Consider the following 101417-nt stretch of genomic DNA (forward strand, 5'->3'; position numbering starts at 1 on the left):
AGAGATGAAGGTGTGCCCCATGAAAACAGCACCACGGCTCACAATGAGACATAACCAGATATAATAATAACAAACATGTACAGTATAAATTCACAAATCAGCGTTTCGCTCCACGAGTACACTTGAATCAGAAACAATCATCAATAAGGTACAATTCAGCACGTATATGAAATACCAATAACATGAATAAAACAAAAATAAATCGGTGTCAATAACAAACAGTAATAACTGCATGAAAAATCCAATGTCAATAACAAACAATAATGTAAGGAATAAAAAAAATCAACAATTCAATACATTGAACATTGGTCTCCTCGTCATCATACATCATCGTACAACTCTGATAACATTAATTGAATTAAGATTAAAGTTCTCCCATTAATGACGAAGCGTTTACTGTAAGCCTCTGCTCCTGCTCTTCCTCACCTGATCTACTCAGAACCTGTCCGGTCTTTATTACATATCCTGGCGTGGAGATGTAGCAGGTGTTGATTATCATTTGAGTTTTTGTTCTAATTCACTCAAAATCCTTATGTTTTCTGTTGGTAATTAATATATATGTGAGAAAAGAAAATAAAAAAAATTATTTTATTTCTTTATGAGTTCTGTGCGCGCTTCAAAAATCATGTTTTTTCATTGTGCATTCCAATGAATCTCAATCAAACTGCAGCTGGGTTATTTTTACTAAAGAAAATACAGCTAACACAATAAAACCATGATAACATCATAAAAAAAACATGATTTTTGAAAATGAAAAAAAAACAAAAAACAAAGTTATCTGTTTTTGCAAATGAACTCTTCATATTTTCTAATCATATGATGTAATCAACAATTAAAATATAATATATTTACAGGAAATTCAAACCTGTACTCTACATACAATTATGCATATTGCCGTTATTGTATAAGAGAACAAAATGTTTTCATTAAATTGGAATTCTGACAAAAAAAAGGCTGAAATTATGACATAAAAATTCATGAGTATGACATCAAAGTAGAAATCATGAGGTAACAACTCATAATTATGAGATTAAAGTCGTTTATTTAATGAAATTATGACATGGAATGTTGAAATTTTGACAAAAAGTTTATGAATTATGAAATAAAATGTCAGAAGATAAAGTCAAAATTATGAAAAGTCGTAATTATGACATACAATTATGGCTTTTATGTCATAACGACTTTGTAATGTCATAATTTAGCCTTTTTTGACAATTTCAAGAACTTATCTTAATCTTATATATTTAAATATTTTATGTCATAATTATGATTTACTATTTTTCTGATGTGGTGTAAATGTGCAGATCTGCTTTGCATCAAACTCCTGGGGCCTCATTTATGAAGTGATTTGATGTTAGAGTGTGCGTACGCTTAAATCCACGCCAGCGCTCATGTTTATGAAGAAGTTGTTAGAAAATGTAAGCTGTTCTTGCAGCTCGCTGTTCTACATTATGATGATATTTTATATGTTAATGGCATTAATTAGAGTCGTTTACAAGCAGAGAGCTGAAACCATTCAGTTGCGTGCAAGATCATTTGCGATTCATAGATTTTTTTTTTTTTTTTTAAACAGTCTGTTTACTGAGATGTAACAAAATATAACAATGTAGTACAACAATATTGTAGTTACATCTGTTCATATGAAAAAAAAAAAAAAGTACAGGTTATTTTAAATAGTCACAGGTTATTCCAGACAGTAATACAATAGGAAGGAGAAGTTGAAAACACAAAACATGCTCAGAAGGCATACACCAAATCAATATTCAACAATGGTTTATTTACATAAATCTATGAAAAGGGAAGGGGGGGGGGGGGGGGGGGGTGTCAAATGTCACGTTATCTGGTGTTCTCCGGTCTCATTCAGTACATTACCAAAATCTGAATTTGATATAAAAAGATATGAAGGGTTTCCAAATGTTCTCAAAAGTAGTAAATGTACCTTTTAATATATACGTTATCTTTTCCATTGCTAAAAGTAGCCTTAATACATTTACAGAAAACCTCTCTAAACCCAAATCTTTTAAAGGACCTCAAATAGATACGGCCACTCCACCCTGTCGAAAGCCTGAGCTTCCCGAGCTTGTCAATGATTCGCTCAGCAGTCCGGACTACCCTCCGTAGTCTTCTGAGGTCAGATTTGGTAGCTGAGCTGAACCAGACAGTTATTGAAGTGCAGAGGATGGATTCAATGATGGCAGAGTAGAACTGTTTCAGTAAGTCCTGTGGCAGGTTGAACTTCCTCAGCTGGTGAAGAAAGTACAACCTCTGCTGGGCCTTCCTGACAATGGAGTCAATGTGAATATCCCACTTCAGGTCCTGAGATGGTGGTGCCCAGGAATCTGAATGACTCCACTGCAGTCACAGTGCTGTTCATGATGGTGAGTGGGGGGAGAGCAGGGGGGTTTCTCCTGAAGTCCACAATCATCTCCACAGTTTTGAGCGTGTTGAGCTCCAGGTTGTTGAGACTGCACCAGACAGCCAGCTCCTTAACCTCCTGTCTGTAAGCAGACTCGTCACCGTCCTGGATGAGGCCGATCAGTGTGGTGTCGTCTTCAAACTTCAGGAGCTTGACAGAGGGGTCTTTAGATGTGCAGTCGTTGGTGTAGAGGGAGAAGAGCAGTGGGGAGAGAACGCAGCCCTGAGGAGCTCCAGTGCTGATGGTTCGAGTGCTGGATGTGAATTTACCAAGCTTTACTAACTGCTGTCTGTCTGTCAGGAAGCTGTTGATCCACTGGCAGACGGAGGTGAGGACGGAGAGCGGAGTTACTTTATTTTGAAGGGTTTCCGTGATGATGGTGTTAAAAGCGGAGCTGAAGTCCACAAACAGGATCCTCACATAAGTCCCTGGTCTGTCCAGATGCTGCAGGATGAAGTGCAGTCCCATGTTGACTGCATCATCCACAGACCTGTTTGCTCTGTAGGCAAACTGCAGGGGGTCCAGTAAGGGTCCAGTGATGTCCTTCAGATGAGCCAGAACCAGTCTTTCAAATAATTTCATGGCTACAGACGTTAGGGCCACAGGTCTGTAGTCATTAAGTCCAGTAATGTTGTGTTTCTTTGGGACGGGGATGATGGTGGAGCGTTTGAAGCATGAGGGGACTTCACACAGCTCCAGTGATCTGTTGAAGATCTGTGTGAAGATGGGGGCCAGCTGATCAGCACAGGAGAGAGGGGTTGCTGGAGTGAATGTTTGTGTGGAGAGGTGTTCAGGGTGTGGGGTGAGTTTTCAAACCTGCAATAAAACTCGTTCAAATCGTCTGCTAGTTGTTCAAAGTGGTGTCTTGCAACTGGTGATATCTTTCATTCCTTTCCACACTGAAGCCGGATCACTGGAAGAGAATTTGTTCCTGAGCTTGTCAGAATAATTCCTCTTTGCCACTCTGATCTCCTTTTCCAGTGTGTATTTGGCCTGTTTGTACAAGACTTTATCCCCCTTTCTGTGAGCATCTTCTTTGGCCTGACGGAGCTGTCTGAGTTTGGCAGTGAACCATGGTTTGTCGTTGTTGTAGATTAGATGAGTCCTGTTAGGAATGCACATATCCTCACAGAAACTGATATAAGATGTTACAGTCTCTGTGAGCTCGTCCAGATCGGTGGCAGCGGCTTCAAAAACAGACCAATCAGTGAGAGAGAAACAGGCTTGTAGATCCCGCTCTGTTTCGTTAGTCCATCTTTTAACAGATCTTAATACAGGTTTTGCAGATTTAAGTTTCTGCCTGTAGGATGGAATAAGATGAACCAAACAGTGATCAGAGAGTCCTAAAGCTGCTCGTGGAACCGAGTGATATGCGTCCTTTATGGCTGTGTAACAGTGATCCAGTTTATTACTGTCTCTGGTGGGGCATGTAACATGCTGTCTGTATTTTGTCAGTTCACGGGAGAGATTTGCTTTATTAAAGTCCCCGAGAATGATTAAAACAGAGTCCGGGTGTTGTTGCTCACTCTCTGTGATCAGATCAGTGAGTTTCTGTAAAGCTGTGCTCACGTGCGCTTGCGGTGGAATGTAGACACTCACGAGAATGAACGAGCAGAACTCCCGCGGCGAATAGAACGGCTTGCAGGAGCGTTTGACCAGAGCTACGGCTCCGCCAACTACAATGTCCAGCAAAACATCAGAAAAATCAATCCGGTAGAAGATTGTGTGGTGTGTCTGCCGAATGTTCAGCTGGTCATTCCTGGTAAAACTGATCGTGTTTGAAAAACAAAAACAGTACAAACACTGGAGAGCAACGCACAGTAGGTGCCATCAGCGGCGCCGTCTCTATGAATGGGTGCTGAGTTCTTCTTATCGTTGGTGTTTGAGAACGGATTTATTCTCACATGTTCTTCATACAGAATATCATTATTTTGTAGCAGACATTTTTGCTTGTTTTCTAAAAAAAAAAAAAAAAAAATTTAAAGCAAGACTTAATAGCTTAACTAATTTTACTTGTCCAGTAAATGCATCTTGATTCAAGAATGTTTAGATATTTATACTAGAAAACCAGACAAAATACTAAATAAAAAAAATAAATTGCAGCGCAAGTAAATTCTTTTGTAGGCCTAAACTATTTTTGTACTATTTTACTGAAGCTTTTTTCTTTTTCACAAGGTGATATATAAACAATATATGTTAATTTGTAATAAAGTTAGTCTCGCACAGCCACAGAAACTATTTTATATTCGCTTTGAAAAATAAAACCAGAAAATAGTGACTCGCACATTGAAACTAATTAGGTTTACACAGTTAAGAGGGGCATAGCAACGGCTTTGTTTAGGGTTCGGGTTTGTTTAAGAGAACTTATGGATGAAATGTAACTAATTGTAACAGTAATGACGGAGAGAGAGATGAAAGCGGCTCAGGAGGCCGGGCGTACTATTATGTGAGAGGGGGAACTGCGTCACGCTGCTGGCAGGACACCAGATTTCTCAGGTATGCTAGGACTATCTTAGCCCGACCTTGAATCAGATCATCATTTTTTCTGAGCTCAAATAAAATGATAATAAATAATAACAATAATGTCACTAACAGTAAACCCACGGTGTCCCTGCCGCTGGAAAACATGCAGCGCTCCCCCCGCTCCCGGCTCAGGTGGTGCCGTCGGGTCTGGAGCAGGAAGTGGGAAGCGGAAGACTGCGGCCAGGAACGACTCTTCTCTTCATAACTATTCATATATTCTCTATTAGCGTTATTCACTGAAAGAACACGTGCGTTAAGGAGAGCATCGAAGTACACCGTAAGTGTAAAGGCGTGATTTAACACGTTTTAACGGGCGGTTCAGAGGCGAGAACTCACGAAGAAGACGAGTCCTTATTTCTCATCAAAACGCATTTATTCCGCTTTATTTCTGCTCGTTTGTTTACATTAGTGTCAGATTTAACCGGTCTGTTCAAAACACTTCATCTTGTTCGTCGGCGTGTACACACACACACACACAAGGAGAAACACACACACACACTCTCACACACACACACAGGAAGAAACACACACTCTCACACACACATACAGGGAGAAACAAACACACACACACACACACATACAGGAACACACACATACACACTCTCACACACATACAGGGAGAAACACACGTACAGGAACACACACACACACACACACGTTCATTCACATATTGCATTAATTAACAGTAATTGAGTAGTAAAGATATTTGATGATTAATGTTAACTAGGTCCCACCGATGTGTTTGTTTGGTGTCCTACATGGGCGTCTTCCAGAGCGAGTTCACTATAGAACTGACACTAGATAGTGATTGAGTGACTCTGGGACGACATGGCAGCAAACTAACAGAGATGTGTGTCTGAGATGATGTAACGAGTGTTGTGTGTCTGAGATGATGTAACGAGTGTTGTGTTGTCAGATGTGGAAGGCAGCTGCAGGTCAGTCCGTCTCTGTGTCAGTGGAGGATGATGGAGGAGATGATTGGGAAACTGACCCGGACTTTGAGGTTACAAACACTCTCTTATCTTCTGTGCATCACTTCTCAAGCTCATTCATGCATTAACAGTTTTATCACTGGATGTAGATGAAAATGCATGCAGTGAAACATTATTATTAATTAATATATATATATATATATATATATATATATATTTTTTTTTTTTAAGATGCAAACTGTTAACTAATCACAGTCTATTCAATTTAGTGTGTCTAGTGAATATTTGCACCTACCTCTTTATGCAAATTCATGCATATTTCAACATTTGTGTTTTCTTATCCTCGTTCCTGTGGTTTTTTCCACCAAATGCCAGAATGATGTATCAGAGAAGGAGCAGCGCTGGGGTGCCAAGACCGTGGCCGGCTCTGGCCATCAGGAACACATCAAGTTAGTCCGCTTCCATCTTATCAACTATTTAAAGAAGAAAAAACCTTTATAAACAATATGTCTTCTTATCAATTTAGCACATGCTTGCAGGCTAAAATATACATTTATTTCAAATAAGCAAAGAAAAAGAAAATATTATTTTGAATAAATGCTGTTTTTTTTGTTTTTTTTAAACATTTTATCCAAAGAATCCTGAAAAAAGTATCTCTGGTTCCAAAAATAAATACAGTGGGTACGGAAAGTATTCAGACCCCCTTAAATTTTTCACTCTGTTATATTGCAGCCATTTGCTAAAATCATTTAAGTTCTTTTTTTTCCTCATTAATAATAATAATATTATTTAATAATATATAATATTTATTTAATAATAAACACACAGCACCTCATATTGACAGAAAAACACAGAATGTTGACATTTTTGCAGATTTATTAAAAAAGAAAAACTGAAATATCACATGGTCCTAAGTATTCAGACCCTGTGCTCAGTATTTAGTAGAAGCACCCTTTTGATCTAATACAGCCATGAGTCTTTTTGGGAAAGATGCATCAAGTTTTTCACACCTGGATTTGGGGATCCTCTGCCATTCCTCCTTGCAGATCCTCTCCAGTTCTGTCAGGTTGGATGGTAAACGTTGGTGGACAGCCATTTTTAGGTCTTTCCAGAGATGCTCAATTGGGTTTAAGTCAGGGCTCTGGCTGGGCCGTTCAAGAACAGTCACAGAGTTGTTGTGAAGCCACTCCTTCGTTATTTTAGCTGTGTGCTTAGGGTCATTGTCTTGTTGGAAGGTAAACCTTCGGCCCAGTCTGAGGTCCTGAGCACTCTGGAGAAGGTTTTCGTCCAGGATATCCCTGTACTTGGCCGCATTCATCTTTCCCTCGATTGCAACCAGTCGTCCTGTCCCTGCAGCTGAAAAACACCCCCACAGCATGATGCTGCCACCACCATGCTTCACTGTTGGGACTGTATTGGACAGGTGATGAGCAGTGCCTGGTTTTCTCCACACATACCGCTTAGAATTAAGGCCAAAAAGTTCTATCTTGGTCTCATCAAACCAGAGAATCTTATTTCTCACCATCTTGTGGTCCTTCAGGTGTTTTTTTGTGTCTTGCGCTGAGAAGAGGCTTCTGTCGGGCCACTCTGCCATAAAGCCCCGACTGGTGGAGGGCTGCAGTGATGGTTGACTTTCTACAACTTTCTCCCATCTCCCGACTGCATCTCTGGAGCTCAGCCACAGTGATCTTTGGGTTCTTCTTTACCTCTCTCACCAAGGCTCTTCTCCCCCGATAGCTCAGTTTGGGCAGTTTTCAGCTCTAGGAAGGGTTCTGGTCGTCCCAAACGTCATCCATTTAAGGATTATGGAGGCCACTGTGCTCTTAGGAACCTTAAGTGCAGCAGAAATGTTTTTGTAACCTTGGCCAGATCTGTGCCTTGCCACAATTCTGTCTCTGAGCTCTTCAGGCAGTTCCTTTGACCTCATGATTCTCATTTGCTCTGACATGCCCTGTGAGCTGTAAGGTCTTATATAGACAGGTGTGTGGCTTTCCTAATCAAGTCCAGTCAGTATAATCAAACACAGCTGGACTCAAATGAAGGTGTAGAACCATCTCAAGGATGATCAGAAGAAATGGACAGCACCTGAGTTAAATATATGAGTGTCACAGCAAAGGATCTGAATACTTATGACCATGTGATATTTCAGTTTTTCTTTTTTAATAAATCTCCAAAAATGTCAACAATTCTGTGTTTTTCTGTCAATATGGGGTGCTGTGTGTACATTAACGAGGAAAAAAATGAACTTAATTGATTTTAGCAAATGGCTGCAATATAACAAAGAGTGAAAAATTGAAGGGAGTCTGAATACTTTCCGTACCCACTGTATACATATATATATAAGCAGCACAACTGTTTCCAACAATAAAACGGCTTAGAATGATTTCTGAAGAATCGTGTGTCACTGAAGACTTGATGAATTATATTTTTAAAGTACATTAAAAAAGCTATTTTAAATCAAACATGTTTCACAATATTAGTTTTTTTCTGTATTTTTAATCAAATAAATGCAGTCTTGATGATCGTACAGATCCAAAACTTTTGAATGGCAGCGTGTATATAAAATACTTCTGAAAGTTAAGGGACTAATAAAATAATATAGGAGTTTAATCATTTAATTGATATTAGACCAGTGACTGGTTGCATAAACTGCCTAGACTAGTCTTACAAGGTTTTTTTCTTTAGAACTGGTCACTATTCATTTTTTCAGTCAGTTACATAAAAAGTAGATTGGTGTAATCTGAATTGAAAAATAAGATTTATAGTCCCGGTTTCATAGAGAGGCCTAAGCCAGGATTAGGCCAAAGTTCAATAAGGACATTAAAGTCATTTTTATAAACATGCCTTCGAAAAAAAACATTACTGGTGTTCATCATAAGACAAAACAAAGGCTCTGACATGTTTTAAGATCAGTCAGTGCAAGTTTATTCAGTTGAAACAGCTCAGATTTACATTTTAGTCTAGGACTAGGCTTAAGCCTTGTCTGTGAAACCGGAGACTAGCTCTTAAAACAGCGTCTTAGAATAGAGGCTAGGTTTATATAACTGGCCCCAGCTTTCTTCATGAACATGGTAATGATGGTTTACCGAATCTAATTTCCTCCGTGTGTTTCTCAGTATTCATAAGCTGCGTGAGAGGGTGTCGTCTGAACACAGTGATCTGAAGCAGAAGGAGCTGGAGCACATGCCCCAAGCGTCTCACGGTTATGGAGGAAAGTTTGGATTGCAGCAGGATCGCATGGATAAGGCAAGAGGCTTCGCTCTTATGATTCACTTCTCTGAAGCCGTCGCTCACTTTTACAGTGACGTGTTTGTTCAAAGTGCCTGCTTTACCATCTGCTGGGAGATGTACATTTCTTTCTTTTTTTCCCAGATACTCCCTGAGTTTCTGACAGGTTATGTTATGTGCTAAATATTCATATTCATATCTGTTTTAGTTTCTGTCTGCTGGTGATGTTAAAAATCCTGGTACATCGCTGCCAAGTCTGTACCAAAATGATTGGAAAGTTATTAGTAAATTTCTTCTGTCCGGTAGACGTCGTGGTGCTAATGAAGCCCATCAGTGTTCATGTCAAAGCATTATCAGACTGAAATGTGGTGAAAATCAGCCAAAGTTTAAAGAAGTTGTGCAAAACTGTTAATGAAACATTTGACTATCTGTTGATTGACTTGAGATCATTTAAAACACTTGGTTCAGTTCACCCAGAATGAGAAAAGAGTTCAGGAAAATAAAGAACCATGTTTCTAAAAGCTTTTAACTTTGCCAAATTTGAGCAATTCGTTGCATAAAAGATTAGCAACAAGATTTCTTCAAAAACAATTCTTACCCCATGCGTTAAATTAAAGTTGGCTGATCCATTTTCTTTAGAGGCCTCTATACTATTAGAGATTATGATTAAACCACAATATATGTGTCCCTGCAGCACAAAAGCAGTCATGAGTAACACAGGTATATCTGTAGCAATAGACAACAATACACTGTATGGATCAAAATTATACATTTCTCTTTTATGACAAAAATCATTAGGATATTAAGATCATGTTCCATGAAGATATTTAGTGAATTTCCTACCGTAAATATATCAAAACTTCATTTTTGATTAGTAATATGCATTGCTAAGAACTTCATTTGAACAACTTTAAAGGAGATTTTCTCAATATTTAGATTTTTTTGCACCCTCAGATTCCAGATTTTCAGATAGTTGCATCTCAGCCAAATATTGTCCTATCATAACAAACCATACATCAATGGAGAGATTATTTATTCAGCTTTGTATAGATGATATATAGATCTCAGTTTTGAAAAATGAACTCCTATTATTGTGACGCTTATGGTTGTGTGGTCCATGGTCACATATATCAATTAGATCTTCGATAGATTTGTATTTTTTTTTTGCATGAAAATCCATAGATGTATATGATGTAGATATTACAGTGGAGACCACATCTTTCATTTTATGAATTTATTAATCCGAATTGAAGTGTTTTATTTGCAGTCTGCCGTGGGACACGAGTATCAGAGCAGGCTGTCCAAACATTGCTCCCAGACGGACACCTCCAAGGGCTTCGGAGGTAAATTCGGCGTGGAAGCTGACCGTGTTGACCAGGTAAGTCTTCAGATCTTCAGTGGACGGTTGAGTGTTTCTGTGGTCATGTTCACATGATGTGGTGTTTTCCTGCAGTCTGCCATGGGCTTTGAGTATGCCGGAAAAACTGAAAAACACGCCTCGCAGAAAGGTGCCTCTCTCTTTCTGTGTTTAAGAGTCACTAAGATTCCAGTGTTCATTGTGTGATGCGGTAAGAGGTGTTGTTTCAGACTACGCCACCGGGTTCGGGGGCCGCTACGGCGTGCAGGCGGATCGCGTGGACCGGAGTGCTGTTGGCTTTGATTATCAGGGGAAAACGGAGAAGCACGAGTCACAGAAAGGTGCGTTCCTGCTTCCCTGGCCTCACAGACATCTCTGGGCATTAGGGGTGTGCAATATTGAAAAAAAAAACCGCAATATTTTTGGGGATTTTTTTCGATAACGATATTTTGCCGAGTGTGTTATTGTGCTGATATCTGACCACCGTAGACAGCTGCAGTTTTAGATATTCTTCATATTCTGTGTGGTCAGTTCACATCAGTGAACAGAAATTAATCTCTTCATATAAATTTAAATTGATTTTTACCTTTAATACCTTGTTACATTTAATCAGTCAATTAGAATAAGACATTTAGGCTGTTACCAAACAAATGAAATCAGTCTCAACAAAATGAATCAAGTTGCATCTGAAGTGGCATTTATGATATTTTAAACAAAAACATTAAAAACTGATATTTGAAAGTATTTTATAAATGAAAAGATACTTTAAATGTGAAATTAAAACCGCCAGAAGGTGGCAGTGAGTCATTGTGACTGAACCGAATCATTTAAAGGGTTGATTCATTCAGGAAGGAAGCAGCAGCGTCATGTTGCTCAGAGACCTGAAACAGTGCTGTGGCTGTGTTTGGCAAAATAGAGCAAAAACAGGCAATATGGTGTCGGAAACATAAGTCTCTTCATATTAACTTGTTTATTGAACTTGTATAATATCAATATCACATTTGTAATCAGGCTTTATGGTCCAGGGTCACATATGTAGTATATATAATAGTATATAGTAAGTAATTGTTATATTGGATATTAGTGGTGATAGAAGCACATTTTTTACATTTGAGCCCCAGCTCCTGAGAAAGTCTCTGCACATGCCTGTAGAGATTGGATTGATTTTAATAACTTTTAATGCACTTCAAATATGCAGCAAGCACTAGGAAAATACAAGTATCGGATCAGGACTCGGAATCGGCAGACACTATATTCCAGGGGTCACCAACCTTTTTGTGAGTGAGGTAGGGCTGCACGATTAATCGGAAAAATATCACGATCTCGATTCCTACATAAATGCGATCTCATTTCTAAATGATGGCGATTCACTTCCGTGTATTTCCCTGCATTCAGATCATGCTGCATTCACGCGTTATTGGTCACATTACTGTTTTCTCACAAGCATTTTCAATTTTTTTATCAATCCAGAAAAATATTTCCAGAAATTTATAAAAATAGGCTATCACAATTTTTTTCCATGTCATACAATATTAATCATGATATTAATTTACCATTAATGGGGAAGGAAATGCTTTCCAGGTTTGTTAGACCTTGACAATGAAGGTAAACATCACTTTGTTCACAATTAAATTCCACAGAGGACCTACTTTTTAATTTAGGGCCCCAGTAAATACATTTCATTTTTCCCTAAATGATGTGTTTTCCTTTTGATGCGGGCACCACGTTGGTGACCCCTGCTCTATTTAGTGACTCGAATCAGGACATTAAACCTTTCAACCTCTTAAATCTGCAGATTACGCCAAAGGCTTTGGTGGCAAGTTTGGAGTGGAGACGGATAAAGTGGACAAGAGCGCTGTGGGCTTCGAGTACCAGGGCAAGACTGAGAAACACGAGTCTCAGAAAGGTTTGTCTCACACATCATTTCATGCCTCACTGTTTGACTTCAGTTTAACAGATAATGCTACATATCATTCTAATAATCATTCTCTTCATGGATGTCAGATTGTTTTGTTTTCGAGTCATAGTTACTGTCACAGTCAGACGGTGACTCTGTCCTGTGGTTTTTCTGGTTTGTGTAAGACTATGTCAAGGGCTTCGGAGGGAAGTTTGGCGTTCAGACGGACCGTCAGGATAAGTCTGCGGTGGGATGGGACCATCAGGAGAAGCTGCAGCTGCACGAGTCACAGAAAGGTAAGAGACACCACACTCTAAGGCTTGTATTCATACCTTAATTATGTCTAATGATATGAACTAGACATAAGCATCTGTAGGACTTTCGCTTGCAGCTATATTTATAATAATAATTTCCACTTTGGGCAGTGAATTTGCTCCCAAACAAAGTCTGACTGAAAGCTATTTTTTTAAGATGTCAACTTCAAATTTGGAACACGACTTGTTCAGATTTCCGAGTTTGTTTTTCTTGCAGTATTACAGTAAAACATGTTTTGAAAAATAAATATTTCACAACTTTAAAAAAAAAAAAAAATTCAGTGTCATTAAACTTTTTTTCACTTCATCAATAATCTGCCAAGAGTGTTTGGATTTGGAGATATATATACAAATAATATTTTGACCGCTATGTGAACAACATCACCAGAGGGTTAATTTAATGTTTTGACAATATCGATATTATAGGGAATAGACTTCTTGTACAAAAATAATGTAGTTTGTGAATTTCTTGTGAATTTTTCATGCATCGATGCAATGTATTCTGGTTAAACCCTCTAAACCCCTTGAAGTTATGCCTCCTAAACTCTGAATCAAATTCATGTCTACAGTAACAAAATACTATAAGGCTGCTCCACAACCTTGTTCAGATCAAGTACAACATGATATTTACTACTGTATTTCTTTGAAAAATACCAGGCCTGCCAACCTGTACACATTTTGCATAGTAGGGATGCATTTAGACCTCAAAGCGTGCTTGTATGACTCTAGCGTAAATGAGAAACGGCAGCATCTAGCCTGGAGAAAGTCACAAGAAGAAGTGTTCAGTCAATCACAGCGCTGTGCTTATTCCCCTGAATATCACGCAGGATGATTGACACATGCATAAAGTCTGTGAGGAGTCAAAGAAAATGAGATGACATCCATTCCTTTTGAGCTGTTGACTTAACAAAAAAAAGCCAAACAAATCAAGTGCAGCTGTGTTTTTTCACACATGACCACAGTGAAACGCTCCTCCTGTAGCCAGAATATTCCTTTCTCAGCTTCCTCTTCCTCTCAGCCATTTCCTTCAGAGACTTCTTCAGCATTGTTATTCCCATGAATCCTCTCCACAGGCCATGCGTTTGAACTCCTTCCTCTCTTCTCCCATGGGATAGTTAGCTCATTCTGAGGACTTTCAAAACTGCTTTTCACCTTAACACTGTGTTTGGCCTTTAAGCGTTTGTGCCGATGTCAGATGGCCGAGGTCGACTGCTGTAGCCCAATAACTGAATCAGTGCTCTTCCTCTGAGGAGCAGCGTGGCGTTTGTTCACTGTGAAATTAACATATGTGACCCTGGACCACAACATTGAGATGTCTACATCATCTGAAGCTGAATAAATAATCTTTCCATTGATGTATGGTTTGTTATGATAGGACAATATTTGTCTGAGATACAACTATTTGAAAATCTGGAATCTGAGGGAGCAAAAAAATCTAAATATTGAGAAAATCTCCTTTAAAGTTGTTCAAATGAAGTTCTTAGCAATGCATATTACTAATCAAAAATGAAGTTTTGATATATTTACGGTAGGAAATTTACAAAATATCTTCATGGAACATAATCTTTACTTAATATCCTAATGAAGAGAAATGAATAATTTTGACCCAAACAATGTATTGTTGGCTATTGCTACAAGCGACTTGAGGCTGTGTGCTCCAGGGTCACGTATGCCATTCTGACTGGAGCGATTCACAGAAGTACCCTCACTGCTCAGGTTCAGCTTTGTTGTTAATTCATTACAATCTTAAATCAATAAGTTTTTCTGTGCAAGCTCAAAAGAGGGATGATGACAGACTGTTCATGATGTTCCAAACCTGAGTGCATGTTAAGGGAATATTTCCCCCAGAAGTGATCATTCAGTCATTATTTTCTCACATTCATCTCATTCAAACCTGTATGACTGACTTCTGTGGAACACAAAAGATATTTTGAAGGATTTTGGTAATTAAATAGTTTTGACTTGCATTGTTTAGACCCCATAAAAACAAAACAAAACACACACTTCTCAAAATGTGTCTGTTCCACACGAAATATTCCTTTAACATGCACCCGACATGCATATGCAAGAAATCCTAATTTTAACAGTTCATTTTCCTCCGTTATTCTAGATTATGCCAAAGGATTTGGAGGGAAGTATGGTGTGCAGAAAGACCGAATGGACAAGGTACATTGATCAAATCATTACAATTAACACACAGATGATCAGAGCTGGGTCGATTACTTACAAACTGTAATCCGTTGCGGATTCAAAATTCATGACAGAAATTGTAGTCAGTAACGTAATCATTACATGTTTTAGGCAATATAATCAGACTACGTTTAGATTACTTATGACCTAAATGGTAAATTAAAACACAACCATAACCAACATCAAAGAGCCATGAACATGCAAATGTCATACTTTATTATTAAAATATGTATTTTAAAATCTCAGGGGCACTTCAGATAAAAATATAGGTGAAAGAGGATCAGATTTTTTTGTGTGTGTGTGCATTTAATGCAAGTTCTTCCAAAGCAATAAATGAGTGAAGATTGAAATCAAAATTAATGTTCATCAGTAGTTGATGCGATGTTGAAACACTTTTCTTTTGTAAATCCAGTGGCCTCCTGAGTAACTGGACAACTTTCTGTGTATAAAAGCAGTAGGCTATTTAAGAAAGGAACATTTAAAAGATTGAAAAGAGGAATTAGGCAGAATAAATGACTGCTATTGTGTAAATAATATGTAATCATGTAATCCATAAAGTAACTGCAGTCTGATTGCGAGTATATTAAAATGTAATGTCATCTAATTACAGCTACGTAATGTTTGTAATCTGTGTATGTAATCCAGATTAGATGTGATCAGCTGCTACCCAGCTCTGCAGACGAGACATTCCTGTTCATATTCTAATGTTTTATATGCAATCAGAAGAATGTGTGTTCACTCTCTGATTGAGAGTGACAGGAGTGTGATCCCTGCTCTTGTCTTCAGAGCGCCGGCACGTTTGAGGAGGTGGAGAAGCCGAGCGCGGCGTATCAGAAGACCCGTCCTGTGGAAGCAGGTCAGGATAAACGCTCACGCTATAATAAATCAGTCACGGTTTGTAGAGGTCTGGAATGAAGACGTGCTGTGCTGTGTTTAGCTGGCAGCGGCGCTGGAAGTATTAAGGCTCGCTTTGAGAACATTGCGAAGCAGAAGGAGGAGGAGGACCGGAAGAGAGCAGAAGAGGAGCGCACTAGACGACAGGCCAAGGAGAAGCAGGAGCAGGAGGAGGCGCGCAGGAAGCAGCAGGTGTGTTTCTGTCCTGCTCCTCCGTCAGCACATGTCTGTCTGTTTAATAAGAAACAATATCATATTACGAGTGTGGGTATCGTTTGAATTTGATCAATTCTGATTCTTCTTATCGATTCCCAGTTTCGATTTCAATGTGGTTAAAAAAATGATAGTCAAACATATTTATTGTCTATTTTTGCAAAACATTGAATTGCTGCTGAATACCATGAACAAAGTCTGCCGGCTGCATACAAACTGGACTCGATGAAGAGCTGTTTGTGTGCAGAATAGAGCCGCACCATTCTGGATAAATTGAGACTTTTTAAAAAAAATGTATGTAGGTTGTAGTTCTCTCACAAAGAAAAACTAAATTAGACAATTAAACAAAATCTCATGGAAATTATGAATAGAATGATTCATCCAGAAGTGAAACAAGTAAATACTGAGTGAATCTCTTGAATGATTCAAAGACAAATACATCTTTAACAGCCTCTTTTTGCTCCTAAAAATAAAAGATGCGCACACAGGAATTGATAGGTGCAATTAAAATGTTAATTTCACAACAAGTATCTGATTCCTGATCTTAAGTAATATCCAACCCTAAACACTACTCTGATATTAGATGAATTTGGCCTGAAATAAATCACATCTGTTTTCTGAAGTCTGTCCCACTCCACCCAAATAAAGAGAAGAAGGTGTGCCTGAAACGCTCCTGTGTGCCATTAACATCTTCAATTTGAGTGTGACCGTAAACATGATTTCAATACTCTAGTAATTTGTTGTTTGTTGTATTCATTATTTGTCACAATTGTACCTGCATCATCCTTTATTTTTTATTTTTAATATCTAGTCTAGTTTTAAATGAATCACAGACGGTTGTCATTCACTGTATTGCGTCAACAGACAGATATATTGCATTAATAGACGTAGTGTTTTAAAATGTATTTTTATGAGTATTTTCTGTGGATGTAGTGATGAGACTGGACTAGTGTTTAATGCAGAGCAGTCCAGAATAAACCTCTCAGAAGCGCTGCACTGGTTTGAGAAGCTTGTATTAATTCCCGGCTCTTCCCGACCGTTGATTTAACCATCTGCTCTTCTAATCTAGTAGAAGTAGTTTCTTTGGAGTTCAAATTTTACAAAGCGATTCAGCAATTCATCTTAAATGAATTTGTTTTGTGTGTGTTGATGATGATTAACAATAGATGAGCTTTCTCGATTGCTTTGATGATCATTATCATCCCTACTCCACTTCCTGACTTGTTTCATACGGTGCTCAAAAGTCTAATCAAGCCTTTTTTATTTGCTTTTTAAAATGGTTTTTAATAGGGTTTTTTACTTTTTTTTATTAATAGTATTAGTTTATTTATGTGTGTGTATACGTGCTGTCAAATAATTAATTGCATCCAAAATAAGCTTTTATTTACATGTGTACTGTGTATATTTATGTATATATAAATACACGCACATAGTGTATATTTTTTATTTATTATAAATATATTTAATATATAAATACAAATGTTCTTATATACATGCATGGGTGTGTATTTATATATACATAATAAATATACACAGTTGATGTTTATTTATTCCAAGTACTGATTTAATTTTATGGTTTTAGTTGATGATAATTGTCTGCTAGTCACGTACGCACACAATTTGTAAAGGCCATGAAATTAAATGTTATGAAATGGTAGCATCTGGCGTCTTGTAAAGTGATTATTAATACATTTTGAACACCCCCGCACTAATGCTTTTAACAAACGTGAGCTTGTCGTGATGTATTACGACCCCACGCGAGGTGTCCGCGGTGCATGAATGGCTCCGAATGTGTGAGTGAACACCAGCACGAGCAGAATAATGTGTTTGAGCGGAGACTGCTGTGAGATCATCGTGATGATGATGATGATGGTGATGATGGTCTGTGTGGTGTTGGTCAGGTGGAGCCTGTCACCGAGGCGGTGGAGAACGGTGCAAACGTGTACGAGGTGGAGCCGGTCTCAGCAGAACCCACATATGAAGAACCGGTCCAGGAAGACCTGTACCAGAACCCTGAGCCGGACGAGCAGTACCAGACCTCAGGTGCGCTTCCTGACACATTACCTTAAATTAACAATCTAAATAATGAGCATGTTCAATACACAAATTGTTGCCTTTTGTAGCAGTAATAATTCCAAACCGTTATTTCTTGAGTTAATTATTGATCTACTGGCAGGTGTGTTCTCACAGAGCTTCGCTGATGTGTGTGTTTCAGGAGCTCAGTCGTATGAGTTTGGAGAGGATCTTGGTGTGACTGCCGTGGCTCTGTACGACTATCAGGCTGGTGAGTGAACCATCAGAGGAGTTTGACTTTACAAACTCTGGCTTAGAAGATCATAGGATTGCACTTAAACATTCAGTGTTTACGCCGTGTGTGACTCCTAAAATAGATCTTTCCTGATATACCAAAATAATAATAATACTTTAAAGGAAAACGTCAAGTAAATCGGTACAGACCATTTAGATTGTATTTACATCTATCTCTGAATCTGCTTTAAAAAAAAAGTTTGATTTGCTGTAAGAAGTGTTATTGTTTTTATTATTGAAGCTTGAAGTGTTTGCCAAGGGATACAAACACAAAAAGGTAATCGTGACTTTTTCTCTCACAATTCTGACTACTTTTCTTGCTGTTCTGAGAGAAAGAGTCGTGATTACCAGATCTACAGTCAAAGCAAACATTATTCAGACACCAGATATAATTTTGGATATTGTTTTTAACGAGCGGGTGCAGGACACTAGAGTTCATTTATATAAGTGAGGATAGCAAAATAAAGTGAACTGAGACATATTCTACCCAAAAATATTTCATACAGTGGACAACCAGACACTTTGAGCTGATCATGTTTTGCTGAAGTGTTTTTCTTTAATTGTTAATGTGATCTTTTTACACACAGTCTGAACTAAATGAAGCACTGCTTGGTGATTGGTTGAGCTAAACTAGTTTTATCTAATTGTGTTCTTAAATTTAACATCTGACAGCTATTCAGCCCAATTCATTACAAACCTTTCTATCAAAGTTATCTGACATGATCAAGATCAGTTTGTTCTGACGCAGTTTAGCTCTGAGCTCTTCTCATATTTAATCACCATTTTCTAAACTATAGCAATAAACCGTGATATAATGGAGAAATGTTGAAGGTGTCTGAATGATGTTTGGCTTGACTGTACTCACAGAATTGCAAGATAAAAAGTCAAAATTATGAATGTTAAATTTTTTACTCTGGCGTAAACAAAAAAGTCAGAATTGTGAAGTTTATAACTTGTGCAAACTAAAAAAGATACCAATTTTTTTAAAAAAGATACAAACTAAAAAAAAAAGTCAATTGTGATAAAGTAATTTAATTAGAATTGTTTTATTATTCCGTGGCTGAATAAGCTTCTATAGTGTACTCTATTAAAAAATAAAGAAATACACTTTTTTTTTTTTTTTTTTAGTATGTAAAACAATAATACTGTATTGTATGGATGCCGTTTCCGCCACTGAATAAAAAATAAGACAATTGAGAGAATATTTCACAATTCTGAGAAGAATTGCTAGATATAAACTCAGTTGCAAGAAAAAGTCAGAATTGCGAGATTAAAACCCCCCTCAAAAATGACTTTTTATTTTTTATTCAGTGGCAGAAACGGGCTTCCATAGTATTGCTCTTTCACATGTAGTTTTGTTTCATTGCATCAAACATGTTTCCTACAAGAAGCGAGTCATATAACGTGCCTCTGTTTCTCACCAGCGGGTGAAGATGAGATCTCCTTCGATCCGGACGACATTATAACCAACATCGAGATGATCGACGAGGGCTGGTGGAGGGGCGTGTGTCGGGGCTCGTACGGACTCTTCCCAGCCAATTACGTAGAAGTTCGACAATAGACTCTTTCCACAGCGGACGTCATGCTTCCAGTCATTATCAGCCCTGCTTTCTCTTCTTTCGCTCCCTCAGCTCAACTCTCATTCCCGTTTCACGTCAGTAGGTGCGTGCGCTTTACTGGATCCAACTGCCATTAGAGATTTCATCACACTTCTGAGAGAGTTTATTCACTCACACACACACATATATACATCAGTGTGTGAAATAAGAGACCAAAGATCTGAGATCTTCTGGCATGTTTTAGAGGAATAATGTCATTTGTCGTGCACTCGAGCGGCTTTGACTCTGAAATGAACTAAAAGTGTGAAGTTTGAATAGAGAGCAACTGAGTTGATTAGTTTGAAAATATGAATGATCTTAATCAATGAAGGCCAAAATATAATGTAATACACCACTGCTAGAATTCTGCATCACGTCTGTGTACAAGATGAGCAGACATTCCATCGCAGTGTTTAAAACCATTTATAAAATCTCTTTGGTATTTGAAGGGTTGTGTATTAACATCTGATTTTAATGTCGTATGTGTCGTGAACTGTATGTCTGTCTGATTTGCATCGTCTCTTGTGCTTCTGTCGATTCTGTCGAGTTCTAGAAAGGCTCTGGATGTGCTGACAGATTGATGTCAATCTTTCTGTGAGTGCATGCCATTTCTGTTTGTGATGCTGAATTATATCGAGTCATATCTGTGTTAAATGACAATCCACACAGGTGCAGTGGAGTTAATGCTGTTTAATGGCTTAGCAGCAGCTAATTACATATTCTGTGTTCTGCAATTTTAGTTAAGTAACTTTTTCGAACAAATTATCTGTTCTCATCTATACTGGCTCTCTTTACAAGGAGATTTTATAAGAAATATCATTTAAGAATAAAAAAATTAAACTAGAATTGTTAGTGTTTTTCACAGTCCGTTATGCAGCCATATGTCAGCTGTATTTCTCTTGTAGTAGTTTTCATTGAGTGCATGTTTGTAAGACGCATGGACGCACAGGAACAGAGCTCAACTCCAGCAATATTTATTTTTCAGATTTGTTTGCCATACAAGGTGTAACTCAAACTCGCAAACCCTACTGTTTTCTTGGTCATTGTAACGAGTTACTAGTTCCATTTTAGAAGAACTTACAACAACATTAACAATGTGAACAAGTCTTTAAGCAAAGTAAAGCAAAATAGGTTGAAATCAGGAAAACATCATAGCTAAACAATAAGGGATTGACAATTCTATAGATAAACCAGCAGTGTGTTTTATCAGGTGAACACTGTGCTTGTTTAATGATGGGGTGCAATATCTAAATATATAGAGGATGTATTATCCGTCGTATAAATATATTGCTTTTTTGCATTTGCTATATTAACACACATACCCATCTTATTCAAACATTTCTCTTTTTTGGCAAACCACACTTAAGTGGGAGCAATACCATTAAAACTGCATTTAGAAAAGGCAATGTAATATAAATCGAAAATACTCTCTTATTCTATTGTATGCTATCCAAAGATCTATTTAGTAAAATATCTATTTTCACAGTAGCAGCAGTATATTGGCAAACCATTGTTCAGGAAAGGCTTGCGATTTTGAATTTCTGGCCCGCATTTTAAAAATATTGTTCTCTATACAGTCGTACTCGGTCACCACTCAGAATCTCAGCAGCAGGGAATGGCAACTATATAACATCTCGTTTCAGAGACATTACCACCATCAGTACTGTACTGAGTGGCACATACAAAACTCACAAGTAATCATTTACTCTACAGTGTATGTTGGCTAAGAAACATGGTTCCAAGTTTTATCATAACAAAAACTGATTAATACAGCCTCTGATTACTGCCCAACAAAGAAAGAAAACCCACTTGACTCTGGGAATCTCTCCAAAACTGCAACTCACATTAATTAGGATGAATTTCCATTTCATTCCAAGCTATTCTTTTAAATGTGTTATTTATCTTATTGTGAGCTATTATTCATTTATGCATACATTTCATTTTTCAAAATAGTTTTGACCTTGTCATTTTTTTTTTTCAAAATGTCACAACTGGATCTTCAGCTGAAATATCAGACCTCAATCATTCAATCCGTTTGAAATCCACCGCTTTCCTATAGTCCTCAGCAACCTCATATTAAGATCCACCTTCATACAATCAATATCACAATCCACAACCGAGTCACAATATAAAAAAAGCTCTGTCGCTACCTTAATGTGAAGCTTTTATAAGCTGATAAGCACAATAATTACACCTGATTTATGAGCTACGCCATAAGCTCTCATTAAGAACGTTCTTCCATGTTTTTTAATTATCTATATCTTGGCATATCTGCTGCAAGAACACAAAAATATCCTTTTTGAATAGGGGAATGTTAGGGAAAGCCTGTGTATTTCTCCCACAGGATCAGACAACATGGAAGACAAAGCTGTAGGTGACCCCGTCCTCATTCAATCTCATGGAAATGAAGAAGCATCAAGAATAAAGAGTGGCTTCACTTGAGCCACCATCCCTTGCACTTATCTGGAATGTGTGGATGTACCCAACATATATTAAGGATGTGAATACATGTTCTGTCAAAGCCTGAGTGAATTTAATGTTTTCAGCTAACCTCATTTTATAAAGACCAAACAACAGTGCTTTTCTGGGCATCTGTGTTCTCTGCCACATACAGAACGCTTACAGAAAACATCTGAAATGAAATTCTCCCAGAAATAGCTGTATCAAAGGTAAAATAAAAAAGGACCTCCAAGCTCTGCTGGTTAGTTGTCCACGTGAGACAAACTCCTGACATTGAAACAAAGCTTTTGATGGCAAGAACAAGTCCTCTTAGAAGTGTTCCTGAGTGCATCCATGGTACTTACTGTGCCTCTGACAACAATACAGGGAACATCATCTCGCGATTTTCAACAGATGCAACACAGCTAGACTGAAAGAAGTTAGAGAAAACGAGAGATTGATCAAACCAGTATCCATGGCAAACATTGTACTGAGTGTATGCACCCTTTATCTGTCCATTAGAAGTTTGAGACCCCTTTCAATGTTCATCCTGTGACCAACACGGGTGACACCCAAGTCTACAAGGTCATCCTTTTGGAGGTTGGGAAGGTGGGTGCCCTCAATGTCATTGTCCAAGAAGGCCTTCTTGTGTTCCTGCAAGTTGAGGCTTTCAAGCCAGTCGGCTACATCGTGCTTGGTCCAGAGTTGGACAGGTTTGTCAGCGAAGGGCTTGTCTGAAGCCTGAAACAGCGTGAGAGGGGACGGCGATCGACTGCTGACTAAGCTGAGGCTATAGCATTGCTCTGCATTCACAATGGGTGGAGATGGCAGGCTAAACACATCTGTTAATGTGGGGGAGGCGGCAGAGCCTGGCAGAGAAGAGCTATGCCCAGATCCCGGAGGAGGCGAGGCTGGACTGGAAGCCTGAGGGGGCAAGTGGCTCGGTGGTGTTGAGGGAACAGTGTTGCTGCGTTTGGTACCTGATGCTTGGGCCGTCCACTCTCTGAGAACACACACATACAGAAAGAGAAGTCAGATTCAGAACAGGTTGTGGGACTCGAGGAATAGAGGAAAGCCCTCTGGCATCATCCAACAACAACATTCACTATGGCCCTGTTTACACTTGGTATTAAGATGCGTTTTGGTCGATCGGACCACAAGTGGACAACGCTAAATACAGGTGTAAACGGGGTGTGAAACGTTTTGAGCTTGTCCACTTTCGAACACTTCCAGAGGTAGTTGAAAACGCATTCGACCGGATTGCTTTCGTAGTGTTGATGCTGATGTGGTCAAATGCGTTCAAGCAGCCACAAAAGACCACCTACTCTCCGCCTACTGACCTAATATGTAATCATTGGGAGATGTACAAGGACGCACGCTTATCAGACGGGATTTAAACTTTGACGGGCTGAATCAGAAGTATTATTTTCTGATAACACGAAAAAGAAACAATGGTTCCTCGCAATATTAGTGCGCGATAACTTTAGCCCTTCCACTCGTGTTTTGACGCCGACAGAGGGATCCGGCCATTTACTCTCCTCTTGACGGAATCAGCATCACAGGTATATAGTGCAATATTGTCCACTTGTGATCCCATCAACCAAAACGCATCTTAAAGGGTTAAGTTAACGCATGGATTTGCTACAGGAGGCCTTTATTCACCACAACCCAACCCCCCCCCCCAAATACAAGGACATTTGTCTCAGAATGTGGACACTCGTGTTTCAGAAGATCTGGGAGCTAACAAAAAGAGGCAGAGTTGTACTTATTGTCACGCTTTATTGTTGATCACTACTTTCCGGCATACACCACGCCAAGTAAGGCTACTGATGGCGGTGGAAACGCAAACTAGATCAGGGTGTTCGGTCCCGAATCGTACCGTACTGTATTGTACTGACCCTTCAGTGGAAATGAGCCAAAAGTGGTTCTGGTGGATCAGGGTTCTTTAAAATTACAGGCAAGTGTGTCCTGAAGGTTTGCTACCTCTGCAATAACAGATTACCTCATAGCTGGAACATTTGGCTGAGGTTTAATCTTATTTCATTTGTTGTCCTTGATCTACCCCAGGAGTGTCCAATCTACACATCAATAAAAACAGCTTTCTAGTTCTAGTCCACCAGTGATCTGTTTCTTTAGACAGCTTGTATATAACTAGAGACGAGACACCCTCTTTGACCACATTTTTCTGATCTCATTTGCTTATTTTGTTCAGGAATGTTGCACAGGGGACAGACTAGGCTGTTATTGTGCTGCTCACCTTGATCCAATACTTCTGGATCCTGCAGGTGGTGACCCTCCCTGTGTTGGAAATCTGTCCTTGTTCATATGCTGAATTTTGGAGCTAAGCTCATCGATCACATTGGCTTTAGAATCTGCATTGAGGGGGTTCAGGAGCTCATGGGGGTCCCACAGTTTAATGCCTCGCTGAGCAAGCTTTTTGCGAAGATCAGATTGTGCTCCACGACCCAGGGGTGGCGGAGGGGCTGGTGGTGGCTGTCCGAAGGACTCTATGCTCTCGTGTATCAAAGGCTCCCTGTAAAGTGCATTGCTTTTATTGACTATAGGCTTCATTTTTGGCTTTGGTGGAACAGGTGGTCTGTCCATCGAAAGAGTCTGCCCGTCTGCATAGGCTATACATGTGTCGTCAATTCCCTCTGATGAAAGAGTAGAGATACTGGACACTGTAGAAATTGTACTGTTGGCCTCAAAGTGAGGGTCCCCACTGTTCCGACTGTCGGCTTCCTCGATGCCTGAGTCCGTGACGGGCTCAAACATTTCTGGAGGTGGTGGAGGGTAGGTGTGAGGAATCATGCAGTTTACAAGCCCCGAAAGACACTTGGACTCCACACAGTTAGTTGTAGAAGCACGTGAATGATAAGCAGGTCCAATTGTTGCATTATTCTTTTTCTGCTTGAGTATCTCTGCTACCTGGTCCTCAGGAACATCAATGCTGTTGGCAAACTCCAGAGGTGGAGGCAAGGGTTCAAACTCCTCATCAATATCCACTGAGGCCATTGGGGGAGGAGGAATGGTACAGGAAAACCTGACGGGCTCCTCCACAGAGGTGGCAGAGGTGATGACGTTCCTCGTATGAGGCGGCTGGGAGTTGGGGGCTATACGTTTGACGTTGGAATCAATGGGTGCACTGTCCATTCTTAGGGACTCTTCTTGTTCAAATCTATCAAGCTGACAGTTTACTTGTGGCTTGGCCTTATCTTGTGTGTGGACCATGAGGAGCCCCGCTAACTTATGTTGCGATGTGTTATTGGTGTTTTTCGACAGCTCGGATGAATTACTTTCCTTTGCCTTTTCTGTTTCATGATTGGACTCTCTTGTGTGTCTAAACAAACCACCACAATCTTTTCCTTGACCCACTGCAGCTGTGGCAACAAAGTTGGCTTCAATATTGGACCGTAGCTTGGTGTCTATGAAGAGTGGCTGGTTGAGGTTTGCTTTGTGAGGTTCTCCTTTAGGTGGAGGAAGAGGGGGTTGCACTTGCTCCTTCAGAGGTCTATTACATGCAGCTAGACCCAGAGCCAAGTGTGGACAAATATCACGAGCCTTTCCTGATGTCTGGTTTTGGAAATCTCCATCATTGAGACTGATGGGACTGTCTGTATTGGGGAAGCTCCTGGTGCGTGTTGTGAGGGGCTCAGTTGTTGGTTCTGGAATAGTAAAGTTAGCCATGTTGCCTCCACTTCCAATATGCTGGACCTCTATTAAAGAAGCCGGTGGAGCCATAAGCTTTTGTAAACTCTTATCGCTAGAAAACATGCCTTCATCTATGGACATAGACTGGCGTAAACGAGGGGTAGGGATAAATGGATCCTCGTCTCCGAGATCCATCGACAGGAAGGCTAGGGAGTTCTTACGTGCTTCAAGACGCTTCTCACGGTCACGTACTGCTCCTGCAATAGCAGCTGCAAAAGGGTTGTTCACGCTGTGACTGCCATCTGGTCGTAGTTGGCCTGGCAGCTCGGAGGCGGTAGTCTCAATTTCCATGCTACTTCCTCGGCTGCTTTTGCCACTACTGCTAGTTGAAGGCTCTTTGACAATAATGGTTGGTATTGGGATTGAACAGGTTTTCTCAGGGCTATCCTCAACATTTGGCTGCTTTACCAATATACCCTTCCTACGAGCTGGTTTTGGTGGGATATACAAAGTTTTGCCAACTATGTCTGAATATGGGTTTTCTGGCACGTGGGCCCTGTTATGGGAACACATGTTTTGCTGGGCAGCCAAAGGAGTTTGACAGTCATATTGTTCAAAATTCAGGCGATGGTACCCGACCACGTCTCTGTCTATAGTGTGGCATCTGCCTGTTGAGTTCTGTGTGTAAATGGGCTGGTTGGGCTCATATCCTTGTGCCATAGGAGTACTGAGGTTGTAAGGTGGGGATGGAGGAGAAACGCCTGGAGGTGGGGGAATATCCTCAGAAGTGTCAGGCATAGAGAGACTTCTGGTGAACTTGAGCAGTGGAGCTATCAGGAACTTCTTTTCATCTCCTGTGATTCCTTAAGAAAGAAACATGTTTAGACCAACACCTGAATAAGCTGCTTAGCTTTTACTTAGTTTTTTTTTTTTACAGTCACATCTTCAGTTGAGTAGCAAGTAAATATTTACCAATGGACTTTTGTCTTCTCATAGAGCTTTTTTGCACACGAACATAACTTCCATGGGATCTTCCAGGAACACTAGGGGGAACTACAGCAACTCCTGGCCTTTCAGACGTGGATGGCTGTAAAACAGATTCGTTGATAAGAGCTCAATGTACACAAGGCAGTTTTATGTATAATTATGCATCATGATTATAATCTAAAAGTGGTGTTCATGTTTAATTTTAAACTACAAGACAAAAGCAACTTACATTTAAATCCATGGGTGAGGCCAAAAAGCGACTTGAGGGGCGGGGCTTGATCATGGCAACTTTGTCCAATGATCCTTTTTCATGCCCAAGCTTCTGTGACGTCACGGTCTCTTCAAATTTATCTGCAAAAGGCAGAAATGTCCAAGGGACAGGAGTAAAAATTGCATCCCATCTTTAACCCAGGCATCATTTTCTATCAACAGTTTGGCAATTGATCACAGGGATACAGCGTAAAGGATAAAAGAACATCTGTAGTGCTTGCACTGTAGTAAACAATAAATAATCATTTTCAGAGACATGGACAGCAAGACACCTGAATCCAATCTAATATTATGACAAAAAAAAAAATACAAGAAAACAAATACTTTTTTTCACATTTCACTAAAATAAACCTCTATTAAACTGTACTAAAATAAGAAATTTGACTTCAGCTTACATGTTGATGGTTTAAACTTATTTTAAAGCTTGTTTTATTTTATTTTAACTCATTTTAGGCCACCTTGCAGAGATTAGGTTGGGTTGAGAGCCACTGATCCAGCTCTATCACATCAAAACTACAACAAAAAAACTAAATCTTGCATGGAAATTTTAGTGGTATGAGTTTTGACTTCATAACTTCCTGAACCTCCTTTACTTTGTTTGGTAGGATATTGGTAATTGGCACATTGTGGAAGTGGACAAATTGGCTGGAACGGTCTACAGATGTATTCATAGTATCCACAGACCACTCAGATCTGATCATTAAAAAACATCCATAGTATTCCTGGAGTCACGGTCATCACAAGAATGTGATGCCATCTTACAAACTCAAAACAAAAACTCACCGTGCCTTCAAAACAATCCAACCGAGGTGCATAGACCAAAACAATCTAACAGAACTCAAAATTTATCCTCGCATAAGGAAGCAGAAATATCACTCCCTCATCATGCATCAGTTCTGGGGTCCCATATCAAAATTAGGTTTAAGAATAAAGAAATGATTTTATTTGAACGAATGCCTCATGATTAGGTTCTTTTGAAAGTTTGTATTCCTGGTTCAATACAAGTAAGCGCAATCAACAGTGGCATAATGTTGATTGTCACATTGACACATGACTACCCAATCCTTATGATGTTTTTACCTGTTATATAAGGAAAGAAAGAACTGAACTGTCACTTCATTTATCCCAGGCATTCAAAAAAACCAAAAGGACTGAAGTTCGTGAATTAAACTCTTGGGCTGAAAATGGGCCGACGCAGAAATATAAAGCAGCCTTTAGGGATTGATCAGATCACTAACCCTAATCAAAGCAATAATAATAGTGATGTTTGACTTCACAAACACTACTCAAAACAGAGAACTTATTGTGAAATAGCAGTGATTTAACTCACCTAATTCTTCTAGTTCAGATGTCATGGACTTGGATCGCATTGAGAGTGCAGTTGTCGGGGCTCTCTTGGGTGGAGGAGGAGCTACGGCGATACAAAACACGTCTGTCAGTAAATATACACCCCACATCTCAAAACAGGCCGTTTCCTTCCTTCATTTGTCCTGACTACATGAGCAGTAAGAGTTTAGTACCTTTTTTACGGGTTTTGTCGTCTTGTTCGGGATTCCTGCTCACAGTCACCACTTTAAGGACGAGTCGGTTTCCTCCATGTTTAATCATGTTAACGACCTGCCGGTGTCCCATCTTCACCACATTTTGATGGTTGACCTGTAACAGAAATCACACTGCTCAGGATGTTACTGGTCGTTACGTGTTTGAAGGATCTGAAGAGGTGAATGGAGGAAGTTTACTACTGCAGCTGCAGGTCCAAAAGGAGGCCGACACCGCCTGTGTTGACTTTCTTAATGCATGAATTATTCACTGAACGAGTTATTCCAGTGACGCCTGCAGCGCTCTGACTGATCTGAGAATATTTCAGCCATTGACATCCGTATTTAAAATCACACACAAAAGAATCATTCTTCTGAAGGCCGTTACACACTGAGCGCTATGCGAAAGTGAGGCGAAACGCCGACGAACATTGCTTTCACACCGAGCGCGAAACCATTGATCGCCTTCTGCTAATTCACGCTGCACGCTAGGAGGCGCCGACCAACAATGCATTTTTCCTCAGATATGTGTCTCGTATATGGATTTAACATCGTCCGCTGCTCAATATACAACATTAAATTAAGATAAATAAAGTTTGGTTCTATGCCAGAAACACACACTATCTATAATGCTTACAATGCTTAAAATACAAACAGAAATAGCATCAAGCCACATTTGAAAATGTACGTTAATTATTAATGTTTTTTCTTAAAACCCATTTTAAACCATCAGAGTGCTTGTAATAACTTCTGATTGTGATCAATAGGTTCTATAAAAGGCAGACAAGCACTCTTATGTTTAATAACGCCACACTGCTTACTGTCATAAACATCCTGTATTGTTATAAAAATACCATGAGCTGCATACAAACAGAAAATATATCGTCATAATCATGTCTATTTGTTTTCATAGTTCATGTGTAGAAATATATTTCACTCGATGTTTTTAATACGGAAGATCTAGAGAGTTCACTCGCACACGTGGAAGAAAACACTCCAGATCACGTAATTCAGCGGAGAACTAATAGAAATGATATTAAGAATTCTTCTGTGTTTGTTTACACTGTACAACTTTGTAAGTAACTTTTTTAAACAGTAAGTTTGTAACTACGTGTCTACTAGCAGTCATTAGTATATTAGTAGACTGATTAATATCTTCTCACACTTTATTTTGATGGATCCACAACATACTGAGTATCAGAATCTTTACAAGTATATGTCATCTTACTCTACTAACCCTAAACCTGCCCTACTGAGAGTTAGTAGACATGGAGTTACAAAGTTACTTATAGTTAGTAGAATGTCTAAAGTGGACTATTAAAATAAAGTGTAACCAAAATCTTTGCTTTTTCACGCCGTGAATGACCGCACCTGGTGTGAATGGCCACATAGGGATCTATTGTTCGTCATCGAGACAAATGTTCACGTTCAGTGTGAAAAGCCCTCGAGTCTGTTCTTTTCAGTGAACTGAACAACCCATTTTACAAAACGGCCTGAAACCATTTGTGATTCAGTTTGATCGCTCTGAATCCCTGCACTGAAACAGGCAGTAAAATAGCATCAGGACACTTAAAAACCAGCAATCATTGGAAACCAAAGGATACTGAGGTATATTACATGCAGGCCGTGAGAACATATGGCTATTGGACCTGATTTCTAAACGCAGGGCTTGTGGACCTACATTTGAATTACAGTTTCAACCCGATGGCCATTAAATCTGGCCAAGTTGAGATACAAGAATATCTTTAAAAGTTGAAATAATTTGATTTAAACAAGATGATGGTGAAAAAAGTGGCCAAATTTACCAGAATACACCCTAAATTGCTAGATGTTGTCATATGTATTTCTTCTTTATAGGGATAATAAAGAGCACACGGCAGTGGAGATGTGTCACTGTTGCAGTTCTGGTTTGAGCTCAAATGAGTTATTATGGCAGTGAACACCACTGAAAAACAATCAAATCCCCCCAAAAGACCCAGTAAGTCATTTAAACCCCGTGTGTGAGCTGCGTCTCAGCTCTTATTCTCACTTTAGTTTGGGAACTATTTTCACTATTAACTATGACTTCTGCCTCAACATACTCCTGTTTTGCTGCTTATTCAGAGTTAGTTAGTTTTTATGTTTAGGTATGGAGTAGGATTAAATTATCTGAAATATAAGGCAAAATAAGTTATTAATATAATATGTGCTTTATACGTGGTAATAAAGAGCCAATATGCTAGTCATATGCATGCTAATAAATAACTAGTTAATAGGTCCCTACACTAAAGTGTTACCCAATATTTATATTTACAGAGTGATTACTTTTTGTCCTCTGCATTTAATGCTCCAGATGCAATTACAATTATTATTATATATATATTTAAATACTGTCACCTCTTTGCTTCTCCAATTACCAACTAAACTGTTAACAAACCAGAATAAATGGAGCGGGAACCAGAATCTGCAGCTTTCTTTTGATTTCCATCCCCACAGAGAAGCATGAGAAAGATAGCATCTTCATGTAGCGGTGTATTACGGTGCCCGGGAGTCAGGGGTCACTTAGTTTTGTAGTGGCCATGACGTATTCATTTCTGAATTCTTGCAAACACTTCTTATGTTGAGGGAACGACCTATTTGTCTCGTGGCCACGAGTTGAATGCGTAAACAAACCTGCGTGACCATAATAACTCGGGATTATCACACCTTTATCCATCCCTGATCGGGTCTTTTTATTTAAGATTTGTATATTATTATTATTATTATTATTACTATTATATTAACTGGTTTGGGCTATATTTTTATATTTATTGTGTACCGCTTGACCTAATTAACATTCTGTATAATTATGCTAGTATTTGCTACTATATATTATTTAGCAAATACTATATAGTAGCAAATGATTGTATTTATGCCCGTGTGTGATGATAAATGAGCATGTTGTGCTTTCATTTAAAAATACTAATTATTATTTCCTTAATGAAACACTAAAGTATTTATAATTATAGTCTATTAATTAGGCAAAATAAAATGAAATCTATTTTAAATTCAATCTTTAAACTGCATTCCAGTAAAACTTCCAATCAGAGCTTTAATGGCATGTCAAGCATTTACAGTAGACTATTATTCCCAAAACTATTGAGAACATTAAAGAGATTGAAATAAAGGGGAAAAACAAAAATATAACCAATAAGCTAATAATAACAATATACAAATATTATGTAAAAAGACGATCAGTTAATGGACTTCCAAGACTGTGGGATGATACAGATGTTTTCTTGCAGGCCTATTTTATTTTAGTCATGATGAACTTCATTCGAATGCCGTCTACATTGCATGCATACAGTCCGGTAGCCTAGGCCTGCCGCCTATGGTTAATATAATCATTAATATAATTATTTCTTAATTAAAAACCATCTCTGATATAATCCCAGGGTTACGCATGAGAAACGGATGTCGTTCCTGCAACATAGCATCTCGAGGCCACGACATATCACGTTCCCACGAGCTAATATGACGTTCCCTGGATTAATATCTCATGCTACGACAAAACTAAGTGAACGGAACATGTCCCCTCCCGGGCACCGTAGTGTACACTATGCAGGGCTCTCACCTCGATGAGAAATTCCCCGGTGCGGAGCCCCATCTGCCAGGCGACGCCGCCCTCATCCACAGACTCCAGGTACTGCAGCGCGGGGAACGCAGGGGTCGGGATGAACTCCTCGATGGGGGTGTCTGCTGTGGAGCCCAAAACACAACAGAGCCTTCGCGTTATGATGCCAACTCCCTGTGACGTCTGATTTATTTCTGTTGCATGCTCTCAACGACTCACAAAGTACAAACTGACCCCAAATGAACTCTCATGACAAAAGCAAACTACAATAACACACACTCCTGTGTTGCTTCCTTTTCCCTTTGTGTATGTTTACTGAAATATAAAAGCCTCTGCATGTATTCTTCATGTGCGAGTGTGTAGATTTCACCGAGTTGCTCCTTCCCTTCGGCAGAGACTACACAAACCAACAGTGACAACGGTCAGTTCCCATAAATCAGCCGCAGTGAGCAGAGAGAGGCTGTGCTGAAGATCCCAGGGCTTCACAGAACAGATGAACGTGCCTCCACTGGATCTGCCATGATTAGAGACCGGGTTTCACTTTATTTTGATGCTCCTTTCACACGTTCTGTTGACTACAGGTAACGCTTCAGACTGGACGGGTTATACGACTTTTGATATTTTTTAACGAGCGGGTGCAGGACACTAGAGTTCATTTATATAAGTGAGGATAGCAAAATAAAGTGAACTGAGGCATATTCTACCCAAAAATATTTCATACAGTGGACAACCAGACACTTTGAGCTGATCATGTTTTGCTGAAGTGTTTTTCTTTAATTGTTAATGTGATCTTTTTACACACAGTCTGAACTAAATGAAGCACTGCTTGGTGATTGGTTGAGCTAAATTAGTTTTATCTAATTGTGTTCTTAAATTTAACATCTGACAGCTATTCAGCCCAATTCATTACAAACCTTTCTATCAAAGTTATCTGACATGATCAAGATCAGTTTGTTCTGACACAGTTTAGCTCTGAGTTCTTCTCATATTTAATCACCATTTTCTAAACTATAGCAATAAACCGTGATATAATGGAGAAATGTTGAAGGTGTCTGAATAATGTTTGGCTTGACTGTATGATCACATTTTTCTGTACCATTAATAAGAATATTGCAGGCACCCCTGATAGTATAGTATGTTTAGATGGCTCAAAATGTGTGCGAGTGTGTGTGTGAGTGTGTGCGTGCGTGTGTGCGAGCGTGTGTGTTCGAGTGTGTGTGTGCGAGTGTGTGTGTGTGTGTGCGTGTGTGTTCGAGTGTGTGTGTGAGTGTGTGTGCGTGCGTGTGTGTGTGTGTAAAAGACTCCTTGAGAAAAAGCAGCACACTTGTGCATAATTTTAAAAAGCCCAAAATAATATACGCGAGTGTGAACTGAATGTAATGTTTTCACTGCATCTTTATGTAATTTCATAACTACTTTTTTGTCTTTGAAATATGGTTTAAGTTACAGCTGAATTCACTGACATTTATGATCAAGTTCAACTATAATATAATGTCATTTCTATGGAAACTGGACAGTATTGTAGTTAAATGTATTTGTATTATCAATTTAGTACATTTAAAATATTTTACGTTTAAATGTAATTTCAAATAACAGACTACAGTTAAGATGATAATTAAGTAGTTTACTTGTGCTTTAGTGTGTTAGTCAACATTCAAACACAACAAAGATTATTAAAACAATTATTTAAAATTAAATTAAATACAATTTCTTTAAAATGTAAATGTACATTTTGACATCTATTACAAAGAGCACTTTTAAAAAGTCTACTTAAGTGTGTTAAGAAATTCATGAAAGTATCTGTCTAAGTCACTTAAGTGGTATTTTATTTCATTAATATTACATCATCTTTTGCATCTATAATGCAAACATGTACTTTTAAGATTTGAAGTATACTACAAGTGCAAGTCCACTTCTTTTGCAGAAGAGACTAAATGAGTTCTTCATCATGACAGATCTTCATCAGTGTGTGTGTGTGTGTGTGTGTGACTGACAACCAATGTTTCGTGATGATGAAGATGAAGGTGATGATGAAGATGAGGATGAGATCTCACCTTTAGCTCCTCGCAGCACAAACCCGAAGCCTTCGTTCTCCTGCTTCAGTAAAACCACGGTTTTCTGCTCGGTCACACAGTCGCTGTGGAGGAAATGACGCGCGTTATTCAAGCCCTTCATCATCATCATCCTCCCCATCCTCACCGCCGCGCGGTTCATCATGACAGATCATCGGTATCGATCAGTATCGATCGCTCGATGTCTCCGGTGACGAATGGCGATGATCCGATGATCATAAACGCGCGCGTTCCTCGCGTCTCTCCATCATTACCGCGAGCTCCGGACGCGTGTTCAGATGCACCGCTCGTATCGCCTTAATAACGCGACGCTCTCAGCGTGAGACGCGATGCAACGACGTCTGACGCATGTGCCACAGACGCGCGTCATTTTGCAAACTTCAGAAAAGGAAAATAAGGGACAATCTTGTTTTTTATATAGGAAACTAAGGGGCAGAATAAGGGACACTAAATATTTGTAAACATTTTGTTGTAACCATGTACAGTACGAATGAATGAAAAATCATGTTTTTCCATTAAACTTAAATAATTAGTACTGGCTGCTTTTAAGACTTTTTTAGTCTTTTTTTTATTTTTAAATGAGGCCTAAGGTTAAGAAAATACAACCCGAATTCCAGAAATGTTGGGATGTTTTTTAAATTTGAATAAAATGAAAACTAAACGAATTTCAAGTCACATGAGCCGATATTTTATTCACAATAGAACATAGAGAACATAACAAATGCTTAAATTTAGAAATTTAAAGATTGTATGCACAAAATGAGCTCATTTCAAATGTGATGCCTGCTCAGGTGTCAGAATAGTTGGGACAGGGGCGTGTTTACCAGCTGTAGCACAGGGCCGCTTCCAGACATTAGGAGGCCCTAGGCTAAATTAGTAAAAAGCTCAAGTAAAAAGCACTTGAAACGAATATGATTCCTAACCTTTTTATTTATACAACATTTAACTTTAAATGTTGAATGTTTTTACTTATACAGCACAAAAATGTGGAAACATTACTATTTTAAATGTTTTTTAAAGAAGTCTTATGTTCATCAAGCCTGGATTTAGCCTATGTGATCAAAAATACAGAAAAAATATAATATTGTGAAATATCATTACAATTTAAAATAATGGTTTTCTATTTTACTATACTTACATATTTCTGTGATGCAAACCTTTTACTCCAGTCTTCAGTGTCACATGATCCTACAGAAATATTCTAATATACTGATTTATTATCAATGTTAGAAACAATGTTTATGTTATAACCTGTGATACTATTTTCAGGATTTTTTTGATGATTAAAAATCTTTTATAACAATATAAGTCTTTAGTATCACTTTTTATCTAACGCATCCTTGTTGAATATTACTGCCCCCCCCACCTGTGTTTTTGTTCAAATAAATAAGTGAAGTGACATACTGCCAAGTATGGTGATCCATACTCGGAATTCGTGCTCTGCATTTACCCATCCAACGTGCACACACACACACACACACACACACACACACACAGCAGTGAACGCACACACACACACACACACACCGTGAACACACACCCGGAGCAGTGGGCAGCCATGCTGCAGCGCCCGGGGAGCAGTTGGGGGTTCGGTGTCTTGCTCAAGGGCACCTCAGTCGTGGTATTGAGGGTGGAGAGAGCGCTGGACATTCACTCCCCCCACCTACAATCCCTGCCGGCCCGAGACTCGAACCCGCAACCTTTGGATTACGAGTCCGACTCTCTAACCATTAGGCCACGACTTCCCAAATGCAAGCTTGATTTTGACATTTCTTTCAAAAGCATTAAATTCGGTTTGTAATTAATGACACTATTGTCCTTTTTAGAGCTGCTTTACAGCAGAGTTTGGATTTGTCTCATATTTGATGAAGTTTGCATGACTGATTCTGTTATTTTTCTGATTATTACTGTGAAGCCGCTTTCGCACAGTTGGTATAGTGCTACAGAAACTTGACTTGAAGGTTTTCTGAGAAGAACTGTATGTTTTCAATCAGGTCCGGTTGAGTTCTTACCTGTCGATGCTGTCATAGGAACCGACAGTGAAATGTCTGAAGAGTTTTTTCCTGTCACTGCGCTCCATTCGGCTCTCTGGTGAACAAATGACAACATTATAACAAATCATCTTATGATCATCTGGAAGCAGCTGGAGGAATCGGACATTAATGCATTCGATCAGCATGCGTTGACGATCTCTGATCAATGAGCAACTCGTTTAAAGGTCCCATGGCATGAAAATTTCACTTTATGAGGTTTTTTAACATTAATATGAGTTCCCCTAGCCTGCCTATGGTCCCCCAGTGGCTAGAAATGTGTAAATAGGTGTAAACCGAGCCCTGGGTATCCTGCTTCGCCTTTGAGAAAATGAAAGCTCAGATGGCCCGATCTGGAATCTTCCCTTTATGTCGTCATACGGGGAAAGGTTACCTCCCCTTTCTCTGCTTTGCCCGCCCATGAGAAAATGATCTACGACCGTGCGAGGCGAGCGAGAGACATCATGGCTTGCAAACGAGCGAAGCACTGTTTTGCGTCCGAGTAATAAACTGCGCATATTAACAGACAAATTATGTTCATATTTAAAAGTCCAAACAGTCAGTACTTGTGCAGTAGTACAAGTGCTTGGAAACGCTGTTTTGTAAATGATTTATTGATGAGTCTGCTGCTTTAAGGCAAAATGAAAGCGCTGCTTCTCTGCCGCTCGCTGCTCAGAACAGACGCCGAGAGAGGCGACACTGCGCCGGGAGAGAGACCTCGCGCTCACGGGGCAGTACTGGAGACATCTTACAACTCAATGATAAGGTTTTTTTTTTTTTTTTATTAAAGTCGCTAGGTTTGTTAGTATGTACCCGTCATGGGAAAAAAGCCGCCTAAAGGGTCTGAAAGTTACTAAATATTGTTCGTTCGTGTGTGTGAGACGCGGGAGCTGATGGCAGCGGGCGGTGGATATTGTTGCGGTCCGCCCAGGTAAAGTCTATGTGTGGGAAACACTGACTGTATCCAGACACAATATTTTAAACTAAACATTCGGAGACGTCCTGCTATAGCCGCTGAGTTGCAACTTCTTCATCTGGTGCTTCTCCATCCGGATCAGATTCTGGGTCAAACTGAAAAGCTTGAAGGACTGCGTGTCTACGAGCCATTGCGATACATCCACTGTCAACATTAGCGCATGGTACCGTGGCCGCGAGCTGCAGGACACACCCACCCTCCACCTTGCCCCGCCTCTCTCCTCATCATTAGCATTTAAAGCTACAGACACAGAAAGTGAAGTGAGTGAAGTGAGTGAGTGAAGTGACATACTGCCAAGTATGGTGACCCATACTCGGAATTCGTGCTCTGCATTTAACCCATCCAACGTGCACACACACACACACAGCAGTGGACACACACACACCGTGAACACACACCCGGAATAGTGGGCAGCCAGTTATGCTGCGGCGCCCGGGGAGCAGTTGGGGGTTCGGTGTCTTGCTCAAGGGCACCTCAGTCGTGGTATTGAGGGTGGAGAGAGCGCTGGACATTCACTCCCCCCACCTACAATCCCTGCCGGCCCGAGACTCGAACCCGCAACCTTTGGATTACGAGTCCGACTCTCTAACCCATTAGGCCACGACTTGAAATGGCTTGTCCTAAGGAAAGCTCATTTTGGGACTGGCTCGTAGTGGCTGAAATTCTGCACCAAGGCTGAATTTCGGGAACGAGACTTCAGATACAGTACTAGGGACCACTTAGGCCTGTATAAAAGCATCCAAAAAACAGCATGTCATGGGACCTTTAAGCTTACAGAAACTCAAAATATTTAGCAAAGGCTTTTAACTTTACAGGTGAACAATAAAGCAGCACAAGCAGTTCATCCTGATGGGAAACAGTCCTGCGATGGTTTCTGTCACCACAGGCACTCCTGAGGGACTTACTTGGTCTCTCTTTGTCAGGTTTGACAGGAATCTCTTCCAGACACCTGGCAGGGAACCAGCCCACCTGCCCTCGACAGATGCCCTCCCAGTATCCGCCTTCACCCACACTCAGAACTGCACAAGACACAAGACAACTGAAAGAAGGGAACACAGACGACTGATATGGAGGGTGTTTTCTGCCAATTTTAAATAAATCAATTCAATTATAAAAATGAAAATGAAAACCAGATTAACGATTTAATTATAGAAAACTGTATGCAAAATATGTGCCAAAATTTAAAATGAAATGATTTAAAAAGAATTCACAATTATCACATGAGCATTAACTCTTTCCCCACCAAACACAGAATTTTCCAGATTTCTGTGTTCTTGTTATTATACGCTAGGGGGCGCTATTACACATCTCCCGAATTAGTCCAGAATCACTCGATCAAAAACACAGACGAGGAAGACGCAGAAACCAGAGATCTCATATTTAAGCATTTGCATATGAAAAATAACGCAATCATCAACACTAACCGCATATAAATGAAAACTGCCTAATGTTACAGAGTGAAATGTTAATCCAGAAAGTGTTAAAGGCCTGTGCAAGCTTTGGGATACTGATGGAAGACATCTACTGCATCTTTGCTTTGATAATATTATTGAATATGATCCAGATGTAGTATTTGATAAAAATGCATTTTTCTCAGGTTTTTGCTCAAAATGTTGCTATTTTATGAATCCTACCTACATTCAAGTGTTGATAAATTTTTTTTAAATAAACAATGCTTGAAGCTAGATTAAAACACTTTGAAAGTAGAGGGTCTGATCTTTATTTTGATGTATTGCATGTTCAGATATTCCTACAACTAAATATTATGGGGGCTATGACATTTGAGTGAAAATCAGCAAAAATGCTGGCGGTGGCTGACAACTTTTTTCAAAAACGCTGACGGGGAAAGAGTTAAAAAGCTTTGTAAAAATTGTATTTGCATTTTCTGTTTTAATATTGGCAGTCTTGCCTCGAGATTGCAGTGAAAATGAAATGTCAAATCACCAACTGCATTTTATTTTTTAATTTGACAGGGACAATGCATTGACACAATGAAAATTACAAGGAAATCATTTTAAATTTTGGCACATATTATACAGTTCTGTATAATGAAATTGTTAATCTGGTGTTCATTTTTATAATTGAATTGATTTATTTAAAAATGACGGAAAATACCTTCTATAAACTGAAAGGAGAAATTAGAAATACACAGCCGCATCTAGATTCAAATACATGTTTATGCAGTGAGATACGACCGTGCTGACCTCTGACCCTTTCATTCTTGTGCAGGCTGATTTCTCCGCCAGCTTGAGGTTGGTATGAGCGGACGACGATGAAATGACGGCTGGGAACAGCGCTGTACAGCTTTCTCCTGGAGCTCTGGCCACTCGGCCGGCCATTGGCACTGCAGGAGCAGAAACACATTCACTACACATACAAGCAACGCTTCTCTGAGAACTGCATCTGTCCTTCTGCGTTCATCCAGGAGCCGAAGGTCGGTTTGCCATTGCACAGAGCCCCCCAACTTGTGTTGGAGGCATCTGTTGTAACAACCTTCCTTCTGTAAACCAAACCCATTGTCACGCCTTGTTCGAACTATCGCAGGTTCTTCCAGGGGGCCAGGGCTGACACGCAGGCCCGGTTCACCCTGACGCGAATGCGTCCATGACGCCACGCATGAGGCGGAATTAGAGGTTTCAGCCAGTACTGAAGGGGTCTCATCTTGAGAAGGCCCAACCGAAGAACTGGTGATGCAGAGGCCCAGCATCCTTTGAAACGATTTGAGTGGGTAGGAAGCTCCAATCTTGAAGGAAGCCGCAAGCTGCCGTATGGCCAGAACGCGATCTGGCGTGACTTTCGCCATCATGCGGGCAGAGTCGAAAACCGTCCCCAGGAACGAAGTTCGTTGGCTGGGGGACAGGGAGCTCTTGGCTAAATTGATCCTGAGTCCCAAGTTCTCCAAGTGACTGAGGAGAAGGGACCTGTGGGCTACCAGCTCTGCCTCTGATTGCGCCAGAACGAGCCAGTCATCGAGGTAATTCAGTACACGGATTCCCATCTGTCTCAGAGGGGAGAGAGACATGTCTATGCACTTCGTAAAAGTGCGGGGAGCTAGAGCCAGCCCAAAGGGCACGACTATGTGTATTGATAAGCCACTCCCTCGAAGGCGAATCTCAAGAATCGTTTGTGATGGGGGGCTATCTGGATGTGAAAGTAAGCGTCTTTCAGATCCAGCGAAAAGAACCAGTCCTCTGGGCGAATTTGTGAGAGGATCTGTTTTAATGTAGTCATTCTGAACGGCCGTCTCATGAGGGCGCGGTTCAGACGTCTGAGATTGAGGATGGGCCGGAGGCCGCCATCCTTTTTGGGGACGAGGAAGTAATGGCTGTAGAAGGGTGACTCGCTCTGAGCTGGGGGAACTATTTCTATTGCTCCTTTCGCCAGCAAATTCTCTACCTCGGCTCGCAGAACATGAGCGTTGCTGCTCCGCACTAAGGTGGAGACCCTGCCGCTGTACCGCGGGGGTCTTCGAGCGAATTGAAGTGTATAACCTCCTTCTAAAATCCCCAGAACCCACTGTGACACTCCGGGGATGGCCCACCAGGCCTCGGCCTGTGTGGCAAGGGGTTGGATTAGTTCGGGTGGTGAGTCGCCTTGTGGGAACTCGACACACTCGGTAATTGGAAGAGGAAATTTGCTCTCTTGTTTGTTTTTTATTTTTCTCCCTATAACAGCGGCTGTATGTGGAGGCACTTTTGGAAAGGACCTGTGATTCACAACAGGTTTTGTAACAAACAGTTTTGCCTTGGCACCCAGAACTGAACGGGGTGCTTGAAGGCATAACAGAGGGCGTTTTGGGGTTGGTCCAGCCTCTGCGAGACCTTGCCCCCTCCTCTTCTTTCCTATCGGATCAGGACGACGCCGAAGGCGCAGCTTGGGCCGGGGTCCCTGATGTTTTGGATAGGGGTAGCGTTTGGCCGAGCGGGAGCGCTCCCGAGGCTCAGGCTTCTTTGTAGGCTGAGCGGGCGACGGTGCAGGTTTAGCTGGCTGTTGCGCTGGAGCAGGCTTGGGGCAACTGGCGGCCGTTGCAGAGCCGGACCGTTTAGGCAGGAAGTGTCGCATAGCCTTGGACGACTTCTGAGCTGCGGTGAATCGCTCTGCAAAGCCCTCGACGGCAGGTCCAAAGAGCCCCGCAAGGGAGACCGGTGCATCGAGGAAGGGGACCTTGTCAGCCTCCTTAATCTCAGTGAGGTTTAGCCATAAGTGGCGTTCCAACACCACTAAATTGGCCATTGACCTCCCAATGGACTGCACTGTAGCTTTGGTAGCTCTTAAAGCCAGGTCGGTGGCGCTGCGCAGTTCCTTGAAAACTGCGGGATCAGGCCCGAACTCGTCCATGGTCCGGAGGAGTTTGGCTTGAAAGACCTGGAGCACAGCCATGGAGTGAAGCGCTGAGGCGGCCTGCCCGGCGGAGGAGTATGCTCGTCCGGCGAGGGCGGAAGTCATCCTGCAAGGCTTGGAGAGATGAGGCAGCCTTTGCTTTGCATCCAATGGCGGAGGGTGGGCAAAGGTGCGCAGCCACAGCTTCGTCAAGAGGGGGTAACCTCTCGTAGCCCTTCTCTTCGGCGCCGTCCACTGAGGAGAGAGCAGAAGAAGAGTTAGAGCGGAGTCGGGCTGAATACGGAGCACGCCACAACTTCGTAAGTTCGTCGTGGACCTCCGGAAAAAATGGAGAAGTTCACTGACGAGGGGCCGTAAGGCGCCACGGCAGGAACTATTCGTCCAGACGACTACGAGTGGGCTCCTCCGGCGTAGACCACTCCAAACCCAGCTCGTCAACGGCCTTAGAGGTGATGTGGAAGAGCTCGGCATCCATCCCTGGCTTTGCTTCGCTGGGTTCGGCAGACGTGGAGCTTGTTTTTTTGTCTATTCCTCGTTATCGGCTGTCCACTGTAGGTGGTAGGTCATTCAGTGTCAACGCTCCGAAATTATGGAATTCACTACCCCTTACACTTCAGAACTTATCTTCTTTATCTACCTTCAAGTCTCAGCTAAAAACGTACCTGTTTAATTAGCATTTTGGATAATGTGGCTTTATTTTGCTTATGTTTGTATTGTCTTTTGGGTATGTAAATGTTTTGTATAGCTCTATGTAAAGCGACCTTGGGCAATGGAAAGGCGCTATATAAATAAAACTTCTTCTTCTTCTTCTTCTAGACGAGCAGGGGGCGGGGTCGATGGTAGAGCCCGATATATCCTCCGCGTCCGACGCTATTAGAGACATGCTGTCATCTAATAGCTCGTCCTCAACAGCACCGAACAAGATCACGTCACTCGCACCAATCGAGGGACGCTGATCCGCGTGCTCGAAGAGGACGGGGGAATCCTCTCTGCATAGCGGGGGCGAGGCACGCGGGGTCTGAGACGGCGTGAGCTCGCTTGCCGCTGAGCGCTTAAGCTCTTTATCCCGCTGTTTTTTCCCCACAGGTCCCTGGGAGGAAGAAAACGGGAGGGCACGAGGGGTGAGACTCATGTTCATGCAATATGAACATTCCATCTCGCTCAGAGCGGCTTCTGCGTGGGATTTTCCCAAGCAGGAAACACACTCTGAGGCATCGTGCAGAGAAAGTCTGCACGAGAGGCACTGACGGCGCGGCATTTGCAATAACGCTGCGATTGCTCTTTTAGAAGAAATGTGCTCTTCTTGAAGGCTCGCCGGATGGCAGCAGGGGACGAGCTGGCATCTGCTTTGATCTCTGAAGCGGCTCGACGAAGCGGGCTGGATCAGCGAAGAGCAGAAAAAAAGGCAGCCTTCCAATCCTCAGCAAGGCGTTTCAACGGCGAGTGTCTGGAGTCCTGGATCAGCGAAGAAGTCGTCGCTGAAGGAGAATTTATCTGTTTTCCTATGGCGAAGCGCCCGCTTATATAGCCAGATGACCCCGCCCCTTTTGGCGGGCTTTGCCGCCATAGGCTCGTGCAGTGCCGCTGACAAGCCATTGGTTCGTTTTTTATTACTGTACGAACCAATGGCTGTGCAGTCACACTGCGTGATTGAAAAAGTCTTCAGTCCTCTGAGAAAAAGTAGTTTTTCCCCATAGCGTCCAGCGACGCAGTACGAGTGATGTATCGACAGGGATACTTACATACCAGTATGTCTCCATTATGCTGATTAATTGATCTGTTATAACATTAGCTAAAGCACAAATTTTTAAGGCCTGGGTGATGCCTTAGATTGACAGTAGTTTTAGTTTTAGTTAACTGTAAAAATGTTGTTGTTGTTGTTTTTCATTGTTTTCTGTGTTCACTTCAGGGCTACATATGTCCACAGCTGCAATATGTGCATTAGAATTGTTATTCTTCACTTCTCTGTCCCATTCTTCTCATATTATGCACTATTATTATTAACAACAAAAAAAATGTTACAAAATGCACTGCAACTTTCTCCACATTTTATGGACTCATCTTAAATGTGTAAAAGTGATGTGTCCTCTGATGGTCGTCTGATTAATATTTGAACAAATGAGGGCCGGGTTCATTCATTGGTTGTGTTTACTGGAGCTTCAATCATAATTCAGTGCTGCTGAACAAACAGCTTCACATCTGTTGAACATGCATTGGATGGTAAATCAACCAATCAACATTTATTTCCAATAAGTGCTTCGCAATAAGAGCAAAATAAAACAGTAAAAACAAAAGTATAAAATTACAGCAAAATAAGTAAAACAGAAAAAAAAACATAAAATACACAAAAATGTCACAACATTGCTAGGTATTAAAAGCCAGTCTGAATAAATATGTTTCAAGTCAACAAACCATACATCAATGGAAAGATTATTTATGACTGGTTTTGTGGTCCCGGGTCCCATATGTGTGTGATGGGAAGGGATAAAAGCTGAACGTGTCTGTTTGGTGATCTCTGTCCTACCATTTCTGCGGCATGATCTGCTCGTCCTCCAGGCTGATGGACAGGGAATGGCTGCTCGGGACGGCTCTGCCGCCGCGGCCCGTCATCTTTCTCTGTCCGATCGGGTCTCTCTGCATCTTCTGCGGTGACAGACTGAGCTGCTCCGGACTCACGGCGCGTGTCACCAGGTTGTTGTCACTGTTGGAGCGCAGCAGAGTCCGAGACATAGAAAGACTGTTCTTCTGGAGAGGCCGTCGCTGCCTGGAGTTCAGTGGGACCTCAGGGAACCGCACTGACACACACACACACACACACACACACACACACACACACACACACACACAGAGAGAGAGAGAAACAGAAGACAGGTCAGCTGAAGAGCAGCCCATCATAAATCCATTAAAGTGTTAGGACCAAAGATGTGGTTAAAGTGAACTATGAGGGGGAAGCAAAAAAAATACAATGACAAGAATCTTTGTAAGTGTAATAACAGATGGATTAGAGCTAATATAGTGAGTGAAAACTGCAGTACGAGTTCAGTAACATCATGTTTGAGATGTAAAAGTGATACCAGGGATTTTAAACCAGCTCACAGTGAATATAAGATCATACAATATATATATATTGTAAATTGTATAAGACTGCATTATGCATGCGTTATAACAACATCCTTATAATACATTAGGTAACACTTTATTTCAACAGTCCACTTTAGACATTCTAACAAGTATAAGGAACTTTGTAACTACTTTGTAACTCAATTCATTAGAGTATTATTAGTCTGTTCGTTTAGGGTTAGTAGATTAAGTTGACATTGTTACAAAGTAACTTATAGTCAGTAGAATGTCCATCAAAATAAAGTGCGAGCTCATATTTAATCTACTAATGACTGCTAGTTGACATGGAGTTGCACAGTTAATTATAGTTTGTAGAATGTCTAAATATAGTGTAAATATGCATCATAAATACAGACTTCACAGCAAGTGTTCATTGAGCAAAGCCTTTAAACAAGTTTATTGGCAGCCGCTGATTGTTTAATGAAATGTGTGCAAAGTGTCATAAGGTGGATAAGCTTATGGATGTGCTTGGGGAAATCATAAAACAAAAAATACACTAAGAAAAATGATCACAGTAATCATGTATGCTTAAAGTGAAGCCAATTATTTTGTGCGCTGTAATGTACTATTGTTTTCTTGGTGAGAGGTTTAAGATAATATTCAGGTAAAATTAATAAACAGAAAAAAAATCAAATCATGCACATGCATCTGTTTGTTTTGTGAATAGCCACATACTCTAATAAATCGAATTTACAGTAGATGTTTACAGTAGAAAGCTGTGTGCATGTATGATATTTGAGGGTTTGTGGTTTAATTGATCACTTTAATTTATTAACTTTAATTAATGGTATCACTGTGTGTGCTTGCTGCAGATTTGAATGAGTTTGGATGAAGATAATCTGAATCTGTTCATTGCCTGGTAAATTTAATTCCTGTTCACACCAAATAAATTAAAGTTATACAATTTTGCAAATGATTTTTCTGTTGTGACCAAAATCAATACTACTTCCATTCTTGCAATTTTTACCAAAAAGGGAAAATCGCTCATGCTATTCATGTTTAAATGCAAAGCAATTCATCAGACAATGCATAATTGATGCATCATGTGTTCAGGGACCTTTTAATTAGTAACAACAAGATTGGTAATTTATTTTTTGTCTGTAAAACACTCTTGTATGTGGTACTTTCTTATACAACGTCCTTAAAAACAGCTCAAGTATCTTTTACCGAGTCAAAAATATCATTTTTAAACTAGTATCAGAGGCTTGAGATACTGACATGCAGTTACTAGAGAGAGAGAGTCTGTAATAAACTGATTCAAATCACAAATGCCTAATAATTTATACAAATCTTTACAAATACATTTTCCTCAGAATCTGGAAAAAGAAAAAAAAACCTTAAATCAAAAATAAAACTTAAAAAAACCTGATCATCAGGTTCACATAATAAGTAAAAAGACATAATCTAATTTATATCAGAAATCATTTCACATGGTCTACACCTTCTCTTTATTCTAACTTATTTGTGCATGTACACCATAATGCAAACTTTGCCACACCATACAGAATACATCTAAACCAATTTTAAATGTATTTATTTTTAAATATTTATGTATTTTAAATAAACAATGCTTGATTAAAACTACTTATAAACTACACACTCTTTTCACAAAACCTAAAACAGAATAAAATGCTGACATTCAATTAAAAAAAACAAAAAAACATGAAAAACCATCATCTTCATAATAATAAAGCATGCATTGTGTCTGTTTGTGGATATCGCTGTCCACTGAAGGTCTCCTACATTCTCTGTAAAGGGTTTTCGCACCTTTCTGGGAAGAACCTGATTCAAACATCACTGTCCATTTAATGTCTTTTACAGCCTTGATAACTGATGTTTTTAACACAAACTCTATAAAGTGTGTTCGCTTAGATTGCTTAAAAAAATCAGTTCCAGTTTGCCCATGGAAATCACTTTTTTTCCATCTTCCTGCCAGTCCTGGTTCTTTATAAATACAAGATGGCGCCGCTGAGTTCAGATGCCGTCCAGGCCGCTCCGCTTAGATTTTGCTTTTATTTACTTTTTTTCTTACTTTTTATTTTTTCACATTTTACATCGGCACTGTTCACTTATGACAGAGAAACACTTTTGGACATTGGAAACCGCTACACTAACCTGTTCCAGGACACCTTATCCACGAATCGGAGATAAACAAGTGTTTCTTGATGTGTTTCAAGGTGTTTCTTGATCCGTCGCCTCGGGGGGTTATTGTTTATCTCCACGAACGCGGAAATAAACAATAACCCCCCGAGGCGACGGATCAAGAAACACCGCGGGAAACGTGCTGGGATTCGAGATAGACTCAGGAAAAGGGCTCACAGTCCTCCTTTTCCGAGCATTCTGCTCACAAATGTCCAATCCTTGGAGAATAAGATGGACGATCTTAGAGCCAGGATTAGTTTCCAACGGGACATTAGGGACTGTAACATCCTCTGTTTGTCAGAAACATGGCTAACGCCCTCTGCTGTAATGCCGAGTAAGAACTTTTCTGGTTTTCAGACGGACAGAACAGCAGAGGCCGGTAAATCCAGGAGTGGAGGAGTGTGTTTCATGATCAACAAGAAATGGTGTGATCCCAGGAATAACTCCATTCTGTCGCGTTCCTGCTCGCCTCATCTGGAACATCTTTCCATTATTTGCCGCCCATTTTGTCTGCCCCGGGAGTTTTCATCGATCATTGTTACTGCTGTGTACATTCCACCACAGGCGGACACCGGCTTGGCTTTGTCTGAACTTCACGATGTGCTCAGCTGCTACATTAACAAACATCCTGACGCTGCCTTCATCATCGCGGGGGACTTTAACAAAGCCAACCTCAGGCAGGTCATGCCGAACTTTTATCAACACATATACTGTCCTACTAGAGGACCAAAAACACTGGATCACTGCTACTGTCAGTTTAAGGATGCCTACAAAAACTCGCTTACTACTGGCTTTTGGCAAATCAGATACAGAAAGAGAATTGAGTCTCATTTCCAGCTCAATGACTCTCGACGGATGTGGCAGGGACTGAGGACCATCTGTGCCTTCGGAAACAAATCCTCCGCGGAGGTGAGAGCAGATCCGTTGCTGGCCGACGAGTTAAACATCTTCTACGGCTGCTTCGATTGCAACGGCGGCGGCGCATCTCTGCCGACCAGCAACAGGCAGAGCAGCGATGATCCTGTAATCACCGTGTCGGAGGATGAGGTTCGGAGGGCGCTAAAGAGAGTGAACGTCAGGAAAGCAGCCGGACCTGATGGGATAACCGGCCGTGTTCTGAGGTCCTGCGCTGATCAGCTCGCTGGTTTGTTCACTTCTATCTTTAATGAGTCCCTTGCTACCGCCGTGGTTCCCACCTCATTCAAAAAATCCATCATTATCCCTGTGCCAAAGAACAATAAACCCTCTTGCCTGAATGACTATCGCCCAGTTGCCCTCACATCTATAGTCATGAAGGTTTTTGAGAGACTTGTAAAGAGCCACATTTGCTCCTCCATACCTGATACTTTGGACCCTCTTCAGTTTGCCTATCGCCCAAATAGATCCACGGACGATGCCATTTCTCACGTTCTCCACTCTTCCCTCACACACTTGGACAGCAACAATGGGAATTATGTAAGGCTGCTATTCATTGACTATAGCTCAGCTTTCAACACTATAGTCCCCATCAAGCTGGCTTCTAAACTCACAGACCTCGGCCTAAACTCCTCACTCTGTGACTGGATTCAAGACTTCCTCACCGGCAGACCTCAAGTGGTGAAAGTTGGCCAGTTCACCTCAAACTCCATCACTCTGAATGTAGGAGCCCCACAGGGCTGTGTCCTGAGTCCCCTGCTCTACTCTCTCTACACGCATGACTGCGTGTCCTCTCACAGCTCCACATCTATTATCAAATTCGCTGATGATACTGTGGTTCTGGGCCTCATCTCCAACAACGATGAGACCACATACTTGGATGAGGTAGAGAGACTCACATCATGGTGCCAGGACAACTGTCTCTCTCTGAATGTGAGCAAAACTAAAGAGCTGATCATGGACTTTAGGAAGAGACAGCAGCAGCCCTACACTCCTCTTATGATCAGTGGGACCCCTGTGGAGATAGTGAGTAGCTTCAAGTACCTCGGTGTAAACATCTCCGAGAACCTGACTTGGACTACACACATCCAAACACAGGTCAAGAAAGCCAGGCAAAGACTGTACCATCTGCGACAGCTGAGGAAATTCAGGGTCTCACCAGCAATCCTGAAAACTTTCTATTCAGGGACCATAGAAAGTGTATTGACTCAGTGCATCTCAGTGTGGTATGGAAACAGCTCCAATCAGGACTGCAAAGCACTACAGAGAGTTGTGCGCTTAGCTGAGCGAGTGTTTATAGGTGTATATGCATGGATCGAGTTTATATATATTAGCGAGAGTCTACAGGTGTATGTATGCGTCATGTTTATATGTATACGCAAGTTATTCACAAGTGTATATGCATTCATTACTAACATAATAAGTATTGGTATGGATTTCATATTAGTGTGCACGTGTATTTCATATATATATATTGAACATCCAATAGTATACATGTATATGTGAGTAATTTATAGGTGTATTTGCACGTGTTTTATGCATGTATTGATAAGCGAAGTTTGATTTAAATCCTATGTGGCGCCTCATATTATATTATTGAATTATTATTATTTTACGAGAACGGCGTGAAGAGATCATGCACAGCTGTTGTTTATATTGCTGTGTGTAGCCTGTAGAAACAAGGTTAGCTGCAGCAAAGGGCTACAATATTTTTGTTCAGTGTTTTCCTAATGACAATTTTATGATTGGTTTATAAAGGCTACTACGAACACCCTTTTCCCATTTTTATCACAGAATAATTCAGGAAATATATTTTATAGCTTCTATACTAAATTATATGTCAATCAGTACTGCATTTTTCATACAATTTATTTATTTATTACCTGAAGATATCTTGAAAAACACACATAAACCATATATTTTCACAATCGTGTGTTTATTGTCTTCAGGTTTCATCAGTAAAAAATGTTTCTGCTTTTTATTCAGCCCAGGTACAATGATAGCCTGTGAGTTTGTCCATATTAGGGATTTCCTGCACGTCATAAGGCTTCCAGTATGAATGAAACATGCACTGCACGAGAGTGTTCAGCTCTCCTAATATTCATATCTCCTCATTTTGGATACGAACAAAATGTCAGGTAATGTCTCTTTTAATTTAAATCTAGATTTAAATCTAAAAAGCTCTATGTGAAAACACCTGCTCGAGCTTGAATAAAATTTAACATTTAAATTTAAAATGGTATTTTCTGTTCTGTGTTTCTTTTTCAAACCTGCGTCATGGCATTTGCTGCTGTATCAATACAGAAGCATCCATTTCGATGCACATATGAGGAAGGAGCACAGCGCTATTAAAAGCCGTGTTCCATGTGCCCCTTTTATACTTTGAGCACCTGCCCCTCCAAAGGTCTCTGCACGGCCCTGCATCTTACTGACCTGCATACCGATGGCTTTGACCTGTTGTCCCCGGCCTTGTCTCTCCTCGCTGTCTCACTCCACGTGTTCGTCGTGGTGGAATAAATATTTCTAATCTTCGACCGATTTGGAGATCAACGCAACCCCAGGGAGAGGTGTCGCCATTCCATGTGGCTTTAATCAACGCGCGCTCTCTGGTAAATAAGACATTTATATTAAATGACTTTTTTACTCTGCATGCTCTGGATGCCTTATGTATCACTGAAACTTGGCTTAAACCTGGAGATTTAGGTCCATTCACTGAGCTGGTGTCACAGGGCTGTAGTTGTTTAAATTCCCTTCGGTTATCCGGCCGTGGTGGGACTTGGTGACAGTGTTTAAAAACTTGTATCTCTGTCGCTGTCTATCAACTGGGACTCGTAGCTGCTCTAAAGCTCTGCTGTTTCAACTTTCTCTGGTGAACCCTGTGGTTTTTGCTGTCATATATCGACCACCCAACGCAAATATGTATTTTCTTAATGAATTTGCTCAATTTTTGAGTGAAATCGTCACTAGTTATGACAGTATTTTAATACTGGGAGACTTTAACATCCATGTGTGCTGTGACTCTAAACCACTTTCAAAAGACTTTCTTAGGTTGCTTGATTCTTTTGATTTTGTGCAATGGGTGTCTGGACCTACTTCAGGGGTATACTTTGGACTTGATTTGTGACCCTGGAACACAAAACCAGTCATAAGTGTCATTTTTTCAAAATTGAGATTTCTACATAATTTGAAAGCTGAGTAAATAATCTTTCCATTGATGTATGGTTTGTTATGAGAGGACAATATTAGTCTGAGATACAACTATTAGAAAATCTGGAATCTGAGGGAGCAAAAAAATCTAAATATTGAGAAAATCTCCTTTAAAGTTGTTCAAATGAAGTTCTTAGCAATGCATATTACTAATCAAAAATGAAGTTTTGATGGTATTTATGGTAGGAAATTTACAAAATATCTTCATGGAACATGATCTTTTTACTCAATATCCTAACGATTTTTGGCATAAAAGAAAAATCTATAATTTTGACCCATACAATGCATTTTTTGCTATTTCTACAAATATACCCAGCGACTTAAGACTGGTTTTGTGCTCCAGGCTCACATTTTATCTTGTGGTATGTCAGTGTTGGATATAAAAATTGATGTCTTTTGATGGAAATACCCCAAGTCAGTATTTTTACGGATCGCTCAAGAGAAGAATTTTCCTCTAAGTATGAACTATTAGGTGCTACTCAGGATATTAATTTTCTCATCTGTCACTTGGATGTTAATGAACATCTTAGTATTTTCAATAATAATTGTTCCAGTATTTTATATTCTATCACACCATTAAAAGGTGAAAAAACATGAGCATAATCCAATACCTTGGCATAATGATATCACTTGTTCCCTTAGACTAGTAGAAGGGCAAGAGGAAAAAAGACAAACTACAAGTTTCATATGAAACCTTACGGGAAAGCTAACAGCAAGCTGCTATGACAGCAAAGTGTAGATACTTTTCAGAGTTAATTATACAAAACAACCATAAGCCAAACATTTTATTTTCTACCATTGAGTTTGCACTTCATCCAAATGTCAACCTTTTTCCTGAGGCATCTGTCTCTCTGTGTGAGAATCTTGCTAATTATTTTAATGATAAGATTTCTAAAATCACGTCTACAGTGTCAATGTTGTCATATGAATTGGTTGATGTTCCAAACTCTGGTTCCACTTGGTCTGCATTTGATGCTAAACTGATTTGTTATAGCCTTACACTCCATTGAGATCACGCAGATCTACTCATTCTGATCTGTTGCAAGTCCCTAGGACAAGACTAAAAACCAGAGGTGACCGTGTTTTTTCTGTTGTTGGCCTGAAACTATGGAATAGTGTCCCCTCTCACATCAGAACTGCCATGACCTTGTCTGTTTTAAGCCCACTCTTAAGACCTATTTATTTATTTATTTAAATTGGTCATTGTTTGTATAGTGTTGTAAAGCATTTTGGTCAACTTCGGTTGTTTTTAAATTGTGTTATATAAATAAAATTGTAGTGTATTGTATTAAGAAAGTCTGTACCATTTTTTTGTTCATTAAATACGTTTTTTCTTTCTTAAAGTAACGACCAAGAGGCCAGCGGCAGACCAGCAGGCTGATCATAGCCATGTTTGATCAATTTAGCCTTCTCAAATCATCATGACTTGCCTAAAATAACATCTATAGATATACTAAAACAGTTCACGCATATAACAATGTTTAAACGTTAAACCGATAAATGTGCTGCATCAGTAGTTTGAGAGGAGAGCGGAAGATAAAGCGCAGGACATGAGGCACCAGCGCAATCAATTAACATTTGTTTTCAATGGAAACAACTTACGCCATAATTTTTGCTCATAAAGTAAGACGAATACATAATTCGTAACAGTAAAGGGTCTACTTTTATTTGTGTGCACTCACAATATCAACAAAACGTCGTGCTTTTATCTTGAGCAGGAGCGCTTCACAAAAATGAACCGAAAGTCAGCGAATACATGCCTCACAGACATGATAAATATCTATAGAAAGCTTTAAATTACTACTTAACGAAATAAATAAACACAAAAACTATTCAATATAATCATTATCCGTGAAGATGCACTTTAAATTAAATAAAACTAAACGTGTGTTGTAACGCAAGCGTTACTGAACATGTACAGACAGAGTAAAATATTACTGGAAATTGATTAGTAATGCTTTACACTACTGCGTTACAGCAAAAAGTACTACGTTACTGTAATACATTACTTTTGTAACGCGTTACTCCCAACACTGATAAACATGTTGCTCATTGTCTAATATTAACAAAAGCAATCTTATTGTAAAGTATCACAGTATGTTTATTTTGACCCAAAACAGAACCAGGGTCCTTTACTGGACACACACAGTGCAGTATTGAGTCTCGGGGAACCCAAACCCAACATGATATTACGTCTTTTCTTCTTTGCAAAACTACCATAAGCAATTGACTTTTCTTCTTGTTTGATAAATGACAATAGAGAAACAGAGAAAAGGAGAATGGGCACGACTGATCATAAAGCGCATCAGACAAACAACACTTACAGAGAGATCGAGAGGAGAGCGGAAGACAAAAAGTGCAAAGACAGAGAAAGAAACGATATCAGATGTGAGGTTAACACAAGGAGCACCATGAGGAGAGCCAGATCTCCTCCGTACATAACGGCAGAAACTTGTGTGTTTAAATCCTTTCACACGGCGGAACAGACCGCAGGATTTTGAGGGAAAGCTGTGAGTTACGTAATGCTTGGAGCAATCAGTGTTTTCTCAAGAACACAGGATCAGAACCAGCATCAATGAAAATCTGGTGAAAATCCTCTGGCCATGCTTACAGTGACTGAAGGGACGCCTGAACTACAGTCGAAAGAGTTTGTGACATGAGGTAAAACATCTTAACATTACATAAGAGTCCTTCCAGAGGCTTCAAACAGAGACGAACGACTCAATCCTTACAGAAAAACATGACAGAACAGCAGCTGCACTATTTACCACACAACATCCTCATCCTTGAATACTCCAGTTAAGACAATTAAGATTATTTTAAGCCTTATTTTAATGCTGATCTGGGAGAAGAACGATATTAAGAAGTGCAAGTTGTTAGAAAGCAGAGTGTCTAAGCGCACTAGTGTGTTTTCATTTCTCACATTTATAAACACACACCATCCGCTCTCACACATAAACATAGCAATTCACAGTATCAGACAACATTAGTGTGTTTCTAAATGTCTGACACTCTCAATCAAAATGACACAAAACTACCACTTGTGCAAGACATGGGTGAAATGTGTCCCTGCAGCACAAACACAGTCATGAGTAGCACAGGTATATCTGTAGAAACAGCCAACAATACATTGTACGGGTCAAAATTATACATTTCTCTTTTATGCCAAAAATCATTAGGATATTAACATTATGTTCCATGAAGATATTTTGTAAATTTCCTACAGTAAATATATAAAAACTTCATTTTTGATTAGTAATATGCATTGCTAAGAACTTCATTTGAACAACTTTAAAGGAGATTTTGTCATAAATAAATAAAGTATATATAGTGTAATGCTGTATTGCAATATGTCTTGAAGTTGCATGCATTTCGATGTTTACATCAAAAATGGCTGTTTATGAATGCTGCATAAGCAAATTGTGATGCCAAGGGTCAGGCTTTATTAAAATCAAATTCATGAAAATCATCTTTCTGCTAAATCATGAAAACGGTTCACTGGATGTTTTTATTTGCCCTTTGCTTTCCAGATGTTGTGCATGTTGCGGTGAAACTACAGGAAATCAAAAGCACACAAAAATTAAGATTTTTAATCATCTCAGCAAACTGCAGATGGTACTCTTACAACAAAACCAACATTTCAAAGCGACAACGAAGCGCGCTCAAAGAGCTGGAGAAACTCCTGCAAGAGACGAGTAAATCAGCGTAAATCAACACACCTCTCTCTGCTGTGCAGCAGGCAGAACCCATGACCCAAACGATTCCAGTCCCTACAAAATCCCATCCCAGATCCCAGAGGAGGAATGGAGTCCGGAGAGGAGCAGGGCCGCCGGAGCTGATGGACGCCGCTGAGCTCGCTGGAAGATGATGAGTTCGTAATCCCTCGCTGCTGTTGCCACTTGCGGCTTTTTTCATTTAGTCTGCAGGACAGCTGTGGGCTGCTCCGGGAAACAATCACGGATTATGCCTCCTCAGATATTTACTTCTGTTCCTTTTGATTGATTTATTCATGTGAACAGTTGCCCGGCTCCGGTATAATCCAGCTCGCTCAACATTTTTTGCTTTTATGAAAACAAACTAAAAAACAATGCTCTTTGGGTCAAGTCAGCATATAGGGTAGTACTGCTTTCCCCCTCTTTTATGGAGAATCCCTTCTCTCTTTTGACAGAGTCCAGCCTGACCGACGGCTGATATTACAGATGTGAATAAAAAACAGTAGTGTGTGCATGAAAACAAAATCGCACTCGTGATGTTGTGTTGTTAGTTTGTGTTTGTGTTGAACATCAGAACACAGCAGCGGAGAAGATCTTCGGCTCGTCATCTGTCTTAATCCTGTAGTTCCTGGGATTAGTCCAGTCATTTCTTTCACATTAAGACGTGCCCTATATATTTTCCAGCACACACTGGAGCTGCTGGAGGTTTCTGATATAGGATTGTTAAATCAGATGCGGTATTTGTGGCTCTTACCTATGTCACTTTCTCTGTGCTTCTTAATCAGCTCCGCCAACTCGAAATTTCCAGAGATTATGGCCACCTGCAACAAAAGCAAAGAGACGCTCGCTCTGATTCACATCGTTTGTACTCAGTCATTTCATAAAGTTAAGGTATCTGGGTCAGTTTCATTCAGAGTCAAATACAGTAAACTCAGGTCAACAACATATCAATATAGCCTGATGCATTAGTCATATATGCTAATAATATTATCTATGTGTAAAAATGAGTGCTGTCAAATGATTAATCGCATCCAAAATAAAAGTTTGTTTACATAATACATAAAAGCATGCAATGCAATGCGTAAAAAGATCAGTTTTATATATCTATATGATATACTAGAAGACTGTTAGAAAAAGACATTTAAAAAAAATATATATTTATTTTTTTATTTTTTTATAAATGCATTTTTTCAACAACAGGATTATGTATATCTATTTTAGATTATATTGTATCCTAGGTTTTATTTGATTTGTGTTCACATTTTAGGACTGGAATATGATTAACGCTCTCAAGAGCGACTTTTCTACATTTACATTAATTCATTTAGCTGACGCTTTTATCCAAAGCGACTTACAATTGCTATATATGTCAGAGGTCGCACGCCTCTGGAGCAACTAGGGGTTAAGTGTCTTGCTCAGGGACACATTGGTGTCTCACAGTGGATTCGAACCCGGGTCTCTCACACCAAAGGCATGTGTCTTATCCACTGCGCCATCACCACCCCATTTCTATATTCTTTAAAAAACTAAAGTGTGTTTTATGTTTCTGATGTGCCAGTTTGAATACAAGATTTGCTATTTTCAGAGCGTTCAATTAAATGTTTGTGTTATATTTTGGTTGCATTTGTGAGTTTGTACAAATGTAACTGTTTAATAGGCACATAATATTGTAATATTGATTGCATGATGATGCCTCAGCTGAACCGATCAAACTTGCTCAAAAGTACCAGAAGTGAACGTGTACAGATCCTTACAGATCCCTGTCTTCCTAAAGCTGATATCAATGAAAGAACACAATCTATGCTAAAGATTAAGATTACTGTATCATAACGGGATCTCTTTCAGATTTAAGGCACAGATTCGCTGTTACTAAGCCAACAGAAACACAACTAGTCTTTTAAAAGGTTGCCCAAGTCAGGTATAGCTATGTTTAAAGTTTACACTGTGTTTTGTGAAACTGAGTTTTTGTGTGGAGCTGAAGTGTGTGATTTCTGAGCGTCTATCAGCATCAGAAACACACACAGCTGACCCTGTCCTAACGTCACGCCTGCTTGAGACGATGTTCACATGTAAAGTCTGTTCAGGACAAATTCTGTTTAGTGCTGCTAGTGGCACATAAAATATAATACACCTGTTAAAAAACAAAATACATCACGTTTTTATACTAAAAAACACTAAATGCCCATAAACTGTATTGGCATGTATAAATAAACTGTAATGAACACATGTACAGAGTAGACTATACTGAACTCCACTAGGAAGAGCATCTGACTGATGTGATGAACGGAGGAAATGTACAATCTCAGAGGGTTTAACACACTGAATCAGTTCCTTGCGGAGATTATTTTCATTCTGCTCAGTTTCTTCTTTTGAATCATCTAATGTGTTTGTTTGAGACACTCTGCACATGCGTGCTTGAGCCATAATCCTACCAGCACTTCAGACAGGAGATTTGTACCTCACCATCTGTAGCCTTTAATCACAGTTCATCCACAAACTGCTGGAACACACACTCTCTCACACACACACACTCTCTCTCTCTCTCTCTCTCGCACACACACACACACACACACACACACACACACATACTCTCTCTCGCACACACACACATACTCTCTCTCTCTCGCACACACACACACACACACACACACACACACACTCTCTCACACACACACACACACACACACACACACACACACTCACACACACAGACACACACACTCACACATGTTGGTTTTTGTGGTTTATGGGGACTCTCCATAGGCGTAATGGTTTTTATACTGAACAAACTGTGTGTGCTATTGCCCTACACCAACCCTACACCTAAACTTAGCCCTCACAGGAGACTTTGTGCATTTTTAGATTTTCAAAAAAACTTTTAGTTTATTTTTAAACCCGTTTTACAAATGAGGACATCCCCATAGGGAGGTTTTTTGGAGATTTTGTCAGGTTTACCTCACTTTTGGGTACAAATTTGTCCCCAAAATATGGTTAAGTAGGTACACACACACACTCACTCTCTCTCTCACACACACACACAAAATAATAGTTAATTCAGTTCCTAAAACTATTCAGTATTTCTAAAAATCATTGAATGGCAAATTGTGTAACCTGCTTAAATTAATAGTGTTTTTAATTATTAAATGCACATTTCAAGCAGTTGCATTATTGACCAATATTAAATAATGTGGTCACAACACTGATATAAAAACATAATAATCCATATATTACAAACCAAGACTAACACATGCAGAGTAATCCACCTCGATCATATTTAAGGTTAATGTAACATAGGATTCAGTGATATAAATAATAATGCATTATCATAATAAATCTTTTTAAAGTTACAAGTGTGCTGAGATGCATGAGAGAAGTGCAGAAAACGCACGGTCATGTGTGCGGATCGGTCATGATGAGGCCAGGGCAGCAGGACATTACCTGGAACGGACTCTGATTATTGCAGTTCTTCAGCTCCTTGTCGGCTCCTCTGACCAGCAGCACATGAGCGCACTTCTCCTGCAGGAGTCAGAAACACACCATCAGTCTCTGAAGAGAGAGAGACATTGAGACGCATTGCTTTATATGAAATAAATGTGTCCCTGCAGCACAAAAGCAGTCATGAGTAACACAGGTATATCTGTAGCAATAGCCAACAATACATTGTATGGATCAAAATTATACATTTCTCTTTTATGACAAAAATCATTAGGATATTAAGATCATGTTCCATGAAGATATTTAGTAAATTTCCTACTGTAAATATATCAAAACTTCATTTTTGATTAGTAATATGCATTGCTAAGAACTTCATTTGAACAACTTTAAAGGAGATTTTCTCAATATTTAGATTTTTTTCCACCCCAAAAATTGACCCTATTGACCCTATTGACTGGTCTTGTGGTCCAGGGTCACATATATATTTTAATCACTCGGCTGGGAACCAACTGTATTATTCTTAATAAAGCAGTGTTTAATAAAGTGCAGGAGTATTTGCGTCATCTCTGTCAGAAAGTCACCACCTGCTGCTTTTGTTTAGACTAGTGCAGAAAAAAAAATATAATTAGAAATTAAGTAAAATATAACATCATTTGTAAATTTGATTTATTCTTTTTCTGAATGGTTTAAAGGCTGTAATATGAGCATATTAGCATTAGCATTTTATACAACTGTCAAAACTTTTGTATTGTTTGAACTGTAAAGTTGTTTAAATTGTAATTTTTACCATCCTTTTACCGTTTATGATGTTATCACTGACACTGGATTGTTTCAAAACCATGTTACTATCAGAACATTTAGTTTTATCATAATATCAGAATTTTCAAAATGATTTCTACTGCTGATTCCAATACATTTAGAGAAGAATTTAAAGAGTATCATTCATATTATTAGATTCAAAATATATATAAAAATAACGATTACAATTTTTGCATTTAATTCAATGAATGAATTAAACGTCCAGAGGGAATGTGCCAAAAATAAAATGTGGTGATCAGTTTTGGCATTTAAAGGCAGATGACGAGGCTCTACAGACTTCAAGTGCATCTAGAGGCATCTGTTCCAGCACAATTCCACACACAACAATTCTTTTTTTTTTTTTTTTTAAATAAAATTGATTAAAATAGATTTAAAAAATGACAGTGGAGTCATTGTACATGGCCATTTTCGTAGCAATCACTCTGTAATTTAGAAATAAACAAGGTCATAAATCTGTGTTTGTGCATCATTCTTCCTGACTTACAGTCACACAAACAAAAGCCCCACTGAAACACAGACACAGATTCAGTAGTTATCCGTATACTGTATAAACACAGACGCTGTGTGTAACACACCTGGTTGTAGAGAGCACAGATGTGCAGCGCCGTGTTTCCAGAGGCGTTCTGAGCGCTCATATCTGCTCCAAAAAACAACAAGTGCTCCAGGTGCTGGACGTGACCGTGTCGACAAGCCTGTGAGAAACACACACACACTCACGATTACTCTGCTAATGGGGCATTCCCCTAACAACGCACTATTGATGTGCCAGATTCACTCCTGGCAACAAATCTCCCCCGAAAGTTAAAAAGCAACCCACATACATTCACAAGAAACAGAACATGCAGAAAGAGAGAAAGACTTTAAATAAACAAAAACATCAAAGTTGATTTTGCATCAGAAAAATGGTAACTTGGTAAAAATAGCTTAGACACTAAAAGTGGCACTGGAGGCCCACTTAGTGAAACCCTTCACTCATATACCTAATATATACCTATACCATATACCTAATATATACCTATACCATATACCTAATATATACCTATACCATATACCTAATATATACCTATACCATATACCTAATATATACCTATACCATATACCTAATATATACCTATACCCATATACCTAATATATACCTATACCCATATACCTAATATATACCTATACCATATACCTAATATATACCTATACCATATACCTAATATATACCTATACCATATACCTAATATATACCTTATACCATATACCTAATATATACCTATACCATATACCTAATATATACCTAATATATACCTATACCCATATACCTAATATATACCTATACCATATACCTAATATATACCTATACCCATATACCTAATATATACCTATACCATATACCTAATATATACCTATACCATATACCTAATATATACCTATACCCATATACCTAATATATACCTATACCCATATACCTAATATATACCTATACCCATATACCTAATATATACCTATACCCATATACCTAATATATACCTATACCATATACCTAATATATACCTATACCATATACCTAATATATACCTATACCCATATACCTAATATATACCTATACCATATACCTAATATATACCTATACCCATATACCTAATATATACCTATACCATATACCTAATATATACCTATACCATATACCTAATATATACCTATACCATATACCTAATATATACCTATACCATATACCTAATATATACTGTGACGAGTCGGCTGCCTCCCCCCTGTCCATCATCACCACCCCGTCCCTTATTCGCCGCCCTTCACCAGGCTCCCGACGGGAGTGGGTGTGTGAGAGAGAGGAGGGGCGCTGAAACAGCCAGGGCTGGCGGCGTGTGATGAGGCGCACCTGACGTGAATAGAGCCTCATCACCGCCGCCGTTTAAACTCCGAGCGCGCCTCTCCTCGAGAGACCGGTCTCTCCCCCGTGCATGCACGCTGGTGTCCTCGTGGGTCCAGGAAAGGGAGCGTAGAGGGAACTACCTGCCGCCGTCAGAGACGCGAGCGGCCGGACCCGCAGTCCGGCCGATACTGCACCCGCGATACGGCCGTCGGGCAAGGACGCCGGGCCGTGGAATCCCGTCGAGCACCCGGGGATGAAGGAGTTGGACGAAGCCGCCACAGAAGCCGCCGTCACCCGCGCCCCGGGACCTCCAGACGGGAGCGCGTGCGGCCGCCGGACTCCGCCCCTTCCCTGGACCCTTCCCTTCTGAACACTGCCCTCCTGCACAGCCCCGCAGCACGACGAGGACACCAGATCCCCGTTTATTTTGGACACTTTTCCCCCTTTGGACACTTTATTTTGATATATTGTTTAATAAAAACCTCTCCGAGGCTTGACGCCACGCCCACTGTGTCTGTCGTTGGCTCCTCCCGCCACAATACCTATACCATATACCTAATATATACCTATACCCATATACCTAATATATACCTATACCCATATACCTAATATATACCTATACCCATATACCTAATATATACCTATACCCATATACCTAATATATACCTATACCCATATACCTAATATATACCTATACCATATACCTAATATATACCTATACCATATACCTAATATATACCTATACATATACCTAATATATACCTATACCCATATACCTAATATATACCTATACCATATACCTAATATATACCTATACCCATATACCTAATATATACCTATACCATATACCTAATATATACCTATACATATACCTAATATATACCTATACCCATATACCTAATATATACCTATACCATATACCTAATATATACCTATACCATATACCTTATACCATATACCTAATATATACCTATACCCATATACCTAATATATACCTATACCATATACCTTATACCATATACCTAATATATACCTATACCCATATACCTACCTTTAGACCAAGTCTGCAAAACTACAAACACATGATGTGCCTTAAACTCTGTTTGATATTGTAAAACAAACCTTTTGTCAAACTCAGTTCCCAGTTCTCTACATTACACACATCATTCGAAACGAACAGCTCTTTTGTTTGATTTGAGAAACACAGTTATTTTCAATCGCTAACAAGCATTTACCAACACTTGAAGTACTTTTCTAAACGTTTAACACAGAAACACACCTACATCACACAGTTAGCCAAATAGATCATTTTCTGGCCAAAACCACATTTGGTTAAATAAATACAAATTCTGTATACACACACACACATACACACACACACACACACACACACACACACACACACACACACACACACACACACAGAGAGTACATACTCTGTGTGTGTGTGTGTGTGTTGGTTAGTGTGCATCAACTAAAGCAGCGCATTAATATGGAACTGTGATTAAACTGACCTGGAACTACCTGTGCAGTTAAAGGAATTTAATCAACACCTGCCAGCCAATCAGAATCGAGTATTTAGACAGACCATAGAATATATATATAAAGCTTTGGTGAAGCTGACCTGGTGGATCTCGTGCCAGCCGTTCTCGTCCTGGCAGCAGACGGAGGCGTTCTGGTTTAGCAGCAGCTCGCAGCAGTCCGTGTCTCCTCCAACCAGAGCCGTGTGATACAGCGCCGTCAAACCACGACTGTCTTTATAGTTGGGAGAAGCCCCGAGCTCCAGCAGCGTCTGAAGAGCACCATCATTCACGAGAAACACCAATGCAACATGACACAACTAAGACATCGCTATCATTCTTCTGTCCCATTCATTTGTCACTTTGCAGCTCCAATACACTACAGTTAAAGTAACTGAATAGAGTCCCATTAGTGTCCCATTAGTGTCTCAGGATGGATAAGAATCAAGGTTGTTATAGTTTTGCATTTTTTAAATAATTTTATCTGGGATCATTTTCAAATTTGCAATAAAATTTAGTTTTGTTTTTATTACATTTATTACATTAATGTTTTAGTTAGTTTTAGTTTAGTTTTTATTAGTTTTAGTTTTTAAATAGCTTTGTTTTAGTTTTAGTTTTAGTAATTAAAGTTCAGCAGATTTAACAGAGAGCGCAAACCAAAGAAAGACTTAATTTAACATTAGTGACACAGTTGTTGTAGATGTTATGGTTGAGTCAGTGGTGCTTTATGATCTGTTTATCGCAGGAGATTGAGTAATTGTAGCAGCCGCTGCACCATTGCAGTGTTATATCTCTGATTTTAATGTACTGAAACCCAGCTGAGTTGAGTACCTTGAGCGTGGCCTGGTTTTTAGAGCAAGCTGCTTTGTGAAGCGCAGTCATGCCATCTTTAGCCCTGAAGTCCAGATGAGCTCCTCCGTGTCTCAGTGTTTTAATAAACTCCACCGTATTCTCCAGCTGGGCAGCAAACGTGAGCGGCGTCTCTATAACACACACACACACACACACACACACACACACACACACACACACACACACACACACACACACACACACACACACACACACACACACACACACAACACACACACACATGTAATTTTACTGAAGAAAGCGAACAGCAGACCTTACATTTGATCAAATGCTACAATGTAAACATAAAAGATAAATCTAAATTAATGTGTGTGTTTAATATTCAATGAGTTTTAGGTGATTAAGAAAACAAACGATGCAAGCTGGAATGATGAAATGATTGAACATTCTGAACAGCAGAAAAATAAATAAAGCAGACGTGCATAAATTAGTCACTGAAAACACAAAAGAAACATGTTCTCATGAGCACAGATTGACAGGTGGACCGCTGGTACCTCCGGTGTCCATGTCATGGTAATTAGGGTCCAGGCCGCGGTCCAGCAGTTTGGACAGTTTCTCCAGCTGATGATGCCGGATGTAATCTATGAACCTCCTCAGGTTGGCCTGGAGAGAGAAAATATGAAAGAAAATAAAGAAATCCTTCTGTCAGAAGCCGTTAGACTGAATGCTTAAAGCTATTAGATACATACATGTTTGCTAGATACTAGCAGATACTGTCACGCAGCAAAACACATCTGTTTACAGTCAGATACATTACTGTGTGTTACTTGAAAGTTATTGAAACAAGAGACACATATTCCAGCATTAAAACAAAATACCAGTAAGTGACCTCGACCTCGAAATGTTTTAACTGAGATTTTATTCTTTTTTTAATGTGTTTTATGTATTGTAATTAGTGCTGTCAAATGATTAATCATGATTAAATGCATCCAAAATAAACATTTTTGTTTACATAATATGAGTGTGTATTGTGTATATTTATTATGCATATGTAAATACACACACATACAGCATATATTTGCATGTATATATTTATATTCATATCATTTATATCATATATAAATATATGTAATATATAAATGCAACATATTCTTCTTAAATATATGCATGCATGTGTGTGAATGTGTATATTCATAATAAATATACACAGTACACACTCATATATTATGTAAACAAAAACTTTTACTTTGGATGTGATTACAGCACTAATTGTAATATGCTTGTATGTTGCTCAGGAGATATTAATTCTCCTGCCAGGCTGTTATTGAAAACGAGAACTTATTCTTAATTAACTTGCCTGGTTAAATAAAGGTTATTTAAAAATAAATAAATAAAGTTTTTTTGCTCATTTATTGCATATCATACTTTACTTTAATCAGACGATTGTGATCAAAATAAGCCCATATGCAGCCTAATATGGTGCATAGATGTAATTTCATAAGTTTAATGCAAACAGACAGTACTAGAATGCACTAGACTCACCATCTCTCTCTCTACCCCACAAATCTTCAGTCATTTTGAATTATTCAGCAATGATTATTCATAAAAAATGAACAATTCAAAGTGATATCTGATATTCTAACATGAAACAAAAAACAAGAAAGGACATATTGGCTCTCACCGTTGTGTGAAGTTTGGCAATCTGCTTGTCATCCACACCGGGCTGATCGTACAGTCTGGTTTTGTAGCGAAACTGTAGCACACAGGAACAAATAAGCTTCTCAGGTTTTTATTCCAGGGTAACAAATATTTAGAAGCTCTTAGAATAAAGAAGCATAGGTTCCTGATGTCCTGAGCTATGATGCTTGAAATATAGGGAAAGAGTGTACTGATCAAAGTTCTGCTAATGTATTTTACTGCTGTATCTTTCCCTGTACCTCCAGAGACAGGATGCCCTCACTGGCCAGCTGTGGATATTCTGCGACGAGACGCTCTTCATCCAAGAACTGGCCGTTGCTGTCGTCGCTGGCCGGCTGGAAGAGGCCGTAGTTTAACACATCCTTCAGATTCTGGCTCAGCGTACACAGCAGACGCTGTTTGGTGACCCACACCGTGGCACTGGGGTTAAACCTCACAACCTTCTGTGGAAGAGACATCAGTGAAACGAGTCATGATGTGAGGCTTCAGTTCAGTACAACACTGTTTCAGACACCAAGCATAAGCTATTGTATGTCAATCATATACATAATCACATATTGCATCTGCTCATTTCAGCAGCTGCTTCCATTTCACTTAAGCTTGTTCAGCTGTTTAAACACTAAATCTTTCCTTGTCACGCAGTTTCTGAAAGCTGACACTCAAACAGCAGAAACACACACCAAGTCTACAAAACCAGACAATAATTCTCAGCCTTTGACTCAGTTTTCAGTTTCATTAAACACTTTTTGCAAAACACAACACACAATTCTTTATATAACACAAAATCTGAGAGAAAGTATCTTGGTTTCTTTTTCAAACACAACTAATCAGAATGGCACAGTAATTCCTCACATGTGCTTCACTGAACATCTGCACAACTACACAAGCTTGATGCGTTTCTTTTCTTTCGTACTGTATAATACTGTATTCACAACCACAGGTGCTTACAGTAAAACAAGTTTGCTTTCAATCTTGCTTTCGTGTTTACAGTGAATCTTCCAAAATCTCTCTGCCAATTACTTTCAGTCTTGTGCAGAACAGCTTTAGGTTTTGAATAACTGTTCAGAAATATAATATTATGGCAAATGTGTTTGCAACGTAAGACAAATGTTTGTGATATTTTGAATGCAGTGCATCATTTTTGCAAGAGATGTGAGGCATTTTGCATTTTGTGTGCAATTCTTGGATTTGTGTGAAAAGCTTTGAGAAAAAGAGGCAAAGTTTTGAAAATGTGTGCAAATCTGATACAAATCGGAGGTAATTGTTCCACAAATAAAGCAATGAATATAATAATCTGCATCTATTAATATAGGTGTTGCAAGGAGAATTGCAATGCATTTATTAAAGAAAAACTAGAAGAAATCCAGGAACGAAACTACACCAACAAAACAGCCATCACTGGACAAGATCTGATTAAAAACACAGAAAACACTGAGGTTTATATACACAAGAGGAAATTAGCCAAACAAGGAACACCTGGGTACAATAATGAGATGATGAACAGGAAAAACGTCTCAGGTTATGTATGTAACCATGGTTCCCTGAAGGGAACAAGACGCTGCGTCGAAACGCATATGGGAACGCCTTCAGCGTGACCAGGCTCTGAATATGATGTGTAATCAGTCAAACAAGGGCGAGGCGTCACGGGCGGGGTGACGTCACGACCAGGAAGCATATAAGCACGTGCGGCGGAGCCGGCTTCAGCTTCAAGTCATGAAGCAAGCGCTGGCAGGGATGCCGGAAGTGTGGCAACGCGACGCAGCGTCTCGTTCCCTTCAGGGTTCCCTTCATGGTTACAGACTTACAAGTCCCCTGGTGTCAGGACGAAAGGACAGAGGAGCCGGGAGTGGCTCGGATGTCGAGGTCATAGAACCTAACGAAAGTCAGGGGCGTGGACCACCCAGCTGCGTTGCAGATGTCCTGCATGGAACACCTGCCCAGAAGGCCTTGGAGGCCGCCACACCTCGGGTTGAGTGCGCTCTGACTCCCACCGGTGGGGGGAACTCAGAGGCCTCGTATGCCAAAGCCATGGCACCCACAATCCACCTACTAAGAGGAGGGCTTCGTAGAAGGAAGACCCCTCTTAGGCGGACCATAGCACACGGGCAGCTGGTCCGACTTTCTCCACAGTGAGGACCTGTGGATGTATGCGTCTAGTGCTCGCCTCGGCCACGTCTGTACCATAGCGTCCAGTCCCGGAGGAGCTGGAGGAACCAGAGGGGACATTGCGCTGACTCTCGAGTGGCGAAGAGGTCCACCTGTGCCTGGCCAAAACCTTCCACATCTGCTTCCCCCCTCAGGGTGAAGCATCCATACCCCGGGCCTCGGCCCCTGTCTCGACAGGACGCCTGCTCCCACATAAAGATGCCCAGGAATGTGCACAGCTCTCAGTGATAGGAGCTTGCCCTGGGACCACACAAGGATCTGGTGTGCCAGCTTATACAAGGGGCGCGACCGCAGACCTCCTTGGTGGTTGCTGTAAGAGACCACTGCCGTGCTGTCGGTGTGCACCAGCACGTGGTGATCTCTTAGGTCTGGGAGGAAGTGCTTGAGCGCACGGAACACAGCTAGGATCTCTAGCTGGTTGATATGCCACGTCAGGTGGCGACCACTCCACAGACCGCGGGCAGGGTGGCCACTCATGACCGCACCCCAACCGGTGAGGGAAGCGTCCGTCGCTAGCGAGACGCGGCGACAAGGAGCTCCCAGCACCGCGCCCCGGGACAAGAACCAAGGATTCCTCCACATGTCTAAGGCACGGACAGCGGCGTGACACTTTGACAGCGCGGAGCGAGTCTCCCCTCAGGGAGACCCCCTTGGTCTTGAGCCACCACTGTAGGGGCCTCATGTACAGCAGGCCAGAAGGAATCACGCTGGACGCAGCTGCCATGAGCCTAAGCAGTCTCTGAAACTGCTTGACACCTCAATGCCGAATCGCCGCCCGCTCTAATTGAGCGAGGATCGACCAATCGTCGATATAATTGAGTATGCGGATGCCCTGCAGTCGCAACGGGACCAGTGCCGCATCCACACACTTGGTGAAAGTGCGGGGTGAGAGTGCTAGGCCGAGGGGAAGAATCCGATACTGATACGCTTTGCCCCCGAAAGCGAACCTCAGGAACTCCCTGTGAGAGGGAAGGATGGGTACATGGGAATAGACATCTTTGAGGTCTGTCGTGACAAATCAGTCCTCGGACCTGATTTGAGACACGATCTGCCTGACAGTGAGCATCTTGAACTTCAGCTTTCTGGCTGAGCGGTTCAGAAGACTCAAATCCAGTATGGGCCTCAGCCCCCCATCCTTCTTTGGAACAATGAAGTACAGGCTGTAGCAGCCGGTGTGGACTTCGTGAGGAGGAACCAACTCGATGGCTTCCTTCCTCAGCAAAGTATCGACTTCCTGTTCCAAGACCAGAGCCTGCTCGGGGCGGACCGTAGTCACACAGACCCCTTTGAACAGCGGAGGTGGCCCATCGAACTGGATGGAATAGCCAGCCTCTACCGTCCGCAGGACCCAAAGAGACACATTTGGCATTTGGAATCAGTCTCTCGAGACTGACCTCTGGTGTTAGAGAAGCGGCCAGACCCAGCGGTGCAAGCCACTCCACCCCAGTAGGGGTCGCCCTCCGCGGTCCTGGGGCTCGCCCGTCAGGACCTTTTGCGCGAGGAGCTGGTATGCAGAGGAGGCTGCGCCCGCCCAGCAGCCACCTGAGTTTAGAGAGCGCGCATACCCTCTGCCCACCAAAGATGTTTTAAGCAGAGCAGGAGCCTTCAAAGGCGATGCCGTAGAGCATAGGTCACTAACAGGCGGACCGCGGTCCTGATCCGGACCCAAAAGCCGTCCCATACGGACCCGTCTACAGCCAAAACAGAATGTTAAGATTTAAACCTGACGGGGCGCTTCTATTTCTTCCGGCGCAGCTTTTGAAGTCTTTACGGTAGTGGGGTCACCAACTGGCAGACTCCGGTCCGAATTCGTGAAGGCTTTTGACATAATGAAATAAATAAATACCAAACGCTAATTTAATAAATCAAATTTATATTAAGCACATCAAGGTCAGCTCTAGAGCCATTTGGGTGCAGTCGTGCGTGCAGTGATGAGAGATGCATGCGCGCAGAGATGAAACTTTTAGTGAGTGAAAAACGATGGCATTTTCAAAAGTTGACGCGTCCTTAAAAAGTCCTTAAATGTGGGGACTGAAAGACAAGAATTGCGATTAAATTTAAAAAGGCTATACATTCAATAAATATGATCGCTGCACGTTTCAGATTCAGCTGCTGCGCTGCTTTGTGGAGTCTGTCTCTTGGGCTTGTGTCCTGTCATTCCGCTGGAAGAGGATGATTTTCCATTTTCAATCAGTACATCTGCTGTTGTCAAAGATCAATGTGAAAACAACCCATATAAGCAGCAAACACGCAGAGTTGTAAATGTGAACTGGTGGATCAACAAGAACATAATGTGTTGTAAAATGTAACTAATTAAGGCAGTAAAATATATTTATATACGTTAATTAATATAATACTTTATTGTTTTTGTGAAAACCTGCATCTGAACTGTAAATCATGCGTTTTACAGTCATTTTATTTAATTAATTTATTTTATTTTTGTGCAGGTCTTAAAAAAGGTCTTTAAATGTCTTGAAATTAAGCTTAAATATCTTGCACATACCCTGGCCTGGCAAAAACCATCAATTGTTTTTTAGAATTGTCCGGACCTCGGCTGGTGGGGAGGGTTTATTACTGGACCTCAAGCCATTTTAGTTGAAGACCCCTGCCGTAGAGGGAGACAGATAGCTCGCTAGCGTCTGTTCAACCCGCGGCATCGCCGCATACCCGCGCTCATTCAGTTCCCGCGGGAACGAATGGCCGGGACGAAAAGATTTCACCCGCGATCTCGACACCTCGGTGAGGAGATCGGGGAAAACGGAAGGCTCCTGTGTAGAAGTAGCTCTCTGGGGCGAGAGAGGCGGCGAAACCTCGTCAACGCTCGTCACATCAACCTCCTCGGAGGACGCAGCGTCAAGCCCTCGTCTCGGGGGAAGAGACCGCTTCCGAACCGAGAGACGGGGCGCCAGATCAGGCGCGGGAGGAGATAGGGACATGCCCGTCTGACTCTTGCCAGCCAGATCAGCCTTTTTCTCTTTTTTTTCTCTCTCTCCAAGCCCCGCGAGCGCAGCCGCCGCTATGCCTTTTTTTTTTCTCTATGATTTAAAGGCAGAAGCGGGACCAGCTTTATTCATTTTATGCTTGTGCAAACACTGCAGCTTACAAAGCTCATAGTTATATCATATTGGGGTGACAGAGGCGGCGAAACCTCGTGAACGCTCGTCACATCAACCTCCTCAGAGGAAGAGAGACGAAGCATTGAGCCCTCGTCTCGGGGGAAGAGACAGCAGCGGGACCGGCACCGCGTGGGGAGCTCGCGAAGGCTCCCTTCTCGAAGAGAGCCCTCCGGGTGCGGTGACCGATTCTGCATGCTCCGCACCCAGGCAGACCACGCAAAAATCGTGTGTGTCCTCGCTCGTGATATAGCAAGGGCAAGGACGCACACACGACTCAAAACGTGGTCTGAAAGCTTCACCCCTGAGCTTGCCCTTGGCTTTGGCATGATACTGAATGCTTTCCACTTAAAACTAGGACAAACAACAGTAAATAAGACTGACACACACAGAGCGCTTCACTGAATGACAAAAAGCTGAAGCCGGCTCCGCCGCACGTGCTTATATGCTTCCTGGTCGTGACGTCACCCCGCCCGTGACGCCTCGCCCTTGTTTGACTGATTACACGTCATATTCAGAGCCTGGTCACGCTGAAGGCGTTCCCATATGTTTTCGACGCAGCTCGAAGTTCCTGGAAGGGAACCATACATACAAATAAAACAAAACAAATAAATTCTGAAATTAAGTTATGTGTATAAAATAAAATGGAATGACACGGGGAAAAAGTATTGAACAGATGAGGTGCAAAAGGCATGGAGAGCCAAGACACAGAAAGCCAAGAAATCTATGAGTATAAAAATTTAAATAAATAAAATAATAAAATATAAAAATACATTTCAGTAGTTCAATACTTTTCCCCTGTGTCATTCCATTTTATTACTCATAACTTAATTTCTGAATTTATTTGTTTTGTTTTATATATATGTATGGATTATTTGGGTTGTTACCTACATCTGGTGAACATTGCATGTCAACAGCACCTTTAGAAATATATTTACCGAGAAAAATGGTGATGTGTTCAATACTGTAGATAATTCAATACTCCACATAAAGATTGATAATTCAACACACACACACACACACACATGTTGGGTTTCCATGTTTTATGGGGACATCCCATAGGCGTAATGGTTTTTATACTGTACAATCTGTATGTGCTATTGCCCTACACCAACCCTACACCTAAACTTAGCCCTCACAGGAAACATGCTGCATTTTTAGATTTTCAAAAAACTTTATGCTGTATGATTTATAAGCTTGTTTCCTCATGGGGACCAAAAAATGTCCCCACAAGATTAAGATTTACTGGTATTACTATCCTTGTGGGGACATTTGGTCCCCAGGACGTGATGAATACCAGGTGCACACACACACACACACACACACACACACACACACACACACACACACACACACACACACACACTCACTGTTTGCTGCAGGTCTGGGATATTCACTGTAATGTCCAGTGAGTGGCTCTGGACGTCCGTCATGCGGCTGACCGGCCGTTCTGTCCTTATCGTCTCATAGATGACCTCCTCTTTGGAACTTTCTGAGCTGGATTTCTGAGAATAGTCTGAAACGCTCTGAGCCATCTCATCCTCACTGGACGTCGGGCTCCGCGGCATATTCCACTCCAATCTGAGGGAGCAAAAAAATCTAAATATTGAGAAAATCTCCTTTAAAGTTGTTCAAATGAAGTTCTTAGCAATGCACATTACTTTAAGTTAAGTTTTGATATATTTACGGTAGGAAATGTACTAAATATCTTCATGGAACATGATCTTAATATCCTAATGATTTTTGGCATAAAAGAGAAATGTATAATTTTGATCCATACAATGTATTGTTGGTTATTGCTACTAATATACCTGTGTTACTCATGACTGCTTTTGTGCTGCAGGGACACAATTTAGATTGTAAACTTTAGATTGTTCATTTTAAAATAGTTCAAATATATAATCACCCCCACCAAAGATTCAGTACACCAGCTGTCAAGCTCAAGGTCAGTTGATTTAATGTATGTAAAAGACTCATTATGATTACTGTACATTCACTGTTATGCATTAGGTCTACACACACACATCACAAATCGCTGTATATCAGTAATCATAAACACAGGCTGTTTACAATATTTTAGTGATGGGAGTGAAATGTTTTGTGTTTTGGTATTTGGGCTAGTTTAACTGGTCATTGGGCTAGATTTGGTTGGCCAAAGGCCTGGCTTTGTTACGCAGATCTGGCAACCCGTGCAGTCTCTGCTAAAGGTTGTAGAATATAGGACGTGACACAGTGGAGCGCTTCCAAATAAAGCGTTTCTAATTGGAGCTGTGCAGCAGATCTTCTGCACTCTTTTCTCATGTAGTCCATTCATCTCTGCTGTCACTCCGCACTCCTGTATTCTGGCCATACACAGCTGTTCAGGAGTTTACCTGATCACAGAGTGATGGAGTGACTGAGATTGAGCTCAGATTCCTTGCGAGGTGAACGGTCCTCAGAACTACAGGATGATGAGGAGGCCAAAAGGAGAAATGTCATCAGAGAGAGATGTAGGTTAAACAACTTCATATATATATATAATGAACCCAAATGACAGGATTAGATAAACAAGCTCCTCCTCAACTTTTTATGAACCTCATTGTAGATTAATCAAATATTACTAACAATATTATTTCGAAAAAACTTCGTAATATGGTTGTATTCGTTAACATTAGTCAATGCATTAGTTAACATGAATTAACAATGAATGATACCTGTGTGCAGCATTGCTTCTGTAATCTCTGTCAATGTTAACTTGTTCACACAGTAGCCTACACTATATGATGTGTGTTGTGTGTGTGTGTGTGTGTGTGTGTATAATGTTGAGACATAAAGGTAAGCAGGTAACAAATACAATTCATTTTATGCCAAAATGCAGGTATTATGCACTTTTTTAAACATTACATTATAGCAGATAAAGCATTATTATAAATCTTTGTGAAACTCATTCTAAAGTGGGAACTATGAACATAACCTGATTTATTGATGTTTATGAGCACTTTACTATCATGATTTAGCTTTAAATGATATAGACCAATATCAAATATTCATTTTATAGGCAAGATTATTGAAAAGGTAGTTTTTAGTCAGCTGAACAACTACTTAAACTCAAATGGATATCTGGACTATTTTCAATCTGGTTTCCGAGCACATCACAGCACAGAGACAGCACTCATTAAGATAATAAATGATATTCGCTTCAATTCTGATTTTGGCAAAATATCAGTGCTGGTACTACTAGATCTTAGTGCTGCGTTTGACACTGTTGATCATAACATACTTCTAGAGAGACTGGAAAACTGGGTCAGGCTTTCTGGGATGGCACTCAAATGGTTCAGGTCATACTTAGAAGGGAGAGGTTATTATGTGAGTATAGGAGAGCATAAGTCTAAGTGGACGGCCATGACATGTGGAGTCCCACAAGGCTCAATTCTTGCACCGCTCTTGTTTAGCCTGTATATGCTCCCACTAAGTGAGGAAGAACCAAATTGCCTATCACAGCTATGCTGATGATACCCAGATTTACCTAGCCTTATCTCCAAATGACTACAGCCCCATTGACTCCCTCTGCCAATGCATTGATGAAATTAACAGTTGGATGTGCCAGAACTTCCTTCAGTTAAACAAGGAGAAACCTTTGGACTACGAGTCCAACTCTCTAAACATTAGGCCTCGAATATCCAATTCACAAATTTTATGACTGATATGTTAAATTTTAAAACAATAATAAAAAAAAAACAGCACCACCTCTTGTGCTTGTTCTGAGTTGATATCCTGCATTTCGGAGCAGCTCAAGCCGTTTCTCATTGCGCTGTGAGAAATACAGACGGAACGGTGACTCAAAACACCCATGATACGCAAACTACAGCTCTCAGCTGGATAAATCAACCCAATGTCACGCTAGTAAGGTTTTGATAGATGACAATGGTAATCAAGGTAAAGATGATTACAGTGACATACAAGAGTCGTACATTAGGCACACGTTTATCCATTATTTTTGATGCTCAACCGAACCGTGTAACGTTATGTGAGCTCTCAGCACACTGATCACTAAAACGTCATGTTTCTGCTTGAACACAGTTCAGTATAATGATGTAGTTGTCAAAATGAATGTACAGCAAGTGTTTTATAATGGATGCTCACCAAAGAGGCGTGTTTTGTAGAAAGTTTTGAGGATCAGTGGTGTTTATGTACATATGGGCATCAGACGCTCCAAACACAGACACAATCACTTGTTCTGACCACTGTTCACTAGTAACGTTGAGCCGCCTTCAGATCGCTGAATCTCCACACATACAGAATGTTTCCATTTTTCATTTGTATTTTGGTGTGTTTTGAATAGGGCCGTATAGTAGTTTATATGCAGTCCTTTGGCACCTCCCTGTGGTCTTGTTTGGTATGGCAGTTTGACTTGTGAGACCATTGTGTGTTGATTTGTTAAAAGTTACTGTTGCGGTATTGATTCGGAGAGGAGGGGGCCTCGGAGTAAAAAAGGTTGAGAATCACTGTGCTAAAACATTACGGACATTTAAATCCAGACTCAAAACTCATCTGTTTAGCTGTGCATTTGTGGAATGAGCATTGTGCTATGTCCGAACTTATTACCACTGTATCTTATGCATAATAATTTCTATTTTTAACTGTTTTAAATGAATCTTAAATCAACTTTTAAATCATTTTAAAAGTTTTTAAATTCCTTGTTTTATTGTTGTGATGATTATTTGATTTCTTGTTATGTAAAGTGCTGTGAAGGTAAAGCGAATGTGGGCAAAGAAAGACAAGTGTGTTGGTTAATCAGGTGAAAGTAGGATTTGTCTGGTTTATGATGGTCGAAGTAAGTAGGGGGTGAAGTAGTGGAATAGTTAGATGTTTTGGAAGGTTTGTGTTTGTGTTAAGAGCATATCACTAACAGTTTTTAAATTCCTTGATTTTATTGTTGTGATTATTATTTTTTTAATGATTATTTTATTTCCTTTCATGTAAAGCACTTTGACTTACCATTGTGTACGAAATGTGCTATATAAATAAACTTGCCTTGCCTTGCCTTTCAAAAAAAGTATTTATTAGAGATGTGTGATAAACAGTGTTGGGGAAAGTTACTTTTAAAAGAAATGCGTTACAATATTGAGTTTCTCCCTAAAAATAACTAATTACATTACTTAGTTACTTTTTATGGAACGTAATGAGTTACGTTACTTTTTTTAAATCTGGGCAGGGCTTGCTTGTTTGCTTTTAATATAAAAAAGTTCATATTTTACAATTGTAAGAGAAATGAATCTGCCTCAGACTGAAGGAAATGTATATTCAGGTCTGTACAGTAGAGAGCGCCGCTCAAACTAATCACATGAAGAATATGACGCAGGAGAAGAAAGTTCAACAATATTCAGCAATAACTACAATCAAACACAAATGAATCATTTATGATTATTAGAAAGGTTGAGTTGATCGAAGGTCAGCAGCAAAGACTGGTTAATAAAATGGGATTAAATACATAAATGACATTTATGTTATATAACATATTTAATTATTGCAGGTTTGTATAATATTCTGAGTTATTCTGAGATATTTAGTCTAGAACTACAGTAAGATCATGTTGATATTTAGTCTAGAACTACAGTAAGATCATGTAGATATTTAGTCTAGAACTACAGTAAGATCATGTAGATATTTAGTCTAGAACTACAGTAAGATCATGATGATATTTAGTCTAGATCTACAGTAAGATCATGTTGATATTTAGTCTAGAACTACAGTAAGATCATGATGATATTTAGTCTAGAACTACAGTAAGATCATGATGATATTTAGTCTAGAACTACAGTAAGATTATGTTGATATTTAGTCTAGAACTACAGTAAGATCATGTTGATATTTAGTCTAGATCTACAGTAAGATCATGTAGATATTTAGTCTAGAACTACAGTAAGATCATGTTGATATTTAGTCTAGAACTACAGTAAGATCATGTAGATATTTAGTCTAGAACTACAGTAAGATCATGTTGATATTTAGTCTAGATCTACAGTAAGATCATGTTGATATTTAGTCCAGAACTACAGTAAGATCATGTAGATATTTAGTCTAGAACTACAGTAAGATCATGTTGATATTTAGTCTAGAACTACAGTAAGATCATGTAGATATTTAGTCCAGAACTACAGTAAGATCATGTAGATATTTAGTCTAGAACTACAGTAAGATCATGTAGATATTTAGTCCAGAACTACAGTAAGATCATGTAGATATTTAGTCTAGAACTACAGTAAGATCATGTAGATATTTAGTCCAGAACTACAGTAAGATCATGTTGGTATTTAGTCTAGATCTACAGTAAGATCATGTTGATATTTAGTCCAGAACTACAGTAAGATCATGTTGATATTTAGTCTAGAACTACAGTAAGATCATGATGATATTTAGTCTAGAACTACAGTAAGATCATGTAGATATTTAGTCCAGAACTACAGTAAGATCATGTAGATATTTAGTCTAGAACTACAGTAAGATCATGTAGATATTTAGTCTAGAACTACAGTAAGATCATGTAGATATTTAGTCTAGAACTACAGTAAGATCATGTAGATATTTAGTCTAGAACTACAGTAAGATCATGTTGATATTTAGTCTAGAATTACAGTAAGATCATGTAGATATTTAGTCCAGAACTACAGTAAGATCATGTAGATATTTAGTCTAGAACTACAGTAAGATCATGTAGATATTTAGTCTAGAACTACAGTAAGACCATGTAGATATTTAGTCTAGAACTACAGTAAGATCATGTTGATATTTAGTCTAGAACTACAGTAAGATCATGTAGATATTTAGTCTAGAACTACAGTAAGATCATGTTGATATTTAGTCTAGAACTACAGTAAGATCATGATGATATTTAGTCTAGAACTACAGTAAGATCATGTTGATATTTAGTCTTTAAAAAAGTAATCTGATGACATAACTCACGTTACTTGCAATGCATTACCCCAGTGCTGGTGATATATATTGTCTATAACAGGGTTAAGCAATGTCGGTCCTGGAGTGCTGATGTCCTGCACAGTTCATCTCCAACCCTGAACAAAACCTCACCTGCCTGTAGCCGTAGTAATTCTGAAGACCTCGATTAGCTTCGATTATCCCTGGACTATTATAATATTATAATTGTTGTTTTACAGATGTGCAATGTCATTCACTTTGCAAAAAACAAATAAAAATATGAATGCATTATAAAATGCTCCCAGCATTCAAGATGTGGGGGAAAATGACTTAAGTTTTGACTTATGTTTATATCATATCAATATCACACGAGAAAGAGTGCTGTTCTTTTCCTGAATAATTTTCCATGCAGTGTAAATGCATCCATGCCTCCTCTGAGCTGCATTACAGTGTGTAAAAATACCTGATGCAGCTTCTACAGTGCAAATATTTTATGTATTTGAATTTCATTTGATTGATAAAAGACCTGTAGTGCCATATTTTAAAAGTTAAAAGTTAAGGGGAAAACTTGTCATTAAAAGCATGGCTTAAAAAAAAAAATCAATCGTTTCACCCTGAGTAGAATCAGTATTTTAATGTTTCTGTTCATGCATTGCTTCTTTATTATCTCCGTTCCACTGGTTTCAGTTGAAAAAACACTGGTTAATAACGTTATTTTTTTACTTTTTTGTCTCTAATAACAACAACAACAACAACAACAACAATAATAATAATAATAATAAAAGTACAGCATTTCTGTTTGGAATGATTAAATTTGATTTGTTTCCGGTTTTTGTTTTTGTTCCGTGAAGCAGTTCAGAGCCCTGATTAAAAGGTAAAATTCCCCAGAAATCAATTTAGGTAAAAAATATATCCCCTAATGGTCACAGCTGTGAACTGACCACCACACGAACCTAGCCAAGATACCAGCACAAAAACACAAACAGCAAAATATCATCTGATTATCGGCAAAATCCAAGAATATATCACTTTGTAATTTTGCACCTGTAATACAAGCTGTTAAATGTTTAGGTTGATCTGCTTCAGTGTCAGTATCACTCAGACGCCAATCAAACAAAGAAGGCAGGGCTTCACTGTTCACAGAAACTGACAGGAATTCAGGTGAGATGAAGGTTATTAATATTATAGCTGTAAACATGCACTAACTGACGACTCTTTAACAACAGAAACCTTAAATGATTGACAGGAATAATATCCAGTGATCACTTAACTCAACAACTCGACAAAATTCACCATTCTGAATTAAAACGTTTGGAAACTGAACATGAGTAGCCTAATTGTAATTATTGCCATAATGTTTATATCATGCAAATTCTATGATATTAAGGCTCCACACAGTTTAGTAAGCGGTCATTTGCGTACATATTTTCATGTTCTGTATGTTTCATGGCCCCAATGATCTCATATAAACCTCTTTTCCTTGTAAATCTTAAAAGCATGACATGCAATTGTATGCATTGCATGTAAAAGAACCCCTTTAAACATACTTTGCTGACGAGGCATTCAGAACATTAAATGCAACATTAAAACACATTTCAAACCTGAAAGTCTTCAAAGCTCCTCTCTCTGTGTGATTTAAGCCACTGAAGAGAAGAAGAGGCTCTTTATCAGCCACAGGATTCTCACCGACGATCAGAGTGAATCCTAATAAATCCTTTATGTCACTCGAATCACTTCAGCAGAGGATCTGACGAACAGCAAGGAAATGATGTTAGCATGTTTTCCTTTGAACAAAACATTCAGAACAGGTCTGTGCACGTGAAGTTCTCTGAAAACCCAAAATGTGTGAGAAGTAGGTGAGATATTTTTAAATGAAATGAAATCCAGAGTCGCTCTCATACAGACGATTCAGTTCGGCCCCCTGGTGACTCTCTGAACAGGCTTCTGCAAATAACTCTCGCACCGCGGTGAGGCTTCATGTGCTGGATATCCTAATAACAGCCACAATTAAGACATAAAGGGAAAGACCACTCGAAAATGAAACATCTGTCACCATTTGAGAGAACGACTTACTCAGGACATGCTGCAACTTTTAGATAAAGTTGGTTTGATATATTCAACTGACATATATTCCAATATATAAATTAGGTCCACTCATTCACTGTCAGCCTCTCAAACATCTGTGTCCTGATTGATGAGCATTGCTTTGCGCTCCCACACCAGTTAAAAACAACAGTAAAAATAAGTGCTAAAGTACTTTTACTGTAGTAAGTTTTAAAATAAGCATGCATTAGGTTATACTAACATCAACGTTTTAATTGTTGCATTTCTATCAGTTTTATTCTGAATAGAGCCAGTCTAAAATGGTTAATGCAATACAAAAGTCTTCAAAGATGCAAGGAGATCCAGCATTTAAACATACGGTTACAATGCAGGAAAACAATATCAGAAGACACACACAATTAACATAGGCTGGTGTTTTTAAGAGGAAGACTCATTTGTGTGTCACTGCCTCCTAACCTGAGACAGAGCTAATTTTAAACTGGGACATTATTTAGGTCACTGCAAAGGGTAGAAACAGAAGAACAGAAGAGCTCCTGCAGATACACGCTTAATAATCCAGGAACTGACTGATCCCTTCACGCAAATAACTCAGTCCATCCAAATACCATTTTCATCTGATTGAAACAGCCGGTGAAAACCCAACCTTTTCTGACCAAACTCACTCTAACTGATTCTGAACACTGTGAATAATGCTTGCAAGAGATCTAATAACCTGTAAACGAGGGTTTGAATGAGTTGTGCTTTTGTGGTGTTGTTGTAGAAATGATCTCATATAACACGAATAATCCTGATGTCATCAAACATCAGCAAACTTAGTCAAAAACACCTGTTTATTTTCTTGCGTTCTGTTCCTGTCAGTGATTCTGCCAATAACAGTCAAGAACACATGATGAACCTGTTCCTGCACATAATACAGCTCAAAAAAGCAAGAGACAGAGAATGAGATCAAACCCAATTATTCAACATTTTTCCATCATGCACCACCTGATGGTGCCAAGCACAGTCTGAGAACTCATTTCATCAATAGCTTACAGTAATGCATTAGTTAACATTAACAATGGACAACAAATCTTTACACTAATTCATATTGATTTGTTCATTATACATGCATGCACATTTATTAACTTTCAGTGTGCAAGTTGTTCCAAACCTGTTTGAGTTTTTTTTCTTCTGCTGAGCATAAAATAAGATATCTTGAAGAATGTGGATATAAAAAAAATTGCTGTTATATTATATCGATAGACAAAAGGTTGTTTTCTCTTCTTCCTTCCTTTGTCCTCTTGCATCAGGTAAAACAGCATCTCAGACTCTTTCACAGATGCTTCAAGATTACAGTTATTACGATTGCTTAGGCACGATTTTAAAAACAAGGCTCATTTAGTCAAAACACTACACACAGTTCACACATCTACACACAAGTAGCAGAACATGAAATAATGAAACACTTCATTCAAAACGTTACAATAATTGAACAAAACCCAGTTTCAGTAGCGTATGATACACACATGGTTCATACAGTCAGATTGTGTTTGAAACTCTTACATACTGCTGTGCTCAATATTAAACACTTGTTACATTTCTACCTCTCTAACGATGCAGTCTGGGTTTGATTTGTATTAGTTTGTTTTTAGATATTGTTAAAGAACATGGATACAAACACAATACACGAGACAAGTGTTGCACACTGATGGAAATATGTATTTCTCACCACATAAAAACCTTAAAATCCTTCAGTACATCATTGCAATCAGGCTGAAAATCAGAACATATTCTAAATACAGTATAGTACATAAACTTAAAAAAAATGGATATGGCCACTTCCTCCACATCACGGGCAATATCCTCCCTAAAACAGCAAGGGAAGAATCTTCTCGAATGGCGACTTCATCCTTACCCAGACTCTGCATCTATTAGTTCACAGGCCTCCTCCATAGCTTGAATGAGGGGTATAACATAGGGTCAGAGGTCATACACCTTCCACTGCCATGCAGAAGGGAAAAAGGAAAGAGTGTTGTTCAGTTTCTGGTTGCTTTAGTCTAATACCTAGTCTGTCCAATACTTAGTCTGTCTAAACACATGAGTATGCGGTCGGTCGGTGTTGTAAGGAGCTATTTTGGCATGCCCCCACGGAGGACCCCATTCTGTGTGATTGCAGCATATATGGTGATGTTACCACCACGTTGACCCGGGACATTCAAAATAGTTCTGTGGCCAAAGATGTTTCTCCTTATTCCTCTTCCTGCACCACTGCCTTTCATAAATTCCCCTGTTGTCTTCTTATAGTGCTTACACCTGATTGTTGAGTTTACAGTAAAGCAGCTAAGTGTCTGCACACCTGATAGCCGTGTTTGATCAGTTGGTTCATACGTGTAGTATTTTGGAAAGCAGTGCCTTAAAGAGGTGACAACATGTTAGATTTCTGTGTCTAATGTTGAGAAGTGTGTTTAGTGACAAACAATGTGTGTAGAGTTTTGCTCCTTGGGTGTCAGGTTTCACTAACTGTGTGTTATTTTTGTAAAAAACTGTAATTATTGCCATAATGTTTATATCATGCAGTTAAATCTTAAAAAACTGTAAGCATAAAAATATTGAGGGTGAAAGGTTGGATCCAAACACAAGAGGGCAGCAGAGCATCACTTACTGCCCTCATCACTGACCAACAAAACCTGTAAAGCTCCAAAACTCAATTTAGTTTGAAATGCAGTTTCAAAATGTAAAAATAACTATACTGTGAAAGTTCACAAACAAGAATATATAAATAAATAAAATACTGCCAACCCTCAAACAATAAAAACAGATTGAACTCAACTCAAAAAAGTGGTTTGCTACTTGCGGATTCACTTTTATGAATATGGTTGTTGCAAAAGAGCAATATAGTTGTTTTTAACCCCCTCTTATTTATTTTAATAATTCTGAACGATTCAAAAGTTCTTGACGTCTAAAACCTGAGCTGAAACAGCACATACCCTAATGTTTGAAACTATCATATTGACCAGTTTAATAGGGAAGGGAATCCGGCAGTATAATTGCATTTTCACTCAGTAATTGTAATTATTTCTATAATAATTCTACAATTCTATAATAATTCTATATTCTGATAACATGGGATTTTATGATATTTTATGATTTATATATATGATATATATAATTGTGATTTATCGCATCCAAATTTTTTTTAATAATAATTATTATGCATATATAAATACAAACACATGCATCTATACATTTAAGAAACACATGTTGTTTATATATTATATATATATATTTATATATAATATAAATATGTGAATGCATATACATGTAAATATTTTCAAAATATATACTGTATATGTGTGTATTTATACACATAATAAATAAACACAGTACACACACATAATGTAAACAAAAACTTTTATTTTAGGTACGATTAATCGTTTGACAGCACTAATTTATATATATATTTACATACATATACATATATTTATATTTTATAATGCTACTGTATATGAGTAGCATTATAAAAGTACTCTATTTTGTCTTTGATGTAGTTTTCATCTATATGTCTAGTAGTGGAAGTGTTTCTAATCAGTTTGAGGTCATTAACTCATATTCCTGTTTGTCCAAATATGAAACGCTATAGAGCAGCTTTAATTACCTCTGCTCTTTCTGTTTGGCATTAAATATTAAACTCCCCTTGTCTGTTGTAATGGTGCAAAAAGTTGTTTACATAAATTGATATATATTATATATTGACATATATTGGTATATTGACAGCCCTGCAAAATAAACCAGAAAAGTCAAGGGAAGTATTTGATTTATATTATTCAGTTAGCAGACATTTTTTTATCCATAGCAACTTACAAATGAGGAAAACAAGCGATTCATCTTAAAAGAAATAGCCAAATAATTTCTTAAAGTCAGCAGTTCTTTACATCGATTCATTTAGCAGACACTTTTATCCAAAGAGACTTAAAGGGCGACTTAATTACTTTGCAGCTACATGTCCACTTATTCTCTAACCCTATAACCTAACCTAACAATCTACTAATACTCTAATGACAGATGGTTTGCATACATTTGCAAAGTTGCTTATATAGTCAAATGAATATGCAAAGGGAACAATCAAAATAAAGTGTATTTTGACTTTTATAGTTGTTTCATAAGACCTCTGGGTTCATTGCATGGCTCAATCTGACTTAAATAGCCAGTCGTCCTCCTCTTCCTTCCTTCATCCTATGCATTGGGTGTAAAAATAGCACACAGTACGCAGGCGTGTGAATAGCGTGTTCCCACTCGGCGTGGGCTGGACGTGTTTGTAGTGTTTGGAGAGAGGGCACATATGCCTGAGGACAGACAAACCCTGCACACCCACACACACACACACACACACACACACCTCCTGCTGGGCTCTTCATCATCATCCTCATCCTCAGCTCCTCCGCTCTCCTCAGTCCTTCACATGCAACTCTGCCATTCTGGCTCCAGCACTTGTAGTTTTGTACGTTAAAGACGATGCGACTGGCAGCAGCATCTTGAGTCATTCAGAAGGGACTGACACTGCGTTTCTCCTGTTCAACTGAGTGTGGGCCGAGCGCCTGAGTAAGTGCATGCAAATAAGTCTGAGAACAGCCGCTTCGACAGGCTTTTTGCTGTGAAACCCCGTCAGGACTCAGAGGCTCATTTTGACTGATACAGCGGGTAAAATAAGTATTGAACACATCACCATTTTTCTCAGTAAATATATTTCTAAAGGTGCTGTTGACTTGAAATGTTCACCAGATGTCAGTAACAACCCAAATAATCCATCCATACAAAGAAAACAAAACAAATAAGTTCAGAAATTAAGTTATGTGAAATGGATAAAATGAAGCTAAAAATGATAACAGAAGATTGGGTGGAAGAAGTAAATATGGTTCAGTGGAGTCTGAAACAGGTTTATATAATGGAAAAAAATGACAGCATGTCTACAAATGAAGACAGATATTTTCTGCAAAGATGGAAAAGTATTACAAGATATTTAGATATGTAAGTTAAGAGAGGTCAATTAATGTAACATCTCTTGTAATTTGATGTACATAGGTATGATGCCAGTGTTTTTTTTCTTTCTTTCTGTCCGTCATCTGTAAGGAGTTTAAATGTTGGGGATGGGGATGCTCTTCATCATGATCATGATCATCTGCATAAACCTTTATGAATTTTGAAGCCTAAATACAACCAGCAGAAGTAAAAAGCTAAACGTAGGCTACAAACAAACTACATCATCGTCACTTAACTTCAACGTTAAGTGACGTTTACCTCATTACTTAAAAGCATTTTTTCTGAAAGTTTGAGACCTTGAGCCAAAAACTCATCACCAAACACCAGTGACTTGTATAGACACTATAAGGACAAAAGTGTTGGGACGCCCCCTTCTTTAGAACAGCAGAAGTCACTAACAAAACTGATGGAAACATAATTCATGTATTTAAAAATTGTATTTCCATCTCTGTTGCAACAGTTGTGGACGTGTCTAAAATGACAGCACCCTTATCTACAAGTCACTGGTGTTTGGTGGTGAGTTTTTGGCTCAAGGTCTGCATATAAAGAGGAGTTCAGCTGGGATCAGGACTTGTCTTTCTGCAGACCAGTCAAGTTCTTCCACACTGACTCAATCAATCATGTCTTTTTGAACCGTGTCTTATACACAGAGACACTGTCATGTTAGAATAGAAAAGGGTTCTGTCCAAACTGTTGCTATAAAATTAGAAGCACACAATTCCCTAGAATATCATTATATGCTTCAACATTAAGATTTATACTCATAGAAATGACTAAAGTAGTCAAACCTGTTCATTAGAAGGGGTGCCAATACTTTTGGCAATATAGTGTATGTTTTGAAGCATGACAGCTGGTTTGATCTGGTCCTTAGTTGGTCCTGAGCTGGTTATGAGCTGGTTATAAGCTGGTTATGAGCTGGTTATAAGCTGGTTATGAGCTGGTGCTAAGCTGGACTTAAGCAACTAGCTCCTGCTTAGGACCAGTTTATAACCAGCTCAGGACCAACTAAGGACCAGATCAAACCAGATGGCATTTTGTTTTTTTGTCAACAAGGTATTTATATATATATATATATATATACTGGAGCGTGTTCATCCTGTTTGAGGACGCGAGTCCCTTTATGTGTGCGTTCTGAGTGTGAGCAGAGGTCAGTGTTGTTAGTCTGGTTTTTAAGGGCTCTCTGTGAAGCAGGACGCCCACTGTTTCTACATACTGCCGATGCAATCATGAGTTTATACTCCAACGGCCTGTCATACAACTCTCACCTTCACTCTCGCTTTACACGCTCACAAAGAGTGGCTATTGAGAGAGAGAGAGAGAGAGAGAGAGAGAGAGAGAGAGAGAGAGAGAGAGAGAGAGAGAGAGAGAGAGAGAGAGAGAGAGATTCTCATTTTAAATTTCTAATTTTATTCTTAAATTCTGGATGCATCTAAAATCAAGTCCCAGAGAATCGCTACATTTTAAAGCACTACAAACCCAAGAACTGAACCCTGAAAAGAGTCCACTCAGTCAGCTGGTTCTGAGACTTACTAACCTGACTAACTCTACTAACACTAACCAGTCTCAGACCAGCACTGCTTCTCACCCAAACATCAAAATAAATCTAATTATCAAATAATCTAAACATATATCTGGAACATTGGGATCAAGAAACCAAAACACAAAGTAAATTACAACTCTATCGAACTATAAAATTAAATTATGAATTAGAAGAATATCTAGATAGATATCTAGATATCATCGAGACCGGCAGACACAGAAAGAGCTGGTTACCCAGAGAGCAAAGAGTGTGTGTTCACTGTGAGACAGGAGAGATCCAGACAGAGACACACTTCCTACTTCACTGTTACCAATTTAAATCAATCAGAGACATATACATGTTTGAATGTTGAATGTCTGAACAAATAATGATTATACTAGGAGAGGGACAGACAGCAGCACTGGCTGCGAGATACGTGTGTGTGTGTGTGTGCCACAGCCTGAGAGACAGCAGGTGAACGTGTGTGTGTGTGTGTGTGTGTGTGTGCCACAGCCTGAGAGACAGCAGGTGAACGTGTGTGTGTGTGTTACGTCTGACCTCAGTGTGTTTCCCTAATGTCTACTACAGTGACCCTCAGCCTGTGTGTGTTTATATGTTAAACACTGTGGTATGAAATGTTCACACAAGTTCTTATTTGTTAAAATGTTTATTTAAGTTTATATTGTTATAATGTTTTTATTCTATTATTTTGATATTTTCATTGTTATTATATTCCAAGCTTTGGCAATATTGTATTTTTTACAGTCATGCCAATAAAGCAATATTTGAATTGAATTGAATTGAATTGAATTGAATTGAATTGAGAGAGAGAGAGAGAGAGAGAGAGAGAGAGCACAGATCATTAAACACTGAAGGTTGTCAGCTTTTTAAAAGAGGCTTTCCTCCCCTGCAGGGTCAGAGAATGAAGTGCTATTGAAGGAAACAAAAAATATAGATCTTATAAAGTTCACAAAAAATCTGTCATAAATATTATTCATATGTATTATATAATATTATTTATTTTCATTGTTCTTTCATATTTTCAATCAAATATTAAAAGTAAAATGTAAAAAAAAAAACATTATTTGGTTATTCACATGGGATACATATATATATATATATTTATTTTTTTTATTTTTTTTTGGTCATTAAATGATATACACTCACCTAAAGGATTATTAGGAACACCATACTAATACTGTGTTTGACCCCCTTTCGCCTTCAGAACTGCCTTAATTCTACGTGGCATTGATTCAACAAGGTGCTGAAAGCATTCTTTAGAAATGTTGGCCCATATTGATAGGATAGCATCTTGCAGTTGATGGAGATTTGTGGGATGCACATCCAGGGCACGAAGCTCCCGTTCCACCACATCCCAAAGATGCTCTATTGGGTTGAGATCTGGTGACTGTGGGGGCCACTTTAGTACAGTGAACTCATTGTCATGTTCAAGAAACCAATTTGAAATGATTCGAGCTTTGTGACATGGTGCATTATCCTGCTGGAAGTAGCCATCAGAGGATGGGTACATGGTGGTCATAAAGGGATGGACATGGTCAGAAACAATGCTCAGGTAGGCCGTGGCATTTAAACGATGCCCAATTGGCACTAAGGGGCCTAAAGTGTGCCAAGAAAACATCCCCCACACCATTACACCACCACCACCAGCCTGCACAGTGGTAACAAGGCATGATGGATCCATGTTCTCATTCTGTTTACGCCAAATTCTGACTCTACCATCTGAATGTCTCAACAGAAATCGAGACTCATCAGACCAGGCAACATTTTTCCAGTCTTCAACTGTTCAATTTTGGTGAGCTCGTGCAAATTGTAGCCTCTTTTTCCTATTTGTAGTGGAGATGAGTGGTACCCGGTGGGGTCTTCTGCTGTTGTAGCCCATCCGCCTCAAGGTTGTGCGTGTTGTGTCTTCACAAATGCTTTGCTGCATACCTCGGTTGTAACGAGTGGTTATTTCAGTCAAAGTTGCTCTTCTATCAGCTTGAATCAGTCGGCCCATTCTCCTCTGACCTCTAGCATCAACAAGGCATTTTCGCCCACAGGACTGCCGCATACTGGATGTTTTTCACACCATTCTTTGTAAACCCTAGAAATGGTTGTGCGTGAAAATCCCAGTAACTGAGCAGATTGTGAAGTACTCAGACCGGCCCGTCTGGCACCAACAACCATGCCACGCTCAAAATTGCTTAAATCACCTTTCTTTCCCATTCTGACATTCAGTTTGGAGTTCAGGAGATTGTCTTGACCAGGACCACACCCCTAAATGCATTGAAGCAACTGCCATGTGATTGGTTGATTAGATAATTGCATTAATGAGAAATTGAACAGGTGTTCCTAATAATCCTTTAGGTGAGTGTATATATATAATTATATATAATTTTTTGTGGTCTATACATTTTGATGACTATCTATTGAAGGATGATGTTGATGTTCAAGCCTGATTCTGTTAAAAGGACAAGCTCTCATATCTTATGTTTTATTCATGATTCTAAACCCTGTGGATCACCGCAGAAACAACTCCTCCGTATGGAAAATCATAAAAAAGGAAATAGGATAATAAAGTTTGTCATCCTGTTTAAAGTATTGTTTCAGTTCAATGCACCTCTGTTGCTTCCCAATGTGATCCATGAGAGGAAGTCATATCCTCTATAGAACGGAGCTCCTGCATAAACACTGGTATATTTGACACAGCAGAGGTTTACATCACGTCTAATGAGGCAAATATCCCGGGACAGACACACATACATCTGTATAATTGTAGCCGCTGCTAAGGTCTGCAACTGCAAACAGCAGGGTTTTCTAAACAGATGCCACTTTCAAGGCCATTTCAGCAATTAGATGAATAATGCACACACACTGACCGTACCGGCAACTTTTTTATTTGTAATGCTCTGCTTATTATCATTATCAGGGACCCAGAACTGAAAAGGAATAGACACCTAGTGCATTTGTATTGTGTTTTCCCCATCATCATCACCATCTTCTTCTTCTTCTTCTTCTGGTAGCTCCTATAGGTCCGTATGGACAGAAAAATAAATAAAAGTTGTTCCTGACAGGACCTGCACAGTTTAGGAACAGCGCCACCTAGGACTGAGCCGTATGACGATATAAATGATGCTGACGATATCACGGAAGTGTCTATCGATAGAGATTTCGTGCTGTAAATATACCCGTGCAGAGCAGGTTTTTGACACATCAGAGCATTAAAGATCCATGAATGAGAAAATAAAGCGCAGATACTTTATAAAAGTTAACTCTGCATTTCTTGCATTAAAGCTGCCTTGAGCTCAGGCATTATATTGTGAAATATGTCTATATTTTTGAGAATATTGCTGTAAAATTGTCTTTAAAATAGTCCTGCTTCTGTAAGCACACATCAATACTAAATATTATTATATAGTTCATTAGTATTCCTAATTTTTATTTGTATTATTAGAGAGTGTTTTGCTTTAATGAGTATATCAATAACTAGGCCTATATTAATATTTGGTGAGTCAAGGCTAGAGATAAGAGCAACAGGAGTGATTTTTCATTCCTCAGTGAACTCTTTCCTCCCCGGAGGTTCAGTGCTTTTATCTTGGGTTGACTCGCTCTCTCGTCCTCATCATCTCGAACCCCTCCGGGCCTGGAAATCTGTGTATTAACCCTCAGAGGACACAGCCAAATAAAGACATTCATTAACAGCCAGCTTTGTTAATCTAATATGATGTATTATTCTAATTCCATTGCACCTCTCTGGGGAGTTGTTCTTGTGATTTCAAAGGAAGGCTGTTCGGAAACACTGATTATTCTCCTTCTGCTAACTCAGGGAACGTCTGAACACTGTCGAAACATTGATGAAGGATGGAGTAATACAGAAGAGGAGTGTGTGTGTGTGTGTGGACTATTACTGAAGCAGGGAAATGCAATTAAGAAACATTCTTCTGTCTTCATCGTTAGAGACAAGATCCAAAAACTCTACTATTTTTCACTTTAGGAATTCTTTTGCTTTATTCAGTTTAAAGCATGCCTAGATCTCAGAAGTAAATGACAGGTGAGGGCTTTCAGACATTTTGAAGCAGGCTGCAGACAGGGAAATCAGTAAGGACTGTTGTTAAGCTCTGTGTGCCGTGTCACTTTGAGTAGATAATGTAAAGTTTTCCAGCAGCTGAAGGAGAAAGTGCAGGGAAGAGCAGTCTGAGGGTCTTCGGTGAGACAGAAATCATCCTGAACGACTGTGATGCAGACAGAAGTGAGAGTTAAAACATATCATATGTACAGATCAATCACATGTTGAAGCTGCTGGAAAACGAGGCATTTGCAGTTTTAAAAGAATAAAAACCAACACGCATATTCTCACAAACAGCCATATTCTTCTATGATCTATTCATTAATGTCAATGAGATATTACTTTTTAATGAAATGGAAATCAATGCTGTGTTTCCTTGCAGAGAAAACCAAAGAGACTGATGAAGAAGTTTCTCCAGGATGATTTGAGCATCTTGTGCTTCACAGCTGACTGTCTATACAAAGAGTCAGACATTTGCTTATTTGATTAGTGAACTAAATACTGCAGGATCTCAAATATTTATTATTATCATTAGTATTTTTTTTTTAAATCCTCAAACTTTCAGGGTATTTCAGGTTTATTCGCTGACTTTTTGACCTCATATATTTGATATATTCACAAGCTGACTAAGCATCTGCTCCAGAGAAAGGCTTCAACAGTGTGACTCACACACATTTATTCACAGCTGTCATAAACAAAGCCATGCAAAGCTGCAAATTCTGCTCACTATCCCTCCAGAGAGGAGTCTAACCTCGCCGTCATCCGTGAGTCTCTCCGACTCTCTTGTATTGTTCTCGTTTCTTCCTCACCGGCTCCATCAGTCCTGCCGTAGACATTCGACAGCATCATCTTATGTGAGTTTTATAAAACCCAAGGGTTTTCAAACAAGGATCTGGGGAAGATTTGAGAGAAAAGGAAGACTTTACTAAATGTTTTTTTTTAGGGCTGCCAAAGTTTATGTTATTAACCTTGAATATTTATGAAATATATTTAACACAATTTTCTAATGCATTCCTTCAAAATGCTATTTCTTGTGAAAAGTGCTTTATGTATCATTTCAGATGTATGTATTAAAAATAGCATGAAATGTAAATTCACTATCTGTTTTCTAAATGAATGTTGTAGCATATCCCATATCTTACAGTGAATGATTAATTCATGTGTGTTTCATTTAAGAAAATGTTTGACCTCATAATGTCTCATTCAGATTATCCCAACAGGATTGTCTCTCTAGTAAGGTATGCAAGATTTCTCCAATCACTTAATATTTAAGCTCCACCCCTGCATTTTTAATAGCCATGCCCACATTGCAACATCCAATCAACTGATGCACGGAACCAAGCCCCGCCCTGCATTTTGTCATTTTTGGCAATCCATTGCACTCATATGTTTGTCACAATTTTTCCAGCTTGTTTTCACAGTTTTATACGGTAGGAGGTGCTATTACAAATCTTCTGAAAGAGTGCTGAATCTCTGGATCAAAACAAGGAGAATAAGAAGCTGAAACAAGCCATCTCATATGTAAGCAGATGCACATGTAAAATAATGATTCTAAACAGCATATCAATCCAAATTGTCTAATGTTACAGAATGAAATGTTGATCCAGAATGTGGTTTAGATGGAAGCTATCGACTCGATCTGGATGTAGTCTTTGACAAAATTGCCATTTTCTCAGCTTTTTGTTCAACATTGCTTTTTTATTTTTATTTTTTTAAATGAAACTTGCCCACATTCAAGTATTGATATACAAATAATGCATAAGCTAGGATTGTTTTTCTTATGTTCTTTTGATATATTGCATGTTCAGATATTCACACAACAAAATATTCAGAGGCCATGAAGGTTTTGCAAAAGTGATCATGAAAATGCTGCCTTTGGCTGCAAAAAGAAAAAAGAAAGACGCTGGAGGGGAAAGAGTTAATAATTGGCTTTGGCTTCAGTACAGTGACGATATAAAATCCAGTTATTTATTTTGAAAACAACATGTTGTCTCTATAACAGCACAGTCAGTGTTTTTCCTATAAATGGATCTTACATGAAAATACACAGCATTCTTTCAGTTTTAGCCAGCAGATTGTTTCATTCTTCCCATAATGCCCGGCGAGAGATGAAAGCGTGCGGTCCGTTATCCACATCAAACGCTCCTCACACAGGTGCGTCCAGGTAACACAGTTCACAGACGGATCCGCTTACACAGACAGGTCATCGGGGTCGTGACCTTTTGACCTCTGCTCACGAGGACCGCTGGAAGCAGGAGAGGTTTCTATGGCGAGCGCTATAGGATGCGTGAGTTTGTGTGACAGTAAAGCGTCCCGGAGCTGCTGAACCCTGCGCTTTGACCTCTGACCTCTTCTGACGGCCACCATTGTGGAGCGACAGCAGGAGTGTGTGTGGAATAACAATGGGATCTGTAAATCTAAACTCCTTTACCATAGAGAATGATTCCACTGATTTTTGTGATTAGTATGAAGCACATGAACAGGCATGAACATCAAGGGAAAGTTTTGTTAAAGCATGTACAGTGTAAGAAAAAATCTTTAAAGAGACACTGATGTCCTGGAAGAATATTATCAGTATCTGTTCTGTTCCCCGTTTCATCTCTAAAACACAATGCAACGAAAGTCTCATTCAAAACCTGGTAAAATATCTGTGAAGAAATATCTGTGAAATTCCTTATATTAACATGGTATATTGTGCCATATTTTAAAGTATTTTCTTAGAGTGTGCATTATTATTCCATTTAAAAAACAAAACATGAAGTTGCTTAAATTAGTGGGTTTCAAACTTTTTGATGCAATATGATGATCTCCTTTCATATAGTGTAAAGACAAAAGACACTCTGTGAAAAATTCAAATATTATAAATGATTATCTTTAAAATATTTTGTTTTATTAAATTGCCATTGTATTTTTTTTTCTTTTTGATCTGTAGACATTTTTTAGAAAGCAAAATGAAGCATGAAAATGTGTAATCCTGTACTTTTAACTTACAAGTTAAATGTATTATTATTATTATTATTATTATGTTTTTCTCTGAACCTGTGTGAACCAACTAGCACCTCCTTGTGGTGCAGAGCTTACAAACCCCTGTTTAAAATACCTGTGCATTTTGTGAGGGAAATACAGTTAAAAATGAAGAATGTTTCTCATAAATGGCAATTAAGATCATCAGACAAACACAGCGTCCATCCTTCACCCACTCAGACACACACACACACACACACACACACACACACACACACACATACGCGCGCACACACACAGACAAAACTCAGCTGTTGCTTGGCAACCACAGCAGCACCTCTAGTACAGCAACTCCCAAAATCAGTGTCTCAGCAATGGATGCTCTGCAGTGAATGGGTGCCGTCAGAATGAGAGTCCAAACAGCTGATAAAAACATCACAATAATCCACAAGTAATCCAGTGTGTCTCCAAAAAGTGTTCTGGTCTGAATCAGGAGAGAAATCTGCACAGATCAAGCAGCGTTTACAAGACAAAACAGCTCTAAACTAATATGTGGCTGGATCTTGATGTGAGAGATGTACTTCTTCACTGAAGGAAGAGATATTATGGATTATAGACTTTTAATTAAAAACGTCTTGATGGATTTGTTTCAGCTTTTGTCTTCTCCAGATGTTAACTGATGGACTGGAGTGGTGTGGATTATTGTGATGTTTTTATCAGCTGTTTGGACTCTCATTCTGACGGCACCCATTCACTGCAGAGCATCCATTGCTGAGACACTGATGCAGAGACACATTTCTACAAACCTGATGAAGAAACACACTCATCCTGATCTCTGATGAACTGAGGGTTGAACTATTGCTTTAATTGATCTGGTTGTGCAGGACCCTCATATGCACCAGAACACATCATATACTGGTCTTCTCAGCAGAGGCTGATATCTGATATCTGCTTATTCACATTCACGCTCACATACACACATCTATACAAAACATATTTTTTAGTGTGGATATGTAGATAACGTGTGTCTTTGAGAATACGGAAGCACGGATGTGATGCATCCTTACCATTAGAGGAAGCAGAGGAAACGGTATGAAGGAATGGAAATGGAAGTTCCTCAGACTCCATGCCTTCTTCTTCCCTTTTTTCCCAGGATGCACTGTACTCAGAACAGCCAGGAAGCGTCTTTCATCTCTATAGGTTGACCTCACGGTGGGAACAGTGACCGGCATACACCTGCTTCCACTGTAAAACACAGATATGAGCTGCAAGAAAGGCAGGAACTTCAGTTCTCACGAGGCGTTCAGAACATTGTCTTGTAGTGATGTGGAGGTTAATGATGCTTTGCTTGTGTGATTTTGATTCAGCCTTTCGTCTCATAAATTCTTCTAATGTTATTCTGCACTGAAAGTCAACATCTGCTTATCAGAATACGACAAGAAAGTAGATGAACTGGGAATATACAGGAAAATACTAGGAAAATACAGAAGACATCATGCGGTGGGCATTTGATGCAAATCAAGCTTCCTCTAAAAGGTCAAAGGCCAAACCCTGAGAGGTCAAGTCAACAGTTCATCATACAACCACTATAATGAGATGCAGGGTGACTTTGAAGGATTCCTACATTATCTCTCATCATATATGCAACTAAATGCTGTTAAAAGTACAGCTTCTTCAAATATTTCTTGTTTAAAAATCTATTCTGTACGGTGGCTGAGAAGTGCAAAACAAATCACGATTCTGAAAACAAAATAACAAATTACAAATGCAAATGCAAATCTAAAAAACACTACAACAATTCAGAAAACACAACGACAAATCAGACAAACCGGAAGAGGTAGGTATAGTTTGAGACAGCGCCATTGGTTGGGGAATAGATTACTCACCGCTGATTGGACGAGACATCTGTCAATCAAGGTGTACAGGAAGAACCAGAAGAAGAACAGTAGAGTCAACTGAAGCATCAGCTCCAGAGATGCAGATGGTAGATCACGTGTCATTGTGTTTTTTGACGTGATCAAACTCGGGTTTGTTTTTTAGATTTGCATTTGTGTTTGTAATTTGTTATTTTGTTTTCAGAATCGTGATTTGTTTTGCACTTCTCAGCCACCGTAATTCTGTCTTCAAATACATTTAGGTAAATGCAAAATAAGTAAAAAAAAAAAAAAAAAAAACTCATGTACAGATAAGAAATGACCACACACACACACACACACATACATATATAAGTGACTTTTTCCAGCATTACAGTATTAGATATGTGTAATAGCATAATAGATAAGATAAGTCTGGACCAGAACATTTCTTGTCTGTTTGCTGGTTTAAATGGCAGTAGTCACATCTCTCTGTGTTGATCACCAGAAAGTAAGATTAAAGAGTGAGTTGTGCTGAGTGAGTCACCTGTCTGTGATTCAGTCATTGAGCTCCATTATAAAGCACATCCTCACCTCATCTATCTGCAGGAGTCTGAACTAGAACTAATGAATCTACAACGACTCCATTAGTCCATTATAATAATAATAATACGTTTCATTTATATAGTGCCTTTTCCCAGCTCAAGGATGCTTCACAATGAAACAGCAAAAAAACAATCATGTCATACATAGAAGGACAAAAGACAAGTGCCAAGTCCAGAACAAGCGATTGCAGTTGCATACCACAGTAATAATACAGTATCACAATAAAAAAAACAACACATTATTGGTAGTATTGGTTGAACATATATGTTTTTAGTTTAGACTTAAATTCATGCCGTGTGGTTAGTTCTGTGTGTGAAAATAACAAAAAAACATTCATGTCAGTAAAATGACATCACTGGAATTGTTTATTTTCTGAAGAAAATGGAGCTTGATTGTGCAGAACTTCACTATGCAGTTGCTAGGGTGTTGCTATGCAGTTGCTAGGGTGTTGCTATGTGGTTGTGAGGGTGTTGTTATACTGTTACTATACAGCGCTTACATATTGGTCAAGGCCAAAGGGGTCACTAATAACGGCCTAAAGACAAACGCCATTATGCAATATTATTCATTAGGTGTATCTTGCAGGAAGTGAGACACATCAGGAGTTTTCTGTAGGCGCTCTGATCTGAGCAGAATGTGTTTGGATCTGTGCTGTAAGATCTGCAGATACAGGTGAAGTGAGGAATGAAACAGACACAGACGCTTAGACAGAACGAGAGCTGGAAGTCAGAGCAATGCTTTATCACGCTTCTTCTCTTTCTTCCTAAATGTCAAGTGTCGACAATCATCTGTGATGAATCTGTAATACTGGAACATGGAGAAATGATGTGTGTGTGTGTGTTTAGCTCCATTTATTACAGTCATCCATCATTACAGTGTTGTTTTTTGAACTAACCAATCAAGCTCAGTTTGTCTGACGGCAGAGACCTTCACTTTCACCGCTCTCAGTTCCTCATCAGGACAAAGACTCTTCTGATTGTGCTTAGAAAGAAAACTAAACAAAAAAAAAGAATCAGTTAATTTTGTGTAGATGAAAAAAAATAAAAAAAATCTACAAAGGGTGTTATTTTATTAGACAAAGAGATAAACAAGTAATTTCTGCTCTACAGTAATCAATAATCAGGAAACTTTTTAAAATTTTAAAGACACAAATATGTTGTATTTCAAACCTACAATAAAATATATTTTGTTTAAACCTTCAAATGGCAAAATATATGTATATAAAATGTACAAAATACTATTTTATTATATTTCCAATCTTAAAATACATTTTGATAAATAAATATTGTAACTTACATATTTGCAAGCAACAGATGTCTGCGATACAGTGACGTAAACAAGCACCTTTGCCTACAATAATCACTATCTATCTATCTATCTATCTATCTATCTATCTATCTATCTATCTATCTATCTATCTGTCTGTCTGTCTGTCTGTCTGTCTGTCTGTCTGTCTGTCTGTCTGTCTGTCTATCTATCTATCTATCTATCTATCTATCTATCTATCTATCTATCTATCTATCTATCTGTGACCATATATATGCAATTTTATTACCAAAAACAAACCAAATGAATGAGTGATTTCTGCTATACAGTGATGTTTACAAACACCTGGCTTAAAACATCATATTGAGCACTTTGGTTTGAGCTCAAGAGTTCTGGGTGAGAGTTCACAGAATTGTTCATTACAGTGTTTCTCAGTGTCTTTGGGGCATTTCTCAGATCAGAAATGAAATTCTCAAAACTACTTGTTCAACCTCCACATCATCTAGTCACTTGTGCACATCATAAAACAGTTTCTCATTCTTTTGAACAAGTGATTGTTTTGGTATATTCCTGCAACTGATTTTGTACATTTGTCTGTGGTTTCCTACATTATCGGTTACTATTGTCATGTTGCTCAGAATGTATAGTTCTCTGTGCTATAGTCTCACCCCTCAAAACATCTAGTCATTAGTTCATCGTATAAGTCATTAAATGCAAAATGGTTGATCTAGTTGTCATAAACTGTCAAACACATTTTCTACACATCTCTATTAGACTTTTTTGTAAATTTGCCATGAATTGTTCAAGTGAATCTTGACTCTCACTAATGAAGAGAATATAGATCAACCAATGAAGAACCAGTTCTCTGAAATAGCTCAAAGGTACATCTGGAAAGCATATATAGACAGCGGACACGTGGATGAACATCCAGAAAACGATCAGGGTCAACCGCCAAGAGGAAGAAGAGGAGTAAGGGTGCATGGACGGATACAGAGGCAAAACCAGAGGAAGAGGCCAAGGACAGAGGTGCATATCAGATCAAATAAGGGCCATTATCGTGGACTGTGTTGTCAATCATTGCCCTACAATGGCTGAAGGGAGCAGCTAAATATTGGGAGATCGATCATATCCTCAATAATTCAAGCATTTCAAAATAGTCTCTTTCAATCAATATCCCACATACAGTAATGTGTAAATCTGTACTTTTGAAATGGATAAATGACATAAGAAGCACAGCCTTCTGCATTTCAGTACAGTAACTGTCATCAAACTGCTGCCATACTTTGCATCAGGTAATACTAACAGAGTGCAGTGTTATATTGACAACATGACTAAGCATCTTGTTTGTGAACAATGACACAAGGACTTTTCATTCTGAGGGCACTGATATGTTCATTGACATAATATGAGGACAATATGGGGAAGTCGTGGCCTAATGGTTAGAGAGTCGGACTCGTAATCCAAAGGTTGCGGGTTTGAGTCTCCGGCCGGCAGGGATTGTAGGTGGGGGGAGTGAATGTCCAGCGCTCTCTCCACCCTCAATACCACGACTGAGGTGCCCTTGAGCAAGACACCGAACCCCCAACTGCTCCCCGGGCGCCGCAGCATAAATGCTCCGGGTGCGTGTTCACTGCTGTGTGTGTGTGTGTGTGTGTTCACTGCTGTGTGTGTGTTCACTGCTGTGTGTGTGTGTGTGTGTGTTCACTGCTGTGTGTGTGTGTGTGTGTTCACTGCTGTGTGTGTTCACTGCTGTGTGTGTTCACTGCTGTGTGTGTGTGTGTGTGTGTGTGTGTGTTCACTGCTGTGTGTGTGTGTGTGTGTGTTCACTGCTGTGTGTGGGTGTGTGTCCACTGCTGTGTGTGTGTTCACTGCTGTGTGTGTGTGTGTGTCCACTGCTGTGTGTGTTCACTGCTGTGTGTGTGTGTTCACTGCTGTGTGTGTGTGTGTGTGTCCACTGCTGTGTGTGTTCACTGCTGTGTGTGTGTGTTCACTGCTGTGTGTGTGTGTGTACGTTGGATGGGTCAAATGCAGAGCACGAATTCCGAGTATGGGTCACCACACTTGGCCGTATGTCACGTCACCATAAATACTTTTGAGAGATGAACTAAACATTTTGTGTAAGTCACAGGCTTTGCACATGATCCATTGTGCAGTGCTGTTTGTACAAATTGTTTTGAGAAATGCACATACTTCTCTGCAAATATTAAGGATGATTCGAGAAATGCATCAAAGTGACTGAGAAAAACTTTAGTATCAGTATCAGTCAAGTGTTTTTGCTTCTGAGCTCAAACCCAACACATTCTCTGCAATCACTGATCACTTTGTTCTGTTCCGGATATTCCAGACATTTGACTGAAAATGCATGAAAACAGAGGGTCTGGTGATGGGTGGGTCAGGCTAAATAATTACTGTTCTTCAATCCTCTTAAACACACTCTAAATTACCCCCCAAAACCTGCTGGCTCACTCTCCACCCCCTCCAGCCCTGGACCTCACAAACAACAGCATCTGAACTACAGAACTATCCCTCGTTTGTTTCTGTTCGGTCATAGAGATCGAGAGCTTTTGGCAGCTCTCTGCTTGTGTCTGCTGGTGGAAGAAAAAAATAAAAGAGGAAACATGACAACAAAGCACTTCTTATTCCTGCCAGTCATGAGACACTGTGGAGCAAGTCTTTAACCCTCTTTAGCACAACACCAGCGCTTTACTGAGTGGAAGGAAGCCATTAGTGCTGCTAATGTAACTCTTGTGACAAAAACATGCAGGCTGTGAGTATAGAAGGAGTATTTACAGTTAATAATAAAGGACTGGTCTGTACTTCTCACCTTCACCCAAACAAACACACACACACACACACACACACACACACACACACACACACACACACACACACACACACACACACACTCTCTCACTCACTCACACACACACACACACACACACACTCTCTCACTCACACACACACACACACACACACATGTTGGTTTTTGTGGTTTATGGGGACTCTCCATAGGCGTAATGGTTTTTATACTGAACAAACTGTGTGCTATTGCCCTACACCAACCCTACACCTAAACTTAGCCCTCACAGGAGACTGTGCATTTTTAGAATGTCAAAAAACTTGTTTAGGGCCCCACGTGACACAAGTCCCCATGAGTCTGTGTGTATTCAGGTTTAAGTCCCCACCAGAATATTAAAACAAACACACACACACACACACAGAGTTTCCAATAACAACAAGTGAGACGTTTCCGAGACGTCTGACTGTTAACTGAATAACCTCACCATGCAGGTCGAAGTTCACAGTAATAAAGATGTCACAAGTTTAACAGTCAAGAGCAGATGAAGGCCCGTCTAACAGAACAGGAGTGAACACAGAAGCCAGCAGCAGCTCAGATACACACCTGAAGCGTCAGAGGTCAGAGGGTCAAAGCGCCGCTCTCAAGCAGGATCATCTGTCTGCGAGACAGAACTGACAAATCACAAATCAAAACTCAAATCACAAAAAAAACTTTTCTCTTTAATAGCAATGAAATTGAATGGAGAAAAAAGCAGAGACATTTACTTAACTATCCAGATGCCTCTCATGAGAAAAGTCCTCTTACATATTCAGAGTTTCAGAAGACATCTTGAAGAATATCTTGGTAAGATATAAACTTTTGCGCCAATATATATAAAACCTAAAAAATAAAAAAAAATGATGATATAAATTAATATAAAATGATTATCAATTCTTATATACTTTGATTACATATGTATTTAGTATATATCTATAAAAATATAAATAACAACATTTAAAATAATATAAATGTTAGATAAAGATTTTGTATTAAATTATATTATTATTTTCTCATTTGGTGTGTATATATATATATATCAGGGCTGGACAGAGCGAGCATTTCACTCGCATTTGCGACTAAAAATAGATGCGAACTGGAAAATGTATTTAGGAGCACAAGTGCGAATACAAAACAAAATACAAAACAGCCTAACTTATACAGTAGCCTATAACAAACGTATTAATTTATTCTGTTTATTTATGGAAAAATTGCGATGCAGCCTCATATGATTACTTTAGTACTTTAAAAAGGCAACGGTTTGATTTAAATGAGCACAGATGAGAAGAAAAGCGGAGCGAGTTAAAGTGAAGACGCGCTGAATGACGCACATTCGCCACTAGAGGGCGCTGCCGCTGCCGTTACCCCGGTAACCCAGTAAACAAATCAGCTGCGCTACTTTCCTAAAACTGTGTAAATAATGTTTCACACTCAGTCATTTAGATATTTATATTCGCTTTAGTCTTCACAATAGCATCAAATAATTCTTACTTAAAGACTTAATGAGCTATTTATTTTCAAACATTGTTTCTAAGCTAAAGCATGGCCCATCCACTGATCTATAATAGAGAACAGTGGGCCTATCTATATATCAACGACTGATTCGTTATTATTGTTCAGTAACACAAGTTACATTAGTTAACATGAAAAAAACAATGACTGCATTTATTAATAATGCTATCTTAATTTCAACTTTTAATAATACATTATAAAATCAAAAGTTGTCTTAATATAATTCAATGGAGCTAACATTAACTAACATAGTTGTATTTTTTATTAATCAACATTAACAAAGAATATTAACTACTGCAATAATTAGTTATTGCACATTTTTAGTTAATGTTAACCTGCTTTAACTAATGTTAACAAATGGGACTTACTTATATTGTTCTTTCGTTCATTTGAACAATCTTTTGCACTCTAATCTTGAAACACTTGTTTACTTTATATTTTTATGTATTTTTTATAAAAGTCTTTTAGTAAATTATCTTTAATAAAGTTATTTAACCTGTT

General features: G+C 39.5%; 2 protein-coding genes across 2 annotated transcripts; one reads left to right on the forward strand and one right to left on the reverse strand.

Annotated features, from left to right (window-relative positions):
• The first annotated feature begins 4852 nt into the window (after positions 1-4852).
• LOC306843346 (src substrate cortactin-like) lies at positions 4853-20713 on the forward strand. The gene is made up of 16 exons (XM_079374775.1): positions 4853-4912; positions 5012-5216; positions 5856-5942; positions 6247-6320; positions 8988-9117; positions 10367-10477; positions 10553-10607; positions 10687-10797; positions 12252-12362; positions 12539-12649; positions 14778-14833; positions 15644-15713; positions 15795-15943; positions 17866-18007; positions 18180-18248; positions 19696-20713. The coding sequence occupies exons 3-16, from the start codon at positions 5856-5858 to the stop codon at positions 19830-19832; spliced, it is 1413 nt and encodes a 470-aa protein (XP_079230901.1). The 5' UTR covers positions 4853-4912; positions 5012-5216; the 3' UTR covers positions 19833-20713.
• A 115-nt stretch (positions 20714-20828) lies between these two features.
• On the reverse strand, positions 20829-71870 carry LOC306842623 (SH3 and multiple ankyrin repeat domains protein 2-like; the record flags this gene model as incomplete). Its single annotated transcript, XM_079373584.1, has 26 exons — positions 20829-23311; positions 24566-26822; positions 26932-27046; positions 27176-27297; positions 28547-28627; positions 28737-28872; positions 32347-32471; positions 34401-34483; positions 36431-36506; positions 38330-38443; positions 39629-39768; positions 41161-41597; positions 41679-41871; positions 42584-42994; positions 43081-43143; positions 44290-44466; positions 54188-54218; positions 55617-55683; positions 58301-58378; positions 59692-59808; positions 62617-62784; positions 63344-63495; positions 63880-63988; positions 65007-65078; positions 65263-65466; positions 71673-71870. 26 exons carry the CDS (start codon positions 71868-71870, stop codon positions 22816-22818), a joined length of 6222 nt encoding a protein of 2073 aa, XP_079229710.1. The 3' UTR covers positions 20829-22815.
• Between the last annotated feature and the right edge of the window lie 29547 nt (positions 71871-101417).

Source organism: Barbus barbus (genome assembly GCF_936440315.1).
Source record: "Barbus barbus genome assembly, chromosome: 23".
In the NCBI taxonomy this organism is placed as follows: Eukaryota; Metazoa; Chordata; class Actinopteri; order Cypriniformes; family Cyprinidae; genus Barbus; species Barbus barbus.

Excerpts from the sequence above, each read along its gene's own strand:
- LOC306843346 (XM_079374775.1), top strand. The coding sequence starts at position 5,856 with ATGTGGAAGGCAGCTGCAGGTCAGTCCGTCTCTGTGTCAGTGGAGGAT. Across the intron at positions 12,363-12,538 it reads GAAACACGAGTCTCAGAAAG|ACTATGTCAAGGGCTTCGGA; the intron begins GTTTGTCTCACA and ends GGTTTGTGTAAG. Across the intron at positions 15,944-17,865 it reads AGGCGCGCAGGAAGCAGCAG|GTGGAGCCTGTCACCGAGGC; the intron begins GTGTGTTTCTGT and ends GGTGTTGGTCAG.